We start from the raw sequence: 121,896 nt of genomic DNA, 5'->3' as shown, positions 1-121,896 counted from the left end.
AAACACACCAAGAGCCCATGGGAGACACTCAGGATGAGCAGTACTACATCTGCTTGTTGGGTCAGTGGTCAGGGTTTGACTGCATGGTGACCTGTGTGACTGCAGGGCACAAGTTAAGCTGTCCTTTTACTCTTCCCTTCCCTCTGCCCTCGGACACTAGATAAGGGTTCAGAGGTCAGGGGCGGTTGCTGTGTCCACACGGTGGTCAGGGTGTTTGTAGTGGACAATCAGAGGGATGGCCATTACTGGCCCATTGAGAGGGAACAAGGGCTTTACTAGACTAGGGGATCCAGAATGGACCAGTACAAACACACAGGGAGCAGCTGTACTCTTGACTTACTGGATCGGCACTTTCTGTTACATCAGTAAAAATGGTTGCATGGTGTCAATGGAATCCTCTTTTAACGATAAGAGGACGGCACTTAATTACTTTTGATAAATTCAAACAAAGTATTTTTTTTTATTAATTTACAAATAATTTATTAAATAAATAGTTCCAATAAATAACATAACATTATTAACCAACATTTTACAAAAAGCATATTAATCACAATAGCCTTGAGAAAAGATGGTAAAATAAAAATCTTTGGCTACATGACATGCCTATTGTACAAAAAGAGCAAGATGGGTAAATACTTGAATGGACAGACAACAAAAACTATTCCTGTTATGTGTTCATACAAAACAGTCCTACAGTTGAAACATATTTCAAAGAGGATTGTCAGTTGTGTTATCCTTCAGCTCATTCCCTGTCATCCAAATAAATAATCAATCAATTCTGTACGTAATCAATACATATAAGATCAATGTGTCACTCAAGGAATGTGGTCATATTGCAGGATTTGATAATAAATAGTGCTTTGCAAATAAGCAAGGTCAGAATCAGAGATTCAGCACACGAAGAACAAATCTCCATAGACTTTTGTAATTGGATTGCAGTCCTTGGTGAATTGGACAAGACTTTATCTAACCCCCCCCCCAAAAAAAAAAAAAATCCTTGACATTTTCTATTTCTTAATCATTTAAATTGTCCTTCATGGCCTTAATGCATCCTTATTTCTCATTTCAAAACGAAACATTTTTGATGCAGACATCTTTCACCACTGACAGGATGAACATACATGTCAGACATGAAGATGGGAATACATCCAAGCTACCGGTACATCCATGCAGATAACAGATTACATTTCACAAGGCTCCCATCATCCCGTCATAATTTCAAACATACAAGTGTAGCTAAATACATCCATCTCCATCTCTTTATTTCAGCAGGGAAGGCATCACCCACAAACACCACACAAACACCCTCTGCTTGCCATCATCACCAACGCTGTCCCCCTCAAGTGTTGCAGAGCTAAAATGGAGTCTATGGGTGGGGGTATGGTGACAGACAGTTTTACCCCAGGGAGTGGTAGATGATGATCACCCATCAGAGGAAACTGCAGCAGGCACACTACCAGGCCTCGGTACTGTCACAGCTTGATCCAGGGGAGGGGGCGTCAGTGTCGCTGGCCAGGCCCCAGGTCCTGGAGGAGGAGTGGAGACGTTCCACGTTGCCCCTGAGGAAGGTGAGCAGGGCGGTTGGGGAGTGCGAGGCCGGCTGACCACTCTGGCTCTCCAGCAACTGCACCAGGAAGTTGATGTAGCGCATGGCCAGCCGCAGGATCTCGTTCTTGCTCAGCTTCTTCTCTGGCGGGTGGGTGGGGATGAGCTTGCGGAGCTCAGTGAAGGCAGTGTTGACGTTGTGCTGCCGCCAGCGCTCCCGTGTGTTGGTGAACACCTTCTTGGTCATCGTGCTGCTCTCCTGGAGGGAGGAAGAGAGGGGAGCGTTTTAGAGAGAAATCTACACAGAATCAAAACTACCACGGTGTTGTTCTACTGGAATTTCACCCTATTCCCTATATAGTGCACTATTTAGCCCATGGCAAAAGTAAATGTTCTTTGAATGTTATGTGACATGTTTTTCTCTGGAGTTTAGTCTGAAACGGCACTATAGTGCACAACTTTTGTCTAATCAGAAGTAGTGCACTGTATAGGGAATAGGGTGCTATTTCTGGAGCAGACCCCAGGCAGAAATGCAGTATGGTGGTGTCACATAACATTTGAATTGCACCTAAATCTCCACGATGACTGAAATATGGTGCATTAAGAAATAGATGTAAAATATAGTTTAAGTATGACTAATGTAATGCATTTGATATTGGAATTCAGTTTCACCTTCAGAAGAGGAGAAATACCATCATGAAAATACATGTTTATGGAAAAGGTCTGACCTTCAGTCAATGCATACAGAGGATGCTAGTGTGTTCGTCACGATTAGCGTACATACAAATAAATACACTTCTGTTGTGTTGAACTATTTATTTCTGAATGGTACACAAAAAAATACAAGCGGAAAATGTGTTCCATCTTTCATGAGATTCCTTAACATTTTCATTCCAACAATTTTTTACTCCAACAATTCTGCAATTCAATAAAGAGGAAAAAATTCAGAGGAAAAAACAAAAAAATCCACTTTATTGTCCCTGATCTCACCTGGTAAGTGCTGTAGCGTGCAGACAGAGGTATCAGAAGTGTGTACCTCAGGTCATCAGTGTTGGCTGCTGCAGTAGCCCAATGTAGTAGTCCAGTCCTGTGTGTAGTAGGTCCAGTCAGTCACAGCCTTCTCATACTCTGATGACTGTGTGTGAGAGGGAGGGATGGAGAGAGGGAAGGCTGGCGCATACATCTCACATTTTTATAGCTGGGCGAGCCCCTATTGTGTGACGTGTGCGGTCGTTGAGCCTCTCCTCCAGTCTGCTGCATTGTGGTGTTCAACTCAAGAGTGATGTTTCCAGCCGCAGACCACTGTGTTTCCCGTTGGGTGTTCCATTCTGTCTGTAAACAAAGAAATGACCAATAGGTTAGCGGTAAACATATGAACACTGATGTAATATCATACGTTTAACAATTTCAGAGAATATTGGAAAACTTTTACTTTCGTATCATCCACTCCTTTTTGTTGAGTCATTTCACTAAATGATTCATGAATTTTAATACGCAACAATGTGACTTTTAAAAGCTAACATTGCGCTTACAAATAAATTCCTATTGAGCTGAAACTGAGACGTTTCCCTTCCTGATCCTTCCCTTACAATTCCGGACATTTGTTCCCTTCTATGCGCAAACATCAACCATGGGTAACCCATTCAGTAAAACTTTGATATCACCAGTCCTGCTACCACTGAATTCACCCTGATTGGGCCACAAAAGGTAAAAATACCATATCCAGATTGACAGTTTAACAATGCGTGTTTTGTTATGACTATGGTAATCTTGTTGAGCCATTCCAGGGGCCACACATAAATTACAGGGGGAGCATGGGGAGCGAGCAGGCTGGTCCTTCCCTGAGCCACAAGCATGAGCGCAAGTCAAGCCATCTCTCTACAACCCCTCCTCCTCGGCCACCTCTCCTACACCCTCTCTCCGCCTCCCACTTTCAACCTCCGTTTCAGATTTTTAAAAACGACGTCTAGTTTAACCAATTGTTAATGTTCTTTTTTACACCCTTCAAGTGTTGTTTCAAAGACGCAGCCTTCCATAAAAGTCTCTCTGTGTGGAGTAGGAATTTACATAATCCGATTAGGGCCTGGGATTAGCGCTGGGGCCTGGAGAACAGGCCCAATGGGGCCGGCCCTGAATTGCTGCCATTCATGGGCCTTGCTGCACTTCCAAGGGGCTGCACCTGCAATGGTGGGTTCCCCTCTCCCCTGCTCTCTCCACTCTACTCGGCCTCAGGTCTGCAGACGCACTCACAGCAGGCAGTAGGCCCCTTCAGCCAGCCAGCCAGCCAGCCAGTCCCTACGTCCCCATCCTCACACCAGGGGTGTATTCATTACGCTGATTCTGTTGCAAAACATTTAGCAACGAAACCGTTAACTCCAAACGGAAACTGTTTTGCAACAAAAACTTGAGTTTCTATTGGACAAATTCAGGTAGATCCCTCCCAGTTTTGTTCCGTTTGCTCTGTTCGCTTCCATTTGGTTCTTAAACGGTTTACGTTGCAAGACTTAATGAATACACCCCAGGGCCGCATTCAGTAGGGCCAGGGCACAACTTTGTGGAATGTTCAGATAGAAATGTATTATGTAGAATAAACATGCCTCTCTGACATGTAGAATAAGGTATCACATTGTCAGATTTATTCATGACATTTCTATCTGCAATGTTCCGCAAAATTTTCCTGCTGAACGCTGCCCAGCACTCTCCCAGAGCATTTACCCCACCATGACCACGATCATAAAATTTAGCTCAGCAAAGGACTTTTATCTGAAGAGCTGTGGACTGTAGCTCGGCTTTAGCTTTGGTTTTCCTGTCACGGAGGGTGGTGTGTGGGGGTAAAGAACCAATCGGCTTGACGACCCTGAAGAAAACAACATAAAGCTCCTATGGCGAAGTGAGAAAAAAATACATTAGTCAGTTTTGTTCAATTGTAGATCTTATTGAACTGTATAAACATCAAATGCAGTAAGATATCCATGCTGTAGTGGTGTCATCAGAATAAAAAGAAACATCAGTGTAGCTACAGAAACAACTATGCAGAGACTACAATTACAAAAGTCTCCTTTCAACTGACGTTCACATCGAGAGCCTGTCCAATCAAAGTACTGAATCTAGAAGAACATAGTGTTATAAAACAATCAGAGTTGTAGCCTGACCTTTGAGGTGGTTAGGAAAGAATTCTGCTTTGAAGGTTAGATTTGAACAGCCTGTTAATTCTCACAATATGTCACCTATTCAATCCAGGGCCAAAGTGTGGCAGGCAGGACCAATTACTGGACCATTACACTGACGTTGATTTAGCCTCCACGTGTTGGACTTCTTTAATCATTTTCTCCCTCAGCTTTTGTTTTGCTTGCCGTTAAAAACACCCCCTTTTGGTCTTTTTGTTAGGCTTGTTGTTAAGGCAATGTGGCCAGAGACATATAACCGAAACGAAAGGCTAGCTTGGTGGTTATTTATGGTGTGTATGTGTGTGTGTGTAGCTTATGGACAGAGGAGGTTTGCTGCTGGCAGGAATCAATGCCCTCGGGGGCTCTTTGTCTGAGGCTCATTCCTGCGGGAGCAGGCTTCAGTCTGCTGGCTGGTGGAGATAAGCACTCTCTCCACACTCTGAGAGACAGTGATAAGAGGATTTCTGTGCTAAATGAAAAACTACCTTTTGAGCTCTGAAATGAAGTGGGGGGGGGACTATTAGTTTTAGCTGGAAAAATAGAACCTTCATAAAATGTTCTGATTATGAAATATTATTCTATGTAAAAGTAGTATTCGTAATAATAATGTATCTGGGTATTTAATCTAATGTAAACTGACTAATTTTAGAGTGTAAAATTATTCATGTATCAAGTCAGAATGCCAAGGACTAAATTGCAGGTCAATTACAGAGAAAAAAACGATCCTTATTTTCAGTGCAGGGACAATCCATATAAATCTGAATCTCCAGCAAAAACAAATACAAAGCACATTTTACTTTCCCAATGGTTATTTCACACACACCTCCCAAATAGAATATATGTAGTATTCCTTTTGGAATTCTCTCGAACCCTGCAAAATGTTTCTCTCAGCAACTATTCACATGGCAGTGGAAATGCAGTGTCTATCTGACTACATAAAGCATTTTTACAAGTTGTAACTGAGGTATTTGGGACCAGTATAGTCTTAGTCCCTTATTGTCAGTAAATACAGTGGCTATGCTTGTGAATGGAGCTTTTATTGCAGTCCTGATGTCCAGTCCACCTGCTGTTTCTCACTGCGGCACAGCTAAAAACACTAACCATGGAGACAGTTGACTGCTACGGAAAGGTCACAGGACGAAAGCATTGGACTAGACACAAGATGTTTAGATATGCACTAAGTGAACATTTGAATTCATGGAAATTAGTAACATACATTCATTTGAGTTCATAAATATTAATCCGGTCTTGTTCATGGTCCTGATACAATGCTTAACATGCTCTGGCAAAAGCAAAGAAAGATAGAGGACAACATTTCAGTATCTTTAACGTCATATTTTTATATGAATTTGTAAAAGCCAAAATTACACAAAACTGTCTACACGCATCCTTCTTATAAAAAGATTCACAACATTTTTATTAAAAAAACAACTTAAACAAAAATGTATGATTATTTTCCTAACAACAGTTGAACATTTAATAGTGTCCTATAAAACACTCAAGAACCTATGGTATATTACAGAGCCTTCAGAAAGTATTCATACCCCTTGACTTTTTAGAAATGTTATGTTACAGCCTGAATTTTAAATGGATTAAATTGAGATTTTGTGTCACTGGCCTACACACAATACCACATAATGTCAACGTGGAATTAAACATTTAAAATGAAAAGCTGAAATGTCTTGAGTCAAGAAGTGTTCAACCCCTTTGTTGTGGCAAGCCTAAATAACTTGTATGGACTCACTCTGTGTGCAATAATAACATTTAACATGATTTTTGAATGACTACCTCATCTCTGAACCCAACACATACAATTTATCTGTAAGGTTCTTCAGTCGAGTAGTGAATTTCACCCACAGATACAACCACAAAGACCAGGGAGGTTTTCGCAAAGAAGGGCATCTATTGTTAGATGGGTAAAAAATAAAATAAAGCAAGACATTGAATATCCCTAGTCACTCCACCTAGTCACTACAAAGATACAGACGTCTTTCCTAACACAGTTGCCGGAGAGGAAGGAAACCGCTCAGGGATTTCACCATGAGGCCAAAAACAGTTATAGAGTTTAATGGCTATGATAGGAGAAAACTGAGGATGGCTCAACAACATTGTAGTTACTACACAATACTAACCAATTTGACAGAGTGAAACGAAGGAAGCCTGTACAGAATACAAATATTAAAAAATATGCAACCTGTTGGCAACAAGTGATTAAAGTAATACTGCAAAAAAAAATGTGGCAAAGCAATTCACTTTATGTCCTAAATACAAAGTCTTATGTTTCGGACAAATCCAATACAACACATTACTGAGTAGCACTCTCAATATTTCCAAGCATAGTGGTGGCTGCATCATGTTATGTGTTTGCTTGTAATAGTTAAGGACTGGGGAGTTTTTCAGAATAAAAAAGAAACTGAATGGAGCACAGGCAAAATCCTAGAGAAAAACCTGGTTCAGTCTGCTTTCCACCAGACACTGAGAGATGAATTCACCTTTTAGCAGCACAATAACCTAAAACACAAGGTCAATTATAAACTGGAGTTGCTTACCAAAAAGAAACTGAATGTTCTTGAGTGGCCAAGTTATACTTCTGATTTAAATCAATGGCAAGACCTGAAAATGGTTGTCTAGCAATGACCAACAACCAATTTGACAGATCTGGAAGAATTTTGAAATAAATAAAATGGGCAAATGTTGCACAATCCAGGCGTGGAAAGCTCTTAGAGACTTACCTAGAAAGACTCAGCTGTAATTGCTGCCAAAGGTGCTTCTACAAAGTATTGACTCAGGGGTGTGAATAATTATGTAAATAAGATATTTCTGTATTTCATTTTCAATGCATTTCCCAAGATTTCTAAAAACACGCTTTCATTTTGTCATTATCTGGTATTGTGTATAGATGGGTGACAAACAAAATAAAAGTAATCCATTTTGAATTCAGGCTGTAACACAACAAAATGTGGAATAAGTCAAGGGGTATGAATACTTTCTGGAAGGCACTGTACCTGTATTTCTTACATACTGAATATCACTAGTTGTAGACAGGGCAAGGGACTGACAGGATTCTATCCTTGTAAGTTTTAAGAGTTTTCTGTTCATTCAGGTCATTCTTACTATTTTGCCACTTCATAAATATGAGACATTTTAGAAAAACCTTAGTCTTGTCTGTCCATCACTTCGGCCTGGCACCTTCTCATAACTGAGCTTTCCCCTCTTCAATGGCGTTAAAACTGGGGGGAAATAAGAAGCGTGAAATACATGAACAGGACAAAATAATCTTGTAATTGCTCACATTTACATAAATAATTATGTTCTTTTCACACTTCAGGCTATATTGGAACTTTTCCAAACGACTAAAGGAGTTCTCTAAAAACCTATTTAAATGCAAACTTGATTTCTCAGCACTCTAAACATGTTACTCTCAGTCTTCACCTGTGCCAGCCATCTCTGGGCCTTCTGCTCTCCTCTTCCTCTCCATCCCCGTTCTGTAACTGGTCCCATAGTCAGGTGACACACTCATGTCTCCCCTCCCCAGGGCAGTGCTGTAGGGGCTGCCACTGCTACTGCCCCCCCATGCCAGAGCTCCTCTAGGCGAGGCCAGGCTGGGGTAGTGGCTGACATCAGGGTAGTGCAGCCGGTCACTGTACCCTACTGTAGAGAACGAGTACATCTGGTTGTCGGAGTACGCTGGTCTCTGTGTGTTGGTGCTGTAGCTGAATGAGGATGAGAGGCCCGTCTGAAATTTATTTTCTGGCGCGTAGTTTCTGGGGGAGCCACAGGACTCCTGGTGCAGGGGTGCGCTGCCCGTCCACTCCTCTCCTCCTCTATTCCAGCCTACAAACTTCAGCTCATTGCTCTTCTCTACCTCCCATGGGTTGTGGCTCCAGGTGTGCTGAAAAGGGGCCTGCTGGGAGCCGAAGGAGGGACTCAAGTCCACCTGGAAGTCTGCACCGTCTTCCTTGGTCATGACAGAGCTTTCTTCATAGAAGCTTCCCGCTACACTCTCAGCACTGGGGGAGCCAGCGAGGAAGCAGATGGAGTTGAATGGTTCTGGGTCGCAGTGTGTGTGGCGGTTGCAGTCGGCGTGTTGATCGCGGCTTGTATGAGTGTCGGTGTGTGTGTATTGATTGTCTCTGCTTGTGGCCCAAGGCTCAGTGGGGCTATTGTGGTCTTTCTGATGAGTGAAGTCAGTGTGAGACTCTGTGGAGGAGGCAGCCGCAGTCAGCTTGTACAGAGACGTGGTGTCACTGAAGAGCTGAAATAATAAGGAAGATAATTATTTCAAGTTTGTATTATCAATATAGCACCATCACAGAGTTTGGCTGATAAAACATAACTGAAGACAAAGTTCGGAATGATGAGGATGCAGATGTTCCATAGCATATGGAAAACGCATACATCTACATTGTAATATACAAAAAAGTAAGAGACAACCCCATATTTTCTTCCCAATGAAGGCAAGGTGTATGACAAGACTAGGAAACTTGTGAGAGGAGATGGCTGGCCAGGTCACCTTGACAACTTTGTAAGGGACCTCAGGGAGCAGCTCCTGCAGCTGTGAGAGGGAGGCCCCCAGGAGCCAGTGGAGAGAGGGGCCCCTACTCAACATCAGCTGGGCCACCAAAGGGTTCACACAGGGGAAACCTAAGAGGCACCTCTCCTCCTGGAGGGAAGACATAAGGGAAGAGCAGCCGGTGAGACCAAATAAACAAACACGTACACACACGCAAAAAGACACACACACACACAGTACCAGTTATTTTTTACTATTTTCTACCTTGTCACAACACAACTGATTGGCTGAAACGCATTAAGAAGGAATGGAATTCCACAAAGGCACACCTGTTAATTGAAATGCATTCCAGGTGACTACCTCATGGAGCTGATTGAGAGAATGCCAAGAGTGTGCAAAGCTGTCATCAAGGCAAAGGGTGGCTATTTGAAGAATCTCAAATATAAAATATATTTTGATTTGTTTAACACCTTTTTGGTTACTACATGATTCCATATGTGTTATTTCATAGTGTTAATGTCCTCACTATTATTCTACAATGTAGAAAATAGTAAAAATAAAGAAAAACCCTTGAATTAGTAGGTGTGTCCAAACTTTTGACTGGTACTGTACATCCAAATACACAAGAGCAAATACACATACAAACACATTCGCACACACGCACACAGACCCTCCACTGGGACAACTAATTCCCTCTGTGTAAACTGTATGCTTCCGTCATTAATTAACTAAATGATGAAATCTGCACTGTTATACAGCACTCTGAAATTAACTACATTCATTTGGTATTAGGATCCCCATTAGCTGTTGCAAAAGCAGTATCTACTCTTCCTGGGGTCCACACAAAACATGACACATAATACAGAACATTAATAGAAAAGAACAGCTCAAGGACAGAACTAGATCCATTTAAAAATGGCACACGTAACCTACATATCAATACATACACACAAACTATCTAGGTCAAATAGGGGAGAGGCGTTGTGCCGTGTGGTGTTGCCTTATCTGTTTTTGCAATGGCTTAATATAATACTGTACACCTTCTTGAATTTGTTCTGGATTTGGGGACTGTGAAAAGACCCCTGGTGGCATGTCTGGTGGAGTAAGTGTGTGTGTCAGAGATGAGTTTAAGTTGACTATGCAAACAATTTGGAATTTTCAACACAATGTCTCTCATAAAAAAGAAGAAGTGATGCAGTCAGTCTCTACAGAACTCTTAGCCAAGAGAGACTGGCATGAATAGTATTTATATTAGCCCTCTGATGAAGAGCAAGACGTGCCGCTCTGTTCTGGGCCAGCTGCAGCTTAACTAGGTCTTCCTTGCAGCACTCAACCACACAACTGGCCAATATTCAAGATAAGACAAAACTGGAGACTGCGGGGCTTGCTTTTTGGAGTGCAGTGTTATAAAAGCAGAGATTCTCTTTATTACAGACAGAACTCTCCCCATTTTCACAACCATTGAATCTATATGTTTTGACCATAACAGTTTACAATCTAAGGTAACACAAAGTAATTTAGTCTCCTCAACTTGTTCTGGATCGCACCCTTCATTACCAGATTCAGCTGAGGACTAGAACTTAGGGAATGATTTGTATCAAATACAATGCTCTTAGTTTTAGAGATGTTCAGGACAAGTTTACTACTGGCCCCCCATTCCAAAACAGACTACAACTCTGTTAAGGGTCTCAGTGACTTCATTAGCTGTGGTTGCTGATGCTTATATGGTTGAATCATCAGCGTACATGGACACACATGCTTTGTTTAATGCGAGTGGCAGGTCATTGGTAAAAATAGAAAAAAGTAGAGGGCCTAGAGAGCTGCCTGCTATAGACCACACGTTACATGTTTGACATTATAGAAGCTTCCATTAAAGAAAACCCTCTTGAGTTCTATTAGATTGATAGCTCTGTATCCACGATATGGCCGAGGTTGAAAAGCCATAGCACATAAGTTCTCAACAACAGTTAATGGTCTATAATATCAACTGCTGTAATGAAATCTAACAGTACAGGTCCCACAATCTTCATATACATTTCTTTCAACCAATCATCATTAATTTGTGTCAGTGCAGTACATGTTGAGTGCCTTTCTCTATCTCTAATGCTGACAGTCTGTTAATTTGTTTACAGAGAAATAGCATTGTATTTGGTCAAACACAATTTTTCCCAACAGTTTGCTAAGAGCTGGCAGCAAGCTGATAGGTCTGCTGTTAGAACTAGTAAAGGCCACTTTACCACTCTTGGGTAGCGGAATGACTTTGGCTTCCCTCCAGGCCTGAGGACAAAGAATTTCCTCTAGGCTCAGATTAAAGATATGACGGATAGGAGTGGCTAAAGAGTCAGCTACCATCCTCAGTAGCTTTCCATCTAAGTTGTCAATGCCAGGAGGTTTGTCATTATTGATTGATTGATAAAAAAGAATCAACCAAAATTCAATCTTGCAATGCTTTTTTTTCATTATTTGTATTTTTATGCATGAGTATGATGGCTCACTGTTCGTTGTTGGCATTTCCTGCCTAAGTTTGCCCACTTTGCCAATGAAGTAATCATTAAAATAATTGGCAACATCAAATGGTTTTGTGATGAATAAACCATCTGATTTGATGAAAGATGGAGTTGAATTTGTCTTTCTGCCCATAATTTAATTTAATTTTTTATACAATTAGTCTTGGCTTCATAATACAGTTTCTTCTTCGATTTGTTGAGTTTAGTCACATAATTTCTCAATTTGCAGTAAGTCAGCCAGTCAGATGTGCAGCCAGACATATTTGCCACATCACTTTCAACCGTACAGTTTTTCCATATCCTCATCAATGGTGCCCTCACAGTTCTAACATTGAGTTTCTTAACAGGTGCATGTTTATCAATAATTGAAAGAAGCAATTTCATAAATTCATCAAGTGCAGTGTCTGGATGCTCCTTATTAATCACATCAGACCAACAACATTTCTTTAACATCATCCACATAAGGGTCACAGCTAAATCTCTTTTACACTATTTTAGGCCCAGCTTTTGGAACTTTGGCTTCCCTGATATAGCCACTGTATTGTGATCACTGCATCCAATGGGTACGGATACAGCTTTAGAACAAAGTTCTACAGTATCAGTAAAAATGGAATCAACACATGTGGATGATCTTGTTCCTGTCGTGTTTGTAAACACCCCGGTAGGTTGATTAATAACTTGAACCAAATGATAATAATAGCAGTGGAAAGGATGAAAATACCACATGCTACTGAGAGATAAAAAGGCAGTTTGGTAAGACTACAGTAGTTACTAGTCACCTTTGAGGAAATCACAGAAAGCCACTCTCTGTCCAGGTAGCTGAGAGGATCTCTGTCACTGGACAGCAGTGTATGGAAGGCTATCTGGCAGATCCATTTGGCAATGTCCACCACTTCTGATACAATCAGCACCTGGTATTGAGAGAAATAAGTCAGCAAAGCATTCATAGAAATGTTGTATCAGACTTGCATGGTTGATTTTGATAAGAGATTAAATGTATTTTACCTTGACATCCAGGTCCTCAGTCTTGAGGCCAAACAGCACCAGAGAGGAGTAGACCAACACCAGGTTGTTGAAGCCCTCACTGGTCAACCTACACCCACAGAGACGACCACAAAGACAACTCAAAAATGTATTCTGTGGGAAATGTGTGTGCGTTGGTGCTGAGTACTAACCCAGAGTCCTGCTGGCAGTGAAGGATGAGCCAGCAGCAGCTGTACTGCAGAGACAGAGCAGTCAGTCGAATCACTAGACTCTCACAGGCCCGCTCCTGACACAGCTCCTCCTGCTCCTGGTGATGGGGGAGACCAGAGCAAAGAACATATATGCACAGTTTGAGAATAATGTCTTAACCTACAGTTCTTCTAGGTATGAGACAGAAACAGATAGAAAAGTGTTATCAACTGGGAAATGTGGTATTCAACAATGTAATAATAGGATAGAAAGGGGAGTGTATGAAGGGAGAAGGCCATGGGCATACAGTCCATTTTGGTGGAGAGACATTCTTCTGAAGAACATTTATTGGGACACAACTAAACAATGGATAAGATCATTCTAAAGAGAGACAGAGCAAGGCTCTCTCCTCACTGAGACTGGCCAGGAGGACCTACTTGAATGATGACTGCAGTGCTTTCGTCTACTGTAATCACAGCATAGTGGTGAGTCCCTCCAAGCATCTGTAAGGACTGAGAGTGGCTCCTCTCCAATACAGTCATATTACACCTGCAACAAAGAGACACATCCTCAAACCTACTCCAAGAAATAAGGCCAATAAAGTCAACGGATTTCAGAAGTGACTTCAAATGATTCAGTGGAAAGAAGACCCACGTTGATTCCAGTATCTGAAGCAACAGAGGACAGCTGAGCAGACCCTCGGTCACAAACAACACGAAGGGGACACTCTGCTCCAGGGACCAAGACTCAGGGTCACTCACTGATGGATTAATACAAACACAGACAGGCAAGCAAACACAAATGGAAATTGATTATTATAGTGCCTTTACATCTGCATTGCTGGCTCTCTTGGGTTTAAGGCTCGGTTTCTGTATAAGCACTTTGTGACAACTGCTGTTGTAAAAAGGGCTCTATAAATACATTCGATTATCATAATTGATCGATCATTTCAGAATTCCATGAGAAAGGGCCAAGAAGCAATTAACACCATTTAAAAGAATCATCTTCCTGCTGAGTTCAATACAAACCAGAGGCATTAGGTATCCTGGTCTGGAAGGTGATGTGTGTGATGTTCCTCTCTGTGCAGATGGTAGCCCAGGGCGAGTGTTCTGTGTTGCTGTACTCCACCACCAGGGAGAAACAATCCCAGGGGAAGTCTGCTCCCATGTGCTGACTACACACCACCACACAGCAGCTACGCTGCAGGCTGGGAGAAGGGAGAAGGCATGACAGTATAATTTCTCAATAGGAGTTCCAATAAACAAAAGAAGTATGTATAAATAGAGTTTTGGGAGATACTCGCCTATCTAGAACTTTCGAACCCTCCAGCTTACTTCGACTCTCCTCAGGATACACTGCAGCTACAGTCTCACCTGGGACACACACACACGAGCACACACACACACACACACACACACACACACACACACACACACACACACACACACACGCACTCAGATAGGGTGGGGCTGATTAGTAAAGTAATCTTGCATAAGACTATTAAATAAAAAAAGTGAGCAAGTGTAAGATAAATGCACCGCAACAGGCCATGTCTGCTGGAGTTGGCATTACTGAGTAATACAAACTAGACAATATTAGGTCAAGTCTGAGAGAAGCGAGAAAGTTTCCTTACCTGTGACTTGGCTCAGGGCTTTAATGAGCATAGCTCTGGCACAGTCCAAGTCCATTGTTATTATCACCAGAACCTACAATATTAAACGTATTTACCTCTGAAATACTACAGTCATCAATTGTGATGACTTTCATTGTGGTAAAGTTCACATACTGTAGATCTTATCGTGCCTTTTAGCTGTCATGTTGAATTAAGTGCAACTTTTTCTTTTCATATCCATATGCATTTTGATAGGAAAGAAAACTCACATTGGAGTTTTGGACCCCTTTGCTCTTGCTCTGCACCCATGTGGTCAGCTGTTCCTGCAGTTCCAGTATCTTAGGGTTGGGCTCTTGTTTTTTCTGACTGAGATACAGAACAATCTCCAGCTTTCTCACCAGCTTGTCCAGACTCTGCCCCACGCAGGCCTCTGTGGCCTTGGATAGGTACTCTGTTACAGGACCAAAAAGAGGGGAATTCCAGATGTATAGCGGACAAAATCATATTTGCGATCAATTAAAAGCATTGTTGAATAGTAGTTGAATAGTAGTGTGCTAGAGGTGACATTTTCAACTCCTGTATACTGACCCACTGCAGTGCTGAGGTCACACTTGAAGAGCAGGTCCTTCACTGTCACAAGGACATGTATCAGTGCCACATAGTTAAACAAAGCCTCTGGGTCTGCAACACAACATCAAACAACTTCTTCTATATGTCAGGCCATAAAATGAGACGTTCAGATTCAAATACCAGGCTGCAGTATATTATTACCTTAATTTGTATTACTTTAATCCTTTCAATCGTGGCTTAAACACGGTTTATCAGAAATCTACTAAACAAATGGAAAGTCAAGGAAGAACACGCCAGAATAAGCCAACACATATATACACCAGTGTCCAAGCATGATGGATGCCTGACTGGTTGTGTTTGGTAAATGTGTGTGTGTCTCACCCTGGCCCTGTCGAATACTGAGCTCCTTCTCCTGCTGTTTCAGTAGGAAACGTGTGTGGTCTGGGTACAGGTTGCTGTAGTCTCCACAGGCTGTGTTGGTCAGTCCCAACTCCCTAGCTCTGGACAGGCAGGGCAGAGCAAACGCCTGCAGCTCTCTGTACGCCCAGAACTGACTCTCTGCAGCACAGAGGGAGGGGAGGCAGCTGTAACTGTGCTCAGAATTGGACGTGTGTCATGGTTAGCAGCTTGATGTTTATTGGGATGAATCTTGTCCTGGAGGCAGAGCTGAGTGATATCCTCTAGATTGGCCAGCTACAAAGTCCAAATTGACTATATATCGTAATAATTCATGAAATGGTCTTAATTTAAGGTTAGGGTTAGGGATAAGGTAAGCAGTGTGGTTAAGGTTAGGTTTTAAAAAATATTTTAGGACATTGTGGCTGTGCCAGCTAGTGACCACTCTGCAGAGCTGCCTTCAGTACATGAGTCATCACAATAATTGCCAACCTGCTCATGGTTAGGGGACGATGGAATCAGTTTTCACAGCATCGTCTGCATTTGGTTATCAATATACTGTAGCTATGTAAATGTTTAGTAACAGTATTTAGCTATTAATATAGGTGAACATATTTAGTAGGATTATTTAGTTCAATGTGAACCACAGTACTGCACTGTACCTGTGGCTTGGACGTGTATGACTTTGCTGTTATGTCTGTCCTCAGGGACAGGCTGAATGATTTCCTCAGGGTCTCTGATGTCATTTCCTGTGACTGCATAGGCAACAGGCTTTACATCGAAGCCAGGCCTCATTTCTGTCGTAGGTGGCTGTGGTGTCTGCTGCTCCACCTGTGCCACTGAAAATCACTCACTTACTTATAAGTTAAATGCTTAGAGGGCCTAAAATAATCTCACAAACCCATGTTGCTGTGAATACTGCTTGTCATGGTGAATTACCATGAACATGGACAGTAAAATATCATATCGTATCTATTTAATACTCTACCTGGGGTGCTTGTATGGTTTTGAGGCGACACCGAGACGTAGGTTCTCTGTTGGGCCCTTAACATCATGAAAGTGGACAGAGGGTCTAAGTCCTTCTGAGGTTTAGCCACTGGGAGACTCATGTGACGGTATCTCACACTGGGTCTGGGGGTTGGGAGTTTGGATACATTAGCTCTCTGGTCAGGTAAACCCTCCTTCTTCTGAGGTCTAACGGCATGGTTTAACTTCTCCAGATAAGTAGTGGTGGTAGCCTGTGCTGCTGAGATGGCCACACTCCCAGCTCTCTCTTTCTCATGAGAAGTTGAAACAGCCTGCGTTGAAAAGACCACAGTCCCAGATCTCTCTTTCTCTTGGGAAGAAGTAGATGCTTGGGCTGTGAGGGCCACATTCCCGGTCCTCTCTCTCTCCTGGGAAGTGGCAAAAGCTGGTGCTGAAACGACTGTGTTCCCAGCTCCCTCTCTCTCCTGATGATACGGCACAACCATGGGCGTTGCATTCTTCAGGATAGACCTGCCTTTGATCTCACTTGGTGGGCCTGACAACTCTAGGGACAGAAAGAGGAGCGAGATCCAGAACTTTGCTGCAGCCATATTATACACCTTTTCAATGTATTTTGAAGCACTGCGGAAGATAGCGGCAGCAAGGTGATTATTATATTATATGGTAATAAACTGATTCATATATCGGCCTGATATTAAACTTACCAGAGTCATCTACAGATTCCCTCAATATATCTGTAAAACAAGATAACACAACATCCTCAATAAGTTTCACGCTTTGAAAGAATTTACAAAGTTACCTAGACAGGTAGCTAGCAATACTGCAGTGGGACAATAGTTTTATAGATCAGTCAAACTTACTGTCCATCTGGCAGGGTGATAGTAGTGTGAAGTCCTCTATCATACTGCTCAATGTCTCCATAAGGTGGGGTTGGTCTGAGATCATCATACTCTCAGTGAAGTCAGAGGAACCATTCCCATACATCCCTATCAGTTCTGGTGAGTTTGTTCCCAGAAGTGATAGTTCCATTCCTTCATCGAGTCTCACAGAGTTGTCCCGACCAATCCCTAATAAGACTTCGCTCAAAGGCTGGAGCTGCACAACGGATTCTGACTTCTGAGGCTCTGTTAGCATTTAGCAAAGAGAAGAAAATGTATTCTTAGTAATGCACTGTTGCTAACAACGCAATGTGCAAAATGCAGCATGAATACAGGCAAAGGAGGTGTGATAAGTCTTGTTATGTCTTGTTATGTCACACACCTCATCCAACTACAGTACTATGCTCTTACCTGCCAAAAGAAAGCCCACTACCAAGTCAAGGTGCTTCTCTGCCCTCCAAAGTGCCTCTTCCATCTCCTCCTGATCTTTCTCAGACACAAAATAACTACAAGACAATCACCGGCCCCATGAGACTCTGCATCACTTAGTGGCACGCTGCATCACTTAGTGGCACGCTGCATCACTTAGTGGCACGCTGCATCACTTAGTGGCACGCTGCATCACTTAGTGGCACGCTGCATCACTTAGTGGCTCGCTGCATCACTTAGTGGCACGCTGCATCACTTAGTGGCACGCTGCATCACTTAGTGGCACGCTGCATCACTTAGTGGCACGCTGCATCACTTAGTGGCACGCTGCATCACTTAGTGGCACGCTGCATCACTTAGTGGCACGCTGCATCACTTAGTGGCTCGCAGCATCACTTAGTGGCTCGCTGCATCACTTAGTGGCTCGCTGCATCACTTAGTGGCTCGCTGCATCACTTAGTGGCTCGCTGCATCACTTAGTGGCTCGCTGCATCACTTAGTGGCACGCTGCATCACTTAGTGGCACGCTGCATCACTTAGTGGCTCGCTGCATCACTTAGTGGCTCGCTGCATCACTTAGTGGCTCGCTGCATCACTTAGTGGCTCGCTGCATCACTTAGTGGCACGCTGCATCACTTAGTGGCACGCTGCATCACTTCGTGGCATGCTTACAGAGCCATATATAGAGATATAATGTACTGTGTAAATGGTGCAGCACACTTAGTGATGGAATCTCAGAACAAACAACATTGCAGGTTGCTAGATCCTGTATCCTGATATAAGCAGCCACATCTTCAGTGGTAGAACACGCCAAGGAATGTACCCCAGATATGAAAAATACATGGTATTATCTCTCTAGTCTTACTCTCACACTGGTGAAAGGTCAAGAGGTGACTTACTATCTATAGAGTGGAGAGATCTGCTCAGCTGGGAGTTGGGAGGAGGCCAGACAGAGCTGGGTCAGGTTGGGCTTGGTAGAGGGGGTGAGGGGTAGGTCCATCTCCATCTGAGTAGGCAACACCAAGTGATCTGATAGGAGGGGGGGGTGGAAATTCTAATAATTCACACATTGATTTGGTTATACCATATGTCAATAATACATTGTACAGTGTATGTAGCCATTCTGTTGATTTATTGACTCTTGACACATAATGAGAATATACAGTAAAGTAAGATCTACAGTAAAGTGAGATCTACAGTAAAGTGAGATCTACAGTAAAGGGAGATCTACAGTAAAGGGAGATCTACAGTAAAGTAAGATCTACAGTAAAGTGAGATCTACAGTAAAGTAAGATCTACAGTAAAGTAAGATCTACAGTAAAGGGAGATCTACAGTAAAGGGAGATCTACAGTAAAGTAAGATCTACAGTAAAGTAAGATCTACAGTAAAGCGATAGTTTTGTACCTGATGACTTGAGATCCAGCAGCATTTCATTAATCTCACAGTGAGAGTCATTGACTGGCAGCCTTGGCACTTCAAACTGGGATATGTCTACTGACTCCAGTGCATCTGGGGGAGTTGCTGAAAGAAAGAAGATAAAACAGGTTGTTATTGGTAAGGAATATTTCTTCTCAATGACTTAACTGGCTAAAGGTTAAATAAACAGATGACACAGGACTTTGTGATTAGCCTCAATCACAGTCATTCTACACGGTAAATGCTGTTCCTAGATATAGTTACCCCCCCACCTTTAGTGAGCATATCCAGGCAAGAGGTTCGCTCCTCTATCAATTCAGGTACAACATTCAATAGTTTAGGAATATTTGAAAAAGGGAGGCAATCTTCCCTCCTGGGTGTGCAGGTGTCCATTTCAACAGGTAACATCAGAGACTATAAGAAAGGAATAACATTGAATCATTTATACAATCTGGTAACTATTTGCTAAACAGATATAATCTTCCTCCTCAGTGTCCTGTATGATCATCTCTTCATTCTCTATGATTGTATTTGTACTAAGGTTTTTTTGGGACAAACCTTGAGCCTTTCTTTATTAGATCAACTGGTGCTGGGGATCAGCTTGACGGTAAGGATGCATTACTTTGATTTCATCATCAGGATTTGGATCAGAACAAAGTATACATAATGAATCTCTTTTATGTATGGTAAATATTGTATACATAAATGCAAGTGCTAAAGAAAAGCCAAGAAAATTACTTTAAAATGCTGCATGAATAAATGTAAAAAATGGTAAAGCAAAGCGAAACCTAAATGCCTGTGAAGCCTTACGGATTTTTGTTTAAAGATGCACTACGCAGAAATCGCTTAATTTCAGTTTATGTGACAAAACGAGCAGTCATAGTGTAGAGTATCATTGTACCATCTAAACCGCTGCAAAACATATTTTATTTTTAGCTTTGTACACCAGCTTCAAACAGCTGAAACTACAATATTTTTGGTTATGGAAAAGACGCAAAAATGAAACTTAAGAACGGGAAGCATAAAAATAGAGCACATAGAACAGATCTACCGCTTCTTCAGACCTATAACTCACATTTCTATGTGAATTTAGTTGGGTTGCCAGAAAAGTTACATATTGTAGCTTTAAATGTGTATACCCTGTGTATAAAGATTGTCTTTGTTTTGCATACTGTGTTGCAAAGTATGACTATATTTTGTTGCATTTGTTGTTAATAAAACATTAAAATAATAATAATAATACAAATAAATGACCTCTTCATTCAACAACGACTCTTTGCTAAAGTCCTCGTCAGTGTTTGAACAGGTTTCGGAGCTTTCCGTCTCTGCATCAAGGGGTACCTCATAGGCCACACAGTGCCTGAAAGCCCAATTGACAAAACAAAACAAAAACGGATCATTAAGTAATACTACACAACAAAGACAACTGTATATTACCACCATGAATTAAAATATCCTTAATGAATTGAAAATTGCCCATGGTTTTCTATAAGGATGATTAAGAATATAATTCCAATTCTCTTACTGAGTTCACTGAAATGACCCCAATACTGTTGCCTACCTGAATATAGCTTCCTCTGACAGGGTGCCTCCAGTGGAGCTGAGAAGAGGATCTGACACAGGCAGATTCCTCAGTCTGGACAACTTGGCTTTCATGGAGGGCAGATGTTTCCTGAACTGTGGCAAGTGATCAGAAAACAGAACCTCCTCTGGCATGACAAGATCTGAGAGGAAAATACAGTTTTGGTTATATCAGTACATGTCCACATAGTTATTTTGCGACTTGTTTCTTTTAACTTACCTCTACTGACATAGACACTGCTTATAGCAGATACCTTAGGACAGGATATCTCTGGATATGTAATTCAAAATAACTCCAAGGGAGTTTCCTCTTCATTGTTATTCATCCAATAACAGGAAAATAACATTGTCTGATACACAGTGTAGGAATATTTGCATTGAAGCATTATGTTATGAACTGACCATCACGCTGATGTCTTGGGCTCATTTTCTCTCCTGTGCTCTTGCTAAAGGATTCATTACAGACAAAGTGTCCCTTGTCCTTCCTAGCCTCTTGCAGGACCCACGCTGCTTCATCTCTATCTAAGTCAAGCTGCGAGTTAGGGTTGGAGCTCGGTATCACCTCCAGAAGATCCACTCTCATTTGGGTCAGACTAACACTCAACCTGAAAAATGACATCATGATAAGAAAACCTTGTCAAATGTAGCGCATACAATCCTTCAGTAACTTCTCAGGTGTAAACTGAACTTTAAGCATTTGGATTGTCTTTCAACACACATACTGTAGATGTACAGTAGCCTATATACATATATTCAAATTAAGTGTTTACTTCTCAAGAGAGTATGTTGGTTGTCCTTTAATGCCCAAGTCATCTAGTAAAGATCCACTGACAAACAGTTTGCAGTTGGAAATCACATTCCCTGTCAAAACATGGAATAGGAAAAACTTGCCTATGAGTCCTTATCTAACCACTGCTGATGCAATAATGTAAATGTTTAAACTTCTTCCTATAGATAATCATAATCATACAAATCTATGTTGGCCATATATAATTGAAGCATTTACATTGAAAAACCTTGGAATAGGGCCAACTGCTGGGTAGTCGGGTAGATAAGTAATTAAAAAGAGTAACTCAACATACCTCTGCTCCATGGTTTCCTGTAGGTGACCTCAGGGGGGTTACCAGTGTGGGGGTAGAGGTCACTGCTACCCAGATGGTAGGGCATTGGCAGGGCCAGCCAGTTCATGGTCAATTTGAGACTAGTAGAAGCCTATAGATTGAGACAACGATGCAATCTAACATCAGACCAAGGTTCAAATAAAACAATTTTATATGAGATGGCAAGGTAAACTACTTTTTTTCAGCATGGCTGCAGTTATAAGGCAAAGCCGAAAATAATACCTTGAATAAATAATTTCAAATACTTTAGCTGTACTCGATTGAGTTTGACTGTTGCAATGGAAGCAATACAAAATAAAAAGTTTGGTAACAATATACAACACTAATTTATGTTTACTAAAAATAATAAACAGGGGATAAATCATTGGCTAACACACAGGCTTCAGATAGAGGGGAAAGGCCTAAGTAGTCAACTCACCTCAGAAGAATAGTCGAGAGCTCTATACTTGACTGCTGAGAAAATATGACTTGAGAAAGAGCACCCATCTTCAGACCTGGAGGGGGACAAACAAAAGTAGAGCAAGAATAGAGAGTCAAGATCTGAGTAGCACTTGTGCAGAATTTTTATAACTCTAATAGATTGATCATATTAGAAAAACAGACTTAAATGATGGATATTGGTCCTGTAACGCTAACATACTGTATTTGCATGACTTATTAGCTATAGTATTGTGTGACGTGGTGACGTGAGCCAGTGGCTGCATGAACATAAACACACAAACTAACACAGGTATTTGGACTGTGTCAGATGCAACAGATTGTAAACCAAAAAAAAGAAAGAAAAAAACAACAATGTATCACTACTAAAGAGAAGAGCATTCCATCAGCCCAGGTTTGATTGTGTTTCAAATATTTTAAAATAATAAATGATTAATTCGAGCAGAATATAGTATTTTGTATCATGGCTCCTTATTGTATTTTGTCTTAAAACATTTGCATTTGTTTGACTTGTGAAATGCACTCCAACTCAAAGATTAATGTACATTTGACAGATATTTTATTTAAAAAGAAGGTACACAATGAGTACATCCATATATTTTAAGAATGTACTTGGCTTCATGTTGTCAATATCCAATGAAAATGTCTGATGGCAATCTTTGAGAACTCAGTTAGGGACACAGTAGGAAGCAACGTGGGTGGTGTGCCGGCTGTAATGAGTTTTTCACCTACAGTATAATGTGATTTAAATCACATTTCAGAGACTGGAAATTCCTGACCACTATCTTGATTTCATGTCCACAGATACTCCCAGGTGTATTTTTCAGACGAGCCAAACTACAACCAAAGAGGAGATGAACACCACTGATTTCCAAAGGCACACACCTGTCAATATAAGGTCCCACAGTTGACAGTGCATGTCAGAGCAAAAACCAAGTCGTGAGGTAGAAGGAATTGTCCATAGAGCTCAGAGACAGTATTGTGTCGAGGCACAAATCTGGGGCAGGGTACCAACAAATGTCTGCAGCAATGAAGGTCTCCAAGAACACAGTGGGACCACCCAGACTCTTCCTAGAGCTGGCCACCAGGCCAAACTGAGCAATCGGGGGAGAAGGGCCTGGGTCAGGGAGGTGACCAAGAACCTGATGGTCAATCTGACAGAGCTCCAGAGTTCCTCTGCGGAGATGAGAAAATCTTACAGAAGGACAACCATCTCTGCAGCACTTCACCAATCAGGCCTTTATGGTAGAGTGGCCAGACGGAAGCCACTCCACAGTAAAAGGCACATGACAGCCCACTTGGAGTTTGACAAAAGGCACCTAAAGACTGTCAGACCATTCGAAACAAGACTCTCTGGTCTTGAACTCTTTGGCCTGAATGCCAAGTCACATCTGGAAGAAACCTGACAGTATCCCGAAGGTGAAGCATGGTGGTGGCAGCATCATGCTGGGGGGATGTTCTTCAGCGGCAGGGACTGGGAGACTAGTCAGAATCGAGGGAAAGATGAATGGAGCAAAGTACAGAGAGATCCTTGATGAAAACCTGCTCCAGTGCACTCAGGTCCTCAGACTGGGGCTTAGGTTCACCTTCCAACAGGACAACGACCCTAAGCACACAGCCAAGACAACACTGGAGTGGCTTCGGGACAAGTCTCTGAATGTCCTTGAGTGGCCCAGCTTGAGCCCGGACATGAACCCAATCAAACATCTATGGAGAGACCTGAAAATAGCTATGCAGCAACGCTCCCCATTCAACCTGACACAGCTTGAGAGGATCTGCAGAAAATCATAGGAGAAACTCCCCAAATACAGGTGTGCCAAGCTTGTAGCTTCATACCCAATAGGACTTGAGGCTGTAATCGCTGCCAAAGGTGGTTCAACAAAGTACTGAGTAAAGGGTCTGAATACTTATGTAAATGTGATATTTTTAATGTTTACATTTTTTAAAAACAATTTGCAAACATTTCTACAAACCTATTTTTACTTTGTCATTATGGGGAATTGTGTTTAGATTGATGAGGGGAAAAACAAATGTAATCCATTTTAGAATAAGGCTGTAACGTAACAAAATGAGGAAAAAGTCAAAGGGTCTGAATACTTTCCGAACGTACTGTATACTGTTTGCCAAGTCTCCTACTTTGTAGTTGGCCTTCCTGTTAACGGTTGGGTGATGTGGCTGATTTTGACTGACTCTGGGTTGGCTGCAGAAATCTTCATCCTCAAGTTGAGCATGACTGAGATCCTCCACTGCATAGATAACGTATACAACCGTTATGGGAGTTAACATCCCTGGAAAAGTAGCATCCTTCATGTGGGATTTTATCTGGATTGGTTGTCCCCTGTTCCAGTGCTGTGTCTGTGCAGAGCACTACCTGGCGGTGGTCCACCCTGTGGTTTTCTTAAAGTTCAGACCCCCTAGATACAGGGTGTTGTGTAGTGGTTTAGTTTGGTTTGTAGTTGTGGTTAATTATGTGGTCTTTGGTATCTTCTATCCTCATGTACCATACTATAGGACCTTGGTCTTATTCCTGATTATTTTTGGTGATGTTGTTTTGCTGCCTCTCAGTTCTCAAGGCTCTTAAACAGCCCGGGCCCAGGGAACGAGAGAGGAAGGTGGGAAATAACATGAAGGTCTTTAGGATCCTTTTGACTCTCATGACTACCATATGTGGCGGTAATCTATGTCCCGTTACTAGTTGTTTTCATCCTGTTTGATTAAAATATAGTGGAATTGTTTCCAGTGTTTGCATCACCGTGGCTGTGTTCTGTGGGTTAGTGCAGCCCCTTCTCTACCTCCACAGGACTGGCAAACTGCCATGTATGAAATCAAATCCAATTTTACTTGTCACATGCTCCAAATACAACAGGTGTAGGTAAACCTTACAGTGAAATGCTTACTTACAAGCCCTTAACCAACGTTGCAGTTTTAGGGGTACAAAATATAGCTATCTTAGGCTATATTCTTTGAGAATTAAACAACTAAACAGATTCCCAGACTGTAGCTTTTAAATCCTGATATTAGGCTAAGCCATGGGTTTTCAAAGTGGGGTCTGCAGGGGGTTCGCAGCCAGACCTCAAAATGAAAATACATGAAAAATGAATATTACTAACAGATGAAACAACTTTTGGCCAAAGGATCTGTGAAATAAGTTCAAAGTGTGTAATACAATGTAATATTATGTTCTTAACCCTGGGCAACATGGGCCTGGGAGGCTCAAAGGGATATTGGTAGGCACAGTACTCCACCACTTATACATTTCTTAACTCAAAACATGTATTTATTTTCACATCAATGCACTGTAATTTAAGGCTTAAAACTTTAAAGTTTTCTCTCTGCCTCATGGCTAAATGTGTAGAATTGCAGCATATTAGCGTTAAAGCGGCAACAACCCAAAATCTCTGCCTCATGGAAAAATATGTAGAATTGTAGAACATTTGCTTGAACAATGCAAAACTTCCTCTCCAGGCCGAGACTTGGTTCATCCAGCCATGCACTGCAGATGTCATAGTAAAACTCCTTGTAGACTATTTTTATCGCACTCCTGTTGTGTTATGATTATGAGGGGGTCCCTGATGAATTTGCTATCACAAAATGGGATCCCTGGTCCCCCCAAAATTGAGAACCCCTGGACTAGGCTATATGTTGTTCTGTTAGCTAATAGTTTATTGTAGCTGTAAATTAGCTACACCTTGTGATTAATTTGAGTTAGTACACCCTGTTGAAGATAAACTCCTCTGATATAGGCCTTAGTAGGGAGCACTTGGCCAATGCTGTACTGTATTTTGTACAATACATTACCCAGGGCCTAAATAGCTTACTGTATGATCTTTAGCTATGCGTTTTTTTTGCTAAAGAGATATTAAATATATTATAATGAGTATAGTGTTGTACAAAACCAATGTCTTCTTTGTAATAGAAATTATGCCTAATTTAGTTATCTACTATTCTCATGAAGTACATTAAGCAGTATATTACAAGGATTCTGTTAGCTAACTCTTTTTAAATTGACATTCGTTCTCTGGTATGATGTTGGATAGCCAACCAGGCTACAGAGGCTAACTAACCTAGCTAGCTAACGTTAGCTATCTTCACTGCCAAAACATATCAAATGTGGGTTAGCTGAGCTAGCTATCAAGCTCTGGACATGGACTCAAGCTCTCTCTAAAAAAAAATAACAGGAATACAGTTAGTTGTATATGACCAACCATACATTTTTGTTCAATACTTATAGCTAGCTAGCTAGCTACGTTATTATATGACACTTACATGGCGGCGCCAATGACCTCCCTTCATCTAAAAACAAATGAAATAACAACCTCTTCTTTACTTCAGTCTCACCTCACCTTTCGATGCCCTCGTGACTTTCACTTGACAGATAACTATGACGTCACGACTCGGCCTTCTCCCAGGATCTCGGTTTCCACTAGACAATACAGCCACAAAGTCAGATTCACAGCCACAAAGTCAAAATTGTCTACATAAATTTGCTTTTTGGTCTTCATTTAAGGCTATAGTTAGGCGTAGGGTTCGCAGTGTGGTTACGATTAGGGTGACAGTTAGGGTTAGAATGATTGTAAGAAGATACATTGTAGAAATGGCCGGGGGTTTAGCCATAATGATGACTTTGTGGCTGTGTTATCTAGTGACGACTCAGGATCTCTGCTCCCATCCTTCACGCAGAATTATATTTGTATGCTTCCTTGAGCTCAATGATATGATAATTCGACACTGAACACAGAGTTGACATTCATGAGGAAAAGTGTTTGATCACAGAATATTGATCTTTCCTTCATGAAATATTGTAATTTTGTGCATAATATAAATGTTCATCTTCAGTTTTTATCATCTCATAGTACTGGTATTGCATCTATTTCATTCTGAACTTGTTATTAATACATGTAATTATAAAAGGTTTAGCTACCGACAGAGTAAAGAGTGTGTATTTTATTGCATGTAGGCTATTTTAAGAACATATTATTTATGATAATGCTGATAATAAAACTATATGAACAATTAAAAACACTGAAAACATGTTCACTTGCATGTTATCACAAATAAGAATACAAAACCTTTTTTACACAGTCACAATTTTACAAATAGATATCATTGAACATTATGCTGACATTACCAAGTGTGACCCATCTGAAAAAGTCAGTTATCACGATGACTGTCATGTCTTCTTACAAAACCTGACAAAGGGATACAAAAGGTTCAGTAGGCGATGTATTAAGTCAGATTTGATCAATATACTGAAAATAATTGCACATATAGAACATGTCATATATAGGCATACACACAAAAATGACCAAAGCAAAGACTCCAATTGATCCTCCAGCAAAAAGTGATGAAGCCTTCATTATGTAGGATGTACCTACCAAATGAGAGAAAACAACTTACAACAATCTGATTAAACCACAACAAAGCCAAAGGGATAAAGATGAGGAAAGGGAACCTTTACCTCTCCCTTTTGCCCAAATAACACAAGTGTGCTTGAAATCCTAGAAAATAGTTCCAATGGCACAGTATGACTAATAGCACAGGAGTTCAATAAGATCAACAATCAACATAACTTTGTTAAAGACCTTCAAAACTGTCATTCCTTTCTGATGAATAAACTCCACCTATAATTTATTTCCAATGCATAGTAGTCGGTCTTGCCCCTCCCCCATTGACTGACAGCTTGTGATATGATGTAATAGTCTCTGCCATTCTGTAGTCGCGTGTTGTAGTAGACATCATAGTAGGTTCCGTCGGCCACAGTTAGGGTCATCTCGTTCCCCTCATCCCTCAGATGGACCTGGGCAGTGACGCACTGTCCATGGGACTCCCTCTGACTGGAGGAGACTGGATTCTTAGGAGAGCTGCAGTCAAACACACGGGTCTCCTCCAGTGCCACCTGGAAGAAACTGTAAACCCAGGAACAAAAGAGAAAAGTGTTTGTGTCATAATAGAGAGTGGCAGACGTCACTGGGTCCATTTCAAGATATTAAATCAGCATTTAGTGAGGTAGAGGGATAGAGGTAAAATGATTAATTATTTAACTGGGTCCACAGTGTTAGCTGATCTGTGTAGCCACAGTGGCAATGGAGCCTCAACTTCTCTATAAAGATGTATTTGGTTTGAGGAACTATAAGAGAAGAAGTTCTTGACACATTTAAATATCATGTCAAAGTCTATATTAAAATAAATATTATGCTTCATATTTCTCATAATACCTTAAAATATTTAATCATCCAACTGTTATTAGTTGAGGTTGTTTGTAGTGTACCTTGTAGGCTGGTGTTAGCTGTGACCCTGGAAGTGAACCTGCACAGTGCAGTAATGCTGATTGTATAGCTGGTAACAGGCAGCAGGTTCAGGCAGATATCAGGGAGGTCTGAAGTGGAGCTTTCCTCTTGTCATGGAATGACCTTGGATTGTCCCTGAATCCCGAAAATGCTACCTGTGATAGACAGGTAGACAGATCAAATAACTATGTCAAGGTATATGCATAGGTGTATGCAGTTCAGAGAGCACTTTTTCTAATCAACAATTTTGTATAGTTTATGGTCCTTGTTCAGATAAACTTACTCTGTAATGTTCTGTGTCTTCTTCATACTTGTCTGCATTCCAACGCAAACATTTTTCATTAAAACAACCGTCGCTGATGGCAGGCTTGATTTCTGGTATTCACAAGAGATGAGAAACAACGTGTTAAAAAACATTAAAAAGTAAATAAAAAAGTTCACTGATTTGCAAATTCCTTCCATATACTGAAAGGATTTTCAAGTGAACTATGGTTTACGATTCATGAATGGCATTGCAGTGTAGTAGCCTGCCACTTCCCAGTGATGTCACACACAGAGGTGTTCCTTCCTCTCCAGCTGTGGAATCCCTCCAGACAGGGATGGAACACAACACTTGTGTTCTGCTACATCTCCTCTGAGTTGGCCAGAGCAGGGGCTGGTCCGCATTTAGCTGTAAAAAACATGGTAGAAGTCATATCAATTGAAATATACAAAGGAGATCCTGTGACGATTACCATAAATTATTAGATCACAATATACAGTATATACAAATACTAGTTTTCATTATTTTGTTGTAACATAATCAGGATCATGATTAAACATAAATTTACAACACGGACGCACACTCTCAATACAACCAATTACCCAATACAACATTACCCCCTTCTGGTACAGAGTACTAGGTGCTGGACGTCTCTCTTCCATTGGTAGGTGTAAACATGACAAACAACACAGCATCAATTTGAATGTGAGCACTTTAACACAATATAATGGGTTCACGGTTATATTGTTAATATAACTTTGCATATTATTGAAACAATTCCCCACTACCCTGATGGTGTACAAGTTGAGAGACTATGTCCACCCTCCTGGTATAATCCATCCTTACATACATACTCAACTCAGTTGTATTGACCGACAACATGTTAGTATGGGGAAGGTTTAGTGGAGCCCCACAGTTTACCTCTGCTCACTGAAATCAATTTGTTTTTGGTAGCCCTTTCCTACAGTCAAATGACCAAGTCACCTTATGGGTTGGCAGCAAAAGGAAATGTGAATTATTATGTGGATTGTAATTAATAGACCTTCTATAGGGGCTGAAATTTCAAAGTGGAAATGACCCATTTTAGCAATTTTGCATTTGAATATACTGTACGTTTAAATACATGTCTTTCAATACATTCATTCATGAAGTTCTATATCCTCCCAAAGTGTATTCTCTCCAACTCGTGGTGTAATATCCTTCAACACATCGGTAATAAACCACACTACCAATCAACGATGTCCGGTTCCATAGCATCTTAGCATGGGATATAAACACTGGCTCCCGACAGTCAATCTCTAGAACTTAACCAGTTAAATTAAGCTAACAGTAATTGAAAATGTAATCTACGTAATCCCCAAAAGTAATACTTTTACCATGAAACGGCCATAAACAATAACTAGTAATGTTGCATGCTCCAATAAAGGTTAAAATCTCACCTTTCTGGTAAAAATAGTTATAAATTGCTGAGGTGTAGTCACTTTTGAGGACACAAGCTCAAGTACACAGGACAAAGATGATACAAATGTGAAAATATGAATAGCTGTATGAATAAGGCTTGAAATGACTTGTATGCTTTCTAAATATAATATACTCAAAGTAGAAAATGACTAACTATAAGATTCCTTATAACTGTAAAATACATATTTATATATTTGTCTCTCTTGATCAAAATGTCTGCCCCCATCGCTGTGAATGTCTCACAGAGCTCTAGCTTTTGGCTTTCTGAACTTGTTAGGAACTCAACATTTCATCTCCTAATAATCTTTTCTGTCTTGTCACGCCCTGATCTGTTTCACCTGTCTTTGTGCTTGTCTCCACCCCCCTTCATGTGTCGCCCATCTTCCCCAGTGTATTTATACATGTGTTCTCTGTTTGTCTGTTGCGGTTCATCTGGTCTTGTCAGGTCTTACCAGCATGTTTTCCCATCTCTCTGCTTTCTGTATCCCCAGTTCTGACCATTCAGCCTGCCCTGACCACGAGCCTGCCTGCCATTCTGTACCTGTCTGACTCTGCCCTGTTTACCAACCTCCTCTACATATCCTTTTATCCGCAGCTTTATTTATTTCCATTTTGCAGACCCCACGGTGCTGAGCGGATTTGATAACCAGACTTGAGAGATGGGTATCAGAGTTAGCTGAGGTCACAATAAAATCCAACCACCGCTGTCTCAATGGTGATGTTGGCAATGGTGGTTTGTCATCATCAGCATTTTTGACATATTCAGTTTTACTGTATTGTGTGTAACAGTGATAACACCAAGTACAACTGAAATGATAACTTAAAACACAAAATATAAATATTCATGAACAAAAGTGTTATAGCTTATTAGACACATTTCCACTTCCTGAACACATACTACTTAAATAAAAAACATACAGCCTTTTCTTAGTAAAACGCAAAAGTAAAAATGAAATAAATACAGTAGTCTTTCCACCATATAGTCAGACACATTCTATTCACAGGCTTGTACACAGCACAGAGGTTGTAGTAGCATTTTAGCAGTGCAGGAGATGCTAATATGAAGGATTATGTACTCCACACTTTGGGAGACATATAAAACACATTAGCATTTACCACAGTTATGATGTGTACGCCAATAAGAGCTACTATATATGGCATAACATAACATAACATTATGAATTAAATAAGTTTAAAACTAGGTAAATAAGCAGTCCAATGTATAAATGATTAACATAGATATGGGAGTGACATGAACAATTGGTGATATACAATGAATTTAAGTAAATTAATCTTCAAATTGTAGGCAGGCCTACTTGTTTATACAGCCTACCTTTTCCTGAATCCACTTTATCCACAGTGTTTGTGAGACCCATCATAACTTCAACCCACACTAGATGCTTTGTCACATGTATTTAAGGAAAACCCTGTCCCCTGATGCTAAAAAAACAAGGTGTGAAATGGAGTAAAACTGGCTCACCATCGCAACAATAGGGTCAACACAGTGAGAACACCCATTCACCATTGAGCTGTGTTTCCAGTTGGTTTTTGGGGAGCGAGTTAGTCTAGTATACAGTAGTGTAGGAGGGGGAGATACTGTAAGTCCACCATGCTGCTATCATCACCCAGCCCACCAGGACTCAGAGGGGGTCTCCCTCTATCACTCTCCCATTGAACCCATGTCACACTGTGCCTGCTGGAGAGGCCTGATTAAGCACCAGCCTGTCCCTAAAACCAGCAAACAAACACTCCACTAGGGTCTCTCCACATATACTGTACAGAGGAGGATGCAATGTATGGTAACACAACATTGTAACTAAATAGGCATAGAATGTATAGAGCAGGCAAGGGCCTCTACTTCAGATGACTTTTCTCAAGACATTTGACTACAATATTTAGGAATGCAAAAAAATTGAAGTTTATTGAATGTACAGTAAACAAAGGACACATATTAGTACATAAAGTACAAGTATTAAAAGTGTATCTAAAGTGAGGAAGAGCAAGCAGAACATAAATGGAAATCAACACATGATCACTCAAAGGCTTTCTGTAAAGAACCTATTATTCAGATCACAGTGTTTGATTCAAGAAGCATTCAAAGTGGTCCTGAGTAGCTAAGAGAAATGCTGATGATTTCACTATGCACCTTTATTTCGTATTACCCAACACTATAAATAAGAATGCAAAATCGATGCAAATATTGTGCAGTGACATGACATGACAAATAACCATGATTTTAACATCACCACACTCATTTTGTGCAGAGTAGTGGGCAGCTTTTGAAGACAATAGGGGTTGATTGATAGAAAATGTATACAAAATTACAAAAACTAAAAATTACTACAGTATGTGCTCTGCCTCTGATACAGTGTGCATGGATGAAATGGTCATAAAAAGGAACAGATATAATGATCATAGAATGGAACAGAAGCAACAGGGCTGCTTTTTAGTGTGTGTGTCTGCTTGTGCAGTGGGTTCCGGGGCCACACTCTCCTCTTTACACTCAGAGTAAGTGTCAGTAGAGATGGACAGCCGTCTGCCACAGACCAGGTCTGCAGCATTACCATCCATGATGGACATGTTAGTGACAGTCTTCTCTCTTAGGGACATGTCACCGTCATCATCATCATCAATGAGGACAAACTCCTTATTAATGTGTACCTCCATTACACAGAGTAGGCTGTGTGTCTCCCCCGACTCATCAATGGTGTGTGCATCCACAAAGGTCATAGTTGAAGTCTCTGTTAGAGTCTCGTGTGTGTCTGTTGAGTTGTCCTCAGGCCCAGAGCAGGGCTGGCTGCTGGAGGCATCACAAATCACCATTACGTTACAGACCTTTGGAGCATTCTGATCCTGTAGGTCGTTCTGTCCCCTGCCGTTGGTGACTACGTCCGATGGAGAGGGCACCTCTCCTCCACCATCTCTGCTGGTGACCTGGAACAGTCTTTGGGAGTGGGCATCATTCTCCATGATGCGGACATCACCAGGGTATACCTCATACACCACCTTCACCTTCTGGCCGTCACCATAAACTGTCAAACTGCTTCCATCAAGCTTCCTTTCGCCCTCCACCACTGGAGAGGAGAGGTGGATGGCGCTGTTCTCGCTTTTCCTTTGTTTCTTCATGCACTGTTCTGAGGTGCGCTGCACTGAAATAGAAAAGGGAATTATCATCACCCCCCTTTTGTCATAACATAACTTAGACATCTCTATTTCACTTGAGCTAAAAGAGCTCCAGGCTTCCCAATTTTAACGTTGTAATAGTTGTCTTCAGAGACCATGCTTAGCGATTATGTGAACACCTGTGAAAGACAATAAAACTCTTATTCAATTACTTTTTTTCCTGATTTATCCAGTGTGGACTGGTTAAAACCTTTAAATTAGTTTAGCGCACAATACTGTATCAAAGAAAACAGTCCATTCAGGAGCGTGTGAAATAGTCATTATGATAACAAACTGATTGGTACAAAGAGGGAACATGCTTCCATTTAGTATAGGTCTTTAAAGATAAATGAATGAAGTGAGAACTTTAAAAAAGGCAAAAACAACTGAAATTCCCATAGGATCTAAACCCTTTCAGGAGAGGACAGTGTGGAGATTCTCCTTTTAAGTGAGTGAGTAACTGAGGGACAGTTGCTAAAAGTAGCAGCTCCATAAGACACTACCTTGCCACACACACACAGTGAGCAGTTGTTAGTAAGAACATGTTTCCGTGAAGCGTCTATTCAGGATATGAATTTGTTAGTCTAACAATTTATTAATAGATGTTATTGAAATTGTTGTAATAGGATGATGCAAACATTGCTCCTTCTACAGTTGGCCCCTAAAAGCCTTACATAATCTAAATTGAGGGAGAATGGTACTAGCCACTGGGCACAGACGTCAATTCAACTAATTTCCCATGTTGGTTCAACTAATTTAATTGAAAATTGGAAACAATGTTGATTCAACCAGTGTGTTCCCAGTGGGCAGGGCATGATGGGACATTGAACCACACTATCATCCAACCAGACATAGCCAAGCTTTTAGTCATCAGCAGGGCTCTGCCATTCCAGACACACTAACTGGAATGCATTCCATAGTTTAAAGGATTGGCCCTGTTACACATGACTGAGTTCTAAGCATTACAGAATAGGGACCCCATGAATTAATAATACAACATTTCAAAAGGCTTAGTGGTCGAGGGAAAATGGATCAATAATGAAAAACTGATTTGAAATTACACAATTATTGCATTATATTGTAAGGGGGTATGCAAGTTTAACAATAGGTTATGCTATCCACAGAAGAGAGCATCAAGCAGGGATGAAAGTAAAGCGGTATGGTCCGTTATGGCGTCCCGGTAAAATAAATAGTGGGGGTACGCCATACTGGTAAAACGTGAGCCTATCACAATTAATACAACATGCCCAGAAAACTATAGGCGATTACACCATTATTTATACTGTATGTCAGCCGCATGATAAATGTGACAATTTACTGGAAACCGGATGGTATAAGTTCCAAATTGCTTTGTGGTTTGAGGAGAACACTTGCATTTTGTCAAGGTGCAGAGGCAGAAACATTCGCGGACAATGCGGAGATGAGTGGCCGAGACCGAAGCGCGCGTTAACAACAGTGGATGCATCAATTAAGGCTACAAATGTAGGCCTAATGACAATCGCAGAATGCCATTACACTACACGTAGGTGTTTTGTAACTGATGTCCCTTTCCATGCATCAAATTGCGGGTGCACAGTGCACTGTTGGGGTTTGGATACTGAAATTATTTTGTGAGTGAACGAACGTGCGTGGGTAGTCTACAGGAGCGCCTTTGTGATTGTTTGACAATCTGATGAAAACATCATGACTGGTTGTTTATGCCACATCAAAAGGCATCGGCGCCGTGTCCATACTGCTAGGGGAAGCTAAATAAAATTAATTGTCAAAAGTATATAGTCTAATTTGCTTACTCCTGTCTTTACATAAATAAATACAAATCATATAAAATAGCCTACTACACCAACAAGCATGATTTGGCCACAGAGGATTATTAGCTTTTTAAAAAATGGTTTAAATGGCATAACCTGAAGTCGGAAGGGCCCGCCATTTGGGAAGATACCCCAGATACCAACTAGATGATTGTTAAATTACAATATTCAGTGAAAAGCAGAGAGACCCAGCCAGGCATATCGCAATATTTAAATATACAATCGTGGAAAAACTGTTTGGAAAGTAATTGGCTATTGTTGTAAAGAGATGACAATGAAAATAATCCAATAAGTATTTTAGTTAGCCTATCAAAATGTGTAACTTAATTGAGCGAACAGTGGCCTGCACAAAGTCTGATTGTGTATAGCGAAATCAAAGCTAATTTGCTTGGTTTCACAATCATGGAATTGAAATATTTTTTTCATTTTTGGACTTACTTTGATTAAAATAGTGGATAGTCATGTTCATACGTCCTTGAATAGTTCCAGAATCCAGCCACCTGTCTCTGCATGATGAGCAGCAAATGCTGCTTTGTGGTCACTGAGTGGGGAATAAGAAAATGGGGAATTTGGTGTATTTTCATCACTACAAAAAGTATGGTTCATTCAAAGCTTTGCTACACAGCCTAATAAGCTGTAGTAAGACCAAACATGCCATTGTGTTACCTACAATCAAGCTATAGGTACAGTATGATTTACTGTTTCCTCAATCCCATTCAACAACAATCACTGAGCCATGTTTCCAGAATGTACAAGAGCTGCAGGCAAAGTGATTATAATTGTATTTTACCAAAAGTTGTGCAGTCCTCCATTGAGCAGTAAACCTCCTTCCAGCTTCTTCTTCAAGATGTTAGGGGGTTTATGTAAATCACGTCACATGTAGGACATATTGTCAGTATTTGATCATTGGGCAGTCAGACAGTAAATATTGTCAGGCGCGGTTCAGTTTTCCAGTGATATGAAGGTCTACAAACAGAGATGCCTTTCTTCACAACCCCCCTCTCCTTCCCTCATCTCATGCACTCAGAAAATACATATACTCTCTGTGCAAGGATAGGCAGTCATGGGATGCTCCACTGATTACACTCACACGACTACCACATGCAGTAAGGCGGAAGAGATCTGAGCTACTGATCACATAATTTAAAGATGGTATTTACAACTCTACAACAGCAGAATTGCATCTCTATGGGCGTGCAGACAATAGAATGGTTTTACGCCACCTAATCCGCTCACAATAAAGATGATTTCTTTACCACATTAGCTGAAACTGCAATGAATTGTATTTATATCTATTGAACATTTACATACAATCCAGAATCTAATCTCCACTCAGAAAAGATGCTTGAGTAGAGACACTGACATTAAACATTAGTATAGTTGAATTAATGGATCTCTACAAAGCATTTCCATGATACAATACTGTTTGATGTTCCTCTACATATCTACCCTGTCCACACCTCAGGGATAACATGTTAGGAACAGTCTCCCCCTCTAAGAAACATCACACTAGTGCAGGGAAGCATGACAATTCCTTCTCTTCGTCCCCTATAACCAAATGTTTTACAATGAATAATACAAAAGGAAATACTTTCACATACATGAAGGCAATGAACTAGGATATAAAATATTCAAAAGTCTCCATTCCCTGTAGCCTATGCCGCTTCTGTGAACATAGCAGCATTGGAGTTGTAGAGGAGGACACAGAAAATGCGTTTACACCTCAGTTATTGTTTGATGCAAATATTTATTCTACAGGGTAGCAGTATTTGGGGTACTTTGGATCGAAGATGCATTTGTGTAAAAAACCTGCTGGACCATAAAGCCAATGCCACACTGACTATGATGCCACATATTGGCAAAGATGAGATTCATACAAATTCATATCCTTATTATTACGACTTTCATCTACATGATATTTATACAAAGTCATAACTGATCATTTTAATTCACTTTCTCTACTGTAGTCCTGCAGATTTGTCCCATGATATGAGGTATCTTCCTCCCGTACTGCTCCATTTGGAAGCTGACACACTGGAAAGGATTGCACTCGTGCACTCTCCCAAAATGAAATGGTCACTATTCCTGGTACTAACAACGGCTTCTTGAACTTTGGCGGTGACAGAGATGGGGATGTAGCCAGAGAGTTTGGCAGGAAGTTAGGAGGAGAAAATGTGGAGAGTAGTAGGGAAAGCCCACAAAAACTTCAGCCCTGTAGTCTAGGGAACATTGATATCTACTGTCTTCACTTCATCTGGCTCTAATGTGTCCATGTTGGGCGATGAGGCTCAAAGTCGGTGTTCCAATTAATCCCAAAGGTTTTCGATGGGGTTGAGGTCAGGGCTCTGTGCAGGCCAGTCAAGTTCTTCCACACCGATCTCGACAAACCACTTCTGTATCGACCTCGCTTTCTGCACGGGGGCATTTTCATGCTGAAACAGGAAAAGCCTTCCCAAAACTGTTGCCACAAAGTTGGAAGCACAGAATCGTCTAGACTATATAATTGTATGCTGTAGCAATAATAATTCCCTTCCCTGGAACTAAGGGGCCTAACCTGAACCATGAATAACACCCAGAGACAATTATTCCTCCTCCAACAAACTTTACAGTTGCAACTATGCATTCGGGCAGGTAGCGTTCTCTCTTCAGTAAGGCAATTCTACTCTACTGTAAATGTTTGTCTATGGAGATTGCATCACTGTGTGCTCAATATTATACACCTTTCAGAAATGGGATCATACATTGTATGACCATGACAAGCAGCCGCAAACAGAGGGTCTCTGGGTAACACAGAGGAATATCCCTGAACTCAGTGTCTGGGTAGTCCCAGCCATATCCAGCAGCACTTACAGAACCTCCTCAGTAGATCCTTGTTGAACATATACTACCGTTCAAAGGTTTGGGGTCACTTAGAAAAATCCTTGTTTTCCATGAAAACATACATGAAATGAGTTGCAAAATGAATAGGAAATATGGTCAAGATGTTGACGAGGTTATAAATAATTATTTTTAATTTAAATAATAATTGTGTCTTTTAAACTTTGCTTTCGTCAAAGAATCCTCAATTTGCAGCAATTATAGCCTTGCAGACCTTTGGCATTCTAGTTGTCAATTTGTTGAGGTAATCTGAAGAGCTTTCACCCCATGCTTCCTGAAGCACCTCCCACAAGTTGGATTGACTTGATGGGCACTTCTTACGTACCATACGGTCAAGCTGCTCCCACAACAGCTCAATAGGGTTGAGATCCAGGGACTGTGCTGGCCACTCCATTATAGACAGAATACCAGCTGACTGCTTCTTCTCTAAATAGTTATTGCATAGCTGTGCTTTGGGTCATTGTCCTGTTGTAGAAGGAAATGGGCTCCAATTAAGCGCCTTCCACAGGGTATGGCATGATGTTGCAAAATGGGGTGATAGCCTTCCTTCTTCAATATCCCTTTTACCCTGTATAAATCTCCCACTTTACCACCACCAAAGCACCCCCAGACCATCATATTGCCTCCACCATGGTTTACAAATGGGTCAAGCACTCCTCCAGCATCTTTTCATTGTTTCTGTGTCTCACGAATGTTCTTCTTTGTGATCCGAACACCTCAAACTTAGATTTGTCTGTCCATAACACTTTTTTTTCCTATCTTCCTCTGTCCAGTGTCTGTGTTCTTTTGCCCATCTTAATATTTTATTTTTATTAGCCAGTTTGAGATTTTCTTTGCAACTCTGCCTAGAAGACAAGCATCCCGGAGTCTCCTCTTCACTGCTGACGTTGAGACTGGTGATTTGCGGGTACTATTTAATGAAGCTGCTAGCTGAGGACTTGTGAGGCGTCTGTTTTTCAAACCAGACACTCTAATGTACTTGTCCTCTCGCTCAGTTGTGCACTAGGGCCTCCCAATTTTTCAGTTTTTGATTTGTTAAAAAAGTTTGAAATATCCAATAAATGTCGTTCCACTTCATGATTGTGTCCCACTTGTTGTTGATTCTTCACAAAACAATACAGTTTTATATCTTTATGTTTGAAGCCTGAAATGTGGCAAAAGGTCGCAAAGTTCAAGGGGGCCGAAAACTTTCGCAAGGCACTGTAGCTGTGCAGCATTGCTCCCCATCCAACCTGAGCTTGAGAGGATCTGCAGAGAAGAATGGGAGAACCTCCCCATGTATGACCATATTAGAGACACATATTTCCCTCAGATTACACAAACCCACAAAGAATTTGAAAAACAAAAAAAATCTAATTTTGATAAACTCCCATATCTATTGGGTGAAATAAAACAGTGTGCAATCACAGGAGCAAGATTTGTGACCTGTTGCCACAAGAAAAGCGCAACCAGTGAAGAACAAACACCATTGTAAATACAACCCATATTTATTATTTGCTCTGTTGTACTTTAACTGATTGCACATTGCTACAACACTGTATATAGACATTTGAAATGTCTTTATTCTTTTGGAACTTGAGTGAGTGTAAGATTTACTGTTCACTTTTTTGTGTTTATTTCACTTTTGTTTATCCATTTCACTTGCTTTGGTAATGTAAACATTTGTTTCCCGTGCCAATAAAGCCCATTGAATTGAATTGAATTGAGAGAGAGTGCGATAGAGAGAGAGAGAGAGAGAGAGATATCTAGTCCATCAGCATGACTGTAGTTTTTGTATCTGAAAACCTGTAATGCTACTCGTACTCCTACTCGTAATCCTATCTAATTCATTAGTTTGCATGTAGCATGGAATCTAGCTTGAGGTCTGTCAGTCAAACATTAATCAAAACATGTGCTTCCATCAAATTGACTTGTTGCAGTGAAAACCCACTGGGCACACATTAGTTGAATTAACGTTGTTTCCACGTCCGTTCAATGAAATTACGTTGAACCAACGTGGAATAGACGTTGAATTGACGTCTGTGCCCAGTGGAAAGGATGTGCGTGATGACGTAGCGCACATAAACATTACTTTTGCAGTTAAATTCCAATGTACCGAGTTACAATGGGTTTCCATCTTGTTTTCAATTCTACTGATGGTTTTGTCACCAAAAAAAACGTGTTATATAGCGAATGTGCCCACTCCAGTCTTGGCACATGTGCTCTAGCCAACAGCTCGCAGATACCGTGTGGGTATAGCCTATATGATGAGATTACTATGGACAAAAGAGCAAGATTATTTTTATTTGTCAAAGGGCAGCCAAGCATCGATCATCATGTCACCAGAATAAGACCCTCAATATTAATTGGAAAGGAGCATCAAGCTCATAACTTATTTAATCTGTAGCCTAATAAACTGCAAGCTTTCCCAAGTCGGAGTGGACCACACAACAAATCATCGTGTGACTCCAGGTTTATATGGGTAAAAGTCACCTTGTCCAATAGAGATTTGTATGGTTATCAAAACATCACGCCAGGGGTAAGCCTAAACGAAACACACCCCTTATTTGAAGTGTTTCTAAAATCCCCTATGGGAAAAATGTATGATTTGAACCATGTGATTGGAACCATTTCCCTGTTTGACACCTCCAACGTGGAGCTCTATTCCCGTCGTCATGACCAACCGGCCTGCACACCGACAGTTAAACAATTGAAAGCAACACTAGTGTATGAAAATACACCTGTGTTGCTAAAAGCACCTAGTGAGAAGCACCCACCTTATTTGGTCGCCCTTGTGCTCAAGTTTGCAGCTAGTTCAAGAGTCAATTGATGCCATTCATACAGGGCATTACTAACATTTTTTTTTACAGATTTGCCAGAGAAAGGATTCATTTTGTTTACATGCAAACAATTAGCCATTTAGCAAATATATATTTTGAGCAAGGTCTCTTTGGTCTTCTTAATGTGCTTTTGCCACAGCCATGATCAAAGAAAAGTTGTGTAAGTAGGGAGTGTGTTCTGGGACAAGAAAATGATGTAATGTTCAACTTGCTCTGAGAGTAAATCGCTCTGGATGTGTGCGCCTGCTAAAAGTATTACTATTTTTAGCTAATGTTGGGTTATGAACAAACTCAAAAGTGGTAGATTTTTAACAAATCTTTATTTTTTTCAAATAATTCATAGAAAGTTACTTAGAAAAAGTCATACACAATTAAATTGTGCATGGGACACAAAATGACAACTTTTTATCCAGGAATATGTTAAAAGCAACAGATACAGAATATACCATCAGAACTGCGACGAACCACAATTTCAAATAAGGAGAAAGAAAGTTGAATCATGAGATCAAAGTCAATTATCCTTTTACAATGAAGAAATCTTCCAAAAGCAACCGTAGGCACTTTTGAACTGCCTTGTGCTATAACATTGACTCACAGGTGTCTGTAAAAGAAACTGTGAATGTAGTAAACTCAGATTGTTCTTGCATCTGAACTGTCACTTAGCCTGACCTAAGACCAACAGGTTTGACAAATGAGGTAAGGAATAATAATAATAAAGGAAATCAAATGTAATGCTGAATCTCTGAGATACATAAACGCGTGGGTGTACTCTTCTTCCTGGTCTGGTCCCTCCTCCAGGTGCCAGGGTGACATCCTCCTGACCCCTGAAAGTGGCTTCTCTTAGTTCAGCGTCCAAATTCAGTCCAGTCTTCTCTTCAGCCAAAAAGCAGCAACAACACAATGCAGACAGAATTGACAGCAATCAAGGGCACTGCAAGATGAGAGAGTAAAGATTATGAATAATGCCAAAGTCAGACCAGTCTCAGTTCAGTCTGGTTAACATCAAATTGTTAAGAGGAAAACAAGAATAATCTATTAAAAAAAACAACAACATGAATGCAGAATATTTTTGTTGTTGATATTTGAATATGGTATTGATTTTTAGATGGACATTGCATTATATCTGTCCCATTATGGCGTCTGTGAGAGCATGTGCAGCGCCACTGAGGCCATCTCCATTTTGAAGGGTTTCCACTAGATGACATTGCCAATTGTCTATATCGAAAAAAATGTCTGAAAACAAAAATGTGCATTTTTGTTTTAATTTAAGGTTAGGTGTTAGACAATGTTAGCAGTGTGGTTAGGTTAAAGTCAGATTTTAAGAAGATATAAATTGTAGAAATAGGAAGAGTTTATGACTTTGTGGCTGTATTAACTATCGACAACAATTACATTTTTCTACTACTACTTTGTGCTGTCAAACAAATGGAAAGGCTGCACACTGCCACGTAGAATGTGTGGTTTGAACAGGTATAAAGTAAAGGTTGGTAATTTACTGCCACCCGCAGTTATGGAATGTTTTCTCACGAGTATAATTCATTGCCTGATCCCTCCTGGTAACCTGATGGAATTATGTGATCCTTCCTTAACCCATAGATGGGTTAGGCTACAACCGCACGAAAATGATGCCCGGGCATCAATGGAGCGAAATGCTGTGTGTTAAGATTCTGGATGATCAGATAACTATTAAAAATTACAACAAGTTGCAATGTGGGGAATTGCAGGTGGCTTGTTTTCAGCTTGTTGTATCTTGCTATTGATAACATGTCTAGTTGAGGTGTTTTGACTTGTCACACCTATGCCAATATGGCTAAATGTCGCTAGCTAGTTAACCAAAGTTAACCAACAACTAACGATGAACTTAAAATGCAAGTGCTCATTGTACAGATTTATTTCTGTTTTCAATAAATATTAGGAAAGGAAACATAGTTTACATCTTGTCAACAATCCTTTGATTCTATGCCAACTCCTTCTTGCTTGACTGCTGTGAGGGTGATGAGCACAATACCGTTAGCGAACTGCAGCACCTCAAACGATTTGTTCTCGAGTTCAAGTTTGTTTATAAAGCTGTGTCCGTCATAACTTTTCCGCAACCTGATCAAATTCACATAGAAATGTGAGTTATAAATCCGTCATTCTCATTGAAAGCCAGTCTAAGAAGCAGTACATCTGTTCTATGTACGCTAATTCTATGCTTCCTGTCCTTAAGTTTCATTTTTGCGTCTTACTTTTGGTTTTGTACACCAGCTTCAAACAGCTGAAATTACAATATTTTTGGTAATTGAAAATATATTTCACAGCAGTTTAGACAGTACAAGGATTCTCTACACTATTGCTTGTTTTGTGACAAACTGAAATTAGGAAAACTATTCAAATTTTTGCAACCAGGAAATGGCAGAGCGTTTTCCGCATATTGCAGCTTTAATTAAATAATTATTGCACCATGCAATTAATTATCAGTTTTTCTTATCTATGCTGCCTTCAGCATGATCTATTTTCCTGTGCGCATATATGACAGACAGTTGTTGGTCAGAGAACGTCTCTGGAGCCACTGAGTGTGTATCAATCATGCTGTGGGACCTATTATGGCCAGCAGATCAAACGAACAACTAAAATGACAGGTCACTCAGAAAAGCTAATCATGACTCCTCGAGTCAGTACAAAAAGCATAAATCATTCACCAACTGCACATCACTACAACCCATATGAAGTCCCACCCAGTTGACTACTTCAAAATGGTGAAAGTAATCAATGACGCTGCTCAGTCTAAAACAAGCTTTTGGGCACTAAAGTTACAGATAGAACAAGGAGCCAGATGTTTCACCGGATGTATAAATCTGAAGCATCCGGAAGGAATGTTCACCCCTCACTAAATATGGTGAGGAGAGGAAGCCCAGTGGTTGGCAGTGGGAGAGTACGGAGCGAGATGGAACTGGGTCGACATTCTGCAGATTTTCTCATCGAAGAAAAGCCCAACCTCAATACAGTTCTGTTTCCAAAACTTCCAAAGTTTTGTAGACGTGACCCTTTGACAAAGTTTTTTTAAAGTACGTTGTTTACAAGGAGTGCAAGGGCAAATTGAGTTAATGCATACATGCACTTCACAGAGAAGGCGTTCCCTAATGGAAATATGTGAATACATGCCAGAACGTGCCAATAGGATCTTACTAGATTGTGCTTGGCTCTGCCCACCTCCTTGCATTTTTCTACACACTATGCTTCATTGCTCCCATTGAAAATGACACAGATGAACTACACTGTATATACAAAAGAATGTGCACATCCCTTCAAATGAATTGATTCGGCTATTTAACCCACACCCATTGCTGACAGGTGTATACAATTGAGCACACAGCCATGCAATCGCCATAGACAAACATTGGCAGTATAATTGCCTTACTGAATAGCTCAGTGAATTTCAACATGGCACCTTGATAGGATGCCACCTTTCCAAAGTCAGTTAGTCAAATGTCCGCCCTGCTAGAGCTGCCCCGGTCAACTGTAAGTGCTGTTATTGTGAAGTGGAATCATCTAGGTGTAACAACGGCTCAGCCGTGAAGTGGTAGGCCACACAAGCTCACAGAATAGGACCGCCGAGTGCTGAAGCGCATACAAATAGTCTGTCCTCTGTTGTAAAATTCACTACCGAGTTCCAAACTGCCTCTGGAAGCAACGTCAGCACAAGAACTGTTCATCGGGAGCTTCCTGAAATGGGTTTCCATGGCCGAGCATCAGCACACAAGCCTAAGATTCCCATGTTCAATGCCAAGCGTCGACTGGAGTGGTGTAAAACTCAGTGCCAGTGAAAACATGTTCTCTGGAGTGATGAATCACACTTCACCATCTGGCAGTCCGACGGACGAATCTGGGTTTGGCGAATGCCAGGAGAACGCTACCTTCCCCAATGCATAGCATAGTGGCAACTGTAAAGTTTGGCGGAGGAGGAATAATGGTCTGGGACCTTTTTATCATCATTTGGGCTAGGTCCCTTAGTTCCTGTGAAGGGAAATCTTAAGGCTACAGCATTCAATGACATTCTAGATGATTCTGTGCTTCTAACGTTGTGGCAACAGTTTGGGGAAGGCCCTTCCCTGTTTCAGCATGACAATGCACCGGTGCACAAAACGAGGTCCGTACAGAAATAGTTTGTCGAGATAGGTGTGAAACTTGATTGGCCTGCACAGAACCCTGATGTCAACCCCATCGAACACCTATAGGATTAATTGAAATGCCAACTGCAAGCCAGGCCTAACCACCCAACAGGTGTCCACATAATTTTGATAATGTAGTGAATCTTGGGTTAGTTATAATATATACACACACACACACACATCTTTGCTAAAGTCCTCTATCCATCTCTATGGCCATACCTCTCATCACTGTCCTCACAGAGCGGACAAGGTTCATTAGCTGCACTTTGATGCCTGGTTCATCACCAAATCCACCAACACTTTGGTCCACACCCCAGCCAACTAGAGGGGGAAAAATGCTATATTATATGCAAACACTAGGCCATAAGAGATATCATTGTATCAATAAACAAGCTGTTCCACTTATTACTGGTGTAGCTAGCTAACGTTAGCAAAACACTGTTGAAAGCAATGTTAAACAAAATATGCACAGCCACTTACTTTTACTTAAAAATCTATCTTCGTGCAATACGGCGACAGCATTAACACACAAAATCACTGCTTGAATAAGGGAATATAATGTAAACGCCATTGATATCTGTAAAGTATTAGCTAGCTAACTTTAGCAGCTTCACGTATTTCTTGTGACGTTGCCTAAATGCAGCTATGGCAGCATGAGAAGGACGAATTGAACGAGCAGTTCGAAAGCGTGACTTCTTGAAGAGCGAGCGACACAGTAAACGGCCAATGTAATACCAATAATGTATAATAATAATCCATACTCATGGCCAAAGGGGTATCTATTGATTTGATGGTGTTAGTGCTTGAAAACGTTGTCCAAAAACGAATATTCCTGGGAGGCTAGGGATGTAAACATAGACATATAATTGAATGGCTCTCATTTAATAAGATCAAACACTGAAATTGCAACGATTTACTATAACGGTCAATTTTAATTTCTGTAGATAAGAAAAGGTAAACATGAGGACGCAACTGTAGACTGAGATCAGTGAAAAACATTCGTGTTAATAAAGATGACAGAAACATGGTCATCATGAGAATAAAAATCTTTATTAGTGTTTTATGAAGTCTGCATAATATGCCACACGCCTGAGAAGCTTATGGTCAGAAAAAAAACCCTGCTCTATCAATAACGCCCTCTACTGGTAAAACAACTGTGACAACTACTATACTGACTGCTTTGCAAATAGTTTACTGTTAAATACACATATTACTGTTCTACTGTTATGTACGTCTGGTCCACTTCAGATTTGTTATGTACTCTTCACATTCATATCTTGTAGGCCAATGGTACAAGGCTTCAACACTGGACCCTAACACATGGTTCAGTTCCCCAAATCCAAACTCACTACAGTAGTTGCACTTACAAAGTACAATCACTAGTGCCGTAAGGTTAACAGATTAATAACATCAATAAAGGAGAAGGGAGAAAACAGATGTTAAAAAAATCTTGCAACAGCCACAAAATGACAATGGCATACTGCAAGCTCAGTCTTGTTGTACATACTGTATTTTATAGACAAGAACAAATACATACACTAATACAGAATCTATGTCCCAGTGTGCAGTTTCATCTCTCATGTAAGAACATGGAATACTGCCAAGTTTCTGTAACATTTAACTAAAAAAAAAAATCTGAAGAAATAAAAAATATCAGTTTTATGGTTGACCTTTTATCCTTTATTGAGCACCAAATGGCTTCCAAGAGTGAAGAGATGAAGGAGTCAAAAAAAGGTTCATACATGCCTCTGAGTCACATAACCTAACCATACATTGCAGGAAAACAGATATCAGGTTACAGGCATTTAAGCTTTGATTTGTGTAATTTTGATGTACCAGATGTGTTTTTTTGTTGTTGTTGAGAATATACCTGTTTACATTACGTGGGGCAGTGTTTTTTTGGAATTAGATTAAAGTTTAACCTTTAAAAAAAATAAACTGGAATGATCCATGCTCCTCATCGATTGCGAGCCATGTCACTTAAAAACAGGCAGTCTTGAAAATATTAACTCTAATAAAAAGTGAATGACAGAAGAACATTTAAGTATATTTATATATAAAAATACATGAGAATACAAAAAAAGTAGCAAAAGAAAGGGGATATAGGCTAAACACAATATAGAATGAAATTCACTGATACCTTTAATTCTCCAAGTGAAATAACTTTTCAATAATTCACCTCGAGAGACTTAAGACACCCAGTGAAACATGAGAAAAAGCTTTTGGAGCTGATATTCTCTGGTCCCTGCTTTGTGCATCCAAACTTAAGCAAGTTCAGGACTTACTAGCCTGCATTCTGAGGCTGTGTGTGGTGGAAATGAAACATAGGCTACCTATAATAACATTGAGGATGCCATATAATGACAAAGAGCTCAAATGAATGTCAGCTATAGCCAGATTGATTTTGCAGCTTGTTTAGTTTTTTTTTGTTGCTAAACATTCCTATATGTCCATTAAGAAGTGAATCTTACAACGACACACATCTGGAATAAAAAAAGAAATATTCTGACAAAAGAGTAAAAGAGTTAATTACGTCAATTAAGCAATTACATTTAAAAACATAATTTAGCATTTCCCTTAAAGGAGAAAGCAACAAAGGCCATCATAATTTCTTAACCAAGCTAACTCCCCCTGACAAAAAAAAAAGATGTATCCATGTTTCCCAGAGAAAAGTTACCTCATGGTCAAAAAGATGGATGAATATATTTAGCATTTACGCTTGTGTTACTTATACAAGCATTCTCTTACTGAGAAACTATGTGTAGAAGATTTTTTGGTATTTCCCCTGCCTACAACAATTCATCCCTGGACTTTAAAACCAATATACATTTTATTTGTACCACAAATAGATCTAATATTAAGGATTTGGGGAAAAGCAATTTAACAAGGTGCAACACAAAGATGGGTAACAAAGTGCCAAATTATATTCGGAAAAGTCTGTCTCACGGCGTGTGTGCGTTTAGACAGGGAAGTGGCACTAGGCCACAAATACTATGAAGTATGTTACAGCAGAAATATATTCTGCAGCTTTTTTTCACGATGGGACTCAAGTTCGAATTTTATGATCTTTGAGTGGGCGACTATTTGGGTCGTTTTCTAGGATTATGACATACTGGAGCAACGTACAGAAGGGGATCCCATCTGAGTCAACACTTTGTCCAGCCATTGCAGGGGTCCATTCAAATGCAGCTCAATCCAGCAGGGAGTGCTTGTGACAGTCTGCCGCCTGGGAGACAAATGAAAGACCACAACAAAGCCAAATTAGTGAAATCACTCGGCATGCAAGCACAGGAACATCACCCAAACCCAAGGTTAGCCTAAACTTTTTTTTAAACTTCTTGCCCTGTAACAGAGGTATTGTTGAAGAGGGTCAAGTAACGTTTGACTACCCCTCCAGCTCCTTAAACATTCCAAACTTCTAATAAATCCAGAAAAGCGGACCATTGGCAAGCTACAATGTTATTCTTATTTTTTTAAATGTATGCCGATGAGTATATTAATATTACCGTCTTCCTCAGACTATCCATCGTCTACTAACTACTTAGATGTGTACAACTGCAAGAATAAAAGTATTCTTGTAATAGTCAGTCATCATGCTTGCCTGTATTCAGCCCCCCAGCCTTTGACAAAGCTCATGCGGATGGTGCACATCCTGGTGAGCTGGTACACAGCCTCAAAGCCCTGGTTTACGGACTGGGCCAGCAGTGCTGCAAACTCCTGGTTGTTGAAGATCTTCAGGTTACAACCTGAGGGAGCGAGGGGAGGAGAGGGTCAGCTGGGAATAATGTATGGACTTTGTTTAGAACATAAGTAAAGCCTGCAGAACCTCCCTGCTATCAATATTATATTTTCTGTAGAAACAAGTAGGAAGACTAACTAAACATAATCTAAACCTGAGACAACAGAAAACATATTAGTAATACTATGAAATGATAATAGGAGTGAGCACATCGAAATCAAAGAGATGGTGTTCGTCTAAGTTACCTGGAGGAATTTTGCAAACGGTTGCTGGGTGCCACCCATACCGCTGGTTGCAGTTTGGACTCTGAACAAAGATGGCGCTATCACTGAGACACTCAGCAAACACCTCACCGCCAATATAGTACAGCCGGACCCCTCTTCCTGTGGAATAATGCAAAATATACTGAACAAAAAAAATGCAACACGCAACAATTTCAAAGATTTTACTGCGTTAGAGTTCATATAAGGAAAACAGCCTATTGAAATACTTGCATTAGGCCCTAATCAATGGATTTCACATGACTGGGAATACGGATATGCATCTGTTGGTCACAGATACCGTGTATATAATAAATACATAGAAATGGGGCGTGGATCAGAAATCTGGTGACCACTATTTGCCTCATGCAGCACAACATCTTCTCAGAGTTGATCAGGCTGTTGATGGTGGCCTGTGGAATGTTGTCCCTCTTCTCTTCAATGGCTGTGCGAACTTGTTGGATATTGGCGAGAACTGGAACATGCGGTTGTACACGTCGATCCAGAGCATCCCAAACATGCTCAATGGGTGACATGTATGGTGTGTATGCAGGCCAAGGATGAACTGGGATAATTTTCAGCTTCTAGGAAGTGGGTACAGATCCTTGCAACATGGGGCCGTGCATTATCACACTGATACATGAGGTGCTGGCAGCGGATGAATGGCACGAAAATGTATCTCTGTGCATTCAAATGGCCTTCGATAAAATGCCATTGTTTGTTTTCCGTAGCTTATGCCTCCCTATACCATAAGCCTACTGCCACCTTGGGGCACCTCGTTGACATTAGCAAACCACTCACCCACACAACACCATACATGTGGTCTGTGGTTGTGAGGCCAGTTGGACAAACTGACAAATTCTCTAAAATGACATTGGGGGTTGTTTATGGTAGAGAAATGAACATTACATTCTCTGGTAACAGCTCTGGTGGACATTCCTGCAGTCAGCATGCCAATTGCACACTCGCTTAAAAAGGAGTCATCTGTGGCATTGTGTTGTGTGACAAAACTGCACATTTTAGTGGCCTTTTATAATGTGCAATGATCATTCTGTTTAATCAGCTTCTTGATATGCCACACCTGTCAGGTAGATGGATTATCTTGGCAAAGGAGAAAAGCTCACAAACAGGGATGTAAACAAATTAGTGCACACAGTTGAGAGAAATAAGCCTTTTGTGCGTACAGAACATTTCTGGGATCTTTTATTTCAGCTCATGAAACCAACACTTTACATGTTGCGTTTATATTTTTGTTCAGTGTAAATAAGCATGAGTATTTCAGCTACAAAACAGTGCTGTTCAATTACTTTAATTCCATTTAGTTATAGGTTTTTCTGTGAGTCCAACACGTCGTTTCTTTAGAGAGAAATCAAATAATTCACAAGAGAAATCAAGTCAAGAACTATGCTGGGCTGAAGGGAGCTGTAGTTTTCATTACGCAAATATTCAACCTAGTTCAGTGCAGAAATGTGGTAATTAACTACAATGACCATAATCCATTGCGCCAGTTTTTTCCAGCTCAGAGACTGATCAGAGGAAGAGGCGAAGCGAGAGGTTTCACTCTCGCCAAAATCTTTCTAAAATAAACCCAATCCGTCTCTATGGGCTTATTTTGGACCTAAGCTTGACTTAAGCTTGCACTGCATCACAATGCTTGAGGCGTCACTACAGACCCGGGTTGATCCCAGGCTGTCTCAACAAGCAGTGACTGGGAGTCCCAGCGTTGTCGGGGGGGGGGGGGGGGGCTTTACTTGGCTCATCGCGCTCTAGCAACACCTTGTGGCGTGTCTGGCGCCTGCAGGCTGATTTAGGTTGTCAGTTTCTGAGGACGCATGACTCGACCTCGTCTCTCCCGAGCCCATTGGTGAGTTACAGCGATGAGACAAGATCGTAATTGGATATCACGAAAAAGGGGGTAAAATACAAAAAAAATGGAAAGTCATCAAATAAAAACAAAGTAATATACACAACAAATATATTATATCATATTTTTCTATTTACATCTACCCAATGTGGACCTGACAGAGACAATGGAATATATTCAATCTTTTGGAAATTTAAGTTCACTATTTCACAATACATTTAATGTTTTTTTTAAATTATCAAAACCGAAAACAGTGATAATTTTTTTTAAATAATAGAACTGAACTCAAAAAGCACTAATCTCTCAGCACTAACAAAACATGTGTGTTAAATTACAGATCCTGTGCAAATCTGAATTGGCACCATATTCCTTTTGGCCAGAGCCTTCAAAAGTGGTGCACCACATAAGGAATAGTGTGCCTCTTGTGGCGTAGCCCGTTGTACCTATGTGCCTCCTGGTCATCTCTACAGTGGCATTCCTGTTGACGTTGGAGAGCAAGCCCAGACAGAAACGCTCTGAGTTGGAGGGGTCTGTGAAACCATCCACGGTCAGAGAGGGCTGCGAAGCGTGGAATGTCTCTCCAACACGCTGGTTCAGCTCATAGTAGGCTATAGAGCACCAGAACGCAGGCTCAGAGTAAGTCACCGGCTGCAGGTCTGAAAAACATGGGGGATGTCATTATAAAAAGCAAGTACACATGTTGATGGGAGTAGTCCAATGTAGGCACTGGGCTGTCTAAATAGTACTCAATGAATGTTGTCAAATTTGGTCAGATTACAAGTGACTGATAAATGACTGATGCTTTAGACAGACAGTTATTCTTACCCATGCTATGATTGACAGGTGAGAGGGTGCCAGGGGACAATTCAGCAGGAGAACCTGACATGAAAAATACAACAAAAAAAAATAATTATAAAATCGCATGGTCGGACTTATTGCTGCAAAGAATCCACTAAGATATTTAATCAACAAATCAAAACTTGACAGTTGGACAACTGTTTTCTTTCTTATTTTATGTTAGAACATGCTATTTGAGGTAAGTGGAATATACCTGTGTCCATACTTTGATTCATCGGTTGATCGCTGGCTTCCCCATCCTCACTTATGTATCCAGGTGGTGGTGTTTCTATAGTAACAGAGGGGGGAAACTACTGATGAGCTGAACCTGATACATCGTTATCATGAAGGCCATTTGCATATCAACTCATGGTAGATGCACAAACCTGGTATGTAGTTATTTGGAGGCTCGATCCCCGCAGGAAAGCTTGTGTTCTCAGGTATGGAATGAGTGTAGTCGTCCAATGGGGGCAGCTCTGTCAGAATTTCCGAGTGTCTTGGCACAAGTACAGGAGGCAGAACTAGAGGAGAGAAGATTCTTCAAATGTCAAACAAAGTTCTTTACAAAATATCAATGAAGACTATTCCCACTTATCCCATCCTTTTTCATGTCTCATGCCAGCAGAAAGAATCGCAGAACTAGCTGTTAACATAGGATTTTATGGCACCTACAAGTCAGCACACACACACCACTGGTTCAAAAGACAACCTACCCGGGGTCTCCACCCTCTGGTAGTGGTAGGGGTTGATGCAGACCTCATCCTTCTTGAGGTGGAAGGCGTACTCGCAGGCCTCGATGGCACGCAGTTCATGGTGGCTGTGCAGGTCGGGCCATCGCCACAAGCGGCAGTAGATGACGTGAGGAAGACCCTTTCTGTGAGATACCTGCAGGCGCCCATCCAGGGATCTGACAGGATGGACAATAGAGGAAATAGATGTAAGAATTGAAAGTGTAAGGGAAGGAAGAAACGGGGAGGAAGAGAAGAAGAGATGGAGACGCATGTGGCCAGGAAGACAAAAGGTGGCGGTGTGGAGAGGGGAAGAGGGGAGTGATGAGGTATGAATGGAATTTGTGTTCTCAATGTCTCTCACCCCCCTGGAATGATTACTTCCCACATCAAGGTTGTACAACAGTATGTAGCACAGGACAGTTGAGGATAGATAGTCACCTGGTTTGGTCAGGGTAGCTGTATAGGCCTGAGGTATCCCACTGTTCTATCGTATTTGGTGTACTCAGTCCCCATATTTCAGAGCAATTGCTGTGCACAGAAAAACCAAACAAAACAAAAACAAATGATAAACATGGGGCATGAGTCATTCAGAAATACCAGTATGGGTAATGTAAACATTAAAAGGCCTCTTTTATTAGAGTAATTTTCAATCAGGTATTTCATTCTTTCAGTCAGGAACTGAAAAAAGACACGCCAAATAAGAGAAGCCTTTTGACGGAATAAAGAAAAACGGCATAAGATGGGAATACAGCAGTGGAGGCTGGTGGGAGGAGCTATAGCAGTAGGGGTTCATTGTAATGTCTGGAATGGAATTAATGTAACAGAGTCAAACATGTGGTTTCCATATGTTTGATACTGTTCCGTTAATTCCATTCCAGGCATTAAAATGAGCACGTCCCCTTATAGCTCCTCCCACCAGCCGCCTCTGGAGTATAGTAGTATATACAAAGAAACAGTATGCAAGACAAAAAAAAACATTAATGTTACTGTGGCATTGTACCAAATATTCTGAAAAACTGTGAAACTTTTCCACCACAGCTGTGTCGGTTGGAAGCACTTAACTTATCTTGAGACATTCAAGTAAAACACAGAAGACACACAATGGGACTAAAAGAAAAGGAGGGCGCAACCTTGGAAAAAAAGTACATTTCCATTTAACCACCCTCTACAATTCACTTTGTGATTCTAATGGACACGTAGAAAGGAATGATCAGAAAATTAACTCTAGAAATTAAATAAAAATGGAATGGCGAAATATGATGTGATATTTGCTTCTGATACAATATCCAGAATCAGAATTCAGAGCTGATATAGCCTACCTCAGAAGTGGGACTGAATCTAAACTATAGGCTCGGCCAGTATGTTATGTTCCTAAAAGAGCTCTGAAATGGGTTCTAAACTTCCCTCTAATACATGATAAGCATGACACATGGAGACTGGCGAGTTGCAATCAGGGCTCTAAAATCTATATATATATATATATTTTTAAATTGGTAGCAACCCTGTAGGTAGGTAGGTAGGTAGGTATATATATATATATATAAACAATTATTTGATAAAACATTGAATTTGGCCTTACTGCTATTAGCCCATAGAAACACATTGAGTAACTTTCACACGTGCCAAAACAGATTTTAAAATATTATATCAAAAAGGAAGTATGTTTTGAAGTATCTGCCCTATTGCTGAGAAATATACCACTTGTGCGATATATCGAATTCTGGTATGATTTTCAAAACCGTGCTACGCCAGTGCTTATAACTAGAGTCAAATAAATGATGTCCAGCTGAGGGTTCCAGTTTTGCAGTTGGTTTGCTAGCTTGCTATCGAAGTGGCTAGATGTCAAGATCATGCTTCTTGGTTACAGCAGATGCATTCAATCCCCTCATGGATAAAGATCCCTGTTGCCTAATTTGTTTTGTGTGTCGTTTTGAAATAGCACCCCTTGTGTGCACATTCGGTAATACTGTATACCCCGGTATGGTACAGAAACGGTATGAAAATCTGGATCGCGTTTGTGCACTGGCCGGTACCGGGTTACCTTCATGAAAGTCTTGTGAAGCTTGTGGGCGTGAGCTCTAGGGTTGGACAGTGTCTGCAATGACACATCGTCCGGTCCAAACATCGTTGATATACGATTGTATCATTTATATATCTTTTTTTGGGGGGGGAAGAATACAATCGAAAAGGATACATTGGTTATATAAGAACTGGGATTTGGCGCATTTGCGACATTCTTCCATCAGGCTACATTCCAATAGTTGACAACAACAAAAATATGCAAAAATAAACAAGTGACAGGATTTCACTCTCTAACTTATAGTATAGGCTGCCTGACCCAAGTCCCCTTTATAGTATAGGCTGCCTGACCCAAGTCACTTACAGAATTTGCAAAAAGATTATCAGGGCAAAGGACTACAAACCTCCGTCATCCTGCATAGTTAGCTACTATGGGGAGAACATGATGGTGATCCTTGTTATAAAGAATGTTACAAATGATTCGTTTTATCCGATTGTATATTTAGGATTTTTAAAGTTTGATAAGCAAAAAGGCATAGCCTAAGGATCACAGGACTATTCGTTTTTAGCCCAATGTTCATTCAATTGTTAAAGAATGTAATAGGCTAAATAATAATTGGTTTTATCTGATTGTTGACTTTTATATAAATGCGCCATTCAAATTAAAAAAAGTTGTTTGAGACAAATCCCCCCCCCAAAAAGTGTTCACACTTAAAGTGCTGCTGCAGGAGGTTTTCCAAGCACGTTGTGCAATTCAAGAACATGAAAAAAACCACTGTCAAAGTAACGTTTACTGAAATTGTTATTGACAGTAGCCTGTGGTAGCCTATATTATTGGCTGTTTGGTTTGCAAAGAGGGATTTTCTGACGGCACAATTTGTTTTGCCTACACGTTGGCTGCTTGGTTTGCACAGCAGAAACGCATCAGGTTTGTTTAAACTTCCAATTCGATTACTCCATCTTGCAATTGTTTGTTCTCTCTCGCTCCATGTTACTATACTATGTTCTTATTTGGGCTATTAGCAAAGAACTTAAAGATGCAAATCCGTTAGGACTACAGATTCAGTCGATGGTTGATCATGAAAGAGTTGGCTATGCCTAGGCCAACAAGTCACGTTCAAATCAAAACAGGGAGAAAATTACGATTTTAAAACGATAAGCCAGACAATGACTTGTCTGCTGCAAAAGGCTCACGATCATCAGACTTTGGAGAGAGAGAAAAAAAAACACATTAGGCCCCATCTGACCTTTTGCGCTGCTTTGGTGCTCTTCGCTCTTTCTACATTGTTCTCTTGCATTATGTTAGTAGTCTAGCTACCTCTTACAGTGTTGAAAATGTATGCTATGGCAATTAGGGACTAGGCCACTTGGCATGGCAGTCTGCTGTGTTCTCAATGCGATGCCCGACTGTGTGCAATCAAGCTCAAATATGCTAAACCATCGTTTGTAACATCACAATGTCATCACCATCAACGATAGCGGTCAAACATCGTCGATAGACGATGCAATTGTAATAATCACCCAACCCTAGTGAGCTCAAACCATTGACTTTACAGACATTATTGAGAAGAAATCAAAAAGTTAGCACACCGAAAGGACTGACGTCACACGAGTCCTGTGGAGCTTGTGGGCGTCGTATAGCAAAACAGGCAACATGTCTGTGTTCGTGAGCATCTCAGTTTTCGATAGTGGAATCGTAGCTCAAACCACTCAGACGACTTTACAGATGTTTTCGTGAACCGTAACGTTTTGGCATCGTCTCACGTCTGACAAACACCGCGACAAACTACCGCAGATTCAGATGCCTGACACCAGCGATTCCACAGATTGAGACACAGCCCATGCAAAAACCCGGAAATGAGTAGCGCAAACACAGGGTTGTATTTAATAAAAAAGGTGAGGGTTTAAAGAGCGCCAGGTTGGTGTGTGACAACATGCAAGAGATCAGTCATTCATTCATTGATCTCCTTGGATATACTGGTAAAGTAACCAGGCTGTTCCCGATCTAGCTACCTAATGAAGTAACATGATTGAACAAGGTGCAAACAAATGCCCACAAGTGGTTTTTCTCTAGGGCACTCGGAAACGGTACAGCGAACTACAGCCTGGGAGATTTTTTTTCCCCTCCGCACTGGTGCTCCCAAAATAGAATGTCTGGTAGCACAGCAAAATATTTAGGAGCATGTATGAACAAAATGATTGAACTTCCGAGCCCTGGTTGCAATACATTTTGCAAGACCATCTACACAATATTGATTCCACCTGTCAACAAGATTACTCATTATCTAATAAACATACAAACATCTGAACTGTTCTAAGCAGGTCATCAACGAATAAAAAAGGGTATTTTACAACATACCCAGAGAACATGTTCTACTCTAGGACATCAAGGTTAACTGGCTGATTACCTTTACATCCTCAGACAAATGTCATACAATGCTTTCAGAAAGTATACCCCTCGACTTATTTCACATTTTGTTGTTACAGCCTGAATTGAAAATGTATTTTGTCACCCATCTACACACAATGCCAAAAGTGAAAATATCTTTAGTGAAAAAAAGTGAAAATATTTTTGCAAATGTATTGAAAATGAAATACAGAAATATCTAATTTGCATAAGTATTCACACCCTTTGTTATGACACTCCAAATTGTGCTCAGGTGCATCCAATTTCCTTTGCTCATCCTTGAGATGTCACTACAACTTGATTGGAGTCCACCTGTGGGCAATTCAATTGTTTGGGCATGATTTAGAAATAAACACACCGGTCTATATAAAAGGTCCAACAGTTGACAGTGCATGCCAGAGCAGAAACTATACCATGAAATCCAAGGAACTGTCTGTAGATCTCCGAGAAAGAATTGTGATGAGGCATATATCTGGGGAAGGATATAAAACAATTTCTAAAGTGTTGAAAGTGTCTAAGAGCACAGTGGCCTCCATTGGGAAATGGAAAAAATATGGAACAACCGGGCAATAAGGACCTTGGGCAGGGAGGTGACCAAGAACTCAATGACCACTGACAGAACTACAGAGTTCCTTGCCTGAGATGGGAGAACCTGCCAGAATAACAGTCTACAGCAATTCACCAATCTGGGCTTTATTGGAGACTGGCTAGATGGAAGAACATGACAGCACAGCATACCTGTAGTTTGCAAATAGGCATGTGAAAGACAGAGCATAAGGAAAAAGATTCTGTGATCTGATGAAACAAAAATGTAACTATTTGGCCTGAATGCAAAGCTCTATGTCTGGAGAAAACCAGGCACAGCTCATCACCTGTCTAACACCATACCTACCTTGAAGCATGGTGGTGGCATGCTATGAGGAAAAAACATAATATTCGATTGAATCGATTTTCAATTCAGGCTGTAACACAACATGTGGAATACATCAAGGGGTATGAATATTTTTGAAAGCATTGCATAAGTACATGTTGGGGTGCAGAGTCAGCATTTACAAAACTAACTGTAGGACAATTTCTGAGATTCAATGGAGGACAGAAAGATTTAAATCATTTGGGAGTTATAATACCTTTATGTTTTAGGACCTTGTATGTTAGAGAGGCTGTTTAAAGAAAGAGAGGTCACTAGAGGGTTAGCCAATAGTAAATACACAGGTAAAATACACCTTATATAATCATCCCCATACAAAGTTCTCTGATGCATGGTCAACTGTTCACTCTACAGAACCATACAACGACTGTAAGCAGAGCTCTGTGTTGTTACCTGGCATGGGGTTACGTACCTGGGGATGGTGACACACTTGGTGTTACAGTTCTGGGTGGTGATGGCCTTCTCCAGCTCGTCCAGCTGTCCAGTCTTCTTCAGCTTCTTAACCAGGCTCTTGACAGCCTTCTCACACCACTTCTCCTCCTGGCCATTCTGTTCTCCACCCCCTGCTCCCCCGGGGCCGCTGGCTGACTTCTTCCACCCCAAGAGCCTCTTCACGACCGGAGGGGTGAAAGGCAAGATGGAGGACATTTTGGGTATAGCGAGGAGGATTCTTGAGAGAAATCAAACACACTCGGGAGGCAGAGGGGACCTGGAGGAAGGGAGGCACAGTTTGGCCCTTTCTCTGGTGTGGTCCCTCTGTTTCGTGAGGAATCACAGGGCTGGTGTGAGGATGAGCTAGATATGTGCAGAAGAGATAACACCTGAGGGAAAATCAAACAGGAATTCAGTAATGAATGTCTGAAAAAAAGATTGTGATGTGTGATAATGCACTCAATTGTGTGTGTGTGGGGTCCTTTACAAAGTGAATGGGTGGTCTTGAAAAACTATTTAAATCCCTTATTCACGATAGCCGATTAAACTCAACCCCACAATTTATGGAGTTGAGCAGCGACTAGTGTGGGTGACCTGGAGCTCCGAAGTTTAGTGTAATAGCGGGCTCTTCTTTGTGTGCTGAAATAAATGTAAAAATGCGACATCGGAGCTCCAGTCCGCCCACACTAATCGGCTATGGTGGATAAGGGATTTTTCAAGACCACCCATAAAATCAGAGAGTTGAGTTTAGTCATTCAATCCCACCATCACATCCTTTTATCAGCAACAACTGCAGTTACATTAGGCAGCAGATCCAACCCGCTTGCTTTACAGCTGCACTAGGGTCACAGACAGCCTTCCGGTGTACATTGAGTATACCAAACATTAGGAACACCTTCCTAATATTGAGCTGCACCCTCCCTTTTTGGGCACTACAAGGCGCTCAACGCGGTCCCACAGTTGGCTGGATGTCCTCGTGTCAAGTTGGCTGAATGTCATTTGGGTGGTGGACCGTTCTTGCTCAACAGTTACCCCCCCTTGTGTATCGTGAAAAACCTAGCAGCATTGCAGTTCCTGACACAAACCAGTGCACCTGGCACCTACTACCATACCTCGTTCAAAAGGCACTTAAATATTTTGTCTTGCTCATTCACAGTCTGAATGGCACACATACACATTCCTTGTCTCAACTGCCGCGAGGATTAAAAATCCTTCTTTAACCAGTCTCCTTCCCTTCATCTACACTGATTGCAGTGGATTTAACAAGTGACATCAATAAGGAATCATAGCTTTCACCTGGATTCACCTGGTCAGTCTAGGTCATGGAAAAAGCATGCGTTTTTAATATTTGGTACACAGTGTATATCAAGACACTGCGGAGCCGGCACAAGATATGGCTTGGAAAACAGTTGTTCAATCTTGGTGTAACGGGACAATTCAGAGTACATCCCTGGATTGAGGTACTTTTTCCGAGCCATATCTCACGCTGGCTCTGTGGCGTCTTAAAGGGGGAATGGAAACACCGTTGGAAGTAAAGCCAAGCAAATAGATATATTCCATCCACTAATACTAAACATGTGCATACACTAACGTACACTGAACAAAAACAAACTATTTCAAAAACAGTTACAGTTCATATTAGAGGTCGACCGATTAGGATTTTTCAACGCCAATACCGATTATTGGAGGACCAAAAAAGCAGATACCGATTAAATCAGCCATTTTTTTTTATTTGTAATAATGACAATTACAGCAATACTGAATTAACACTTATTTTAACTTAATATAAAACATCAAAATCAATTTAGCCTCAAATAAATAATGAAACATGTTCAATTTGGTTTAAATAATGCAAAAACAAAGTGTTGGAGAAGAAAGTAATATGTGCCATGTAAAATGTGTGCCATGTAAAAAAGCTAACGTTTGAGTTCCTTGCTCAGAACATGAGAACATATGAAAGTTGGTGGTTCCTTTTAACATGAGACTTCAATATTCCAAGGTAAGAGGTTTTAGGTTGTAGTTAATATAGTATTTATAGGACTATTTCTCTCTATACCATTTGTATTTCATATACCTTTGACTATTGGATGTTCTTATAGGCACTATAGTATTGCCAGTGTAACAGTATAGCTTCCGTTCCCCTCCTCGCCCCTACCTGGGCTCGAACCAGGAACACATCGACAACAGCCACACTCGAAGCATCATTACCCATCGCTCCACAAAAGCCGCGGCCCTTGCAGCGCAAGGGGAATAACTACTCCAAATCTAAAAGCGAGTGACGTTTGAAACAGTATTAGCGCACACCCGGCTAACTAGCTAGCCATTTCACATTGGTTACACCAGCCATCGGGCTGATAGGCTTGAAGTTATAAACAGCGCTGTGCTTGCGAAGAGCTGCTGACAAAACGCAAGAAAGTGCTGTTTGAATGAATGATTATGGGCCTGCTGCTGCTCAGTCAGACTGCTCTATCAAATCAGACTTAATTATAACATAACAACACACAGAAATACGAGCCTTTGGTCATTAATATGATCGAATCCGGAAACTATAATTACGAAAACAAAACGTTTATTATTTCAGTGAAATACGGAACCGTTCGGTATTTTATCTAACGGGTGGCATCCCTAAGTCTAAATATTCTTGTTACATTGCACAACCTTCAATGTTATGTCATAATTACATAACATTCTGGCAAATTGGTTCGCAATGAGCCAGGCAGCCCAAACTGTTGCATATACCCTGACTCTGCGTGCAATGAACACAAGAGAAATTACACAATTTCAACTGGTTAATATTGCCTGCTAAACTGGATTAGTAGTTATAACTAGTGATTTTGATTGATTGTTTTTAGAAGATAAGTTTAATGCTAGCTAGCAATTTACCTTGGCTTCTACTGCATTCGCGTAACAGGCAGGCTACTCATGGAGTGCAATGGTTAGAGTGTTGGACTAGTTAACTGTGCGGTTGCAAGATTGAAACCCCATGAGCTGACAAGGTACAAAACTGTCGTTCTGCCCCTGAACAAGGCAGTTAACCCACAGTTCCTAGGCAGTCATTGAAAATAAGAATGTATTCTTAACTGACTTGCCTAGTTAAATAAAAGTTATTTAAAAAATAAATAATAATAAAAATAAATAAATAAATAATAGGAAATCGACGCCCAAAAATACCGATTTCCGATTGTTATGAAAACTTGAAATCGGCCCTAATTAATTCGGATTAATCGGTCAACCTCTAGTTCATATAAGAAAATCAGTCTATGGATTTCACATGAACGGGAATACAGATATGCATCTGTTGGTCACAGATACCTTAAAAAGTAGGGTTGTGGCTCACCATTTGCCTCATGCAGCACGACACATCTTTACATAGAGTTGCTCAGGCTGTTTGATTTTCAGCTTCCAGGAATTGTGTACAAATCCTTGTGACATGGGGCCATGCATCCTCATCATCATGCTAAAATATGAGGTGATGGCAGCGGATGAATGGTATGAGAATGGCCCTCAATCTCGTCACAGTATCCCTCTGCATTGAAATTGCCATTGATAAAATGCAATTTTGTTCGTAGCTTATGCTGGCCCGTACCACAACCCCACCATGGGGCACTCTGTTCACAATGCTGACATCATCAAACCCCTCAACCAGGTAGACGGCGTCGTGTGGGTAAGTTGAAACCAGGATTCACTCGCGAAGAGCACACTTCTCTAGCGTGCCAGTGTCTATCGATGGAGAGTTGCATCCCCCCTTTTGCTCTCAGAACAGCTTCAATTTGTCGGGCATGGACTCTCAAGGTGCCGAAAGCTTTCCAAAAGTTGTGTCAAGTTGGCTGGATGTCCGGTACAGTTGAAACCAGGATTCACCCATGAAGAACACACTTCTCTAGTATGCCAGTGTCTATCGAAGGTGAGCATTTGTCCACTAAAGTCCATTACGACACCGAACTGCAGTTAGGGATCTTTTACTTCAGCTCATAAAACCAACACTTTTCATGTTTCTTTTTAGTATTTTTATATTGAACGTTTATTTAAGGTATGTGTAGCGCCATCTTGAATTGCCATAGTAATGATTGACACCAATTGCGTTATTGGCAGGTTTGAGCAAATTGTGAGTTTTGGTACGGGGACCGAAAGTGAATGAATGCTACTACCGGGAGGCTCCTCGCCTCCACTGGACCTGAAAGGTTTCTCACAACTTTGACAGCTTTGAGATCAGGACAACAATGCGCCCAGCCCGCTACAGGAGTCGCTGGTGCGCGATTAGACAAGGACACCCCTACCGACCAAGTCCTCCCTAACCCGGGCGATGCTAGGCCAATTGTGCGTCGCCCCACGGACCTCCCGGTCACGGACGGTTACGACAGAGCCTGGGCGCGAACCCAGGGACTCTGATGGCACAGCTGGCGCTGCAGTACAGCGCCCTTAACCACTGCGCCACCCGGGAGGCCAATTCCCATAATTTCTAATCTACAATATTTATTTGGTTATGGTAATTTCTGTTAATACATTCATGCCTGATTCACACGTCTCAGTGCAGAGGCCGTGTGGCTGGCACCCCAGTAGTACATTTACTGTTCTAAATTTACAATGTTTGTTTGGCTAAGGTAATTTCTCTTAATGCATTCAATATATTGTTACAGTCATGTACCTTTCCCATTGTCAGGGTGGACACGTTGTTTGCAGAGCACACAACCTATGCTACATTTGAGAAACAAATTTTGGTTTATTTAATTCCATTTAAGAGTTGTCAATTTATTCACTGTCTTTTATTTGGTGCGCTTATGCCAATGTTGAGTACGCACCCGATTACGCCAATGTTGAGTACGCACCCAATTACGCCAATGTTGAGTACGCACCCGATTACGCCAATGTTGAGTACGCACCCGATTACGCCAATGTTGAGTACGCACCCGATTACGCCAATGTTGAGTACGCACCCGATTACGCCAATGTTGAGTACGCACCCGATTACGCCAATGTTGGGTACGCACCCGATTACGCCAATGTTGGGTACGCACCTGATTACGCATACAGAAGTAGGCCTAGCCTACCTGGCCCATTTGGGGAGCTCTGATAGTATTGCTGATCTATTTAACTCAGTATTGCTGATCTAATTAACTCACTACTGCTCAAAACAGCAAGTAACCTTTTTCAGAAACCATTGAGAATGACAATGGTTCCATAATGCATTTGACAAATATTTCCATCTCTCCCCCATACATATACACATATTTTACACACACACAAAGTCTGGGGTCACTTAGCAATGAAAAAAAAAAAGTCCATTAAAATAACAGTACATTGATCAGAAAAACAGTGTAGACATTGTTAATGTTGTAAATGATTATTGTAGCTGGAAACAGCAGATTTTTAATGGAATATCTTCATAGGCGTACCGAGGCCCATTATCAGCAACCATCACTCCTGTGTTCCAATGGCATGTTGTGTTAGCTAAACCAAGTTTATAATTTTAAAAGGCTAATTGATCATTAGAAAACGCCTTTGCAATTATGTTAGCACAGCTGAAAACTGTTGTACTGATTAAAGAAGCAATAAGACTGGCCTTCTTTAGACTGGTTTTGTATCTGGAGCAACAGCCTTGGTGGGTTCGATTACAGGCTCAGAATGGCCAGAAACAAAGAACTTTCTTGTGAAACTCATCAGTCTATTCTTGTTCTGAGAATTGAAGGCTATTCCATGCGAGAACTTGTCAAGAAACTGAAGATCTTGTACAACGCTGTGTACTACTCCCTTCACAGAACAGTGCAAACTTGCTCTAACCAGAATAGAAAGAGTTGGAGGCCCCGGTGCAAAACTGAGCAAGAGGACAAGTACATTAGAGTGCCTGGTTTGAAAAACCGACACCTCACAAGTCCTCAACTCGCAGCTTCATTAAATATTACCCGCAAACACCAGTCTCAACGTCAACAGTGAAGAGGCGACTCCGGGATGCTTGTCTTCTAGGCAGAGTTGCATAGAAAAAGCCATATCTCAGACGGGCTAATAAAAAGATTAAGATGGGCAAAAGAACACACACTGGACAGAGGAACTCTGCCTAGAAGGCCAGCATCCCAGAGTTGCCTCTTCACTGTTGAAGTTGAAACGACATTTCTAAGTGACCATAAACTTTTGAACGGTAGTGTACTTTTGGCCATGTAGTATATTACTATTCTGAGTTCCAATCCTTACAAAATAAGGAAGACTCAATATTCAAGTATTTCCTCTATCTTCATTAGGATGTTGTGTAAATGGCAGTTTGGGGGAAAAGCGTAGATGTTCGTATAAGATAGATGTTCACATGTTTTGTCTTGACTGATTGCCATTTGATTTATGTGGTGCTATTGTATGCCATAGTTTAAAGGGCTGTTTCTCAACTTTCAAAATGTATCATTCTTTCATATACTGTTTGATAATCGTAATGTTGCTCTGTAATGCACGCCAAGTTCATGGTCTTTCAGACAGTTTGGAAAACCTGCCAGTGATGCAACAATGCCACTATGGCGATTTACAGTTAACGTCAGTTAGCTGGTGTTCTAAAGCCTAGTGTTTCCATTCCCCTTTAATATACACAAGAATGCTGTCCAACCCTAGTGCAGCTGTAAGCAAGTGGGTCGGATCTGCTGGCTATAGCAACAAGTTAACATCATAGCTACCATTGTTTGCGAATATACACATGTACAAAAATAATATTGAAATACTAACAGTGCGGGTTGATTCTGTATAACACCACATCTCAATTTACCGGGTGGTTAGCTAGCTGCAGTGATTAACTGTTTAATTGATAAACTCCAATGCTGGTTAGATTATTTATTGTAGGTACAAGTAGTAGCAAGCTAGCTATCTCGGCTAAAGTAAGGGGCTAGCTAGTTATCCGGGCCATAGCTAACGTTAGCTAGCTAGCACTTCCAGGCCAGTTGGTTGATGGCCATTTTATCAGCAGTAAATCAACTAACGTTAACTATATAGCTAGTCAAATTAGATAGCTTTTCATAGCTACCTTATATATTAATAATCAATTGTTAACTTGGCTAAGGAAATTATTGAGTACGTAACTTGTATGGTTGGAGTACATTATCGCCCATTCCTATTGTTGTGCTACAACAATTAGCTAGTTAGCTAACCCAGGCTTACTCTCAATACAGCTAACGTTAGCTAAATGACGAGCTAGCTAGTTCGCTAACGTAAGCTATAATGAAACAATTATTTGATTACGACACCACCATTGCCAGTTAGAATAACAATTGCATGTTATATTAACACTTGAAGTGATAAATAAGATAGCTATACCAAATGTTTTAAAAAATCATAGCAGCTAACATCACACAAAACAAAAGTCGAGGGAAAATTAAAGCATTGCATTACCCCTTGATGATGAGAATCTCGAGCTCTTCTCCGTGTAACGATATATGCAGTAGACAAAGGGGAAACCTTTCCTTTAAACCCAACTATAAATGTAGCCGCTATCTCGACGAGAAGATTGCTGTATTTTCTCAAGTCTGATACCTGGCTAGCCGCTTAGCTTCACAAGTTAGCTAGACCTGAACAAGAAAGACACCCTAGTAGGCTAGCTGCACGCAGAATCTTAATCCCTCCTGATTGGATCAAAGAAGACAATCACATTATTTTAGCATATCGGATTGGCCTACAGCAATGTCAATCTTTTTTGTTGATTTGACAGCATGGTTTATTTTTCGAATCTGTCGTTGACATTGTCAGAGTGAGGAACTAGCTTGCGATACATACTTTTATATGAATTGATATAACTGATAAACCTTTCTCATAGTCCATAAAGACTAGAGGTGAGGACAGAAATATTGCATGTAGCGGCATCCCCTAATTTGAAATGATGCACAATTGGTTACTCAAAGATAAGATTTCACGCGGAAAAAAAATCCAGGCTACTTTAGATAAAAGGTTGATGAGACAACTTTATATGATGTTTCTGTTTGAAAGTAGCAACCGCGGCTTGTGTATCTCTCATTCCTCCGTTGAAATCATTGATCTAACACATCTGAGTGGCAGGTTTCAAAGCTCTTCCTAAATCAAATTGTATTGGTCGCATAGGTCTACACATACCTCGACTAACCTGTACCCCCGCACAGGTGCATCGATGCTAATGTTTCTAGCTCCAACAACGCACCCTACCTAACAATACAAAACATTAATACACAAATCCACAAAATAAAAGAAAACTTAAGAAATATCAGAACAAGATATGTCAGAGTCCGGAATATAAAATATATATGTATATAAGGGTGCGTATGGACAGTATAAAAATATGAAAGGTGTGTACAACACCAATTATATAGGATTTACAGATGAAGTGGGTTGTATGTATGTAACATTATTAATATGACCAGTGTTCAATCACTATGTACATAGGGCAGACACACTGAAAATTATCAATCCCATATTGGTCTTTCACAGTCAGGCCAACCCAAGCTGTACTGTGCAGGTAAGCTATTGGTAGGCCCACTATTGAACAGATAAATGAGGCTGTCAACTGACTCAGAAATTCACAGGTTTCTGATGAATTATTTTCCTGTTCTGTTGGTTTTCTTCCTTTCATTGGTTAGATGGGAAAGGCATTATCCTATTCATATTAATAACCATGATAGTTGTTGCATCTTTAATCTCACCTCTTCCTAACTTTGGATATTTTCATCTCTGTTGATGAAACTGCTCGCATGTGTGGTGCACATTTTAGAAAGGTGTTTTCCCGCAAATTGCATTTTGGAACATTGGTGCGTAGGCCTACCACATTGTGCTTGCACATTGCTGTGCCTAAAATGTGAAGAAATTGTTTATCAACATTTTAAGCTAAACATTCTAGTCTGTTCCATCAGTCTGTCATCTTTTCTTTTGTTTGTACTGTATTTTTCATTACGTGTCGGACCGCAGTAAGACTAGCTGTCGGTTTTGGTGCCGGCTAATGGGTATCCTAATAAATCAAAGCAAGCCTTATTAATTGATACAGCATATACCTCTACTACACTACATTGATATGCATCGTGGGGATTAAGATGTGAGTATACGCAATGATCACTGAAAAATAAGTGGGTATACCTGCATATACCCACCACTACACCACTGAGTGTGCCCCTGGTGGTGCGTTGGGCTGACCGCACCACCCTCTGGAGGACGATACAGTCCAACAGGACGCTCTCAGTTGTGCATTGTAGAAGTTTGTGAGGGTCTTCTTCTTCACACTGTCTGTGTGGATGGGCCATTTCAGGTTGTCAGTGCACACCGAGGAACTTGAATATTTTCACCCTCTCCACTGCGACCCATCGATGTGGATGGGGGCGTACTCTCTGCTGGCTCCTGAAGTCCACGATCAGATCCTTAGTTTTGTTGACGTTGAGGAATAGGTTAATGTCCTGGCACCACTCTGCCAGGGTCTTCTCCCTGTAGGCTGTCTGGTCATTGTTGGTAATCAGGCCTACCACTTGTTCGTCAGAAAACTTGATGATTGAGTTGGAGACGTGTGTGGCCACACAGTCATGGGTGAACAGGGAGTACAGGAGGGGGCTGAGCACGCTAGTACAGTATCAAATCACATTTATTTATAAAGCCCTACTTACATCAGCTGATATCTCAAAGTGCTGTACAGAAACCCAACCTAAAACCCCAAACAGCCAGCAATGCAGGTGTAGAAGCACGGTGGCTAGGAAAAACTCCCTAAAAAGGCCATAACCTAGGAAGAAACCTAGACAGGAACCAGGCTATGAGGGGTGGCCAGTCCTCTTCTGGCTGTGCCGGGTAGAGATTATAACAGAACATGGCCAAGATGTTCAAATGTTCATAGATGACCAACAGGGTCAAATAATAATAATCACAGTGGTTGCACAACAGGTCAGCACCTCAGGAGTAAATGTCAGTTGGCTTTTCGTAGCTGATCACATTCAGAGTATCTCTACTGCTCCTGCTGTCTCTAGAGAGTTGAAAACAGCAGGTCTAGGGACTGGGGACAGCAAGGAGTCATTAGGCCAGGTAGTCCTGAGGCATGGTCCTAGGGCTCAGGTCCTTTGAGAGAGAGAAAGAAAGACAGAGAGAAAGAAAGAAAGAAAGGAGAGAAAGAGAGAGAGCATACTTAAATTCACACAGGACACAGGATAAGACAGGATAAATACTCCAGATATAACAGACTGACCCTAGCCCCCCGACACATAAACTACTGCAGCATAAATACTGGAGCCTGAGACAGGAGGGGTCGGGAGACACTGTGGCCCCATCCGATGATACCCCCGGACAGGGCAAAACAGGCAGGATATAACCCCACCCACTTTGCCAAAGCACAGACCCCACACCACTAGTATATGTTCGTGACCACATCAAGGAAGGGATGAAAGAAGCAATTTAAAAAGTATTCAAACAGGGCCTCGAATTCACCACCATGGCATCATCTTAATAGTCTAAGTGGCTTCCTTTCCTCATTTCCTTCCATTCATCTGCATGGATGTGGAAAACCAGGATGGGCGGAAGCAAAATTTAGGGAGCATCAAAACCATGATGAGTAAATTTAGACTGACTGACTGATCAACACATAATATTGAGTAGTTATTTAGGATGTAAGGTGATTTGTAGATCATTCAGTCAGTCTCGACTAACCTTTAAAGTCAGCTGCAATGTCAAAAGAATCTCCTTTAAAGTAGGCAAGCCCTGGGGGTTCAATATTGCAGCCAACTGCCGACTGACTGATCTACAAAGAACCTTGCATCATAACTAACTACTTATTGTTATTTTCTAGATGAGTCAGTCACAATTTATCCATTATACATTAGTTTTGATCAATTCGAACACTGCCAAAGAGAGGAAGCCAATGTCGACTACTGGGTCACAGGGAGAATTTCAATTGCATTCCTTGATTCCTCCTCGTGTTCTCTCCTCACCTCCTTCTCAAAACCCATTAGAAGGAGGTGAGGAGAGAGTATCCAAGGAATCAAGGAAATGCAATTGAGATTCTCCCCCACTCCACAAGTCGTCCTCATAGGTCACTTTCGAGAGGATCAAAACCTCAATGTATCATAGGTAAATTGTGAATGACTGACTGATCTACAAATAATAATGAGTTGTTATTTATGATGCAAGGTCATTTGTAGATCAGTTAGTCGGAGGCCATTGTAATCGGACATTGAACAAAGACATTGTAATCTTGTTTTTTTAGTAGTAAAATGTAAAAAAAAATGTCATCTGTCCTCATAGAGCTCCTTCACACTCACTGATTGGTTCAATGTTCAATTAGTATCACCTGGCATCATTATAAAAATCCTTGACCTGAACATTATTGCATTATTTGGTCATCTTGCATTCATCAGGCATGGCTTTCTATCTGCTTCTGAGTATATCAATTTTGGAAATCTCAGGTGAGTAATGGGGCATGCTTGTGGTTGACCGCTTTCACCAATCCTTTACGCTTGAATTTAACTGTTTGTCGTTGGACTAAATCTGCCACCAGTAAGAATTTAGCCAGCTTCATAAAGTAGCCAATGTTGCTAATAATACATTTGGCTAACTATGTTATCAACACTGTTTGGAATTGTCAATAGATTTGTTGTATTTGGTTCAGGTGAAAGGTCAGTACCCAACTTTAGTTAAAAACAAACTTGTAATTATTACTTAGTCATTCAAGTGAAACTTCCCAGTTGTAACTCTGAACTTCTGATAACTCCAACAGCATTGAATGCCCAATAGTTGTACCAAAAACTGACTAGACCGCCCTCTACAATCCACATTGTTATTCACAGAATGATTACTTTTAATTCCTGTGTAATTGTTCAGAATTCTCATATTTAGAGAATTAATAATTTATTCTCTACTTCCAAATAGTTTTGAGTGTAGCTGTGCGGACTCCATTGAAATGCAACCTGGGCACCAAACCTTGCAAGGATGGATCTGAGTGTATTCTCTACCAGCATGTGTGTGACGGTGAAGTCGACTGTAGGGATGGCTCTGATGAGGAGGACTGCACTGTCACATGCACTAAAGGTCTCCACTCGATTTCCATTGCTTTCACCAATCTAGTGTTCAATCAGTGATTTCCTCAAGGAAGGATGGACTCCAGGGTCTTTAAATCATCTGTTTCAGTTCATTGCTGTCCCTCCAACATTTTGAATTAGTGTTTCATCCATTCATTTAGGCCAGTTTCTGTGTGCCCATGGGAAGAAGTGCATTGACCAGAGGCAGGTGTGTGACGGGGTGGCCCAGTGTCAGGACCGCTCTGATGAGGTGGACTGCCTAGAGTACATGGAGGGCTGTGCCCACCACTGTGACAAGACCCGCTGCCTCCCTGACACCTTCCTCTGTGATGGAGAGGAGGACTGCCTGGATGGCACTGATGAGGCAGACTGTGGTAATGTCACTATTGCCTCTAGAGTTTTGCTTTAACATGGTCCTTATTACATCTTTCAACTTATGTAAACGCATGTCGCTTTTTATTGCATCTTGTCCTTTGACACAAGTCAGTTTCACAATCTCCCCAGATTCAGACTCCGGTGGTCACACAACTCCTGATGATGAAGTTTCTGAAAATGACTCAAGCAACTACAAAGGGATTACCACCATGTCTGCACCATCACCCCTCAAATGTCCTTTTGGCATGAAACCATGTCAGGACAAGACTGAGTGTGTTCTTTACAGCCATGTGTGTGATGGAGATGCAGATTGTAAAGATGGCTCAGATGAGGAGACATGTTCATTAGAATGTGAAAATGGTAACAACCAGTGCATAGAAATGTGTAACATTTTGAGAAGCATATTTCTCCCCTGTTTTATATTGTATAAGACAATGCTACTCTAGTGCAGTGGTTCCCACCCAGGGCTACTAGGATGGGTTTTACATGGCCTATCCACAGGGGGTACTTCAATACTAATGAGTCCATAGGCCTACTGGAAAATGCACATGAGGGGGTATTTCAGGCAGAGAAATTCAGTCGGTGGTACAGTAACCGCAGAAGGTGGGAACCAGTTCATCTTGTGTAATACATGTTTACTGTAGCAACATTTTGAACTAGCTAGCATATTTGCATTCACTCAAATACCAATAGAACATACACACAGAACATAGTTGCATGTTTAGAGTTAGAAATATTCCTCACAGGTCACCATTTCATTGTTATTGACTGCTCTTAAACTGTGCTATATGTTCAGGCCAGTTTCAGTGTGCCCATGGGAAGAAGTGCATTGACCAGAGGCAGGTGTGTGACCGGGTGGCCCAGTGTCAGGACCGCTCTGATGAGATGCACTGCCTGAAGCCCATGGAAGGCTGTGCTCACCACTGTGACAACAAGACCCGCTGCCTCCCTGACACCTTCCTCTGTGATGGGGAGAGGGACTGCCTGGACGGCACCGACGAGGCCAACTGTGGTAATGCCCCACCACTGTCACACTTGCTGCTTGAGTTTTGCTCAAAAAATTGTCCTTATCTATCTTTACACAAGTTGCATTATAATTTATTGCCTCTTGTCCTTTGATACTAAAGTCAGTTTCATCCTTAGATTCAGACTCCACTGATGATCATAAAAATCATCGCTATTTTGTTGCTGAAGATTATGACGGCAACAACGAAGGGAATGCCACCTCAATGTCTGCACCAGCACCCCTCAAGTGTACTTTTGGCACTAAACCATGCAAGAACAATATTGAGTGTGTGCTTTACAGCCATGTGTGTGATGGAGAGGCAGATTGTAAAGATGGCTCCGATGAGAGAGAATGTTCATTAGAATGTGGAAGTGGTAAGAATCAGTCAACTTAAAAATACAAATTGTAGTTTGACATTTTGAAAAGCATATTCCTCCCCCAGCTTTTATTCTGTACATGACAATACTGCTCTCTAGTGTAATGCATGTTTACTATAACCTTTAACTATCTGGAATTCACTCAAATACCAATCACACACACAAAACATAGTTGCATAGACTACTGCATGTTTAGAGTTCCATCTTAGACAAATTCCTCACAGGTCACCATTTCATTGCTATTGACTGCTCTTAAACTGTGCTGTATGTTCAGGCCAGTTTCAGTGTGCCCATGGGAAGAAGTGCATTGACCAGAGGCAGGTGTGTGACCGGGTGGCCCAGTGTCAGGACCGTTCTGATGAGATGCACTGCATGAAGCCCATGGAAGGCTGTGCCCACCACTGTGACAACAAGACCCGCTGCCTCCCTGACACCTTCCTCTGTGATGGCGAGAGGGACTGCCTGGACGGCACCGACGAGGCCAACTGTGGTTTGTTCCATTTCCAAGGGTCCACTAAACTGTTAAGCAGAACTGTGGCCATGTTGAATCTGTCAAATATTGTCCAAACTTCTCGATTTTAGAGGAAGTTCAATTTAAGAAATTTCCAATTGGTCCCCTTTACCCATAGCTGATGAGAGCTGCGGCAGTGGGGAGTTCCGTTGCACCAGTGGTCAGTGTGTATCTATAAGCATGCGCTGCGACGGGCATCCTGACTGTTGGGACCACTCTGACGAGGAGAGCTGCCACAAGCCCCCCCAGTGCACCACCAACCGCCGCTGCCCACAAAGCCAGGAGTGTCTGCTGGAGGAGTGGGTCTGTGATGGGGAGCAGGACTGTAAAGATGGCTCTGATGAAGAGGTGGGAATATTTGGCCTGGGTGCAAGTCTGTTTCGCATGACTATTCCATAAGGAGTTGGCAGAAACTGACAGGCACGATGGCTAATGTTAGATTAGTAGACTTGAGTTATTTTAATGGGTTACAGCCTTAGTACTCAATTGCTTTTGAATGACTTAGGATAGCCTCACGCCACCTGAGCTTGCGCGGCTGTTCGCTATACGATAGCGCAGTGGTAGTTATGAGGCTAGTAGCTAATGTGCTTTTACCTCAATGTGACTGAACTTGAGTATAATATGGTATATTGAATTCTCTTTCAGAATTGCGAGATGGTCCAATTGAAGTGTGGGGAGTTCCAGTGGGCCTGTACATCAAAGAGCCAATGTGTTCCCAAAGCTTGGAGATGTGATGGGACAAAGGACTGTCCTGACGACAGTGACGAGGCAGGATGTGCGTAACGAAACTTATTCCAGCTGTGTATGATTTGTTAATTACTGGATTGTTATGTTGAAACTGAATTTGTAATACTAAATGAATAAGCCTTTCAATTTAGACATTAGTAAAAAATCAATTAACTTGGTTGTTTTTGTACATTTAATAGGTGGTCAGGTGGGAACATGCCCCTCTCACCAGTTCCAGTGTGCTAGTACGTCAGAGTGTTTGGACATGGCCCTGGTGTGTAACTCAGTCAGAAATTGTGCTGATGGTTCTGATGAGGGTGGCGACTGCAAAACCACGTGTCCAGACAAAGGCATATGTGTCCAAAACTGCTACAGCACACCACAGGGAACAGTGAGTAATGGGGAAATGCTCTTAAGTTAAAAAAACAACATTTATCTGCTTCTCATTGTTTGACCACCTCTACCGATTCTGTTTCTCTCCCATAAAGAGGTGTGGGTGTAAGGCTGGTTACCAGCTCGACGAGGATGCAGTGTCCTGTGGTGATATTGATGAGTGTGTAGGTGGTAGACAAGGTGTTTGCAGCCACTCATGCGTAAACACTCCGGGCTCCTTCCACTGTCACTGCAACCCTGGTTACCTGCTGGAATCTGATGGCCGCCACTGCAAGATCATGGGTAAAATTAGTGAAATATCAAGGCTTAGTGACAATCATGGAAATTGCCTCTGCTTGATTTTTATCTTTTAAATTGGGAGTGAATGTGCACGACAATGAACTGACTTTGGGAATGCAAGGTATGTTGGCTGAAGTACTCGTATGTCACACAGTAGGTCTATACCAACCCACTTTCTTTTCCCACAGGTGAGCCTTATCTTCTGGCCTCTGTGCAGACAGACCTGTTCCTTGTTGGGCTGAGAAGCAGTAGTCTGGATGTCCTGGTGTCCTCTGCTAAGAAAGCCATCCTGTCTGTGGACTATGACTGGAGGGATCAGAGGGTGTTCTGGGTCAGCCTGGATTCAGAGAGCATAAAGTGGTCCTCTCTAGACCAAAAAAAACGAGGAACTCTTTTCAAAGGTTAGTATTATGGTTAAACTAAGCATAACGATTGAGGCTGTAAATAGACCTGTTTTCACAGTGCTAAGTTTTGTTCAATTGTTAAATCTTAAACAATTTTGATCTCTACAGGCATCAAATCTGACTGCATTGCTGTTGACTGGGTAGGGAGAAACCTGTACTGGATTGATGGCATTGGAGGTGGTCGGATTATTGCTATTGGATTAAACTCAACCATTACAAGCGCTCTGGATCTCACTGTCATTCTTGACAAGGAATTTAAACAACTTCTCTCTCTGGCACTCCTGCCACAGAAGGGGCAAGTATATTTTGTAGTTGTACTGATGTACGGCACCCACCCAAACGTTTTTTAAATTTGACTAAATTAATACATGCTGCTAAACAATTGTGATCAGGGTCTTGATGGTTTCCACTGAACTGCTGTCCTATTGTAGGCTCATGTTATTTAATGATTTATGTATTTTGTTTTCAGGAGACAGACCTTTTCAGTAATCAACAATAACATTGATTTGGATGTCATTGCAGGCTCCTGTTCTGGTCGGAGATTAGTAACGAGGCAAAGATTGAGCGGGCCGGAATGGATGGGTCTGAGAGGAGAGTGGTGGTCAGTCACAGCCTCAGCTGGCCAGGCAGTCTGGCTGTGGACCCAATAGGGGAGCGGCTCTACTGGACGGACAAGAAGCTTGGGTGCATTGGCTCAGCCACCCTGGATGGCGGGGACGTCAAGGTACTACAAATGGATGGGTGTTTGCATAGGACTAGATCAGACTTTGACTTTAAATTAAATCCTACCTGAGTTGGATAACCTATTAAAGCCATATTTCAATGTCTTATCTATTCCTTTCCCTCCTGAAGATTCTGCAGTTGACGGAGACCACCAACCCGTTCTCGGTCACAGTTTTCAATGACATGCTCTACTGGTCAGACACCAAGAGGGGAACTATTCAAGGGGCTAATAAAATCACTGGAAAGAACTGCAAAGTTCTACTCAAACGACCTGCACAACCCTTTGGACTCAAAGCAAGTATCTTTTTCCCCAATTTTAATGTGTGAATTGTAAAATTTTCATTTCACCTAAATAAGATGGCAATCTCATGGGTTTCCTGTAATTGCACAGAACATGTTTGTATTCAAGTGTGTGTAATGATTTGCATTTATCTCGGGATGCAGGTCATTCATCCACTGCTGCAAACAAGCACTGATAGTCCCTGCGAGAAACTTCATTGCTCTCACCTGTGTGTATTGGCCCCCGGCCCCAAAGGGGTCTGCAAGTGTCCCTCTGGTCTGCTCCTAGCAGAGGATGGCCTCAACTGCTCCAACCTGGTCAACTCTGCCTTCCTCTTGGTGTTGTCTCCAACAGTTGTCACACAGGTAGGACTCTGCCCACTCAGGTTTACCCACTTCACTTGATACTGCACTATATCCAATGCCACTAGCTACATGTTAATGAATCAAAGTCTCTGTCCTCTAAAATGAAAAGCTCTTAAGAATGCCTGGTCACATAAGCTCTCAGTAATAACCTGTACTTTGAGTCGAGCCCGATTGGCTTTGCGTGCTACTTGTGTGCAGTTATTCAGGAGTAAATGCCAAACTTCTCCACCATGTACTTAGACATATGCATGTGTGTCTCTAGATCTACCTGCAGACCATGCTCAGTGCTGTGGGCCTGAAGACCTGGCCTGAGCACCTCTCTCTACCTCTTGCCAATGTCAATGAGGCAGACATTTTGGATTACACCCTACGAGACAAGATGTTGTACCTGGCTGACTCCGGCCAGTCCTCTGTAGGCCTCTTCAAGCTGAAGGAGACCAGCTTGGTGCCTCGTGGCCAGTTCCTGCAACTTAAAGGGGACACTGTCACAGCCCTGGCTCTAGACTGGATAACCCTCAACGTGTACTGGAGTAGCACCAAACAGTCACGCCTGCAGGTCACCTCTTCCAATGGGGAACACACTGCTGTGTTAATTGATGATATGGGAAGTCTGAAGTCCATAGCTCTTCACCCACTTAGTGGAAGACTCTGTTTTGCCAAGCAGGGGGAAGGTGCTCATGTGGAGTGTGCTCACATGGACGGGGGGAAGCGAGCGCAGGTTTGGAAGGATGCTGTGCAGCCCACCTCCCTGACTTTCTCCAATGATGGTGGGGAGATTTACTGGGCTGACATTGGTGAGGAACCATTGTTATACAATACAAACCTTCACTTTAAGTCAATCTATAGGTGGTGATGGAATACTTGGGATTTTATGTTCCAGGCGCTGGGGTGATCGGCTCTGTCAGAGTTGATGGTTCTGGATACATTGAGTTTACAACTGGGGATGGCCTGATTGCATTTGCACTCAGCAACAGCATGCTCCTCTGGGTGACAGACCTTGGTAATGTAGATTATTCTTTCTTAACACCGCTGCCATCGCCAGTACTCAGTGCCACATATTACTGTAGCCAGGAGATGGCTCTGATACTAAAATCAAAGTAGAACTAAGGATAATGGTTCTTTCACCATGGTTTTGGATTCATTGCTGTTGAACATTTCAAATGTTTCAGACACGACCCAAGTTTGGTATAGAGATGACCAACTGATCAAGACACTTTGGTTTGAGGTCAACACTGAAGTTGTCAGTTTGAAGGCCTACAGCAAGTCCAGCCAGATGGGTAAGGCCACAACATTTGCACACTACTCTATTTACTGAGATGCTTCACATTTTACTCTTCCTCATGCATCTATTTCTAGGCTTCAACTTCTGCTCTGATGGGAATGGAGACTGCAGTCACTTCTGTCTGGCTGTCCCTGGTGGTAGGACATGTAGGTGTGCCCATGGCCATCGACCAGTCAATGCCACACACTGCGCCCTAGACCAGCACTGCCCAGCTGGTAGTAGACCCTGTCTGGATGGGCACACATGCCTCCCCCTGGAGAAGTTCTGTGATGGGCATCCTGATTGCCTTGACACCTCAGATGAGAATTGTGAGATTTTTATTAGCAATGCCTGAAATTAACAATCTTAGCTGTAACTCAGCATTTCCCACACCTGCTCCTAGAGGATCCTTAACACTTCACACCTGAAGTGGTTTTAACACAAGCTTTTATTTAATTCAGTTGTGTAGTGTTAAGGCAAACAAATGTGCAGCTCTTGGGGTTCCCAGGACCATGATTTGCTGTCATAACCTAACCTCAACTGAATACAAAACAAGTCTGATTCTCCACCAGGTGTCCATCTCAAAGGGCAGTCTGAAGTCCAGTCCAAAGCTCCAACCCTGCCTCCAAGCCCCAGCATTCCCACGTCTGCAGATCTTGGCTCTACCACCTCTCTGGACAACAGTGGGCTGGTGAGAAACCTGGATGTCAAGCAGCAGTGTAGCAAGAAGCGCTGTAATGGGAATGGGGAGTGTGTGGAGACCAATGGGGGCACCTCCTGTGCCTGTGGTCTAGGCTACAGTGGAGACTCCTGCCAAGACCAGCTCGCCAACACCATGCAAGGCCCACTAATCTATGGGGCCATTGGTCTCTGTGCTGCGATTGTAGTTATCAGTGTCCTCGTTGCCGTGGTCAGGAGGAAGACTGCAAACGCAAGGTACGCCATCCCAACTGCTTGTGTGGCTCCATCGTTTTGTTGAACATGTCGATCTACTAGGTTGCTTGTGTTTAGAATGCTTTCTAATGTGAGCTGTTTGTCAATAGATTGACCCTATTCACTTTTCAATTCCTAGGCGAGCCAGCCCTGTGGTAAAGCAGACCAGTATGACTGACTTGGCGAAACATGGAGATTCTCCCTCTACACAACATTCACCTGACGACACCAACTTTTCAGAGGTACAGTAGGTTTTATATTGTATTTCAAAGCAAATAAACTTCAAGGTTTGCCTAATACAATTTTGTTTCATTTCACAGGAAGTGGCATCATCTGTGGCGTAACTAAACAGCATATTTTATTCCTAATCAATAAAGATGTTGCATTTTCTATGGGCTTTTTCTTGATACACATTTCCACTCAATTTTGATCTATGGGGATTAACTTGTGTAAAGCTACACAAAGGCAACTGGATTTGAGATGTAAATCACACTTTCTTGGTTTCAGATTATAGACCTTAAAGCAATGAAACTAACTAATTTGGTTCTGACCATATTGACTCTGACATTAAAAGTATTTATTCTAAAACGAGTGCTTCTATGATTCTGAAAAGTTAGTGCCTTGCGAAAGTATTCGGCCCCCTTGAACTTTGCGACCTTTTGCCACATTTCAGGCTTCAAACAAAGATATAAAACTGTATTTTTGTTGTTGTGAAGAATCAACAAGTGGGACACAATCATGAAGTGGAATGACATTTATTGGATATTTCAAACTTTGAACAAATCAAACTGAAATTGGGCGTGCGTAAAATACTATAACTTCATCAAATGTAAATTTATTTCAAATAGCTTATTAAGGAAACCACAGCACAATTTTATTCACAGCTAACCAGGGGCACACCAACACTCAGAATTTACAAATTAAGCATTTGTGTTTAGTGAGTCCGCCAAATTGGAGGCAGCAGGGATAAGTGACTTGGACCATTTTCCTGCCAATGTAATGAGTACTTGGTGTCAAATGTAAAAATGACATTGTCCTTTAGGAATGTAGTGGGTATAAATAGTACTTTACACCATGGGTTGCTACATTTGATATGTAGCCCTTTACACTCATACCATATACAGGTTGAAAATGTCAGCTTTGGGCTCTGACAAGTGCCTAAATTGGAACGCCGTGGCTGTAGTGTGCAATGAATGACTTCAGGGCTCTGCACTGTTTTTGACTGACAGCTGTTCTTAACTTGACAAATAGCCCCATCCCTCCTGCTAATTGGGTAATGTTTTTTTTTCTGATTAAGGGTAATGCTGTAAATTAAGAATTTGAAAGATGACACTAAGGATTTACAAGTTTTTCATTAGGCCATAATCTAGAATTCACATGACTAGGAATTAGAATTCCAGTCAGACCTTAATTGGATCTCAGGCAGATGGTATTTTGGGCATTCAAATTGCTTTTGATAAAATGTGATTGGTCAGCTTTTAACTGCCCATAACACCACCACCCCCATGGGGCACTTGTTAGAACTTTGACATCAGCAAACCACTCACCCACACAACACCATAGGGCTGCAGTTGAGGCAGATTGGATGTACTGTCAAATTCTCCAACTGGAGGTGTCTTATGGTAAACATTCCAGTAGTCAGCATGCCAATTGCACACTCCAACCTGAGACATCTGTTGCATTGTTTTGTGACAAGGTGCACCCGTTTGATCAGCTTTGATATGCCACACCTGTCAGGCGGATGATTATCTTGGCAAAGAAATGCTCACTAACAGGTATGTCAACAAATTTGTGTGCACAATTTTGAGAAACTTTTTGTGCATATGGACATTTCTGGGATGTTTTACTGAAGTTCATGAAACATGTGACCAACACTTCACGTTTCTTTTCACATTTTTGCGTATAGGTGTTTCCACTGCCATTTCCAAAGATCCCACCATGTCAAATTAACAAATTCTGCTGGCTTTTATAAAGACACTTCCTGTTTCAATCAGCTCTAAAACATTTTTATAAATATACCTTTCCATCCAGTTTGAGAGTAATGTGGTTAGTTGTGAAAGTGCATTGAAATTAAAATTGTGCACACTTTGGACTTGTGGCACCATTGTGAGACCGTAGTTAGTCCTCTCAAACCAGGGTCATTTTTTGGTCTTATGTTGTACCTAACCCACATTTCCCAGGAATATTCTTGTTACTGAATGTATCATAACAAATGCGGCAAAGTACAGTAAATGTGTAATGCTTGGCAGGTGAACTTGTCTTTTTCATAGTTTAAGAAACATTTCAATTTTGCACTATCCATATAGGCCAATTCCCATGAGTGTAACGGGTTAAGCAAAATTTTAAGGGACAAGGCAGTCATTTGATTTTCATACTAAAATTCTGAATGCACTTTAGTGTAAGAGCTGCTTGAAAAGACCCGCTGAAATTTCAGCTTGTTTGGCTGGGTGGGGTTTTTGGACCGCCTGTTGAAGTCACTAGGCAGTATCAGTTAATAGACCAATGACTTTTTCCTCTCAGCCAATAACAGCTGGTTTTCCAGTTACATACACCTCCAATTAGACCCCTCAGACAGTCTTAGCTACAATTTTGTTTTTCATTTGGACTATTAATCACAGTAAGATACTCAATTGTAACAACTGATTTGATAGAAATAAAAACAGCTGCATTGGACATTTTTTTTTCAAATGGGAGCTTGAAAGAGACTTCCGAGTCTTGTTTAACCTTAAATCGTCTCGCCTGGATAAATAAAGAACATTTGTATAACATTGCAATCACAGGAAAAGACAGACAACACAGAAGGATAGGGACATATGACACAAGTCACTACAGAACAAATATCACAACACAGCGGGGCAGAAACACATGGCAAAGCAACATTAGTAAAAACAGTCAGCAATAAATGATAATCAGGTAGAAAAGAAATGTAAAGCGTGGGAATGCCCATAATTTACATGTCAGTGACCTTGCATGGCATTAGCTAGGGTAATAAGTACAGGTGTCTGTGATTTTTAAAGGACTCAAAGGCTTTCTGCGTATATTACTTGCTGATGTACAATCTCTGTAAAATAGTTTAGACGAGCTCAGTGCGAGGACCTTTTTTCAGAGGGACATAAGGAACTGCAATCTGTACAGAAATGTGTCTCTCTTCAATGTGTCTAGCCAACCCACCCACCAGGGTTCTCATCCATCGTCCGGGTAGGAAGAAATAACTCCAGGAAAATTAAAGGCTGAGGGGTGTTTCATTATAACTCATGGTGTGATTGTCGCAACATACAGGAACAAGTTCTTTCCTCCCGATTTGGAATACCTCACCATCAAATCCGACCCTATTACATTCTGAGAATTTGTCTGTTATTGTTACAGCCGTGCAAAGGTGGGACTGAGTCACAAGTAGAACGGGTTGAGTAAAGTTGTGCATTCTAAGAGCAAGTCAATTCACAAGTTGTCAACTCAAGTAAAAAAAAATATGTGATGACTTGTTCAACTACAAATGTCTGAGGCAACCAGACCGCTCTTTTCAATATTTTGTCTACAACACACTTTGATGTAAAATAGGGCATGAAATCAGAAGGCAAGGCAGGTTGATGTGCTTAGTGTACATTCTAAAAATGTAGGTTCCTGGAGGTACCTTCTTAGGGGTTCCTCAGATTGCAACACTGACGGAACCCCTTATGGTGCTCCCAGGAACCTTTTCCCTGAGGAGCCTTTTAAAGTTTCCTCAAAGCATCTTTAGGGTGTTATGAATTATAACAAATTACATTGAGTGTTCACAAATCTCACTTGCAGACATCACAGAAATCTCTGTTCTCCCTTATCCTTCTACAGCAAATATTTTGCCATTCGTACAACATTTGTTGGTAATTTAACCCCTCATCAATTCCCAGAACACATTTCTGAATTAACAGCATAGTTCTTTTTACTGATGCTGCATACTCAATATGAAGAAGGAAATGACCCCCATTGCCACTCCCAATCCCATGGAGATGTCCTACGGCTTTTCAGTGAGTAGCTTTTCTCCATCAGGAAGAGCTGGATGTGGCTCTCATCTGAAAAGGGATTCCCCTCTATTGGTCTGGTAAGTGATAGGAATTTTACACATTGCAAGAAGTAAAAAAAAAAAATTGACTTTTAAATTTTTTTTTAAAGGTTACTCAAGTCATATTTCAAACAGTAACTTAACTGAGCACAGCACATCTTGCACAACATACCTTACACAGTACTACTCACTTTGCATTTATTTGTCTGCTGGGAAATACATAACCCTGTCTGATGTACAGCCCACTTGGATCTTCTTTGAAGAGGTAAGAGGTGCAAAATGGCTGCAGTGACCTTCAAACCTAAAATTAGAGGCTGTGTAATAAAAAGGCTGGAAAGGCATTTTACATGCAGTAACATTGATTTAAAAAAATTGCCATTGTGAGCCTCCTCTGTGTGAGAGAAGTGTCCTCTTGTAGAGATTCAGCAACTCCATGGCCCCACCCCTCTTCTCAGTTTCTGCAATGATTCTGCCGGCCATTGTGCAGAACCCGAACATAATCTTTCAGTCCACATCCACACCGGATTTGATTCTCATCTCTGAGAAAATCTTAAAGTCAATTTGTTTATAATGCATATCTTGGATTCAGATGACAGTACTTGGATATGTTACATTAGTTTTGACCATTTATTCTGTCAGACATTTTGACTACTTACAATGGCTGACAAATAGAGTGCGGGTTACCGTTTTAAGATGTCCTTGGTGCCTTGTTTCAGAAAAATTGATATTTTTCAGTCTTTTTAATTTTTGTCTTGTAGGGAACTTATGTAAGGTCTCTTTTGGCACCCACCTGCCTCTTTTCACCATGTAACTTCTGACTGAAGGAATCCTCACCAGTCTCAATCTGAAAATCAAATATAAATATCAAACATTAAGTCTATAGAAAAAGGCTAAATGTCCCATATCAGGTCTCCACCTGCACCTGTTCATACAATCTTATTTATGCTCTTAAAACTGATCTGGGATCAGCAGTTCGACTTTGACAAACTAAATATTGGCCATTATTTATATGCCCTTACATTCCATACCTCTTCTGCATTTCCTGTACTTGTGCAACGTGAGCAAGCGGCTGGCGTTCTTTTTTGTATTTATTCTCTATCATGCCGTGCCTCCTTAAAATAGAGAGGAGAAATGTCATGATTGGGACCAAGGTCAGAGGAGCAGTGTGAGAAGAAAACAATTCAAACTAGCACATTATGGTTTGGGTAGGCACAATGGTGTAAAGAGATTATTAGTATGAAGTAATGTGAGTAGGAACACTGAATAATTCTTACATAGCCCTTCCCTGTCTGGTCTCTCAACAAGGGGTACTTTTGAATAAGAGCTTTGCACAGATTGAGAAGGAGAGTATGGAGACAGGCTCAGGCTCACACACACAATGATGAGATGGTGAGAGAGTATCATGGGTTTAAATAAGGAATAACATTTGTCAATATTGAATCTAGCTAGCTAACTTTAGCTAAAACGTACCAACACTTATACAACAACTACAAGCTACATTTATTTGTATTTTTATGTAAGTCAGGGCGGGATCAGTCAGCTGCGGCTTCCCGCATCCGCAATTCATTTGCAGTCTGGACGTGGAGGGGTGAACATCTCCTGCTCTGACTGCAGCTGGGAGGGACTGCTGCGCGAGGACTGGGCCGCCTGTGAGTGCTTTGGGACAGGGGTGGGGCCCACTGCAGCACCCGCGGCTCGTTGAGAAGAGTAAGAAGATATGTGCTTTCATGTCAGAGTCTCCAAAAGTCTCCAACAACACCAGTAAAAGTCCCTAGATTTGTCGGTAGTCGCTTTTTTTTTTTTTTTTTTTTGAATTTTACCCCTTTTTCTCCCCAATTTCGTAGTATCCAATTGTGTAGTAGCTACTATCTTGTCTCATCGCTACAACTCCCGTACGGGCTCGGGAGAGACGAAGGTTGAAAGTCATGCGTCCTCCGATACACAACCAACCAAGCCGCTGCTTCTTTAACACAGCGCACGTCCAACCCGGAAGCCAGCCGCACCAATGCGCCGGAGGAAACACCGTGCACCTGGCCACCTTGGCTAGCGTACACTGCGCCCAGCCCGCCACAGGAGTCGCTGGTGCGCGATGAGACAAGGACACCCCTACCGACCAAGCCCTCCCTAACCCGGGCGACGCTAGGCCAATTGTGCGTCGCCCCACGGACCTCCCGGTCGCGGCCGGTTACGACAGAGCCTGGGCGCGAACCCAGGACTCTGATGGCACAGCTGGCGCTGCAGTACAGCGCCCTTAACCACTGCGCCACCCGGGAGGCCCCGGTAGTCGCTTTTTTTGAAAATGTGTCGCTAGAGGGGTCTGAATACTCACTAAATATAGCGACAAAGTCGCTAAGTTGGCAACACTGAGCGCTTTAGGCTTCCTCTTTTGAGCAACGTTCTCAATTTTAATTATATGCACAAGTCCACTGCTGGCTCCAAAACAAACTCCTCTTTTGAAAAGGGTTCTTCAAAGCACCCCTTAAGTCTATCTACAAAGGTTCAGAAACGAACTGATGGCAGAGTAAAGGTTCTAAATTAACCTTAAGTTATTCTGAAGGATCCTGCAGCGAAACCTTTTATTTTTAGAGTGTAGATGTATTTACAAGTCTTGGATGTCCAATGGTGAAAGTGCAAGAAGATTGACCAAATATGCATGGGAAATAGCCCAAAAGATATAGCCTATGCATCTTGCAGGCTATCTGAAGGGACACAGGTAGAGGGAAAAACTGCACATTTGAGTACTTTTTCCACCACTGTTAGTACATTGAGCAATCATTTTCTCTTACAGGCCATGTAGCCTACAGTCGTGGCCAAAGGTTTTGAGAATGACACTATTATTAATTTTCACAAAGGCTGCGCCTCAGTTTGTATGATGGCAATTTGCATATACACCAGAATGTTATGAATTGCAATTAATTGCAAAGTCCCTTTTTTGCCATGCAAATTAACTGAATCCCAAAAAACATTTCCACTGCATTTTGGCCCTGCCACAAAAGGACCAGCTGGCATCATGTCAGTGATTCTCTTTTGAACACAGGTGTGAGTGTTGTTGAGGACAAGGCTGGAGATCACTCTCTCATGCTGATTGAGTTCGAATAACAGACTGGAAGCTTCAAAAGGAGGTGGTGCTAGGAATTATTGTTCTTCCTCTGTCAACCATGGTTACCTGCAAGGAAACATGTGCTGTCATCATTGCTTTGCTCAAAAAGGGCTTCACAGGCAAGGATATTGCTTCCAGTAAGATTGCACCTAAATCAACCATTTATCGGATCACCAAGAACTTCAAGGAGAGCGGTTCAATTGTTGTGAAGAAGGCTTCAGGGTGCCTAAGAAAGTCCAGCAAGCGCCAGGACCGTCTCCTAAAGTTGATTCAGCTGCGGGATCGGGGAAGCACCAGTATAGAGCTTGCTCAGGAATGGCAGCAGGCAGGTGTGAGTGCATCTGCACGCACAGTGAGACAAAGACTTTTGGAGGATGTCCTGGTGTCAAGAAGGGCAGCAAAGAAGCCACTTCTCTCCAGGAAAAACATCAGGAACAGAATGATATTCTGCAAAAGGTTCGGGGATTGGACTACTGAGGACTGGGGTAAAGTCATTTTCTCTGATGAATCCCCTTTCCAATTGTTTGGGGCATACGGAAAAAAGCTTTTCCGGAGAAGACAAGGTGAGCGCTACCATCAGTCTTGTGTCATGCCAACAGTAAAGCATCCTGAGACCATTCATGTGTGGGGTTGCTTCTCAGCCAAGGGAGTGGGCTCACTCACAATTTTGCCTAAGAACACAGCCATGAATAAATAATGGTACCAACACATCCTCTGAGAGCAACTTCTCCCAACCATCCAGGAACAGTTTAGTGACAAACAATGCCTTTTCCAGCATGATGGAGCACCTTGCTATAAGACAAAAGTGATAACTAAGTGGCTCGGAGAACAAAACATCGATAATTTGGGTCCATGGCCAGGAAACTCCCCAGACCTAAATCCCATTGAGAACTTGTGGTCAATCCTCAAGAGGCAGGTGGACAATCAAAACCCAACAAATTCTGACAAACTCCAAGCATTGATTATGCAAGAATGGGCTGCCATCAGTCAGGATGTGGCCCAGAAGTTAATTGACAGCATGCCAGGGCGGATTGCAGAGGTCTTGAAAAGAAGGGTCAACACTGAAAATATGGACTCTTTGCATCAACTTCATGTATTTGTCCATAAAAGTATTTGACACTTATGAAATGCTTGTAATTATACTTCAGTATTCCACAGTAACAACTGACAAACATATCTAAAGACAGTGAGGCAGCAGACTTTGTGAACATTTATATTTGTGTCATTCTCAAAACCTTTGGCCACGACTGTATTTCTATGCGTGCTGGGGCCCATGACGTCCTATTATGCACAACCAGAATGACAGGGGCAGGACACATGGAGCTTTCAAGACAACTGGGGACTCAGGGAAAAAACGAGGTCAAATCAATGCATCAGTGATCTGCAAATCAGAAAGTCGGAGGACTAGAAAGAGGCCCGAGTTCCCGACTTTGAATTCAGATTTGGATGACCGTTCCAAACGTTTTTTTCCCCCCCAAGTTTTCTTTCGAGTTCCCAGTTGTCTGGGAAGACAGTAGGCTAAGTTAGAAGAGGGAAAGGGACCAAATTATTAGGGTGAGGCACACAGGCTACTAACAGCGTACACAACATACACTTAGTATTACCTTCTTAGCTGCAGTATACATATCTCCTTGGCATATAACATAATTTATGCAGCAGCATACAAGACATTTTTGGACTCACGTTGTTGTGCAGTGCTCACTTGAACAGGAAGGCAGCACGGTGGTCCTTTGTGGGCAAATGTTGTCATCAAACTTTGTCATGAAAGTCTGGCATTTTCAGGATTTATGGTGCTTTCAAGATAAATGGGAACTTGGAAAAAAACAAAGACGGACCATGACGTCAGTGATCTTCAGGTTGGAGCTCTAGGAAGAGGCCCGAGTTCCCAATTTGGAATTCCGAGTTGGATGACTGTTCAAAACGAATTTTCCCAGTCGGAGCTAGTTTTTTTCTGAGTTCCCAGTTGTCTTGAACTCACAGAAGTCTGAGATTTCCCAGTTACGAGTTTCCAGTTCTTTTGAACACAGCAGAAGTCATGCTGGATTTATAGCATGGCCTATGTATTCAACCTTTTCCAGCCCATGGTGTTGAATGTTTATCCTTTTAAGCTTGGAAAAGAGACCCTTAAACGCAGACTTGGACCACACACCCACTCCACTGAATAGCAGGCTAGTGATTGCTTTGCAGCGCTTGCAGTTAGCCACAGATTCCTTCCAAGCCACTCAAAGTTGAATTTGCGCTTTCCAATTTGTTGTGTAATGTTTATGTCCAATGGCCAATGAGGACCGATACGTTTTATCTATAATTTATTTTCATATGACAAGGAATGAAAAGGAGATGATGACCACTAGCCTCCTAGCTAAGATTCTGAAAGTATGATGTTGACATGATCAATCCAATCAAAGCTACTGTAGATATGTGATTTGACATTATTTTATCTGTGGCCAATGACCTTGAGCCTTCTTGGATGGGCACTTCTAATGTAACTCTATGGTAGCACCCGAGGGGCTTTCATTTTCGAGCTCTACCCGTAGATTTTGCAGTGACGTAGTGTCCCCATGAGCGACAGAACACTGAGCCAATCACGGCATAACTAGAGAACATTACCAACCCCTACGCTATGTATTTTCTGCTGGCTGCCCCACCACCAGAGAAAGCAGGCTGAAACACCTGCATTTTGAAGCTGCCTTAATAGAGACCATGTTTGTATGCAGCTTCATTAACTCACTGATTTGATTTTTTAAAATAGTTTGCAAACTGATGTGTGACTCATATTAATGCCAAAATAACATGCAAATCAGGTTAAACACTTGAAAAAAGTTGTTTTATTTATAGCTAAACAGGTGGGGCTCTGAATGACGAGTCGACACTGGCTATACATTAAATCAGCGATCACAGTGATCACTAGCTCACCCGACCTGTTGATTGACAGTTTGTTGGTCCAATCAGAGGGAAGAGTGTGCGTTTCACTAGCTAATCTGTTAAACGTTTTTGCTAGTGCGAGGTTACTGTCTTCTGTGCCACAAAATGAGTGACAAAGCGTTACAAAACCTGGCTAGATAATTTCTATTCATCATTCTCAAATTCAAGTCAAGTCATGTCATTTTATTTTATGTCATGTCCCATGTTATCAAATTTGTGACTCAAGTCAGACTCGAGTCCAAGTCATGTGGCTCGAGTCCACAAATCTGCAGCTGTGTACATTGCCCCTCAAGCTGACACCAAGGAGACTGAAAATATTTGGCATAGGTCCTCAGATCCTCAAAAAGTTCTACAACTGCACAATCAAAAGAATCCTGACTGGTTGAATCACTGCCTGGTATGGCAACTGCTCGGCCTCCGACCGCAAGGCACTACAGAGGGTAGTGCGTACGGCCCAGTACATTACCGGGGCCAAGCTTCCTGCCACCCAGGACCTCTATAGCAGGCAGTGTCAGAGGAAGGCCCTACAAATTGCCATGGGTGTTCCTAATTTGACACTAAGTGTACATGGGGCAGCAGTCTCTAAGGTGCCAAGCAGAATACCGGCGGTGGCCAGCTAGTGATGGCAATTCAACAGTCCGATGGCCTGGAGATAGAAGCCGTTTTTTCAGTCTCTCGGACCTGGCTTTGATACACCTGTACTGTCTCCGTCTGCTAGATGATTGCAGGGTGAACAGGCCGTGGCTTGCATGACTGAGGTTGTAGATAATTTTCTTGGCCTTAATGACACCGGGTGCTGTAGATGTCCTGGAGGGCAGGCATTGTGTCCTTACTGTTTTGTATACTTTGTCTGTGTGCGCGTAGAAAATTTTAAAAATTAAGAAACTATTGAATGAGTAGGTGTGTCCAAAATTGACTGATACTGTATGTATGTACAGTTGAAGGCAGGCCTTGAAATACATCCACAGGTACACCTCCAATTGACTCAAATTATGTCAATTAGCCTATCAGAAGCTTCTAAAGCCATGACATAATTTTCTGGTATTTTCCAAGCTGTTTAAAGGCACAGTCAACTTAGTGTATGTAAACTTCTGACCCACTGGAATTGTGAAACACTGAATTAGTGAAGTAATGTCTAAACAATTGTTGGAAAAATTATGTCATGCACAAAGTAGATGTCCTAAACGACTTTCCAAAACTATAGTTAACAAGAAATTTGTGGAGTGGTTGAAAGACGAGTTTTAATGACTCCAACCTAAGTGTATGTAAACTTCCGACTTCAACTATATTTATTTTTCACAGAATGTTCATTGCAGTTTTTGTAAAGAACACTTTCCAGCTACTATTATCTTATTTATTTCAAAATTACTGTGATGCAAATCTTAAATAACATTATTCAGAACAATCATGGTATTTATTAGTCTTTACAGTAAATGTCACCATCAATGAATGACACCAAAGGCAATACAGATGCAATATTTTCACTCTATTTCTCTCATATTTGAGTGACAATACTAACAATATGAGCTAAGCAGGGAGTGAGATAGTTGCCAACAGCCACTGTCTAACTGTAGTAATTATTCAATAATTTACATACATGTTACTCATGATAATCCACTCGTCTAATCAAAATTCAACTCAAACATGGAATGAACACAATTTGATGTTGAACCGTATCTAAACTATTTCAAATACCTGAGTTTTGCAAACAGACATTGAAATCCATTACCATTGTAAAAATGTCAGTCTGAAGCATTTACATAGGTTTTTAGAAACGCAAAGCCAGTCAAACATTGCAGTGCTTTACAAACTCCTCACATAACAGCATTCTTCACCCCAACAAAAATCTAAATCATTTGGTGAAAGCATTAATGACAGAAATGAATCCATTCCAACTTGGGACAAAATGGGAAATAAATTGTGTGGCTGACTATATTTAATTCCTCATTCACAATTCTCTTATGCTGGCTTTTATCTGAGAAACAAATGGATCAATAGCCATGTAATAACAGAAATTCAACCCCAAAACTGCTGTACAACACACTAGGAGAGGGATCCAAGTTTATTGCCCTGAGGTCCTGGCACCAGGTTCTGGAACCCAGGCACGACTACCTGTACTCTTGGCAGAGCAATGTTGGGAAAGAGGTGGATAGTGTAGTTAAGTCTGCGTAGACTGGGGAAGTAATGTGGAGCATTGAGAACTAGGGGGTGGAGTCCCAATGTAATTAAAATTATACATATTCTATGGTTCTGGCAATGGGGACTGGGGCTGCTGCTCTGGCTCCTGGGGCTGTGGTTCCCGGGACTGCCGTATCAGTCCCCCATTCTGTGCTGTGTTGTAGGACCCACAACCACTGCACTTCATTCCCAGAACATGGAAAGGCACCATGCAGTGGGTTTGGCAGTCATTACATATGATCTACAGGTCAGGGAGAAGGAGAGACCGACCAAACCATGTCATGAGGCAGAAATTGTGCTCAATACTGAAACTTAAAAATAAGTTTAAATATCCCTTGAATATAAGCCTAAAGTGAGTCATAAAATAAAGCCAAAGTAAATCTATACCAGATCAGTGTAGTTACAGTACCCCAAAACACAAGGGACCACAAGAATTGAGGTCATCATGTTTTGCTTTTTAAAGTTCCATTTCACATTCAAAGTGAATACATGTGTCATACCTTCACAGTGGCATCCTGGTATTCAGTGGGCATGGGTGACTGAGATATCTCCTTGTCCATCTGCTCCCAGTTGTGCTCCATATTCCAAGCAGAGTGCATACAGAGTGGGCATCGATACGCACTGAAGAGGACATATAGAGGACATATTCCTGGTCACGCAGATCGTCATTGCTTATATGAATATCATGCAGATGACATGATTGATAAGATAATGACAGTAATTAGGATAAATACATCATAACTAGAACAATATTTGAAAAGGACAATGGACCTTACCCTGTTTGGACCATGTCATCAAAGCATGTTCTGAAAAACAAAAGAAGCAGTGAACATTCTAAAAATGGTTTCTGATACCAGAAGACAAGAGTAAGACTCCAGTATTGCAACTTCTGTATCATCCATCAGATTAACAGTGGCATCAATACAAACTTGTGTAGGTCCTATAGGCTAATGACAAAGGTTTTGAGAGTATCTATCATAAGGAAAAGGTCATACTTGTGTAGAAGATGGCCACATGGAAGAATTTGGGCTCCTATTCTGGATGTGTGGATATCCTTAGTTAGAGAGAAGACACAAACATTATATATCTATGATAAACCATTAGAGGAGAAGTACTGGTGAAATTGTCAAATACAGGCTGTGTGAATTTCTATGTTACACAATTGTATGCTAAATTACATTAAAGTGAAATGCACAGCAATCGTGTTACTGATCTTACTATTCACTAACTTACCTCCATACACACTGGGCAGTTCTGTCTTGAAACATTTTCAACACACTGAAACAAAACAGGCTATTACCAATAAATCAAGTGAAAGACAAGAGCCATGGCATTAGCAGTATTGCATTGACAATTCCCACACAAGCAACAGATATAATAAGGGCCAATCACCTTGTGATTTCCTCTTAGATCTCCTGCTAAACAGAGATTGCACTTCTCACAGTGGAAGTATTTCTCCCTTGGTCCGATCCTGCAGGAGTACAAAACATAACTAACTGTACAGTCATGGCCAAAAGTTAAGAATGACACAAATATTCATTTTCACAAAGTCTGCTGTCTGTCTTTAGATATTTGTCAGATGTTACTGTGGAATACTGAAGTATAAGTACAAGCATTTCATAAGTGTCAAAGGCTTTAAAATTGACAATTACATGAAGTTGATGCAAAGAGTCAATATTTGCAGTATTGACCCTTCTTTTTCAAGATCTCTGCAATCCGCCCTGGCATGCTGTCAATTAACTTCTGGATCACATCCTGACTGATGGCAACCCATTCTTGCATAATCAATGCTTGGAGCTTGTCAGAATTTGTGGGGTTCTGTTTGTCCACCCGCCTCTTGAGGATTGACCACAAGTTCTCAATGGGATTAAGGTCTGGGGAGTTTCCTGGCCACGGACTCAAAATATTTGTGTTTTGTTCCCCGAGCCACTTAGTTATCACTTTTGCCTTATGGCAAGATGCTCCATCATGCTGGAAAAGGCATTGTTCGTCACTAAACTGTTCCTGGATGGTTGGGAGAGTTGCTCTCTGAGGATGTGTTGGTACCATTCTTTATTCATGGCTGTGTTCTTAGGCAAAATTGTGAGTGAGCCCACTCCCTTGGCTGAGAAGCAACCCCACACATGAATGGTCTCAGGATGCTTTACTGTTGGCATGACACAGGACTGATGGTAGCGCTCACCTTGTCTTCTCCGGACAAGTTTTTTTCCAGATGCCCCAAACAATCGAAAGGGGATTCATCAGAGAAAATGACTTTACCCCAGTCCTCAGCAGTCCAATCCCTGTACCTTTTGCAGAATATCAGTCTGTCCCTGATGTTTTTCCTGGAGAGAAGTGGCTTCTTTGCTGCCCTTCTTGACACCAGGCCATCCTCCAAAAGACTTCGCTCACTGTGTGTTCAGAGGCACTCACACCTGCCTGCTGCCATTCCCGAGCAAGCTCTGTACTGGTGCTGCCTCGATCCCGCAGCTGAATCAACTTTAGGAGACAGTCCTGGCACTTGCTGGACTTTCTTGGGCACCCTGAAGCCTTCTTCACAACAATTGAACCACTCTCCTTGAAATTCTTGATGATCCGATAAATGGTTGATCTTACTGGCAGCAATATCCTTGCCTGTGAAGCCCTTTTTGTGCAAATCAATGATGACAGCACGTGCTTCCTTGCAGGTAACCATGGTTGACAGAGGAAGAACAATGATTCCAAGCACCATCCTCCTTTTGAAGCTTCCAGTCTGTTATTCGAACTCAATCAGCATGACAGAGTGATCTCCAGCCTTGTCCTCGTCAACACTCACACCTGTGTTAACTTCTTTGGGAATGGGGGGCAGTATTGAGCAGCTTGGATGAATAAGTTGTCCAGAGTAAACTGCCTGTTACTCAGGCCCAGAAGCTAGATTATGCATATAATTAGTAGATTTGGATAGAAAACTCTAAAGTTTCCAAAACTGTTAAAATAATGTCAGAGTATAACAGAATTCATATGGCAGGCAAAAACCTGAGAAAAATCCAACCAGGAAGTGGGAAATCTGAGGCTTGTAGTTTTTCAAGTGATTGCCTATCCAATATCCATTGTAAATGGGGTCAGATTGCACTTCCTAAGGCTTCCAGTAGATGTCAACAGTCTTTAGAAAGTTGTTTCAGGCTTCTATTGTCAAAGGGGAGCGAATAAGAGCTGTTTCGACAAGTGGTCAGGCTGAAAGCCTTTAGTTTAGTCTCGCGTGTGGAATTGTCCGGTTGGAATATTATTGAAGATTTATGATAAAAACATCCTAAAGATTGATTATATACATCGTTTGACATGTTTCTACGAACTTTAATGGAACTTTTTTGACTTTTGTCTGGACTTAGTGCCCGCGATTTGTGCATTTGGATTAGTGAACTAAACGCGCAAACAAAAAGGAGGTATTTGGACATAAAGATGGACTTTATCGAACAAAAACAAACATTTATTGTGGAACTGGGATTCTTGGGAGTGCATTCCGATGAAGATCAAAGGTAAGTGAATATTTATAACGCTATTTCTGACTTTTGTTGACTCCACAACTTGGCGGGTATCTGTATGGCTTGTTTTGGTGGCTGAGCGCTGTACTCAGATTATGGTGTGGTGTGCTTTCGCCGTAAAGCTTTTTTGAAATCTGACATAGCGGTTGCATTAAGGAGAAGTTTCTTTAACAAAACAATCACTGACATGACGCCAACTGGTCCTTTTGTGGCAGGGCCGAAATGCAGTGGAAATGTTTTTTGGGGGATTCAGTTCATTTGCTTGGCAAAGAGGGACTTTGCAATTAATTGCAATTAATCTGATCACTCTTCATAACATTCTGGAGCATATGCAAATTGACATCATACAAACTGAGGCAGCAAACTTTGAAAATTAATATTTGTGTCATTCTCAAAACTTTTGGCCATGACTGTACATAGTGGCTACGCTATTCATGTGTTTTAAGACACCAATATGCAAATAAAATGAACATCTAAAACATGCTGGTGGCCAGCAGCTGGCCAAACATATCAGCTGATGAATATGGGTGAGCTATATATGAGAATGTTAGTTGTAACACAAAGTCAAACAGGGGAGAGTTACTCACCTGCAAATTCCACAGGGCTGACAGTGATACTGCTTCTTGTCTTTATCAAACAGGTGACAAATATCACAGTAATATTCCGCAAAGGTCACATTACACTCCACGCAAGTTTGTTGTGCCTGAAAGAAAAATGAAATAAACAAATAATGGGACCATATTGATATATTGAATGAACAGTACGGATGGGACTCAGTGAGAGACAACAGTTCCCCTTTAACATTATTACCTGTTGTACTGTTGTGCAGACTGAGCACTGCACTTCTTTGACAAGGAAGCGGTCCATTTGATGGTCCTCTTCAGCGTCATGGCACAGGCGACAAACGTATGCTTTACCACAACACGGAGCCTGAGGGATATAACCAAGTTTGGAACGTGTTTAATTAAACAAACCAACACATTAATTTGTTGGTGTCAAGAAACTTGGTGGAAGGCACAGTGATGCCAAAACGGCGATTTACCCAATCAATTACTGGGAGTTTACGTCTCTCTTTATTTTTATAGTTTCTTCGCCGTTTGTCAGCACCTCCACACAAAATATTTTTTCTGGGTGCGCGCCAGTTCATGTTTTCTATTCTAAGAACCTTGATGTTAATAACTTTGCGAGGGTAACCAGGCTCAGGCTTACCTCTCTATTCATGATGAAAGATTGAACTCTGACATGAACTTCCTTAGCTCGCTAGCTAGCTAAAAACCATTTTCGACAGTGACAAGCCGATAGCTACTCAGATATCAATGGATTAATATACGAATGACGCCAAGCGAACAACTGCTAGATGAATGTAATATATATATATACAATTTGAATTTAGCTAGCTAACTTTGGCTGACAAACAATTTAACGCCGGTGACAAGCCGCGATAGCTAGCTAGTATAATATACGAATGACACCAAGCAAACAACTGCTCCATTAATGTAAAATATAGATACAACATTTCCAACTACACCAATTTCTTTGTTAAATACATTTCTTGATGGGTTGCCAAACAAGGGTTTTCATTTTATCTGACATATGTAAATCCATCTCCCGTTCAGATGGTAAATTAAGATAGCAAGCTAACGCATTAGTTGGCTAAGTTAATAACAGTTATTTTAAGAGCAAAACACGTTAGCTACACAAAGCAGCATACGTGAACATAAATAAGGCAATCAATAACATATGTGTCTTAATATCTGGTAGAATTAACACTTGCTCATAAAAACTATTTCTCACTTTCAACAAACAACGGCGCACGTAATGTTCACATCCAACTAGAGAAGCCATTCTTCTTCTTCTTCTTCTTCTTCTATGGTATTTTTGGCGGTCCGCAAACATACGTTAAAGTCGCATGTCGCTCCCTACTGTGTGGGGTGAAAACTGGGGAACTTCAGGCAGAAGAAGACGGGAAAATAGAGAGAGGGTAAAAAAATTAATTAAAAAAAGTTAAACGTACTGATATTACCCCCCCCAAATGTTTTTTCAACGTACTCCTTTATTCAGATTCAAAGGTCTACTCCAATCTCTATAGGCTCTGGGGCCTGAAAGGAAAGCGCATCTTCCCTACAATGCTTCCAGTGGTGGAAAAAGTACCCAACTGTCATGCTTTAGTAAATGTAAAGATACCTTACTAGAAAATGACTTTAAAAAAAGTAAAAGCCGCCCAGTAAAAGTCTGAAAGTATTTGGTTTTAAATATACTTAAGTATCAAAAGTAAATGTAATTGCATAAATATACTTAAGCATCAAAAGTAAAAAAATATTTCAAATAGCTTATATTAAGCAAACCTGACAACACAATTTAATTTTTTAAATTGTATTTACTGATAGCCAGGGGTACAACATGCAGACTTTCTTTACAAACAAAGCATTTGGGTTTAGTGAGTCCTCCAGATCAGAGGCAGTAGGGATGACCAGCGATGTTCTCTTGATAAGTGCATGAAATGGACAATTTTCCTGTCTTGATACACATTCAAAATGTAACAAATACTTTTGGGTGTCAAGGAAAATATATAGAATAAAACAGATATTATTGTTTTTAGGAATGTAGTGAAGTAAAAGTAAAAGTAGCCATACATTTTTTAAAGTAAAATACAGATATATATAAAAAAAAAAAACTTAAGTAGTATACTTTTATTTATTTATTTATTTCACCTTTATTTTACCAGGTAGGCTAGTTGAGAACAAGTTCTCATTTACAACTGCGACCTGGCCAAGATAAAGCAAAGCAGTGCGACACAAACAACAACACAGAGTTACACATGGAATAAACAAGCGTACAGTCAATAACACAATAGGAAAATAATAAAGTATATATACAGTGTGTGCAAATGGAGTAAGGAGGTAAGGCAATAAATAGGCCATAGTAGCAAGTAATTAAAATTTAGCAAATTAACACTGGAGTGATAGATGTGCAGATGATGATGTGCAAGCATCCCCAGCCGCGCTCTCAGAGCATGCGCAGACCAGCTGGCTGGTGTGTTTACGGACATATTCAATCAATCCCTATCCCAGTCTGTTGTTCCCACATGCTTCAAGAGGGCCACCATTGTTCCTGTTCCCAAGAAAGCTAAGGTAACTGAGCTAAACCACTACTGCCCTGTAGCACTCACTTCCGTCATCATGAAGTGCTTTGAGAGACTAGTCAAGGACCATATCACCTCCACCCTACCTGACACCCTAGACCCACTCCAATTTGCTTACCGCCCAAATAGGTCCACAGACGATGCAATCTCAACCACACTGCACACTGCCCTAACCCATCTGGACAAGAGGAATACCTATGTGAGAATGCTGTTCATCGACTACAGCTCGGCATTTAACACCATAGTGCCCTCCAAGCTCGTCATCAAGCTCGAGACTCTCGGTCTCGACCCCGCCCTGTGCAACTGGGTACTGGACTTCCTGACAGGCCGCCCCCACGTGGTGAGGGTAGGCAACAACATCTCCACCCCGCTGATCCTCAACACTGGGGCCCCACAAGGGTGCGTTCTGAGCCCTCTCCTGTACTCCCTGTTCACCCACGACTGCGTGGCCACGCACGCCTCCAACTCAATCATCAAGTTTGCGGACGACACAACAGTGGTAGGCTTGATTACCAACAACGACGAGACGGCCTACAGGGAGGAGGTGAGGGTCCTCGGAGTGTGGTGTCAGGAAAATAACCTCACACTCAACGTCAACAAAACTAAGGAGATGATTGTGGACTTCAGGAAACAGCAGAGGGAACACCCCCCTATCCACATCGATGGAACAGTAGTGGAGAGGGTAGTAAGTTTTAAGTTCCTCGGCGTACACATCACAGACAAACTGAATTGGTCCACCCACACAGACAGCATCGTGAAGAAGGCGCAGCAGCGCCTCTTCAACCTCAGGAGGCTGAAGAAATTTGGCTTGTCACCAAAAGCACTCACAAACTTCTACAGATGCACAATTGAGAGCATCCTGTCGGGCTGTATCACCGCCTGGTACGGCAACTGCTCCGCCCACAACCGTAAGGCTCTCCAGAGGGTAGTGAGGTCTGCACAACGCATCACCGGGGGCAAACTACCTGCCCTCCAGGACACCTACACCACCCGATGTCACAGGAAGGCCATAAAGATCATCAAGGACAACAACCACCCGAGCCACTGCCTGTTCACCCCGCTATCATCCAGAAGGCGAGGTCAGTACAGGTGCATCAAAGCTGGGACCGAGAGACTGAAAAACAGCTTCTATCTCAAGGCCATCAGACTGTTAAACAGCCACTAACATTGAGTGGCTGCTGCCAACACACTGACTCAACTCCAGCCACTTTAATAATGGGAATTGATGGGAAATTATGTAAAATATATCACTAGCCACTTTAAACAATGCTACCTAATATAATGTTTACATACCCTACATTATTCATCTCATATGTATACGTATATACTGTACTCTATATCATCTACTGCATCTTTATGTAATACATGTATCACTAGCCACTTTAACTATGCCACTTTGTTTACATACTCATCTCATATGTATATACTGTACTCAATACCATCTACTGTATCTTGCCTATGCCGCTCTGTACCATCACTCATTCATATATCTTTATGTACATATTCTTTATCCCCTTACACTTGTGTCTATAAGGTAGCAGTTTTGGAATTGTTAGCTAGATTGGTTATTACTGCATTGTCGGAACTAGAAGCACAAGCATTTCGCTACACTCGCATTAACATCTGCTAACCATGTGTATGTGACAAATAAAATTTGATTTGATTTGAAGTAGAAATACTGATGTGGAGAAAAGTAAATAAAAACAATATGGGGATGAGGTAGGTAGATTGAATGGGCTATTTACAGATGGGCTATATACAGCTGCAGCGATTGGTTAGCTGCTCGGGTAGCTGATGTTAAGGTTAGTGAGGGAGATATATGTCTCCAACTTCAGTGATTTTTGCAATTCATTCCAGTCATTGGCAGCAGAGAATTGGAAGGAAAGGCGGCCAAAGGAGGTGTTGGCTTTGGGGATGACCAGTGAGATATACCTGCTGGAGCGTGTGCTACAGGTGGGTGTTGTTATCGTGACCAGTGAGCTGAGATAAGGCGGAGCTTTACCTAGCAAAGACTTATAGATGACCTGGAGCCAGTGGGTCTGGCGACGAATATGTAGAGAGGGCCAGCTGATTAGAGCATACAGGTCGCAGTGGTGGGTGGTATATGGGGCTTTGGTGACAAAATGGATGGTACTGTGATAGACTGCATCCAATTTGCTGAGTCGAGTGTTGGAGGCTATTTTGTAAATGACATCGCCAAAGTCGAGGATCAGTAGGATAGTCAGTTTTACGAGGGTATGTTTGGCGGCGTGAGCGAAAGAGGCTTTGTTGCAGAATAGAAAGCTGATTCTAGATTTAATTTTGGATTGGATATGTTTAATATGAGTCTGGAAGGAGAGTTTACAGTCTAGCGAGACACCTAGGTATTTGTAGTTGTCCACATATTTTAAGTCAGAACCGTCCAGAGTAGTGATACTAGCCGGGCGGGCAGTGAGCGGTTGAAAAGCATGCATTTAGTTTTACTAGCGTTTAAGAGCAGTTGGAGGCCACAGAAGGAGTGTTGTATGGTATTGAAGCTTGTTTGGAGGTTTGTTAACACAGTGTCCAAAGAAGGGCCAGATGTATACAGAATGGTGTCGTCTGAGCAGAGGTGGAACTTCCATAGTCTCAGGCAAGGAAAGGGTGCAATGTATGAATTTATGGTTGATCAGAATCGTCGTTATAATTATTGGCCAGAGAATTAAGTAAAACTACAAGTCCAAATCCCAATCTGCTCCATGGTTAATTTAGGGAAGGGCCTATTTTAGCTAGCTAGTTAGCTACACACTGGAGGACAACAACACAACAATTTTAGTTTTTTCTATCAATGACATTTGGCTTTTGATGTGATTGGTGTGAAGCGAAATCCAAACTAGCTTCCCTTGACACTTTTTTTTGGTGCACAAGGACCATTCACAGTTGAGCTCACCCAGTTTAGCTCAACGCGGATTGGCTATTATTTTATTTTTTAAATGATCAAGGAAGGCCAAATGTTCGCTGGCTTCCCTTGCATTCAATGTCATGGGCGGCAAAAATATTATACTCTTTTTGACCAGACAGCATCAGATAGATTGGCTACACATACAGAGACAGAGGTGTGCCGTTTTGCTCGCTCCGATTGTTTCTCCAGTGAGATACATTCAGCCTCTTGAACATTGAAGGAAAATTATGAAACACAGAGAGACGAAAGATAAATTATTTTATATGTTTAAAAAACAAATTCCTTGGTACATTTTTTGGGATATGAACGCAGCCATGACCATGCCAACACAGACGTGCCAAGCGGTGGAATGAGGGAACTGCTTGTCAAGGGTAGAATGGGGAAAATATATGTTGAACATTTGTGAAATTGTGAGAGTAGGCCTAATAATTATAGCATTTTTCAATTGAATTTTGTTTCCATTGTTAATTCAAGCAACATATCTTGACAAGCTATATAATTTGACCACATCAGTGTATTTGTTACAATAATAATCCATATAAAGTAATTTGTTAAATTAGAGGCACGTGTTAAAGTGAAAGCATTGTTGAAATACTATAAAAGACCATGGGAAATCGAATAAGAGATGGCTGATCTTGCACTGTTGGAAGATTTGACATGTGCTACATTTCACAGAGAGCACGGTTTTCGAAACCTGTGGGACTTTTTGCAGAAAGTACAGATTGGTTTTGAGAAACGATATCTGATAAACCAATCTTATAGGTTCTTTGCGAGGAAAATATTTAGTTTTCTTAGCTTTTTTTTTTTTTTTGTATTTCATGCTACAGCGTTGCATATTCTTCACAGGCTCTAAAGGGATGATTTTGGGGCGTTTTGAAATTCAAATAAACAAGGTCGTGCACAAGCTGAGGCTAAGAACAATTGGTATTTATCGATTTGAACGGTCATCCAACACGGAATTCCAACTCAGGAACCCGGGCCTCTTTCTTGAGCTCCGACTTTTCCGACCTGAAGATCACCGGCGTCATGATTTGACAAACATGCATCTAATTTAACAAATTACGGTGCTTTTTATGGATTATCATCGTAACAAATGCACTGATGTGGTCAAATTATGATACAGTATAGTTAGCCTGTCAATATATGTTGCATGAATTCACAATGGAAATACAATGAAATAGAAAAATGATGTAATTATTCATCTCAGAATGTCACACATTTTCCCCATTCTATGATTGGCAAGCGGTTCCCTTATTCCGCCAGTTGGCATTGTGTGTACGCATCGGTTATGACTGTGCATAAATTTATGAACACAAGCAAACGTTCATATTGATAAATCTCACACATTGCATTGAAATGATTCCACGCATGGTTTACACACAGATTTGTGCCTACGCATAATTGATAAACGAGGCCCCTAGAGATCCAAAAACCTTTCCACAGCATTCACAATTACGGCAAGTTTCTTCAATTTCTTGTTAGTTTGACTTGTACGATTTATCACCAAAATCCACATTCTTCACTATCAGTACTGCAGAATCCCTCAACTCACGAACAACACTTTCTGCCTGTTGCGGGCATCCATTACCATTCCTTCCGCTATTTGCACTACCTCTGCATAGGAGAGCTGATGGACTGTCCAGATTCTTGCTACTTCGACCTCCTTCATTCACCATTACAGGACATTCCTGGAACTCGAGAACGTGGTTCCCATCACATTAGCAGCATTGTGTATCCACTGACTCTTCCACAACATATTTATTCCTTCTGCACACACTTGCCATGTGGCCAAACTTTTTACATTTAAGAAACTGCAACGGTCTGTTCACATAAGCTCTCACTGCATATCTCATATACCCCAGCTTGATCAAATAACAATAGCACCGATAGCCTTTCCTCTTTCCTTCCATTCACAATACAGTTCAATCGACGTGCATCAACTACTCCTGGTACGCAGTGCTTTAGCGCAGATGGCAGCGTGTATGACGTCATGTGGGTGAGCGGTTTGCTTATGTCAACGTTGTGACCAGAGTTCCCCATGTTGGCGGTGAGGTGAACGGACAATGAACACAATTGGATTTTTATCAATCCTGTCATGCCATTTATCTGCCGCCATCACCTCATGTTTTAGTATGATGATGCACGGCCACATGGTGCAAGGATCTGTACAAGTTTGGGATGCTTTGGATTGACATGTACAACAGCCTGTTCCAGTTTCTGCCATTATCCAGCAACTTCGCATAGCCATTGAAGAGGAGTGAGACAACATTGCACAGGCCACAATCAACAGACTGATCAACTCTATGAGAAGGAGATGTGTTGCGCTGCATGAGGCAAATAGTGGTCATACCAGATACTGACTAGTTTTCTGAACCATTCCCCTACCTTTTTTTAAGGTATGTGTGACCAAGGCATATTATTCCCAGTCATGTGGAATCCATAGATCAGGTCCTAATGTATTTATTTAAATTGACTGATTTCCATATATGAACTGTAACTAAATTAAATCTTTGAAATTGTTGTATGTTGCGTTTGATATTTTTCAGTGTACAATAAATCAATACTATACCACTCCTGGTCACTTTGACTCCACCTTTCTCAGTGTGACCTCCACTATCTCCTTGACCGCAACTAAATCTCCCAAAAACACTCCAGCAAGGAATGGTGCATTGTTAGCCCGAGGCCTATCTTCATTAACATCTTTAGCCTGTTTTGCTCCATTCTTCAATGCTACAGTTTTCCACTAATTTCCATTAACTTTACGCAATGCTCTATCCAACTCAGTGTTTCCGCTTCCGCCATCTTTCAAACCTCGAAAACGTCACCCCTCCTACAATCAGGAGAGCAGGAGCAGACATTTTTCTTCCACTTGGACTATGTCTTCTTCATTTGTCTTATAAGTAGCATGTGAGCACATTACTGCCACCTGTTGTCCTGGAGGGGCACCCATGATGCAACTAGCGGCACGCAATAAATGATTTACCAAATATACAGTATTTATATCTAACCCCGATTGTTCATCTGTGTCGTTTTCAATGGGAGCAAATGAAGCATAGTGGGCAAAACAAGCCAGGAGTTGGGCAGAGCCAAGGCTGTTGGAGCACAGAATGTATTACAGTCCTTTAACTCTAATGACATGAAATGTCTACCTGCTACATTCGCTGTGCTACGGATGTCAATAATGTGTGACGTTTGGGGAAAAAAGAGTGGAAAATACTACATACCAAATGCACGTCAAATCACATATAGTACCTTTGGACCATTTGATTTTTTCCCACATTCTGTTGTTACAGCCTTATACTAAAATGGATTAAATAAAAATCCTTAGCAATCTACAAACCATACCCCAAAATGACAAATCAAAAACAGGTTAATAGAAAAAACAGAAATACCTTATTTACATAAGTATTCAGACCCTTTGCCATGAGACTCAAAATTGAGCTCAGGTTCATCCTGTTTCTATTTATCATTCTTGAGCTGTTTCTACAACTTGATTAGAGTTCACCTGTGGTAAATTCAATTGATTGGACATGATTTGCAAAGGCACACACCTGCCTATATAAGGTCCCACAGTTGACAGTGCATGTCAGAGCAAAAACCAAGCCATGAGTTTGAAAGAATTGTCCGTAGAGCTCAGAGACAGGATTGTGTCGAAGCACAGATCTGGAGAAGGGTAGAAAAATATTTTTGCAGCTTCGAAGGTCCCCAAGAACACGGTGACCTCAATCATTTTTGGAATGGAAGAAGTTTGGAAACACCAAGACTCTTCCTAGAGCTGGCCACCCAGACTCTTCCTAGAGCTGGCCACCCAGACTCTTCCTAGAGCTGGCCACCCAGACTCTTCCTAGAGCTGGCCACCCAGACTCTTCCTAGAGCTGGCCACCAAGACTCTTCCTAGAGCTGGCCACCCAGACTCTTCCTAGAGCTGGCCACCCAGACTCTTCCTAGAGCTGGCCACCAAGACTCTTCCTAGAGCTGGCCACCCAGACTCTTCCTAGAGCTGGCCACCCAGACTCTTCCTAGAGCTGGCCACCCAGACTCTTCCTAGAGCTGGCCACCCGGCCAAACTGAGCAATCGGGGGAGAAGGGCCTTTGTCAGGGAGGTGACCAAGAACCCGATGTTCACTCTGACAGAGCTCTAGAGTTCCTTTGTGAAGATGGGAGAACCTTCCAGAAGGACAACCATCTCTGCAGCAGTCTACCAATCAGGCCTTTATGGTAGAGTGGCCAGATGGAAGCCACTCCTCAGTAAAAGGCACATGACAGCCCTCTTGGAGTTTGCCAAAAGGCACCTAAAGACTCTCCGACCATGAGAAACAAGATTCTCTGGTTTGATGAAACCAAGATTCAACTCTTTGGCCTGAATGCCAAGCACCATGTCTGGAGGAAACCTGGCACCATCCCTATGGTGAAGCATGGTGGTGGCAGCATCATGCTGTGGGGATGTTTTTCAGGGAGACTAGTCAGGATTGAGGTAAAGATGAACAGAGCAAAGTACATAGAGATCTTTGATGAAAACCTGCTCCAGAACTCTCATTACATCAGACTGGGGGCGAAGGTTCACATTCCAACAGGACAACAACCCTAAGCACACAGCCAAGACAATGAAGGAGTGGCTTCGGGACCAGTCTCTGAATGTCCTTGAGCGGCCCAGAAAAATCCTGGACTTGTTCCCAATCAAACATCTCTGGAGAAACCTGAAAATAGCCGTGCAGCAACGCTCCCCATCCAACCTGACAGAGCTTGAGAGGATCTGCAGAGAAGAATGGAATAAACTCCCCAAATACAGGTATGCCAAGCTTGTAGCGTAATACTCAAGGCTGTAATCACTGCCAAAGTTGCTTCAACAAAGTACTGAGTAAAGGGTCTGAATACTTATGTAAATGTGATATTTCACTTTTTTATATTTAATACATTTGCAAAAATTTCTAAACAGTTTTTGCTTTGTCATTATTGTGTGTAGATTGATGAGAAAAACACAATTTAATCAATTTTTAGATAAAGCTGTAATGTAACAATGTGGAAAAAGTCAAGGCGTCTGAATACTTTCTGAATGCACGGTATATTTCGAATTATCCGTTGAAATGATTTATACTTTAGTGTAGTTTAGTTTATTTACTCTAATTTTCCTGGTGAAGGCATATGAGACAATACTCTCAATGTTCCCTATCTTAGTTTGTGTATCAGCTAGGCTATTTAAGTGTGTTTATAACTATTTGCTACAAAGTGTGTCTTCATCGTTGCGATTTCTAGAACTGGCTGAATTTTGGAGCTGTCCTTTCAGCACCATGTAATATAATATACATTAGAAATCGAATTCTATGGCATATACTGGGCCACTGAATACACAGTGCTGCACAGCCATGGCCACTTCCACAGACAACATTACTTTATGGAACCATGAATCAATCACATGATCATTTCATCATTAGGTCTTCAGCTACCCAGCAACCAATAACTAAAAGATATATTTCCATGTCCTGTCCCAAACATACCCTCTGCATCAAGTCAAATATAAAAGTTAACCAGCTGTTATTATCAAGGCGAGACCCAGATGCAGACACAGTAGGCAGATGTTTGGAGTCTTACAATGTTTAATAAGCCAAAGAGGTAGGCAAGAGAATGGTTGTGGACAGGTTAAAGGTCAAAACCAGATCAGAGTCCAGGAGGTACAGAGTGGCAGACAGGCTCGTGGTCAAGGCAGGCAGAATGGTCAGGCAGGCAGGTACAGAGTTCAGAAACAAGCACGGGTCAAAACCAGGAGGACTAAAAAAAGGAGTACGGGAAAAACATGCTGGTTGACTTGACTAAACATAAAAGACGAACTGACACAGAGAGACGGGAAACACAGGGATAAATACACTGGGGAAAATAAGCGACACCTGGAGGGGGTGGAGACAATCACAGGAACAGATGAAACAGATCCGGGCATGACAGTTATGCCACTGCTGCTAGGTCTACTACACTCCCTAAATCCTTGTGTTGTGTATCATGATGAAGGGAATGGTGAAGGGAAATTCAGTGCAGGAAGGGTCAAGGGAATGTTTTGGGGTTTCTATACAGCAGAGGCAGACAGGGGCAAGGCTTTCTGTACTTGGAACCAGGCAACAATAACGGGCTCGGAGGGCATGGATGGTTCCTCTTCCCTTGTACATGATGTACACCATCAGCCTCTCCCCCCCAAGTCTGTCTCTGAAGCCCTTACCGTTGCTCTAACCCTGGGCCGTCTGGGGTGCTGCTAGGCCATGATAAGGCGAAATGTGTGAAGTGGCAAGTCACTATGAATCTTTGTAACCCAACACAAGAACACACACACCCACACACACACATTTCAAATACTTAGTTTGACTCCACAACATTTCAGGACAGGGATATCTGGACACATAGGGAAATACTATAGATAGCACCTTCTTCTCTGCACAGCAAGGTTGCCCATGACTTCTGACACGGAGAAGTACCTCATCTGCTTCACCATCATTTTATGTAGGCCTGCAATCTGAAGGCCACATACTGACAGCCTGTGAACATGACTGAGACTTCCCAATATCACCACAGCAAGCTTGCACTGTAAGCCGAGGCGTGACATGGACCCCCCACAACAACAATATCTGGTAAATTCAGTACACATACAGTTGAAGTTTACATACACTTAGGTTGGAGTCATTAAAACTCATTTTTCAACCGCTCCACAATTTTTCCAACAATTGTTTACAGACAGATTGTTTCACTTATAATTCACTGTATCACAATTCCAGTGCGTCAGAAGTTTACATACACTAAGTTGACTGTGCCTTTAAACAGCTTGGACAATTCCAGAAAATTATGGCTATAGTAGCTTCTGATAGGCTAATTGACATCATTTGAGTCAAATGCCTGAAGGTACCATGTTCATCTGTACAAACAATAGTATGCAAGTGTAAACACCATGGGACCACGTAGCCATCATACCGCTCAGGAAGGAGGCGCATTCTGTCTCCTAGAGACGAATGTACTTTGGTGCGAAGAGTGCAAATCAATCCCAGAACAACAGCAAAGGACCTTGTGAAGATGCTGGAGGATACTGGTACAAAAGTATCTATATCCACAGTAAAAATGAGTCCTATATCGACATAACCTGAAAGGCTGCTCAGCAAGGAAGCCGTCATAAAAAAGCCAGACTACGGTTTGCAACTAATTTATGTGGATATATTGAAGCAACATCTCAAGACATCAGTCAGGAAGTTAAAGCTTGGTCGCAAATGGGTCTTCCAAATGGACAATGACCCCAAGCATACTTCCAAAGTTGTGGCAAAATGGACAACAAAGTCCAGGTGTGGCGTGGCCATCACAAATCCCTGACCTCAATCCTATAGAAAATTTGTGGGCAGGACTGAAAAGCGTGTGCGAGCAAGGGGGCCTACAAACCTGACTCAGTTACACTAGCTCTGTCAGGAGGAATGGGCCAAAATTCTCCCAACTTATTGTGGGACGCTTGTGGAAGGCTACCCAAAATGTTTGACCCAAGTTTAACAATTTAAAGGCAATGCTACCAAATACTAATTCAGTGTATGTAAACTTCTGACCCACTGGGAATGTGATGAAAGAAATACAAGCTGAACTAAATCATTCTCTCTACTATTATTCTGACATTTCACATTCTTAAAATAAAGTGGTGATCCTAACTGACTTAAGACAGGGAATATTTACTAGGATTAAATGTCAGGAATTGTGAAAAACTGAGTTTAAATGTATTTGGCTAACGGTGTATGTCAACTTCTGACTTCAACTGTACACCTCAACATCATCATTCACTGTTGAAGTGAACGTAATTGTCAGACCTCTTCACTAGCCGACTACCAGTAAAACCTGTTTTAAGAACAGTTACTTAACCTGCCGGGCCGTCCCTTAACCTGTATGTACAAATAAGACATCAGGTCTGAAATCAGTGTGGCAGGATAAGATGATTACGCAGAAGTATCATCGCGCTTTTATGTGATGGTTTTTCTAGGGGGAGTGAGAAATAGTGAGGAAGCAACTTGATTTAACTATGATCGCTTTTATGCTCAAAAAAATAAAGGGAACACTAAAATAACACGTCGTAGATCTGAATGAATGAAATATTCTTATTAATTACTTTTTTCTTTACATAGTTGAATGTGCTGACAACAAAATCACACAAATATTATCAGTGGAAATCAAATTAATTAACCCATCGAGGTCTGGATTTGGAGTCACACTCCAAATTAAAGTGGAAAACCACACTACAGGCTGATCCAACTTTGATGTAATGTCCTTCAAATAAGTCAAAATGAGGCTCAGTAGTGTGTGTGGCCTTCACGTGCCTGTATGACCTCCCTACAACGCCTGGGCATGCTCCTTATGAGGTGGCGGATGGTCTCCTGAGGGATCTCCTCCCAGACCTGGACTAAAGCATCCGCCAACTCCTGGACAGTCTGGTGCAACGTGGCGTTGGTGGATGGAGCGAGACATGATGTCCCAGATGTGGTCAATTGGATTCAGGTCTGGGGAACGGGCGGGCCAGTCCATAGCATCAATGCCTTCCTCTTGCAGGAACTGCTGAAACACTCCAGCCACATGAGGTCTAGCATTGTCTTGCATTAGGAGGAACCCAGGGCCAACTGCACCAGCATATGGTCTCACAAGGGGTCTGAGGATCTCATATCGGTACCTAATGGCAGTTAGGCTACCTCTGGCGAGCACATGGAGGGCTGTGCGGCCCCCCAAAGAAATGCCACCCCACACCATGACTGACCCACCACCAAACCGGTCATGCTGGAGGATGTTGCAGGCAGCAGAACGTTCTCCATGGCGTCTCCAGACTCTGTCACGTCTGTCACGAGCTCAGTGTGAACCTGCTTTCATCTGTGAAGAGCACAGGGCGCCAGTGGCGAATTTGCCAATCTTGGTGTTCTCTGGCAAATGCCAAACGTCCTGCACGGTGTTGGGCTGTAAGCACAACCCCCACCTGTGGACGTCGGGCCCTCATACCACCCTCATGGAGTCTGTTTCTGACCGTTTGAGTAGACACATGCACATTTGTGGCCTGCTGGAGGTCATTTTGCTGGGCTCTGGCAGTGCTCCTCCTTGCACAAAGGCTGAGGTAGCGGTCCTGCTGCTGGGTTGTTGCCCTCCTACGGACTCCTCCACGTCACCTGATGTACTGGCCTGTCTCCTGGTAGCGCCTCCATGCTCTGGACACTACGCTGACAGACACAGCAAACCTTCTTGCCACAGCTCGCATTGATGTGCCATCCTGGATGAGCTGCACTACCTGAGCCACTTGTGTGGGTTGTGGACTCCGTCTCATGCTACCACTAGAGTGAAAGCACCGCCAGCATTCAAAAGTGACCAAAACATCAGCCAGGAAGCATAGGAACTGAGAAGTGGTCTGTGGTCTCCACCTGCAGAACCATTCCTTTATTGGGGGTGTCTTGCTAATTGCCTATAATTTCCACCTGTTGTCTATTCCACTTGCACAACAGCATGTGAAATTTATTGTCAATCAGTGTTGCTTCCTAAGTGGACAGTTTGATTTCACAGAAGTGTGATTGACTTGGAGTTAAACAACACAATGTAAGTGTTCACTTTATTTTTTTGAGCAGTGTGTATATATATATATATATACACACTGTATATATTAGGCTGTTGTTCTCATATATATATATATATATATGAGAACAACAGCCTAACGATCAAACAATCGACTAGTAGACTAGTCAGCCCTAGTGTACACGCTAGGACACAGAAAGCCAAAGTGAAGATGACAGGCAATGCCTCAGCATCATGCAAATTAAGCAACTCTGTGGCTGTCTCCGTGGCACTGCAGAACATGCTGAGTATGTCACTCCTGCCTTCATCTTATTGTATAATGATGAGAATAGAAAAATCAGCATGAATGGCCTTGTAATTTAGGTCATGTATATGTGTTATGTGGATGGTCTAAATTCACGACAGCAGCTGAAGATACAGCAGTTATTCGAATGGGAGAGTTGTCTTGCTGATAATATGGCTGTGTGTGTTTGTGTGTGTCAGAGGGATGTAGCAGAATTCAACTCGGTGTTACTAAAGTAAACGCACAACCCAAGACTATATGTACACGGTTCACTCTTGCTATATGTTTTCTGATCCATGAAACATTGTGTACGTGTGGATCCTTGTATACTAAAGCCAAATGAGGGGAAATATAAAGACAGTTGTTCATCTGATTTACTGAACCTGGTATGAAAACAGTGAACACCCGTTACTGTCACCTGTTTGCCCCTGTCCGGGGGTATTGTTGGACGGGCCACAGTGTCTCCCAACCCCTCCTCTCGGCCTCCAGTATTTATGCTGCAATCATTTGGGGGCTAAGGTCAGTCTGTTATATCTGAAGGATTTCTCCTTATCCGGTGTCCTGTGTGAAGTATGCTCCCTCTAATTCTCTCTCTTTTTCTCTCTTTCTCTCTTTCCCTCTCTCTTTCTCTCGGAGGACCTAAGCCCTAGGACCATACCTCAGGACTACCTGGCCTGATGTCCCCAGTCCACCTGGTCGTGCTGCTGCTCCGGTTTCAACGGATCTGCCTGCGGCTATGGAACCCTGACCTGTTCACCGGACGTGCTACCTTGTCCCAGACCTGCTGTTTTGGACTCTCTCTCTACCGCACCTGCTGTCTCTAACTCTGAATGATCGGCTATGAAAAACCAACTGACATTTACTCCTGAGGTGCTGACCTGTTGCACCCTCTACAACCACTGTGATTATTATTATCTGACCCTGCTGGTCATCTATGAAAGTTTGAACATCTTGGCCATGTACTGTTATAATCTCCCCCCGGCCCCCCCAGAAGAGGACTGGCCACCCCCCAGAGCCTGGTTCCTCTCTAGGTTTCTTCCTAGGTTCCTGCCTTTCTAGAGAGTTTTTCCTAGCTACCGTGCTTCTACATCTGCATTGGTTTCTGTTTGGGGTTTTAGGCTGGGTTTCTGTACAGCACTTTGATGTCTGCTGATGTAAAAAGGGCTTTATAAATACATTTGATTGATTGACTCTCACTTTAGCTATAAACAAGTAACAAGTAATATTTGAGACAAGCTTTCTAAATAGTTATTAATGGGAACATTTTGCAACAAAAAAAATACAAGTGCCCCAAACAGGCTTTGCTTCTCTCCACCCTGCAGCCCTCTCTGTAATGTGATATGTCCTTACCGGTACTACACAGTCTGTAGCTGGTGAATGGGTGTCTAGCACAGCAAAGCAGATTACAAAATAAAGAAAGCTAGTCCTACAGTGCAATATCCCCTCTTCTCCTCCTCTTAATTTTTCTATCCCGTATATTCTACAGAAATACTTTCCATTCTCTCAGCTTACACATCTATCCCACTCTCTTCCCTTCCCTGTCCTATCCTACTCTCTCTTTCATCACTGTGACATCCTCCTCTTCTCTCATCCTCTGTTCCTTCCCTGTCCACCACCATGGGGACTGCAAGGGGGTGGGGTGGGGTGGGGTGGGGGCTGGTGGAATGGAGTGGACTGCAGGAGCTGTGGGATTGGCTGAGAGGTGGGACCTCTCTCAGCTCCTTGGCTTAGAGCCTGAGAACTCTGAGTTGAGTTCCATCTTTGTCCCAGCGAGTATCAGCAGTGTGGGACTGCTCTGGATGACAGATGCACAGAGTGGATACTTTTCTGTTTGTTTTGGGTTTTTAGATTGGCAATTTCACAGTGAGGAAAAAACACTGTGCTGCAGCCTCTCTCTTCCTCTCCAAAGGAAAAAAGTAAGTTGCTATTTTGCCTTTTTACTTTCCTATTCCTCCTCCCTACAAAGACGCTGGATGTGTGTAAAGTTACATGTGGCACATGCTGTGAGGGAGAGCTAGTGATTTGGAAACCCTACACAGTCATGTGACATGTTGACATTCCTGTAAATATTGATGTGGCATCTGTGATTGTGTGTGAGGTTGTATGTGTTTGTACATGCATGTGTAGGCATGTAGAGATGACTTATAGAATGCATGTATGAGGGAAAGGTGCACTGCGACTTTACATTGACCAAGCTGATCAGCAAACTTGTCACTGCATCAAATCTCATTGACGGAGTAGCTCAAGGTCTCCCTCCCAAAATCTTCTGGTGTGACTTTCAGGCTGCAGGGTGGCACACGCTATTAATAGGGAGGAGGAAAAAACCACACCTTTTTAGCTGAGGTGATGGCTAGTGGAGTAGAACACTTGAAAAAGAAAAGGAGAGCCTCACACTCTAGGAGATTCAGATGCAATCATTTTATTACCAATGTTTCGACAGACAAGCTGTCTTCATCAGGGTATTAATAAGCTATTAATAGACCTGCTCCAAGTGTGCTGCAGTCATACTTTTATTCCCAAAACACTGATCTCTTCCAGAGATGGAATTTCCTTAAAGCAAACATTACCACCATTTACAGTACATTAAAAATAAATATAGCTTTTGGTCTATTAATGACTTTGGTTTTCATTCCTGTGTTAACTTCAGGCCACAGACTTATAGGGGTTTTATGAAAGAGCTGGTGTGTTGTAATGCTTCCTCAGTGTGTGTGTGTCAGAGTTTTCCATATGAAACTCAGCAATGTGGAGCAGAGCAATGCCCAGAAACCACCCTCCCTCCATCGCCCTGTTCTGGAATTACTCCCTGGATTTCCATAGTCATGCTTATAGAATTGATTATTATTTTAATCAATCATTGCCTTGCTTGTCTTGCATTGGTTTTATTGTTGGTGAGAGCAGTTTGTTAACATGGAAAAACAGGAGTCATATTATCCAAAAGGAACAGAAAGAGACTGTATGAATTGGCAGTCAATCTATAGATGTAGAATCCATGGAGGAGTTTTCTACTGTGCAGTCACTTCAGTGATGGAATGATTCCATGTTTCCTTCAGTCGTTATCCTGTCCCTTCCTTTCTTGCACAGTCTATAAAATAGTATATCAACTGACATAGACCCACAGCGGTGAAGATATTACTGCACAAGCCATCGGAAAGTCTGAAGAATGTGGACCCCTCTGTGGTTCTCTCCCCTCTCTGTCCCTTTCTGACCCGCTCTATCCCCTCGGTTCCTGTCTATTGGGTTGTCTGCGCATATGGGCCACAGCACAGATTATGACTCCAATTGATGGGTTGAATTTAGTAGGTTAGAGACGAGAGGATCTTCCATACGTCTACCTCTTCAATATGATTGATTGCACTGGAGATTGTGTATCGTCGTTCATGCCCTGTAGTCCTGGGGTCTAGCAAGTCCAGGTCTATTGACATTGACCATGGATCGAATCAATCCTGGCCCGGTATCATTTTTAATATCCACCTGTCAAATGCTCTCAGACCCATTGTTGTGTGGAACACAGCCTTGTGTGGTACTGACCTCTAGCATGCAAATGTTCCCCAGCCTTCTTGAACCCACTCAGATTACACACACGGCAGATGAGAGCACACACTTTGTCTCACCGGAGAGGACCAACTCACAGGGTCGACAGAGAATCAAGGCTTACACATTACTCCACATATCATGTTTTGTCCTTTTCCCTTGAATAGGGATGTCCTTTCTCCCCTGTTTTACACTGATTATCACATCTTATGATGCACTGGTAGTATTTTTAATACACACTGAAACATAATGCTCTGACAGCAAAGCAAGGCAGATAGCATACATAATGAATGTCTGTGTTGAATTTTCACAAGTATGTGGTACATTTTCACAACTCTCCGTACAAAACTCCAAACTGGTCAGACTTGTGATGCAGACAGTTAAAAAAATTTTTTAAACCTGTCAATCAATCAATCAATCAAATGTATTTATAAAGCCCTTTTACATCAGCCGATGTCACAAAGTGCTATGCATTCATTTGGATTTCTCTCACCACACAAACATTGATTCAAAATATACAGTACCAGTCTAAAGTTTGGACACACCTACTCATTCCAGGATTTCTTTACTATTATTCTACATTGTAGAAAATATTTAAAAAATAAAGACATCCCAAATATGAAATAACACATATGGACTCATGTAGTAATCAAAAAGTAGTCACCCTTTGCCTTGATGACAGCTTTGCACACTCTTGACATTCAACCAGCTTCATGAGGTAGTCACCTGGAATGCATTTCAATTAACAAGTGTGCCTTGTTAAAAGTTAATTTGTGGAATTTCTTTCCTTCTTAATGCGTTTGAGCCAATCAGTTTTGTGACAAGTTAAGGGTGGTCTACAGAAAATAGCCCTATTTGGTAAAAGACCAAGTCCATATTATGGCAAGAACAGCTCAAATAAGCAAAGAGAAACGACAGTCCATAATTACTTTAAGACATGAAAGTCAGTCAATCTGGAAAACTTCAAGAACTTCTTAGGCATGGAGGTAAAGCCCTGTTATTCTCCTAGGTGTAGTGTATTATTTAACTAGTATTTATCTCTGTGTAGCATTTCTCAGCTGATGTTTTATCAGTCTGTTAATTGGACAAATATAGATCCACTGGGAGGATTAATAACTCTAGAGCTCAGAGGGAAAAAGCAGAGGGTGACTTAGCTACAGCTATAAAGGGAAAATCACTAAACATTGGCTGTTGAATTACTGCTAAGTTATTATCGTTGTAGCAGGTTTAGTCTGAGCAGGTAGAGTCACTAAAAAGCCATGTCAACCAGTACTGGTTGACGTAAGGGTTTTAATTTCTGAGGATGTTATACAATTCATACATAAAGCCCTTTTGTAGGAAGTGTCCCACCCTGAGGAACATAGCTTTCCTGTTGGAGATGATCAGACAGATGTGACTTCTGAAGCTGCATGGGGACCTATTTGTCTTTCTGCATCCATAAAAGGCTGTTGTTGAGGAGCACTTCCCCTAAAGGGTAAACTATCCCATGATGACACATAACAACATCCACAAACACACACATACAGCAGGCCGGATGCAGTGGAAATGCACAGGACTTCAAAGACCTGTTCTGTACTGAGAAGAACATTCCTTAAATTTGTGTTAATATAACTGCATTGTCCAATTTACAGTAGCTATTATAGTGAAAGAATACCATGCTATTGTTTGAGGAGAGTGCACAGTTTTGAACATAAAGTTATTAATAAACAAATTAGGCACATTTGGGCAGTCTTGATACAACATTTTGAACAGAAATGCAATGGTTCATTGGATCAGTCAAAAAAAATGCACATACACTGCTGCCATCTAGTGGCCAATATCTAAATTCCACCTGGGCTGGAATAATGCATTATACCCTTTCTCTTGAATTTCAAAGATGGTACAAAAAAAAAATGTAAAAAATGTTTTTTTCTTTGTATTATCTTTTACGAGATCTAATGTGTTATATTCTCTTACATTCCTTTTACATTTCCACAATCTTCAAAGTGTTTCCTTTCAAATGGTACCAGGAAAATGCATATCCTTGCTTCAGGGCCTGAGCTACAGGCAGTTAGATTTTGGTATGTCATTTTAGGCGAAAATTGGGAAAAAAAGGGGCCGATCCTTTAACACACTGTGACCTTCAGCACAGATTAACACTATCATGGGGACAACAACCTCTTACATATTATTACAATAAAGCAACATGGATGCTATTGACTACACCTTTAATTGTTTAGTTTGAAGAAATAAACTGGGATGTTATGCTTTACTGATAATTGATAACATATTGGTTGTTGATAGTCAATTGGTTAAAGGAGCATCTGTGTGATGACAGTGCGAGAGGAGCTGCCGTGATGTCATGCAGGAAGAATGACCTCTGAGGGACATGAGAAACGCAGCTGGAGCTTCACTTCCCTTTCCTCCACAGTGGAAGTCCTGTCAAGTGTCCTGTAGCTTCAATACAAAGGATCAGAGTGTTGTCTGTCTCTGTGATGTATGGTATTATCTGGTCATCCCCTATTTCCCTCCCAAGCCTTGTTCTCTCTGTTTAATAAACACAACGCACTTTGTTTTCTTGAACTGTAGAAACTTTTCGTAAACAATTGTTGACATGTTTACATTGGGTCACAGCAGGTTGTTCTTAAAAACAATAGCTAGCTCTGGGACAAAGTTATTCACACTTCGACTCGACTGATTGTACTGAAGCACCTAAAACTAACCCTCTGTGCCCAATAACAAAGCTTCCCCTCCTCCCAAAATGTGACTTTCATAATTCATAACATTTATAGGCCTATTTATATATTTAACATTTCTATTTCATAATAAACATTTCTAGGTCAATATATATGCCTATTTAATTTCTGCAACAAAACACTCACTTATCATAAATTGTTTGCAAGCTAGTGCCAGTGACTCCTAGGCCTAGAGAAGACGAGAGATTATTGACATTGGAAAAGATCAGAGTGAAACATACTCATTTTAAACTTTTTTGTTTTGTTCTGCTGCTGACATCTGCCTCTTATTAACAAACAGTTGAATTACCCCATTCTTTGTCACTAACAGTGAGAGACACACAACTTAAAAGTTGCCTCCTACCAGTATTCAAGTCACCTGCCCGGTGCCAGTGGCCCCTGCATGCAAGTCAGATGAGTGCACTCTTGGAGCGGGAGGGCGGAGGAGTAGGTATTTTCTGTGATTCAATTTTTTTTTAAAAGAAGATTATGAAAATAGAACACTTTGCCAAGGCACACCACTGGTGGCGGGTTTGGCGTCGAAATGAGAATGCATGAGCAGAAAATAGCCTCATACTTCTACTGTAAAATATGGTGGTGGATCTGATGTCATGAGGCTATTTTGCTTCCATTGGTCTCGGTTAAGGTCAATGGCATCATGAACTTTACCCAGTACCAGGACATTTTAGCCAAAAACCTGGTTGCATCTGTCAGGAGGCTGAAACTTGGGCTGCAAGTGGATCTTTGGGGCACCAACGAGAGTGGTTCTTTAAAGAGTTACCATCTCCTGAATTAAACTCTAAAAGGTCTTTACCTATCACATCTATAAACAGTCAACTTATTAATCATAACCTCGTATCATATCATCATTTTGAACAGTCGAAACCTCCTTGCATATGTCTTACTTATGATTCAGTACTACACAAATTGATTTAATTATTTATTTACTAGCTAATTAAATGGTAACACAGGATCAACATATACACTTAATATGTTAAAAATAGGTCCCTAGCGGACTGACAACAATATGGCTGCTTGTTACAAAAGACATGGAGAGGGTGAGAGGGACAGAGACAATTAACGTTGGTACAGTACATTTAGAAACTACTCTCACTTACAGTACTCCTATACTTTGCACATGAACCGCCGCCCACTTGGAGTAAAAAATCATGAATGTATTTATGTGAAAATGCCTTGGCTCTCTTTGTATCTCTCTCGGAACCGGGCTGCCTTGGAAAGGCGGTTGGGCCTTTTCGCGGCACGAGATACGGACGACTTCCAATGCAAAGTGTTTGAAAGAACACAAGCAAGCCCCATCAATTGAAGATAGCATCTTCCTTGACTCATGGACAGAGAAGTCTTCATGGACAAATCTAAAGGCTGGGTAGCTCCTCTACCTTTCCGTTCACCCTGGCGTCAACTCCCTAACAACACAGAACAGGCACTAAAACGACTCACTTCTCTGCGACGTACTCTGAAGAGAAAGCCGGACATGAAAGAACACTTTCATGATTTCATAAAGAAGATCTTCGACAAGGACCAGGCTGAAAAAGATCCACTGTTAAAGGGAAAATAAGAATGTTGGGACTCACTCATCTCTGGTGTGTATCATCCCCAAAAACCAGGTCAGATATGAATAGTGTTTGACTCCAGCGCTAAGCATGAAGGTGTCTCCCTCAACTATGTCCTCCTCAGTGGACCAGACTTGAATAACACACTCCTCTGAGTCCTCATCTGATTCTGAAAAGAACTTATTGCAGTCACAGCTGATGTGCAACAGATATTCTACTGCTTCTTTGTCAGAGAAGACCACCGAGATTACCTGAGGTTCTTGTGGTATGAAGATAACAACCTTAGCAAATATATCACAGAATACAGGATGAAAGTACATGTGTTCGACAACAGCCTCTCTCCAGCTGTGGCTGCACAAGATAGCATCTAACAGCAGCAAAGTCATGGATGTATTTCTTCCAGAGGATCGTGGAAAAGATCACAAAGATCTGGAACCTCATCAGCAAAGCCTAGGCATCAGTTGGAATCTGGAAACAGACAGCTTCACCTTTCGTGTATCCCGAGGAGAGAAGCCATTCACAAGAACAGCCTATTCGACCCCCTTGTGTTTGTAGAACCTATCACTATGCAAGGCAACGCTCTAATGAGAGAAATCTCTACTGAACATGAACAATGTGAATGGGACACCCCTCTACCAGAAGAGAAAGATATACTGTGGAAAGACTCACTGATGGAACTCGAACAGCTCACTATCCGAAGGCACTATGTCCCTGTCTCCTTGTCTTCCACACAGCAAAGAGAACTGTGCATCTTCTCAGATGCGTGTACTATGGTCATATCAGCTGTAACCTACCTCAGAGTGGTCGATGTCGAAGGAAGAAGTCATGTTGGGTTCGTCATGGGAAAGTACAAACTGGCTCCACGTCCTGCTCACACTGTTCCATGCCTAGAACGTTGTGCCGCTGTCTTAGCAGTTGAGACGGCAAACCTGATCATTGATGAGATGGACATTGGTGCGGCAGGGTAGCCTAGTGGTTAGAGCATTGGACTAGTAACCGGAAGGACAAGCTGACAAGGTACAAATCTGTCGTTCTGCCCCTGAACAGGCAGTTAACCCACTGTTCCTAGGCCGTCATTGAAAATAAGAATTTGTTCTTAACTGACTTGCCTAGTTAAATAAAGGTCAAATAAAAAAATACAAAAATTCATGCAGTGAAGTTCTACACAGACAGCAAGATTGTGCTAGGATATATTCACAACACGTCAAGAAGATTCTATGTCTACGTGTCAAACAGCGTGATACACATGAGGAAGTCCACACAGCCAGACCAGTGTCAGTAAGTAAAAAATCGAGCAGATCATGGAACTAGGCTTGTGCTAGCAGGCGTCCTCAAAGAAGAGACTAGTCAGTCAGAAACCTTTGAACTTGTGGGATCAGATACTTACACAGATATCCGGGCCGCAAGTCACAACATTCACTACCGAAGTTACTGAAGACCAACTTGGCTCACACAGGTTCGAACGATTTTCCAGCTGGAAGTCGCTCACTTGAGCAATCGCAAAACTAATCCACATAGCCAAATCCTTCTCCAGGGCTCCGGACAGTGATAAGAGCAACCACCTTGCTCTTTATCATTAGATGCGTACAGCAAGAAGTCTTCAAAGAAGAAATCAAGTGCCTCCACCTCCTCACCAAGAGGTCACCAAACACAGTCCTCTAAAGAAGCTGGACCCTATCATCGATAAGGACGGGTTGATAAGAATCGGAGATTGCACAGCGGCAGCTGATATTTCATGGGAAGAGAAACACCCTCTCATCATGCCCAAGAACGACGACGTCACCGCTATTGGTGAGGCAATACAACAAGCAAGTTGCACATCATGGTTGTCGCTTCACTGAAGGCGCAGTCTGGTCAGCTGGATTGTGGATCACTGGAAGTAAAAGATTGGTATCCAGCATAATCTATAAGTGTGTGATCTGCAGAAAACTGGAAGAGCAAAATATGTCAGACTTACCTGCAGACAGCCTTGCATCTGATCCTCCGTTCACTCATGTTGGACTGGATATCTTTGGACCCTGGAGCATCACCTCTCGCCGGACAAGAGGAGGCAGTGCTGAAAGTAAATGCTGGGTCGTCCTGTTCTCCTGCATGAGTACAAAATAGAGTCTATGTCTACCCCCAAATGTATCAATGCTTTGAGAAGATTCTTCTCTATCCGGAGACCTGCTAAGCAACTCCGCTCGGATCGTGGCACAAACTTCATTGGAGCCTGCAAAGAGCGTAACATCAGAACAGCTGACTCTGAGATGAGTACTTACCTTCAAGACCAAGGATGCACGTGGACTTTCAATCCCCCTCATGTGTCACATATGGGAGGAGCTTGGGAGAGGATGATTGGAATTGCTCGTCACATTCTGGATGCCATGCTTCTGGAAGTTGGTTCTACTCGTCTCACAGATGAATTTCTCACCACACTCATGGCTGAAGCCATGGCCATCATGAATGCTCGACCCATAGTTCCAGTGTCCATGGATCCGGAGATGCCAGCAGTTCTTACACCTGCAATGCTTCTAGGGTTGCCAACCTTCTCACTACCAGTGCACGGTGCCACGGCGGTGTGGGTATGGTGTTGTATAAATGAACATATAGTGTATATTCTTATTCAATTGGACAGGCAAATATATTCCATTTAGTCTATAGCTTTACTAAAACTGTATCATTATGCAAATGTATGTGAATAAACCTCAAAATAAATGATCAAAGAAATCCCAATTTGAACCTTTACAGCGAAAACACATTTCAAATGCAAAAGATGGGCATGAGTCACTCACCAAGTCTGCTTTTTCCATGCTGTTGCTTTTGACTGATTCAAGCAGTCGTTTTGCATAGCCAGAAAAGTCCTTGCATGACAAGTCACAGTTCACAGATATTTCAAGTTCATTTTTGATCAGCTCTGTGCTGCATCTGTTTCTTGAGTCTGACCATTTAATGGTCATCAGAGAAAATCTGATCTACAAAATGCATTTCAGCCTGGCACACTGAGGACAAATGAGACAATCCTGAACATGTTGATCAAGTTGGCTTTCCCGAGGTTTTGGAAAACTGCCACCCACTTCTCACTGGTGGATTTTGTGGCGTCCTGTCTGGCTTTGTGTATTTCCTCCCGGCTAGCACAAAACTCTTCATAGAGTTGGTCCATACTGACTGTCTCTGTCATTTTGAGGGCAACCACCACCTGCTCCAGGTCAGTGAAGGAGAGCTCCTCATAGAGGCTGATCGGTTTTAGTTTCACCAATACATTTTCTGGTGAGAAATCAAACCACTTGTCAATGTATGTAATGACAGTGTCATAGAACTTCACAAAGTCCTGTTGCTGCTTGGACCTTTGTGCTGACAATTGTTTGTCCAGCAGCTGCTTGGTCTGGTATCCCAAAAAAGCTGTCCTTTTTCCGCTGAAGCATCTTCATTTTGAACTTTAGGACTTCCTCCAAAGTTGACATTGGCATTATCTGATGCATAGGCTATGATGTGTCTAATGTCTTTTCCAGAGTTCATCAGAGCTTAATGGGATGCCATTTGCAGTTTCATCACTGTCTTCATAAAAGTCAAGTATCTTGCACTGCACTCCATCAGACACAGCGATATCTCACGCACACTGGAAACATTTTTCTATTTCTCTTGTTTGAGGCGTCACTGAGAAATACAAGGGCTCACCTTCGGTCGGAAGACAGATCATCCAAAATATCCCGCACAGTCTTTGGTCCTAAAATATTAATTGTAATCATCTCATCTTTTGTTCTTCCCAAGTGCATCTTCACAACATTTGAGTCATGAAACAAAGCACTGTTGAGCTTAACAAGACAGTTGGTGCTGTTGTAGCTTAGTCTGTGTTTAACCGTATGGTACACATACAAGGCTTCACTTGCCGCAATTTTTGTCATTTTCCACAGTAGACGAAGAATGCAAAGATATTGCTAGCAGCTTTAGCTAGCGTGGCTGCCTTGTGCATTTCTGTGGATGCATGCTGAGTTAGATCATTCTCCCCTCCATGGCCAATTGAGAATTCCCGACGGCATAAAGTATAGAAAGCATTCGAGTCACCATTGATGGGCTTAACCGAAGCCTTTATTGCTTCCTATTGTTTGTTTTAGCTGCACAGTCATTTCTTTTTAGCAGGTTTATCCATATTTCCTTGATATGCCAAACCGACCGAACAACAACAGAAATGACTTTGCAGGAATTGGCGTGTTTACGCTATACTGTGATTGGATGACTATACGGGACAAGGGAGGTCCCGTATGGGACAAAGCAATTTAGCCCAATATAAGGGACATCCCGGCTAATACGGGACAGTTGGCAACCCTAAATGCTTCTGACACAAAATATTGAAACTACAACAGCATCATCCCCCAGGAGACTTCAACCTCAAAGATCTCTACAACAAGCAATGGAAACAAGTCCAGAGCCTTGCAGACACATTCTGGAAAAGATGAAGACAAGAATACCTGGTGACACTCC

The 121,896-nt window shown here is 41.7% G+C and overlaps 7 protein-coding genes across 13 annotated transcripts; 1 reads left to right on the top strand and 6 right to left on the bottom strand.

Moving 5' to 3' along the window:
* Window positions 1-453: 453 nt before the first annotated feature.
* Window positions 454-2,877, bottom strand: LOC110535818 (T-cell acute lymphocytic leukemia protein 2). 2 transcript variants are annotated; one of them, XM_021621127.3, is made up of 2 exons: window positions 2,536-2,877; window positions 454-1,804 (listed from the first exon to the last, which is right to left on the bottom strand). In XM_021621127.3, exon 2 carries the CDS (start codon window positions 1,790-1,792, stop codon window positions 1,454-1,456), a length of 339 nt encoding a protein of 112 aa, XP_021476802.1. In that variant the 5' UTR covers window positions 1,793-1,804; window positions 2,536-2,877; the 3' UTR covers window positions 454-1,453. The 2 variants fall into 2 exon arrangements, with proteins under 2 accessions (XP_021476802.1, XP_021476803.1); XM_021621128.3 differs by having other exon boundaries at window positions 2,582-2,712.
* A 3,149-nt stretch (window positions 2,878-6,026) lies between these two features.
* Window positions 6,027-26,723, bottom strand: shoc1 (shortage in chiasmata 1). Of its 3 annotated transcripts, XM_021621124.3 has the most exons (29): window positions 26,601-26,707; window positions 22,315-22,390; window positions 21,858-21,987; window positions 21,546-21,636; window positions 21,178-21,380; window positions 20,756-20,918; window positions 20,449-20,554; window positions 19,467-19,608; window positions 19,183-19,299; window positions 18,677-18,806; window positions 17,760-17,854; window positions 17,331-17,594; window positions 17,175-17,204; window positions 16,472-17,014; window positions 16,146-16,322; window positions 15,469-15,645; window positions 15,106-15,198; window positions 14,787-14,968; window positions 14,539-14,611; window positions 14,209-14,278; window positions 13,934-14,112; window positions 13,560-13,665; window positions 13,343-13,454; window positions 12,908-13,023; window positions 12,738-12,825; window positions 12,512-12,643; window positions 9,226-9,375; window positions 8,145-8,967; window positions 6,027-7,942 (listed from the first exon to the last, which is right to left on the bottom strand). In XM_021621124.3, coding segments are annotated over exons 1-29 (4,656 nt in total). In that variant the 5' UTR covers window positions 26,603-26,707; the 3' UTR covers window positions 6,027-7,856. The 3 variants fall into 3 exon arrangements, with proteins under 3 accessions (XP_021476799.3, XP_090046502.1, XP_036791536.2); XM_090190376.1 differs by lacking the exon at window positions 21,546-21,636 and having other exon boundaries at window positions 26,601-26,723; XM_036935641.2 differs by lacking the exons at window positions 21,178-21,380; window positions 21,546-21,636 and having other exon boundaries at window positions 26,601-26,711.
* Window positions 26,724-32,238: 5,515 nt separating this feature from the next.
* On the bottom strand, window positions 32,239-36,443 carry si:ch211-12e13.12 (uncharacterized). The gene is made up of 3 exons (XM_021622366.3): window positions 36,105-36,443; window positions 35,753-35,855; window positions 32,239-33,493 (listed from the first exon to the last, which is right to left on the bottom strand). Exons 2-3 carry the CDS (start codon window positions 35,781-35,783, stop codon window positions 32,757-32,759), a joined length of 768 nt encoding a protein of 255 aa, XP_021478041.3. The 5' UTR covers window positions 35,784-35,855; window positions 36,105-36,443; the 3' UTR covers window positions 32,239-32,756.
* A 4,868-nt stretch (window positions 36,444-41,311) lies between these two features.
* LOC110535816 (immediate early response 3-interacting protein 1) lies at window positions 41,312-45,818 on the bottom strand. Its single transcript, XM_021621123.3, has 3 exons — window positions 45,642-45,818; window positions 45,381-45,482; window positions 41,312-41,941 (listed from the first exon to the last, which is right to left on the bottom strand). The coding sequence occupies exons 1-3, from the start codon at window positions 45,730-45,732 to the stop codon at window positions 41,886-41,888; spliced, it is 249 nt and encodes an 82-aa protein (XP_021476798.1). The 5' UTR covers window positions 45,733-45,818; the 3' UTR covers window positions 41,312-41,885.
* Window positions 45,819-46,189: 371 nt separating this feature from the next.
* LOC101867532 (Smad2a) lies at window positions 46,190-66,094 on the bottom strand. 2 transcript variants are annotated; one of them, XM_021619891.3, is made up of 11 exons: window positions 65,738-66,094; window positions 58,359-58,767; window positions 53,031-53,120; window positions 52,575-52,768; window positions 52,248-52,382; window positions 52,088-52,150; window positions 51,850-51,903; window positions 51,468-51,680; window positions 49,146-49,283; window positions 48,763-48,907; window positions 46,190-48,387 (listed from the first exon to the last, which is right to left on the bottom strand). In XM_021619891.3, the coding sequence occupies exons 2-11, from the start codon at window positions 58,592-58,594 to the stop codon at window positions 48,264-48,266; spliced, it is 1,392 nt and encodes a 463-aa protein (XP_021475566.1). In that variant the 5' UTR covers window positions 58,595-58,767; window positions 65,738-66,094; the 3' UTR covers window positions 46,190-48,263.
* Window positions 66,095-69,668: 3,574 nt separating this feature from the next.
* Window positions 69,669-78,376, top strand: LOC110535815 (uncharacterized). The gene is made up of 23 exons (XM_021621121.3): window positions 69,669-69,741; window positions 70,205-70,363; window positions 70,515-70,727; window positions 70,858-71,088; window positions 71,525-71,740; window positions 71,872-72,108; window positions 72,386-72,601; window positions 72,741-72,970; window positions 73,268-73,397; window positions 73,549-73,739; window positions 73,837-74,023; window positions 74,209-74,421; window positions 74,533-74,719; window positions 74,947-75,148; window positions 75,277-75,441; window positions 75,592-75,792; window positions 76,055-76,586; window positions 76,673-76,792; window positions 76,962-77,069; window positions 77,149-77,382; window positions 77,626-77,989; window positions 78,126-78,228; window positions 78,307-78,376. The coding sequence occupies exons 1-23, from the start codon at window positions 69,696-69,698 to the stop codon at window positions 78,328-78,330; spliced, it is 4,509 nt and encodes a 1,502-aa protein (XP_021476796.3). The 5' UTR covers window positions 69,669-69,695; the 3' UTR covers window positions 78,331-78,376.
* Window positions 78,377-89,442: 11,066 nt separating this feature from the next.
* On the bottom strand, window positions 89,443-95,689 carry LOC110535813 (RING finger and CHY zinc finger domain-containing protein 1). Of its 3 annotated transcripts, none has more exons than XM_021621118.3 (9): window positions 95,520-95,689; window positions 94,536-94,655; window positions 94,313-94,428; window positions 91,618-91,696; window positions 91,459-91,503; window positions 91,221-91,279; window positions 91,002-91,031; window positions 90,726-90,846; window positions 89,443-90,466 (listed from the first exon to the last, which is right to left on the bottom strand). In XM_021621118.3, the coding sequence occupies exons 1-9, from the start codon at window positions 95,619-95,621 to the stop codon at window positions 90,290-90,292; spliced, it is 849 nt and encodes a 282-aa protein (XP_021476793.3). In that variant the 5' UTR covers window positions 95,622-95,689; the 3' UTR covers window positions 89,443-90,289. The 3 variants fall into 3 exon arrangements, with proteins under 3 accessions (XP_021476793.3, XP_021476795.2, XP_021476794.3); XM_021621120.3 differs by having other exon boundaries at window positions 94,768-95,637; XM_021621119.3 differs by having other exon boundaries at window positions 94,935-95,577.
* Between the last annotated feature and the right edge of the window lie 26,207 nt (window positions 95,690-121,896).

This window comes from Oncorhynchus mykiss, chromosome 11 (assembly GCF_057628025.1).
Source record: "Oncorhynchus mykiss isolate SJ-2025 chromosome 11, ASM5762802v1, whole genome shotgun sequence".
NCBI lineage: Eukaryota > Metazoa > Chordata > Actinopteri > Salmoniformes > Salmonidae > Oncorhynchus > Oncorhynchus mykiss.
Note: the sequence above shows the minus strand (reverse complement) of the source record. Positions and strands in the feature narration are given on the sequence as shown.

What these genes read in the sequence shown, in the direction of transcription:
- LOC110535818 (XM_021621127.3), bottom strand. Translation starts at nt 1,792, where the DNA reads ATGACCAAGAAGGTGTTCACCAACACACGGGAGCGCTGGCGGCAGCAC.
- shoc1 (XM_021621124.3), bottom strand. An exon ending in AAGGGGTCCAAAACTCCAAT is followed by an intron (nt 14,612 to 14,786) that starts GTGAGTTTTCTT and finishes TTAATATTGTAG; the next exon opens with GTTCTGGTGATAATAACAAT. An exon ending in TTTCTGTGATTTCCTCAAAG is followed by an intron (nt 9,376 to 12,511) that starts GTGACTAGTAAC and finishes TCTTCCCTCCAG; the next exon opens with GAGGAGAGGTGCCTCTTAGG.
- LOC110535813 (XM_021621120.3), bottom strand. Translation starts at nt 94,872, where the DNA reads ATGAACTGGCGCGCACCCAGAAAAAATATTTTGTGTGGAGGTGCTGAC. An exon ending in TGTGGCCATCTTCTACACAA is followed by an intron (nt 91,032 to 91,220) that starts GTATGACCTTTT and finishes TTTGTTTTTCAG; the next exon opens with AACATGCTTTGATGACATGG. An exon ending in ACCAGGATGCCACTGTGAAG is followed by an intron (nt 90,467 to 90,725) that starts GTATGACACATG and finishes CCTGACCTGTAG; the next exon opens with ATCATATGTAATGACTGCCA.
- LOC110535816 (XM_021621123.3), bottom strand. Translation starts at nt 45,732, where the DNA reads ATGGCGTTTACATTATATTCCCTTATTCAAGCAGTGATTTTGTGTGTT. An exon ending in AGATAGATTTTTAAGTAAAA is followed by an intron (nt 45,483 to 45,641) that starts GTAAGTGGCTGT and finishes TTCCCCCTCTAG; the next exon opens with TTGGCTGGGGTGTGGACCAA. An exon ending in TGTGAGGACAGTGATGAGAG is followed by an intron (nt 41,942 to 45,380) that starts GTATGGCCATAG and finishes CTCATCTTGCAG; the next exon opens with TGCCCTTGATTGCTGTCAAT.
- LOC110535815 (XM_021621121.3), top strand. Translation starts at nt 69,696, where the DNA reads ATGGCTTTCTATCTGCTTCTGAGTATATCAATTTTGGAAATCTCAG. An exon ending in AAGATGGCTCTGATGAAGAG is followed by an intron (nt 72,971 to 73,267) that starts GTGGGAATATTT and finishes ATTCTCTTTCAG; the next exon opens with AATTGCGAGATGGTCCAATT. An exon ending in ACGACACCAACTTTTCAGAG is followed by an intron (nt 78,229 to 78,306) that starts GTACAGTAGGTT and finishes TTCATTTCACAG; the next exon opens with GAAGTGGCATCATCTGTGGC.
- si:ch211-12e13.12 (XM_021622366.3), bottom strand. Translation starts at nt 35,783, where the DNA reads ATGAACATGACTATCCACTATTTTAATCAAA. An exon ending in TATCCACTATTTTAATCAAA is followed by an intron (nt 33,494 to 35,752) that starts GTAAGTCCAAAA and finishes TTTCTATTTCAG; the next exon opens with TGCAGCGCACCTCAGAACAG.
- LOC101867532 (XM_021619891.3), bottom strand. Translation starts at nt 58,594, where the DNA reads ATGTCCTCCATCTTGCCTTTCACCCCTCCGGTCGTGAAGAGGCTCTTG. An exon ending in AAGTGTGTCACCATCCCCAG is followed by an intron (nt 53,121 to 58,358) that starts GTACGTAACCCC and finishes TTCTGTGCACAG; the next exon opens with CAATTGCTCTGAAATATGGG. An exon ending in TCCAAATAACTACATACCAG is followed by an intron (nt 52,151 to 52,247) that starts GTTTGTGCATCT and finishes CTGTTACTATAG; the next exon opens with AAACACCACCACCTGGATAC.